Source organism: Rhinolophus hipposideros, assembly GCF_964194185.1.
Source record: "Rhinolophus hipposideros genome assembly, chromosome: 8".
In the NCBI taxonomy this organism is placed as follows: domain Eukaryota; kingdom Metazoa; phylum Chordata; class Mammalia; order Chiroptera; family Rhinolophidae; genus Rhinolophus; species Rhinolophus hipposideros.
Window position 1 is genome coordinate 79,055,806 of NC_138054.1, and position 143,621 is coordinate 79,199,426.

Consider the following 143,621-nt stretch of genomic DNA (forward strand, 5'->3'; position numbering starts at 1 on the left):
GTGGGGGGGGGCATAATTACCCTCATGTTACAAAGGCCTAAACTGTTCGATGAGTTGTGCAAAATGACAGCGGTGGGAATAGGGCTTCCTTTGGCAGCTATTACTTTATTTTTTTACGAGGCATCTGGGCCAAGCTTGGGAGGGAGCCTGCGTCTCTTCCCTTAGTTCACAGAGAGGGAAACAGGCACAGGACAAGGAAGGAATCTGTCTTAAGCCTGCGCAGTTGGAAGAAAATCAGTTCTGATCACCCACCCACCGGCCCCTCCGAGTCAAAAGTGAAACAAATTGAAGGTCAAAATCAAGTAGGCCCTCAGCACCTGGGGCATGGCGGAGGCAGGATCAAGTGTGTAGAATACATCTAATCTCTGTTAGATTTAAACTAAGGAAGTGGGCATGGGTTATGGTCCCAGTCACTCTTAACTGTTGACCCTGCACCATCGGAGAGATGTCCAATGGGTCACCCCCTGCTGCTTCCTGTTCATTGCTTCTGTTGTTTCTGCTGCTTCCAATTTGGCTGCCCCTGCATCCCACTTTGACCTAACCAAGTTCTTCCCTTTCATTCACTTAACAGACGCTTACTGAAAGCCACTTCTTTCATTAAGGTCACCCTAAGAACCGCAGTAATTTTTCTTCTCTAAATTCCTCTGACACAGCAACTTTGGCAAAAGTTGAGTGTTCGGGTCAAAAGAGTTTGGAAACTGCAGCATTCTGTACCCGTTTGGGGATCTATACAGTGCACATTAACTCAGAAATGGCTTTGAAAGGTCTGAAAATAAACAGACTGCTTTAGCCTGAACTCGGAGTTTCCCTGAGGTATTAGGCCCTGGGCTTGCAAGGGTGAGTCCCACCCAAATCTACGTCTTTAGGGGCTCACAGCTGGTGGAAACAGATAAGCAAACAGCTAATGGTGGTACAATTTTATACATGTGCTCATAGAAGCATTTGCAAAGTGCTGACAACGCAGAGGAAGAAGTGAGCAATTCTACCCAGAAAATTAAGGAAAGGCTTTGCAGTGAAGAGGCTATTTGAGAAGGAGTTTTCTAGATGGAGAATATGGGAAAGGGCATTCCATAGAAATAACAGCATAGAGACATTAAAAGACCGGGTCTTGTATTCATTTTAGTTCCAAAAGACACATTAGAGCTGATTGTCCGGCTAGGTCTTATTTTCAGGGAAACATGGTAGGTATACCTTTGTGTTGGTTTTGGAGATAAGAAAGATTATTCAAGATAATCTTTCCCACTCCCCTCTCCCCGCCTGCAGTACACCACTCAAACTGGGTTAAGCAATAATGGAATTCATTGACTCAGAGAACAGAAAAGTCATGGGCTTCAGTCCTGGCTGGATCCAGGGGCTCAAACTGTGACATCAGGATTTAGTCTTTGTTCTCCATTTCCTTTTTGTTGACTTTTCATTCTCAGGCTGCCTTTCCCAATGAGATGGCAGAATGGCTGCTTACAACTTCCAATCACATCCTTAACAGCAGAAAGAAAGTTTCTTTTCCTTGATGCTGTCAGCAAAAGTCCTGGGACTGCTTCTTGTTGGTCTAATTTGGCTTATTTGTGCATCACTAAACCACGCTCTTGAGAAAGGACCTGGAATATCTGACAGCCAAGGCTTGGCTCATGTGTTCATCTCTGGAACTGGGGTGAGGTCAGCAGCTCTCAAATCTCATGGACCAAGAAATGGGGAGAGGTGACTTTTTTTAAATTTTATTGGGGGATATTGGGGGACAGTGTGTTTTTCCAGGGCCCATCAGCTCCAAGTCGCTGTCCTTCAATCTAGTTGTGGAATGTGCAGCTTACTGTCCCATATGGAAATCAAACCGGCAACCCTGTTGCTCAGAACTCACGCTCTACCCAACAGAGCCACCCGGCTGCCCCGAGAGGTGACTTCTGGTGTGAGGTATTTTCTGTTGGTCCCCTTAGAGCTACTCTCCACCCTTCTTCCTGATTTGTGCCCCAGAGGCTGACCTGCATTCACTGCTTCAGTGGGTCCCTTGTCTTCTGGCTTACAGTTGAATTTATCCAATAGTAGACATTGGGAGGAGATCAGAAGGTTGGAGGAGAATGAAGTAAGGGTGTTATTCTACAGACCCCTTCCCTTCTAGGTCACTGCAGGTTGATTACATACATCTACTGAGGCTTCTGTTAAGTGACTCTCTTCATACAGGTGTCTCCTAGTTCTGGTAGAGTCTCCCTTCTCTTGGCCTAGATATGATAATGGGCTCTCTCTGTTGGCTACCTCAGGTCATCATACCACCATTCCTCTTGTTTCTCTCAATCCTACCTACACATTTGTAAATAATCTTTTCCAAACTCCCCTCAGATTAACCTTCTGCTGGAACCCTGATGGTTACATTCACCAAAGGTAATTCAAGGTAAATTACCAAAGGTAATTCAAGTTTCTATTACCAAAAGACAGAAATGATAAAGAGCAGGCAACAGCAATAAGAGCAATACTGGTTTGCTAGAGCTCTTGCAATACAGACCAGAGATGATAATGGGTTGGACAGAGTCAGAGAGGAGGAATTGGTGAAAAATAGTATGCTTCTGGCTATATTATAAAGGCAAAGTTAACAGAGTTTACTGAGGAGTTGTATGTAAGTTATGAGCTGAGGATGGAAATAGTTGGAAAACACAGATATGGAGCCTAGGAGTGAGCTCAGACTAGGCGCAGTGATGTGGGAGGGAGGCATGGTGAATAGTTGAAATCATGGGCTCAGATGAGATGACCCAGGGAGAACATGAGGAACAGAACACAAGGAGGGCAAAGAGCAGAATCTAAAACAGCATCAATCTTTACATGGTAGATAGAGAAAGTGTTGCCATCTTGCATCCATCAACTAGGTTATGAGCAACTCAAGAACGAGAATGGAACCTTCTGCATCTTTCCTCTTTACCACTGTGTCCAGCAAGGTGCTTGGGCACACAATGTGTAATAAATACTTGTTATGAATGAACTTCCCATTTCTAACCCTCCCTCCCTTTCTTCCTCATCACTGTGAGGTTTCAGTTACAGGCAGAGAGAAAAGGAGAAAGAGAAATTGATCCCTTGTGGCTCGATCCTCGGAAAGCCGTGCCAGGGTTGATTAAGTGTTTTGCTGTCCTGGAAAACTCAAGTAGAACCTGTCAGATGATGCTACAGATCTTCAGTAACTCAGCTCTTGCCTCTCAGTTGAATTTCCAGACAGGTGCTTTCATTTCATTTTTGTTATTCTTATTTGAATAGATTTAAAAGTCAGTACTTAAAAAAATCCTTTTATGTTTGTGCTATGGAACTAATAGAAGTGATAAAAAAGATCTCCATCTCACATTCATGCATTTGCTGGTAGGTGTAAAAGGAGATGGCCATTTTTGGAAACTGCCAGTTTATCAAGCTAAATGTACACCTACACTATGACCCAGAAATTCTACTCCTAGACATACGAGTATACTCAAGGGAAATTTAAGCAAATGTCCCCTTACTCCAAAAGGTTTATACAAGAGTGCACTTAACATCTTTATTCATAGTATCCACAAACTGGGAATACCACAAGTGTCCGTCAAAAGAAGAATGGATAAACAAACCGTGGTGTATATTCAAACAATGGAATACCACATAGCCATAGAAAGAACAAACTACTGATAACAGCTTAGATAAATCTCAAAAAAAATTACTGAGCAAAAGAAGTCAAACACCAAAGAGTTATATACGTATGATTCCTCCATTTATATGAAATTCAGGAAAAGGCAAAACTAATCTACGGTGATAAAATCAGAATAGTGGCTACTTCTGAGGGGTGGGATTGATTGGAAAGGGGCAAAGGGAACATCTGCAGGTTATGGAAAAGCTCTTTCCATATTGTATATTCAACACACATTGATTGGATATCTACCACTTGCCAGGCACAGTTCTGGGCATCGGGACGCCAGCAGTGAACAAAACAGACCAAGTCCCTACTTTTGTATAGGTCTACCCCAGTTCTTTCCAGTGGCTGCATAGCATCAGTGCATTTTAAAGGGAAAGAAAAGTGGCTTTCTTTAAATATAGCCAATGTCCAGTCTGAGCAACTTCCTTCTCATTTCATTTTTTCAGTTGCTGGTGGGAAGGCAGCAAACTACAATGAAAAGAGTGATGGCTTTAGGGGTCAGCTCCACCATTAGCCAGTTGTATAATCTTCAAACAAGCTCTTTAAATCCCCTGAACCTTACTTTTCTCATCTGTTAGATGGTGTTGATAATATTTGCTTTGCAGAGTTGTTTTTATAAAATGCCAGATTAGTTGGTTTATGATCGGTTTACAAGTCCTTATTAGGTTTGTATTGCCTTATTAGGTAAATTTTACCTTGTTAGGTAAATTTTATTCAAGGTAGCAATGTGCTGCCTCCCTTGAAGCTAGGTATGGTAGTTTTACCCAGTGAGATGCAAGCAAAATGAAGCTGACTGAGCTGGGAGGGGTACCTTTACCCTTCTACTGTTCCTCTTCTGGCCTGCAATGTGAATATGATGGCTGGTGCTCCAGCAGCTATTTTGGCCTGGGAGGTAACCTTGAAGATGGAAGCCACACGCTGGGATGGTGGATGAAACAGATGAGGAGCCTGGATCCCTGTGACACTGGAGCTGCCCTACCAGCTCTGGGTTACCTACGCGTATTCCAGACTGCCTTCACTTGGGGGACAAATATTCTTCTATATTGTTAGGTATCTGTTGCAGCCAAACCTAATCCCAACTGATACACCCTGTGAGTCATCCCACAGTTCTCTGTATTATTTTTCAAAGCATCTATCACAATTATGATTAAGAGGATAATTATGCAATTCCTGTTAGGTTGGTACAAAAGTAATTGCGGTTTTTGCAATTATTTTTAACCTTTTGAATCACAATTACTTTTCCATTAACCTAATAGTTTGAAGCCTAAATCCCAACTAAAATATCAATTCGATGGGGGCAGGGACTAGTCTATTCACTGATATACGCCCAATTCCTGTATCTAGTTCTGGTATATAGTAAGTGCTTAATAAATGTGCAAGCAAGAAAGGGAGGGAGGAAACAGTTGCCTCTGGTTGTGAAAGAGATCACTTCATGAGAGAGCATGTAGTGAGAGAGGAGAAGGCTGAAGATATAAGCCTGCTTGCCAGCTGACCTCTGTCTCTATCAAAGTCTCATTAATGTGCACCTGGGTGTACCAGGTATTTAAATTCACCATCTGCCACTCACTAGATCTCCTGTGGATTGGCCTGACAGATGGTACCTTTTTGTGAAGAGCCTTAAGTTAGCCTGCCTCCCTTGGGAACACCCTCATTTGTCTCCCACGCCTGGAAAAATCATTCATTCCCCGAAGAAGAGAGTTGAAACATGATCCAACAGCTTGCTGGGGGAGTGAAGCTTCCTGCCAACACTGCATTCAATATTGGTTGGGAGATGAGTGATGTAGATTTTTGATATCTTTAATTTTATCATTATAAAAATTAGGCTTGGCCTTTATCACACTTTGAAAACAAAAGAATACGTAAGAAAGTTAAAATCACTTACAACCCCATGGTCTAGAGATAGCCACTATTCAACATTTTGATATATTTCCTTCCAATCTTTTTTTTTTGTTGTAAGATTAGGTATATTATTGGAATCATTCTTTTATTTTTTAAAGAGTTTATTTGAGCACTTAATGATTTGACTCTGGCAGCACCAAACCGAAAGTGGTCAGGAGTGCTCCCTGGATTCATTCAGTTTGGACCTCCCATTTATTTTGCTTGGCATTATATTGCAAGTATTGCCTTGTGTTTTAAAGTACTATTTTTAAAAGTTTTTAATGGCTGCATAAGATTGCATTGTGTGTATCCCATTATTTATCTAATCATTCATTGTTGGAATCAAGATTTCTTTAGAATTTTCTCTTATATTAATTAACTATACAATGAATATCTTTATACATAAGCATATTGTTACATTTCTGATTATTTCCTTAGCATAGATTCCCAAAGATGCTGCTAGGGAAAGAGGCATGGACATTTTAAAAATTCTTATTGGAAAGTGACAAAATGCATTTCAGAAATGTTGTACAAACTTCCACTTCCTCAGTGCATGTCTTACCACATCCTTAATAATACTGAGTATTGTATTTAATTTTAAAAGCCTTTTCTGTTTAATAGGCAAAAACAATCTCACGGGCATGTGATTACTGCGGAGGATGAACATTTTTTCATGAGTATTTTATTTGAAAACTGTCCAAATTCTTTATCCATTCTTCTGTTATGCTATTAGCATTGTTTAATTGATTGCAAGAACACCTAATATATTATAGATAGTAACCCTGTGATTATCATATTTATTAAAATTTGTAAATGTTCCTATCTTTACTTTGGTTGTTTTTCACTTGCTTTTCCCCCTTGCTGACATCTAATCAATAGTGACCTTTGTTTTTTTGATGATTTCTATTTTTTACATTTACCACTTTAGTTTAATTGAAATTTAGTATAAAAACATGGGGTAAGACTCTAACGTAAGTTCTTTTTCCAGTGATTCTAACATTAATTATTAAATAATCCATTTTACCCACTGCTTTGTAGATACACAACTTTGTATATATACAACTTAAGAACACAATATATGTATATTTTTGGGTTATTTCTTCTGTTTCATTGATCTAGCCGTTAATAGAAAGTATTTTGATCATTGTAGTTTTATTATTTGGAAGGGAATGTCAGGGTACCCTACTTTTCAGAAAAGTTTTACCTGTATATATGGCCTCCTGCCTGCCTCCCCCTTCCTACAACCCTAAAACTTCAGCAATGTATGAGAACACCATTCTCAGAGCTGTAGGCATTTTACAGTTGTCCCTCAGCATCCACGGGGTACTGGTTCCAGGACCCTCATGAATACCAAAATCCCTGGATGTTCAAGTCCCTTATATAAAATGGCATATTGTATATAAAATACACACATCTGTCTATATACTTTAAATCATCTCTAGATTACTTATAATACCTGATACAATGTAAATGCTATGTAAATAGTTGTTACAGTGTATTACTTAGGGAATGATGACCAAAAAAAAGTCTGTACATGTTTAATACAGACACAACCATCGTAGGCCTAACTACATTGCATGTCAGCAACAACAGAACAGTTTTTTCCCCCAAATATTTTGATCTGCCTATGCAGAACCCGTAGATAGCGAGGGCCAACTGTACTTAAAAGTCTTCCAAAAAGTGCAGCCTCACGTCCTGGCTGTGTTACTGACTAGTTGTTTAACCGTAAGCAAATATCATGCTTTAAGCCTGGTTCCTCTTCAGCTAAAGGGAAATAACAATGGTACCTCACTCATAAGATAAGGTTTTGAGGCTCAAATAAACTGTTTTCTGAAAGCTCCTGGAAAACTAAAAAATCCAGACAATAAAGCATAAAGTACAGATGATAACTATTACATTTTTATAAAGAGGAACATGTGATTGGGTGTGGAAATCCATCTTTCAGTGGGTTCTGAAGCCTGAATGCTGCATGAGAGTCCATTGTGCTGTGTTGCTCTAAATTACAAAGGATCAGTTCCATTTGCTTGCAGACTCAGAGGCTGCTGAATAACTGGGGGCCGATTCAAGAGCAGCGGTGCCAACCCCCACTGTAAGGAGCTGCTCTTTAAATGTTGCAATCCTTGAATTTGTTAGGAGGAGGTATTATTTCCTGATTAATTTGAGCTGCAGGTGGATTGAAGAGAATAAGAGCTAGATGATCATAAGCAGGAAGGAAGGGGTGCAGAGAGAACCAAGGAGAAAATGGAACATTAAAAATGACGGCTGCATGAATAGCCCAGGATTTAGTGTTTTGATTTTCCTTGACTATCAGTCAGGGTTTGATCAGCAGACAGGAATCACACAGTGATTTGAAAAGGAAGAATTTAATATAAAGAACTGTTACCTAGATACACATAAAGCTATTCACTCGTAACTGAACAGGTAAAAAGAACCCTAAGGGCTCATGGGTGTAGTGACTGCAGGAAGCAGGGACATTCCTAGGATGAAAGGAACCAAGAGGTTGTTATGATTAAAACTTAGACAATAAGGGCATTCAGCCACAAAAAGAAATGAAGTATGGATACACGTAAAACTTGGATGAACTGTGACAACATCATGCTCAGTGAAAGAAACCAATCACAAAGTCCATATTTTATGATTCCATTCATAGGAAAGTCCAGAACAGGGAACTCTATAAAGTACAATAGATTAGTGGTTGCCAGGGGCTGGGAGGGTAGAGTAGGGGGTATTGGGAGGTGATACCTAAAGGGTAAGAGGTTTCTTTTTTTTTTTAAGTTGTGGTAAAATATACATGTTACCATTTTAACCATTTTAAGTGCATGGTTTAGTAGCATATTAAGTACATTTGCATTGATGTGCAACCATTACTACCATCCATCTCCAGAACTTTTTTTATCTTGCCAAATTGAAATTCTGTACCCAATAAACAAAAGCCCCTTACTCCCCCCCCACCCCCTGCAACAATCATTTTGCTTTCTGTCTCTATAAATTTGACTAAGTGCCTCATATAAGTGGAATTGTACAGTGTTTGTCCCCTTGTGTCTGGCTTATTTCTCTTAGCCTAGGGTTCATCCATGTTGCAGTGTAAGTCAGAATTTCCTTCCTTTTAAGGCTGAGTAATATTCCATTGTGTGGATAGACCACATTTGTTTATTCATTCATCTGTCGAGAGACACTAGATTTGTTTCCATTTTTTTTGGCTGTTGTGGGTAATGCTGTTGTGAACATGGCTACACTTATAAAGATGAACTGGAACTTGAAGGAAACATGATCAGGTCAGGAGGGAGGTCTATGGGAAGAGCTCGGGCTCATGGACGTTCACGTGAGAACCCTACGGGAAGAACTCTATGGTTCTAACTTCTTTTATAATGAAACTCTATGGTTCCAACCTTTCCCTTTCTTACATACCCCTCCCTCTTGGCATACTGGCCAGAATGTGCACGTGGCTTGCCATGTCTCATGCACTGGGTTTTAACCTTGTTTTTTTTCCTCGAATAAATCCTTTTTGGTGACAAAATACATACAGTGTTTCCCCAAAAGTAAGCCCCAGTTAAAGTCGTCAGCCAGACGGATGCATTTAGTACGTTATGATAATGTTCCAGAAGATGACATGACTGTTATTTGAATAAATATAGATTGTTGTACATGAAAAAATAAGACTTCCCCTGAAAATACACTCTAATGCGTCTTTTGGAGCAAAAATTAATATAAGACCCGGTCTTGTTTTCGGGCAAATAGGGTAGTTGATATTTTTAAGTTGACAATACAAATACCTGTTTGAGTTCCTGCTTCCAATTCTTTTGTGTATATACTGAGGAGTGGCATTTCTAGATAATATAGTAATTCTAGTTTTAGTTTTTTGAGAAATCATCATACTGTTTTCCATAGTGCCTGTCGTGTTTTACATTCCCACTAGCAGTGCACAAGGGTTCTATTTTCTCCACATCCTCGCCAACACTTACTTCCTTTTCAGGGGTTCTTTTTGAGGTGATGACAATGTTCTAAGATTGACTGTGATGGTGATGGTTGCATGTATCCATAAATACACTAAAAACCAATGAACTGTGCACTTTAAATAAGTGAATTGTATGGTATATGAATTATGTCAATAAAGCTGTTAAAAAAGAGATGAGGAGGGGCCCATAGAGTTGGGACCCAGATCTCTGAGGAGAGGGTGCTGATATCTCTGGGGGGGAGGGAATGCCACGAAGCTGACTGTGCAAGAGTTGAAAGAACTGTGAAAGCAGGTCGAGCTGCTGCTATACTAGAGTGAGGTGAAGAAGTGTATCTGCGGAGATATGCACAGGAACAGGAAACACACAGGAAAGAGCAAGTCCCTTCTTTCTCCTGCAGCCTCACAGTGTCCCTCACAGGCCCCTAACATGCAGCGGCTGGCAAAGCAGGAACATAAGGTTTGTAGCGTTCCAGCCCTAACACCCCAAAGCCATCTTCTAGAAGGGTGGGTTTAGAGCTGAGAGGGAAGAGCTTAATGACTTGCTATCTTAATCAGTTCAGGCTGCTATAACAAAATACCATCAACTGGACTGTGTATTGACAACAGAAATTTCTCAGTTCTGGAGGCTGGAAGTCCAAATCATGATGCCAGCACCATTAGGTTCTGGTGAGTGCCCTCTGCTTGGTTTATGGCTTTCATAAGTCTCCTCACATCGTTTAGAGAGAGCTCAGTAGCTCTCTGGCCTCTTTTTGTAAGGGCACTAATCCCATTCATGATTAGTGGCTCCACCCTTATGACCGAATTACCTCCCAAAGGCCCCACCTCCTAATAGGGGATTAGGATTTCAACATATGAATTTTGGGGGGACACAAACATTCAGTCCATAGCACTTGCACACCTTGGCGACTGGAAGACGTGGTCCTTCAGTATGACTAAGGCTGGCTTTGTCATCTCAGACCCTGTGTCTGCAAGGGTGTCTTCAAAAAGACACCCACAAACATAGAGATGATGTTAACCTTGTTAAAAATCCACACATGAGTAAATGAGTTACAAGTCTTTGGAATAGTAAACTTCCTCCCTCCATAAGGTGATCACAGTTGAGCCTCAAGACCCAAATGAAATGCAGGAAGATAAAATCTAAGCACGAAGGTTTGGCCTTGTAGCTCTGTGCCTTTCCTTACAAGCTTAAAGAAAGATGTCAGTAGCTAACAGACTTTACTACGTTCCAGGCATTGTTCTATGTTCAATCCTTACAACAACCTGCGAGGGAGACAGCATTATTACCCAATTTTACAGATGAGGAAACTGAGGCTTGGAGGGGTTTATGTCCTTTTACAAGGTCACAGAGAGTAAACTCCCAATTCTGCACTCTTAGTTCCAATGCTGTGCTGCGTCTATGTCCTGCTTGGACAGGCCAAGTTGTCTTCCTTCAATCAGGTAGCAGCAACAGCAAAAATCTAGATGACACTTAAAAGCCACCCAACTGGTCAAACCAGAGATCATTGTGAGTGGTTGTGCTACATGTGGGGCCACTTGAGTGGGTTTCAAATGCTACCAGCATTCACCTTGATGTTGCCAGTTGTCTGGAGACTAGAGGGGCATTATTCTCTCATGCAGTATAAGAGGTGCTTGGTAAAGACCTTAATAATGCTGAAGCTGGAAAAACCTACCATTTGAAATATATTCTGCCTTCTAGGGTGGAGGCCTGAGTCACCTCAGTTCTGGGAGGGCCTTCTGAGTTGGGCTTTTTTGAGGAAGCAGATGTAAGTCATGTTCCCAGTGAAAGACTTGCTCTTTCTGGGCCCAGTCGGGTCAATCAGGTCTGGATTTTCAGGTACTTTGAGATTCGTGGTAGAGGAGAAAGGAAATGGGTTGCAGGCCCTGTGATGGCCTACCTAAAGCCAGGTGAGACTATTGCTTGTGAAAGGCTCCTGGAGTTATGTTTGAGCTCACAAGAAGCCATTTCCAGGTGCGGTTGAGGGCCTGTTTCATACTTTGGAGGGGGAGGCATATGGTAAGGGTTATTTCCTCTCTAGGACCAGAGGGTGGGAGGTGAATATATCAGTTGGAGGTTACCAGTAGGGGACAGCTGACCTCACTGAGTGCTGGTCTCAAAGGGCCTGCTAGAGCAGAGGTCATGGCGATGAGAAAGTCAGAGTAAAAAACCCAAGAGATGTTGCACAACACACAGAACACTCGACACAAACCTTCCCTGAAAAATCTCTCAAAAAAGCAGATGGGGGTGGGAGAGTGGATGTCACATTGAAGGGGGTTAGTTTCCAACTCTCAGACACTTGTGATATAATAATCTGGGTATAAAAAGAAAAAGTATTGTTAGCTAAAGTCATGGTCTAGTGAGGCCTGCAAAGGTTGGATTAAAATTGAAATGCAAATTAGATAAAGACATTTATTGAAATGGGTCTTAGATCAACCTGCTGGCTTTAGGTGAGTTGGCCTGAAGTGAACTGACTCAGAGCCCTGACCTCTGTCTTAGTCTGTTATTTCAAAAGTATCCCAAGAAGCTTTGAGCCTTTTCTGAGTTTACAAGTCTTCAGATTTTAAAGTGGCAGTGGCAGATTGGAAATGCCCACAGAGTGCAGTCTGTTTTCTTTCTTTGAATCACTGTGATTTATTTCAGTCAGAATGGATGTGGATCATGGCTGCCATACTGGGCATGCACAGATACAGAACATTTCTATCATCACAGAAAAGTTCTACCAGACAGCACTGCGCTCGGTAACTCTAGAAAGTATTAACCACATATAAGACGCGAACTCAACAGGTATCACATGGGTTGTTTTAAAATTAAATACTACTTCATAATTTTATTTGCACCTAGCACACACATTTTTTTGAAAAACAAGACATGCCATAGTAGTCATGAAGTTAACAAAACGTAAGCATCCACATAGAATATATTCTAAGATGACTTCATTTACATAGCTTCTCAGAGAAACACACAATCAGCCAGTGTTGGACCAGATTTAGAATTCACAAGGCTGCAGGGTGGAAGGTCCCCAACACTACCCTGATGGACATGTTGCATTCACACAGCACTATGAAGCTGGCTGGTTTGCATCAGAAAAGCAATGGAGATGTCAGTCCTCCCTTCTCTACCCAGCGTTTAATTCCACACTGCAAACCCCCATTTGATCTGGAAGCTTAATGTGATGGCATCATCAGACCTGCAGCTTCATAGGAGGGGTCGGGGGTGGGGGGTCTGAACTCTTGTCAAGACCCGCAGGCACCAGTCTGTGAAAGACTGGTTCTAACATCTGATAAGTCAGCCAGAATCCCAGCCACTAGATGAGGGGCGTGGGGAGAGGAAGACCACAGAACAACTGAAAAGTTTAAACCCAAGTTTAACTTCCTGGCTGCTAGGAAGGAGATGGAAGTGTGATATTCAATGATGCTTGGAACATTCAAGAAGGCTTGGGGATGTGTGAGAGCCATGAGAAAAAAAAATAATCAGGGCTGTGAATGGAAAGTTGATGTGCTCCTCCTCTCAATAGCAACGAAACCGAATTTTCATTCCCCTTTTCTGTCCTGTTCCTGTAGGCTTGCACCCTGACCTTGAGAAGTGACGTTTATGATCCCTCAAATCCTTCCTCCACACTGCATAAGGCCTCCTTTCCAGTCAGTGCTGATCCCGCCATTCTCTTTCTCATGAACCATCAATGGCTCCTGTGCCCCCTAGAAAGTACTTTAAAACTCTTCTGCCAGGCATTCAAGGCCCTCCATGACTTGGCTTCCACTGCTTGTCTTTCCAGGCTCATCTCCCACCACCTTCCCTGGCTCTCCTTTTCTTGCTGTCTCCGCTTTCTATCTCTGTGCCTTTGCAAATGCAGGCCCCTCTGTCTGAGGAGTGATCACTCTACTTTTTATGCTTTGCCCAAATCTTAGTTAGATTTGCCACCCATCAATGAGTGGGGCCAAAATCACCTCCATTTTGCATACCCCGTTCTAGGCTCAGGGCCTGACCTTTAGCAGGACTCCCATTTTTCTGTGGTCTGCAGTTGCACTCAGTCTGCCCTGCCCGTTTCCCAGGTATTTGTGTCTCCCTCTGCTGGCCTGGCGCGCAGGAACCATTCTTATTCGTTTCTGCCCTCACCATCCAAATGCTTAACAAATAGTAAGTGCCTCATAAATATTGTTGAGTTGATACCTGTCCTAAAGGGGAGAAGGTTAGTCATTGTCTGTTGCCCTCTTAGGGCACGTAAGACACAATACAGAAGTGGTTCAGACACAATACAGAAGTGGTTACCACAGGCAACAGTCAGTTTTTGAAGTCAGGTTACTAAATCAGTATTAAGCATAATCGATAAAGGTTAATGATCTAGCAACACTGGTCTATTAACACTGTTATCTTGCCTATTAGTTAAAGGCTGTGGAGGGAAGCAGTAAGTGTAGCTCTGAGTAGTAATCAATGAATGGAGAAATGCCGCGGATTCCACGGGGATTATTTGATTTGCCAAGTGAACCCCAGGGAGGAAACAAGGAATGGTAATTTCAACTCTCCAGTAGAAGTGTATCAGGCCCCTGGGGTTTTAACAGACCATGTCTCTCAATTACTAGGCTTTCAACTGTGTGATGCTCGGATTCTCTGCATCAGAATCACCTGTGTTGCCAGTTAAGCATGCAAACTCTTGGGCCCCACCCCAGTCCCACTTAAACCAATCTGTGGTTGGGGTATAGGAATTTGCATTTTAAATAAACACTGGGGGCGGAGAGGGGGGGGAAGCCTTATGCTCATTAAAGTTTGCAAACCTTTATCTGCCATTCTTAAAAGTATACAGTGGGTCTAGGGGAAGAGTGTATGCGGCCAGAAAGAAGGCAGCAGCCCTGTCTCTGAGAACACTTGTGTCGCCCAGACACGTCCATGGGGATAAGGACCCAAAGAGTCTCAATCGACTCCAAGAAAATTACCCAATAGTTTAAGCTTGGCGTGTTGATCTATCAAGGAGAGGATGGAGGGGAGGTGGGAGAAGGGGGTCTCTGAAATGAACACTCCCACTCTTCCCGGAGGGTATTGGTGTGCATGTAAAACTGCCAGTTTTCTGTCCATCCTTTTATAAGTGATGCAGTCACCTCTCGTAAGATGGAAAAGGATTCTTCCTCCCTTATGGGCGGAAGTGTCATCACTCTGCTCCTGTCCTTTCCTTTCTTCTCTTAACTTCCCAGTTTCTTTGGGGGAGGGTGGGAGGAAGCCATCAAGTAGTTCACAAAACCAAAACCAAATTAGTTTTCAGAGTAGATCCCACGCCATAAACACTTCAAGCCCATTTTCACTGGCAGGGCAGAGACAATGGGGAGGCAGACGTGCATTTCCCACAGGCAAATGATAGACTGTTCCACCGAGGGCTGGCCCACTAGGGCATGTGAAGCGAACACAAATGGTATCGCAAATACAGAATCACGAGTGAGACGGGTAGAGATCAGGCCTGCAGGTGAGGCGGGGGAAGCCCAGACTTAGAGGTCTCCAGCCTCTCACTGGATTTGGAAAGTAAGAGCAGAATCTGGGCCTTGCTTTAGCTCTGAAGAATGTGGCAACCTTTGGTCATTGACTGAGGAAGCTCAGTTACCATCCTGAAGGGTGATAAAGCCTTTCCAGGGTGGGCTAAACCAGGCAGAGGCTGAATTCCCTATCGCCCACCTGGAATACTGCTTTCATCTCATCCCTTCACCCCCGCCCCCACCCGCAACATGCAAAATTTCCAAGACCAAGATAACATATCCTTTTCCAGAGACAAAGCCTTTTCAAGATCCCTGTCCATAGAGTTCTCAGTTTAAAAAAAGAAGACCTGAAAGGCAAGCTGTCGAATTAAAGAGTTGAACCACTGTCAGCACAGCTTGAGCAGTTATAAGTGGAGGGGAGGTGAGTCTCCTTCAAGGTGGGCTCATTCCTTCTTGGTGTGTTCCAGGACTCGGTAGGGAACCCCAGAGGCGCTCCTGGAGCCGTGTTCTTCTTGCATGACAGGCAGTGTGGCAGGAGCATAGATCTCAGAAATGTTGTCATTGTTTTCCAGGGCCCCGTAGGAAAAAGAAGCTTTGAGGTCAGGCTGGACTGCCATTCCCTTGTCATGCATATTCTGCATACCTGAAATGAAATGCATTTTCCCCAAATCATTATGTGGTGAGAGGGCCAAAGGAGGCTGCACCTTCCTCTATCCTGCCACAGACTAATTATAATGCTCGACAGCTAATTGTGTGCATTGTCAATTTCCTGAATGCTTTCGATTGAAAAAAAAGAACACCTACAAATATACACTAGAAATATTACAGTTGCTAAGCAACAAGGGATGTATCTTCGGTAAACATCCACCCAGACCAGCCACTGTCCACAGAAACCATCAGTTGGCCGAGAATGAGGTGGGAATGTCTGTTTGGGACATAGGGGCAGTGCTTTGAACGTGGTAGATGCCATCACTTTTTTGCTGAATTAAATCAGGAGCCAGAAAACTATTATACTCTTGAGAGAAGAGCGTAACTTTTGTGTCATGGACGAGTGATGGTGACATATGAATCATGATGCTCAGAGGGAGAGTTTTGATCTCAATATTAACATCCATGATCCACATATCAGGGCAAGGTGAGATTTTGCTTATTACTTCTGGGCACACTGATGTTGGATTTCTATTTACATTTAAGGGCATAGATTTTAGTCATTAATTCTTTTAACCTTATTCTACAACACCCTCATCAGGTGGGACCTGGTCTTCTCCAAGGCCAAGTCTTTCCTTATAGGGAATCAAGACCCTTCAAATTCTCTTGGCCCCAGACTGAGTCATAAGAAATTGAATGCAAAGTGCTTTCCATGAAATTATGATGACAATAACAGCTGACATCTGACTGCTTAATATGCCCCAGGCACTGGGCTAAGTGCTTTAAACAGTGGTAGTAACAAGAGCAGCAATAATGAGAATAGGTAACGTGTACTGAATGTTTAGTTGATAAGAGCACTGTTCTACACAGTTATCAAGTTTTATCTCATTTGATCCTTACAACTACTGATAAGGAAAACGAGGCAGTTGGAGGTCAAAAAACTACTAAGTGGCAGTGCCAGGGTTCCAATTCAGGTGGTTTAAACTCTGAAGCCCACATTCTTAACCAGAATGCTGTAGGGACTGCCCTATATGCCTGCACTTAATTGCCAAATATCCTATGACAGAGATACACCACTACCCTCATTTACTATATAAGAAACCAGAAATTCAGAGAGGAGAAGTAACTTGCCCAAGGTCACACAGCTAATGAAAGACAGCTGGGATCGAACAGCAAAGCCCGTGTTCTTATTCACTCTGCCAATGGGCTGGGAAGACCCAGTTAGTGGAAGGCCCTTTGCTCCCACATTGCACACGCCTTAGGTGATGATCATTTGAAGGGTACAGTTTAAGAGTATGTGGTTTGGGTTTGGGGGCATGGGTGGGGGTAAATGAGGGGATGCCTATTCCTTAGGGAAGAGAGTTGGCTTACCAGGAATAGTTTAGATTTTGACTTTTGTCAGTGCTCTCTAGTCAAAAATCATCAGGAATACACCTTTTAGTCCAGGGGTGTCCAAACTGCGGCCCGCGGGCCAACTGCGGCCCACAATCCATTGTTAATTGGCCCGCAGCAAATTCTAAAAATATATTTAGTTTACTTAAATAAACCAGGTGAGGCAATACGTACTTCACCTCAAGTGAGTGGCCCGGCTGTTTGTGTATTTTACCGCATATGGCCCTTGGTGAAAAACGTTGAAAAAAGTTTGGACACCCCTACTCTAGTCTAACAAATTTGGGTTTACTGACTCATTGTAATGAGGGAAATGGACACCATGGGTAACTGTGGGTGTTTCAGTAAGAAGGTATTAGGAAGGACTTATTTGGGTTTGTGTTAGATGATTTGGGGGACAGTTTAAGGAAGCAGGGCTTTGCTTTGGATTAGGACTGTCAGGAAGTGGGGATAATTCTATCATTGGGGATCTCAATAACTCTCATCTAGAAGGAGGGAAGACCAGATAGAGGCTAAAACTGTGATTGGTAAAGAGCATGTCACTCATATTGACTGAGTGACAAGGGAATGGTTGATCCTTTTTGTGATGTGGACAATGTTCATGAGTGGTGTGTGTTCAGCCGTGATTCCAGAGTCGCCCTGTGTGTATTCATTAGGGTCACAGAGTGGCCTTGTCTCATGTAAATTTGTGAAACAGTTTATGTGCAGCCAGGGAACGCCGAGGCCCAGCTCCTGGCTATCAGGGACTGCTTTTCTCTTTCTCATTTTTTAGAAATCTTTCGGGTGCTAGAACTACTTAAAGCCTCTCCAAATTGTGACATGTAGTGACTTTTTGGAATCTGAATGCCTCTTAAACAGTAGCTACTTTTCTTTTGTGAAGATACCAATCTAAGTAGACCAAAAGCAAGGTCCTGATGCTGACCAGGAAACCAAATAGCTAGAAAAGCCACTCTATTTAAGCAGTTTTATTCTTCATGTTCTACCTGGCATCAGGTCACACGAGGGTTTGAAATTTTCAAAGTTTTTACAGCAAAAGGGAAGTGAAACCAAATTTAACCCGGCATCTACCATGTCCCAGACACTGTGCAAGGGGTCTTTAACAGGTGATCCCCCTCCCCTGAAAGGAATCCCAATTTACAGGGGAGGGGCAGAGGCCAGAGGAGGTCAGGCCCAAGGTCACAGAGTGGGAAGGAAGTACAGCTGGGATTCGAGTCCAGGTCATTTGAACTCCAAGCCCGAGCTCTTCATAGCACAGAACACAAGTCTACTCAGAAGTGTCCTGACATGCCACAGCAATAGGGCAGGGTCTCCTTTTTTCAACATCTGACTTCCCACCATCACAAAGTACAAAGAGAAGGCAAAAGCCACATCCACAAACAGATCACAGAATGTTGATAGCTAGGATTACCTTAGGTTACCTTCTATTTTCTACCAGAAAAAACATCTGTATATATGAATATACAAACATTTATATAGATATATACACATACACAGTTGATCAACACACAAACACACAGGTACATACAGATACTTGCACACACACAGAGTTGACACCTCACCTATCTGGAATTCAGCTATCCAGCGCCCTCATCTATCCGGAACACAGCCGAGAACAAGGAAGTAAGCAAAAAAGGCATCTGAGCAGCCTGATTAGATGTTTAAAAAGTCCATGCACTAAAGCTCATGCACTTAACTCCTAGGAGAAACCTTAAGGCCTCAACTCAGAGCTCATTTATGTTAACTTCATACACAATTCAAACAAATGGGGTCAAATGAGAAGACTGCCACGGAGTTTGCTACACTGGTAACGGCAGGGGTGACAGACAACAGCTTAATAGCAAGAGATGAGGAAATAATACGAAAAGTAGACACATAAACCCTGGGGTCATTTGGGGTAGGGACACCTCAGTCAGCCCTGAGAACACCTGCATCACAGAGTTCTTTATCAAGCAGCACTCTATGCCATCAGTGTGATTATATTTTGTTCAGTAGCCTGTCTTACTGAAGGGTGGGAGTTTATGTTTCGGAAAGAATTCCACCTTCTATATCTAAACTAAAAACTGTGAGTTAAAGAGTGAAAGCCAGTGGTCACTGGCAACCCAAACATTTAGGTCAGCAATCCTAGACGGGGCTGGCCCAGCGTTTTAACTTTTCTATTCTGGACCCCTTTAGGCTGGACAAGTACTCTGCAGTTCTCCACAGGCCTCACTACTCCCTTCTGTGCAGCGCTGCGTTGATTCACACCTTCATATTACTGTCATGCCTTCAGGGCATTTGAACTTGCGCTTCTCAGCTGTGAACCCTCCCTTAGATCCCTGGGAAATTAGGCTTTCCAGAACAATCCATGCTCTTGCGGACTCTCAGGAGTGAGGTTATAGTATTTGAATTTCATTCATCCTATTTTCCTTCCCCTCTCTGATCATTCCCTTCCAACTAGATACCCTGTTTCCCCGAAAATAAGACCTAGCCGGACAATCAGCTCTAATGCGTCTTTTGGAACAAAAATTAATATAAGACACGGTATATTATATTATATTAATTATATATTATATTATATTATGTCATTATATTATGTTATGTTATATTATATTATATTATATTATATTATATTATATTATATACCCGGTCTTATTTTACTTATTTTATAGTATAGTATACTTATTACTATACTTATAGTATAGTATACTTATTTTTATAGTAAAATAAGACCGGATCTTATATTAATTTTTGCTCCAAAAGACGCTTTAGAGCTGATTGTCCTAGGTCTTATTTTCGGGGAAACACCGTAAATGGGTTTTTCCTTTTATGGGCATGAAGCCTGGGGCTGCAGATCATAATTATATCCAGTGTGAATCAGGATTGTCTTTAAAAGGTCTTAAAATAGACATGGGAACTGGTAAGACGTGCTGAAAACCAACTGAGGCTCCTCAGCTATTTCCCATTGCCACCTCTTTTGTACACCAAGATTTAAAAAAAAAAAGAGAGAGACAGTCACACAATAACGGCATCAGAACGGCACAGCACACCTTCCCTGTACCAAACAGGAAGTAGCAGTCATTCTATATGGATGATCTGGCCAGCTGGAGACAAGGAATTTTAACATTACCTGGCATGGCATCCATGGAAATATAGGGCTCAAATGGAATGGCTTTCTTCCTGTTGCGGGTGATTAAGAAGACGCCCAAGAATGCAATGAGGCACCTGAAGAACAGGGATAAGAGAGGAAGAGAATTTAGGCCAGAGTGAGGTTGGGAGGGATACTTTCAAACCCCAGTAATGGGACAAAAGTAAAAAGAAGGTCGCAGGCTGCAGAGCAGCCCTGAAAGGCTGCTGGGCCAGAGATCAGCAGGGAGCAGACCCAAGATGAATAAGACCCCATGCAGCCACATATACCCGACACTCCGCACAAGCCTTAATCAGAATAAATTTGACTCTTTCAGGCCAAGCTCTCAAGGTTCTTCACTCCACTTAACCCGTATCTCGGAAACTTGCCTTTAAAAACATTTTTTTTCCAATTAAAAAAGTTCTCTATGGCCTAAATTCAATCAATACAGGAGAAAGTAAAAATTGGAAAGTCTCTGTACTCCCCCAGTCCCATTTTCCCAGGTAGGTGTATATTCTTCTAGTCTTTTTTTTTTCTTTTCTCTAGAGCTTAGATATAAACAAGCATGCTTTCTAAAAATTGAGGTACAATTTTCATGCAGTAAAATGCACAAACCCTAAATATAGAGTTCCATGAATTTTACCTGTGTATACACGTGTGAACCGTGTAACTGTTGTGTTGAATCCATTGTCTGAATAGACTACAATTTGTTTTCCACTCTCCTGTTGTAGACATTTAGGTTGTATATACACTATGATTTAACTTACAAGAAGTTCAAGAACAGGCAGATCGAATCTGTGGTGAGAGAAGTCAGAATAGTGGGGAAGGGTTACCCTTCCTCTGGGAAGACATTTCTGTCCCCTCCAACCCCAGAAAGTATCCTGTGTCCCTTCCCAATTCGTGTAACCCTTCCCCACTATTCTGACTTCTCTCACCACACATTCGCTCTGCCTGTTCTTGAACTTCTTGTAAATTAAATCATAGTGTGTATGATTCTTTGATGTCTCATTTCTTTCATCCGATGCATGTTTTTAAGATTCATCCACTTTTATTGTGTGTATTAGTAGTTCATTATTTGTAATTGTTGTGTTGAATCCATTGTCTGAATAGACTACAATTTGTTTTCCACTCTCCTGTTGATAGACATTTGGGTTGTATCCAATTTGGGCATATTATAAATAAAGCTACTATAAATATTCACGTACAAGTTATTTTGTTGATATATGTACTCATTTCTTTTGGATATATATCTAGAGGTAGAATTGTTGGATCTTAGTGTAGACTATGCGTAAAAACAAACAAACAAACAAAAGAAAACACATTAACTTTTTCCATCTAATGTATCCTGGGCATGGTTCTATGTCTAGTACCTATAGACTGGCCTCAATTTTTCAAAATGGCAGCATGGTACTTTATTATATGGGTATACTATAATTTATTTAACCTGCGTTCTACTTCTGGGCATTTAGGTTGCTCCCAATTATTTGCTTATACATATTAATTTTAAAATTAATAAATAGCCTCATACATGAGTCTGTATCCCATTTCAATTATTTTTCCAAGATATATGATTAGAAATGAAATGCTACATCAAAAAGCATGCTCCTTTAAAATGTTCTCGATATGGCCAAATTGTCTTCCCACATTAAAGAGCACAGTGAAGCAGAGTGTGGTCTCCTCATCTTGCCAACATGGAATATTATCAATTTTTGTCAGTGTTTGCAAAATGATGGCCATCTCACGTAGGTTCAACGTGCCTTTCTTTGATCTGAGGTGAGGATGAGAGTCCTTTCATATGTTCAAATGTGAACTGTAGAAACAACAAGGAGTGAAAGCCCCACAAGAAAGGGGAAGGAGAGAAAGCCTTTTGGGGAATAAAGTGCTCACCTCTGGTGACTTTCCCAATCCCAGTTGCTCTTTCCCAAATCCCACTGGCTCTAAAGGATTGCCTGAGAGGCTGAAGCAATAATGGAGGGAGAGAGGTGACCTGCCTGGATTCTACACCCAGTGTTCTGGGGCCAGAGAGCAGGACGGAACTCACCCCAGTGCAAACATGCAGATGTGCAGTGCGTCCTCCCCAATGAAGTCCAGGTAAAATATTGCACCTGCAGCAGCAAATAAATAACGGAAGACATGTGAGCTGTTTTCAAATCACCTAGTTGCCAGTCTACCTGGGATTTACCTAAGCTCTCTTCCCTGCAGGAAACCAAAGGGATCGAAAAATATTATGACTGTGCCTGGTAAAATATTAGCAGAAATGGCATAAAAGCCATTTGGGGGAACAGAATGTCTTCTGTCTGACCCTCCTAGGCCACTCTTATCTCCACCTTTTTTTCTCAACTTTTTATTGTGAGATAATACTAGTTTCAAAAAACAGTACAGTGTTCCCATGTACCCAGCTTCCCCCAACAAAACAGTACTATAAACTAAACTACAGATCATATTTACCAGTTTTTACACACTCCTTTCCCCCACCTTTCTTAAGATGGATAAACAAGGCTTTGTGTTTAAGCTGTCAGAACTTTCTAACCTCACGCAGCCAGCAGATGTCACGCCCGCAGGTCCATTCCTATGGCACGAGAGTGACATGGGCTTGCCACCCTCACTCTGCAGCCAGCGTCTGGCTGGACTCATTTCACGACCATGGGCTTCTTGCTGTATTCCTGGGCTCCTGATTTCCTGCTCGACTTCTGACTCAATCATGGTATTAAAGCTTTGGCTGGACTCCAGCTCTTAACCATGCCTTAATCTCAGCATTAGGTTAGCTTTCTGGCTGCTCTGGGTCAATCAATGTCCTACTTGATCCCTAGTACTGCTCCCAGCAGACCTTAGCAGGCATGTGCCCTGCTCATTCCTACCTCTGTGAGTGGGATCTGGGCACCCCTTGTCTAACAGGCACTGCAAAGCATATGGCTTCACGACCAGGCCTTCCTCTCAGGCAGGCCCATTGGTTCTTATTGACTGTTTTACTCTGAAGACTGTAGTCACCATTGCCACTTAAAAACAAACACACTGATATGCTTGCAGCCTCTAAAGCCACCTCAGAAAGAAAATGAAAAAAATAATTTAGGGGTGAAGTAGAAGAAAAGGGGAGTATAATAGTCATCACGGACTGAGTTGCTAAGGTGCCACAGATGCTTCATGTACCAACCATCTCTGAAAATCATATAGAAGAATCCTGTGCTCGCTTGGCCAGTGGAAACAGTTGAGCTAGCAGATGATGGTACAACTTGTTAAAGAAACCTTGCACATGCACTACCAAGCAGGGGACATTTGGATTGTACATATGTAAGTTCTAAGAGGTGAGTGTTACTCCCATTTTGCGAATGTGAAGCTTAGGCACAGAGAGGTTAAGTGATTTTCCCAGAGCCACACAGCTCTGTCTATGCTGGGTTGCACACCCAGGTCTTTGTGGCTCTAAATCCTGCACTTTCTATGGACAGACAAGTCAGTGAAATTGGTTGTATTACCAAAGCAGAGCCTCCTCCCTCCACACTGGGGCACCTTCCTGCTGCTAAGGTAGAAGACAGAAATCTAGCAATTGGCCACACCTACCTGCTGTGATGGCGACAGTTGTGGATAGAATGTAGCCCACACTGGCAATGAGAGACGAGTCGTACATTTGTGAAGCCTGACTTAAAAAGCTGCAATACAAAAGCACTCTGTCAGTGGGCTGTGAGGATGTTGGAAAGACCTTGCGAAAGCTGATGACTACTAAGAGAGTTGGTCTGAAATGCGAAGACGACTCATGAAAGAACATTCCTTGGGTTTATAAAGATGGCTTTCCTGGTCCAAGCAGACCATGCCTTTCTGGTCGCATACCCTTGCCCATGTGCTTCTCGTCACTGGAAATGCCCGTCTTCTCACTTCTGTGTCTCCTGTGTCCTCACCCCACTAAAAAGAGCTATTCCCGGTCTCTTATAAACACTCCAAGGAACTCTTATATCACTTATCACATTCTGCCTATTGTTACAGCTATTTCTTTAAAATAAATTTTCTTCTTAATTCAAAAATAATGTGATCACTGCAATAAATATAGGAAAAAGAGAGGGAAACTTGGAGTCACTCGTAATCTCTCCATGTAGGATAAACACCGCCATCATTTCAGAATATATTCTTGGTCCTTCCGCTGCAGCGTATTTGAGTTGTTATGCAGTTGCTTACACCAGAGCATACTTCCCCCTCAACTGCAGTCGTGTGTTCACCAGGCTGCCCCCCACCAGGGCTGTGAGTGCCTTGAGGGGGTTACTATTATTCCTTGTCTCGTGTGTGGAAGGCCCCCTACGGGACTGGCACACAGTAGGCCTCAGTGAGTGGGTGCTGACTGGCTGAGAAGCGCCCCAGGAAGTGGGCGGGCCATCTGATTTGTCCTTGTAACCCCTGGAGTGCTTGGCACAGAGCCTTGCAAGGGTCCCGTGGTGACGACTGGAATTGGAGTAGGACGAAGAACAGTAGTAATTGATACGGTAATAGTAATAATGATCATAAAAGCTGCTGCTATTTACCCATGATTCCCTCAGGAAGGGACTGCTATTCCCACTGGTGGTCAAGGAATCTGCATCTTAGATGGGACGGTAGAGCAGAGTGGTGAGAGGTGCGGGCTGGGGACCCAGATGCCTGCATTCCCATCTCAGCTCCACTACCTACTTCCTGGCCTTTTAACCTCACTTTGCCACTTCATACGCAAAGTGAGGACAGTATCATCTGCCTGAAAAGGGTGTTGTGCGGATGAAATGAGTTCAAGTTCATGTGAAAGCAGTGAGAGAACAGCTGGCTTCCACTGGGCACCCAGTCAGCAGCGGTCTCTCCTACGATCCCTCGCGGCCTCGCTGGTGGACGGTGAGCCTTGACCTCCCTGGGGTGAATCAGCCTCATGCACAACACCGAAACCTGTGCAGTTCACCTTCCTGTCCCCATGCAGGACTGTCACATGCCCTTCTAGGCCCACAGTGGACACCAAGTCTCAGATATGAACAAGGCCCAGGCTTGCCCTCAGTTCTCCTATTTTTGATTAAGAGAAATGACTACCTCCCTCTTTCACTTGGGAAGATTTGGGGCGATTTCTTGAGGACAAGAAATGGCCACCTTTTGTCTTCCACCTAGCAGATGAACAGGTGTGTCAAGGGACAGCACAGCTTCTTCTGAAGCTCTTGAAATGGACGCCTGCCTCGGAGCAGGTGGGAAGTGAGGCTGCCTCTGATCACGCACGGCTCACATTTTGAAGCAGAGGGTCAAACACAACCATGGCAGGCTTGCCTTTCAAGCAGCACAGAGCCCCTGCAAGTGTCAACTCAGCAATCCAGTAGCCCCCCTCCCTCTCCTCAGTGGGTGCCTAACCCTGGCAGTAGGCTGCCTTCCCCATGGCTTCAAAAACAAATGCAATCAGGCCCAGAAAATGCAAGAGCCCTGCGTGTCGAGGCCCAGCAGGAAGAGAACTTGTAACTCACGTGGCCTGATAGACGGCTGTGGCCACCATGCACACGAACATCACGTAGAAGATGGGGTAGTCGAGCTGCAGGTTCCCTTGGATGGACAAGACAAGCATCCCAGCCACCGCCTTCACTGTCACCACTGTCATGGAGCCTGCAGGAGGGATATAGGATGAGTTGTGGCCTCAGGGACATGGAGGGAGTCAGACCCTGAAAGTCAGTTTATCACCCCAAAGAGCTTAGTCAAAAAAGTGGAGGACATAGAGTAGTCAAGCGAGTGATTCACAGGGTGAGAAGACGCCATTTGCACCAGATCTCTGCCTTCTCCCATCAGCTGCCTGCTGTCACTGCTGCTACACCCAAGAAGGGAGGAGTGTAAAACCCCAACAGGTATTTCGAAACGTCACTTCTAAACTCTACCCAGAAAAGGCGATGGATGAGCTCAGGTCTCTGAACCCCAGAGTGGCAGCGTTGTGCCTGGAACACCGTGGGAGGGCAGAACAATCTTTGCATGGATAAATGAACTTCTTTTGGATTATCGTTCTCATAGCAATCACAGGAAAAACACGTGGTGGGTAAAGAGCTCTCTCTTTTTTTGTTTTTCAGTGCTCAGTCAATTGTATTTTTAAAAACACTTCTTTAGACAGAGGTCTCCAAATGCTTTGGAATCCTACCCCTATGCATACGCACGTACTTTTCCATGTTGATGCATTTTTGTACTTTTCCGTGTTTATGCATTTTTAAATTACAGTCATATAACACTGTGCTTTTACAGTATGTACCTTAAAAAACATGTGCAGGAACTATCCTTTAAAAGGTGGAGATAAAAATAAATTTAAGTGCTAATATTTTTTTATCACACACCTTGTGGACCATCTTGCTCAGCTCACCATGGAGACTACTGCTTTCTTTACCCAGAGGTGCAGAAATGACTCCTAACTCTAGTCCCACCACAGCAGGAGTTAAAAAAAGAAGCCACCCCTAACAATGGTACAATGAAGCTCCTTATTCTGGCTGAGAGCTCTGCTTTTCTATTTTTCTCAGCTACTGCTCATTTTGCCTTCTCCTGCCAAGAGCCCATCATACGCAGTGGCTTCTGGGCCCCTCGGCTGCAGTTTTCAAACAGCAGCAGCCAGTTAAGACAAGTACTTTCTTTTATCAGGCTGTACTTGTTAGCGAGATGGACACAGAAGAGTGGCCAAGGTGCCTCAGAACCTTCTGACCTCTTACTCACCAGGAGAGAACGTTTGGGGACTGTGATCTTCGAGCCACTTTGAAAATAAAATCACCAAGGAATAGACCACTGACACATGCCACAACAGGGATGGGCCTCTAAAACATGCTCAGGGAAAGAAGCCAGTCACAAAAAGCCACCTAGTGTCTCTAATTCATATACTATGTCCAGAAAGGCAAATCCATAGAGACAGAAAGTAGATCAGTGGTGGCCAGGGGCTGGGGGAAGCAGGAATGGAGAGTGACTGCTAATGGGCACCGGGTTTCCTTTATGGGCAACAAAAATGTTCTGAAATTCAATTATGATGATGGCCGCTCAACGTTGTGAATATACTAAAAACCACTAAATTGCATACATTAAACAGGTGGATTTTATGGTCTATACATTTTATCTCAATAAGGCTGTATTTAGAAAAATCAAAATAATCAACCCTGTCCTATGGTGACACCTCTCTGTGTGGTTGATGGCCTGTCCCTGGAGAGGGGCTCGCTGTGGAAAGGACAGAAGAGAAACAACAGGTATCAGGCACTCGTGCTCGTCTCATTTCACCCCCCTCTCCCTGAGATTTGGGTGTTCTCTTATGGCCATTTTTGGAGTGGGGGTTAAACCAGCAGAGTCACTAGGAGGCAGAGGTAGGGTTTCACCCACCCACTTGTTCCCCAGGAAGAACCAGTATTTCTCACAGCTCTATTTAGCAATCAAATGCTGTGCTGGGTTAGAGCCTTGCCCCAATCTGACTTAGGAACGATTTCTCCCATCACATCCATCCTTCTAAAAGGAAAGGGAAAGAAAAAAAAAAGAGAGAAAGGGAGCAAAATCAATTTTTGCCTTTGAATCCAGAATGAGTCCTAACCTCTGACTGGTTTTACATGGACCCTTAAGGACTCAGTTGTTGAAACACGCTTCACTCTGACTTCTCTGAAATAACCTCTCAACCCTCACTTGCCCTTATGCTGCCTTCTTCATTGTAGTTGTCACCGACCACATGTATATTATTTACGTATTTTTCCACTTCTTTACTGAAGTTTCCCCCCTTTAGAACAGAGGCGTTCTGAGGGCAGGGGTTTGTGTCCTGTGTACCACTGTGGCCAGTGTCCAGCACCATTCCTGGCACTTAGGAGATTCGGTATTTGAGCAAGAACGCTGAATGCAGCCAGCAGCGTGACAGGCCTGACGGGGGCTGCCTCCTGCCAGCAGCGACCTTCTTCTTTTTTTTTTAGTTTTTATTGGGGAATATTGGGGAACAGTGTATTTCTCCAGGGCCCATCAGCTGCAAGTCGCTGGACTTCAATCTAGTTGTGGAGGGCACAGCTTAGCTCCAAGTCCAAGCACAGTTCTCAATCTTTAGTTCCAGGGGGCACAGCCCACCACCATTCCATGTGGGAAATGAACTGGCAACCTTGTCATTGAGAGTTCGCGCTCTAACCAACTGGGCCATCCAGACGCCCCCCCCAGCAGCAGCGACCTTCTGGTGCTACTCGTCATGGCAAAACTCAATCACCCAGACCCCCACTTACCGAGTAACGCCACCAAGAGAAGAATCACGACAATGTTGTTGGCGTTCTTCTCCTTGTAGAAGTACAGCAGTAAGCAGAATAGAATGATCTCCACAAGCTAGAAAGCAGCAAGGTGGGGTGGGGGGGGTCAGTGAGGGCTGCAGACATAGGCAAGAGGGGGAGACTCTGATGGGCTGGGCCAGAGGTTACGTGGCTGACGTCAGCAGTCACAGACCCTCAGAGTTGAAAGGAAATCAAAACACCCAGCATTCCCCAAACTACTGACAGATATCCTGTGGAAAAGGAGGGGATGCTGAGTGAATCTCTCTAATTCCTGGACAACACCGGGAAAGAGTTCATCTCATGGTAGAACTTTTGGGGTGAGGTGCTGGCGCCTCATATCCACCTTGTCTTGGATGGCCAAGATTCATCGGGCTGAGATGGTCTTTTCACTTCACTGCCCCATGAGTAACCCCATTAAAACTGGGGGTCAGTCAAAGAGGGAGACGCTTGTTCACCGAGGAGACGAGCTCTGGCAAAATATACAAGTACACATGCTCCTTGCCCCTGAAGCTAGACTCCAACGTGTGCGATATAGTAAAGAAGAACAGCTGTGCAGTCACGCAGGCCCAGGTTTGAACTTGGATCTGCTTCGAAACTAACTGTGTGACCTTGGGCAAGTCACTTCACTTCCCTAAACCTCAGTTACTTCCTCTGGGAAATTCTTATTTGACAGGGCCATCAGCTCAGCTTACACTTAATGAACTCAAAACTAAGTCAGGCACTGTTCTAAGCATTTTATCTATACCCAACTCGTTAAATCCGCACAATAATTCTATGAAGTAGGTACTATCATAATCCCAAGCTGGTAAATGGCAGAGCCAGGATTTGAACCTGGACAGTCTGGCTGCAAAATCTACATGCTGTCCTGCTAAGCTACACTGCCTGAAGACAGGTGATCCCTTGCCTGGCATTTAGAAGGTGCTCAACCAGTAGAATCTTATGATTAGACAGTGGCAAGTCTGAAGTTTTAGAAGCTTCCCCGCCTTGGATCAACAACTTGTCTTTCTACTCCTTCAAGGCCCAGATATTTGGCGATCCTTTCCCAAGGAGGGAAGCCAGCCCCAGCACCCCTCAAAACTAAAGCAGGAAAATTTGACAGTGGCTCAGCTCTATTTGCCCACCCCACCCTCCAACCAAAGCTTGTTATAAAAACCAAATGGAGAAACATTAATGGGCATTTTGAAAAGAAAAGTCCTCATAATCAGAGACCATAAAACACAGCTGTTTTCATTTTCCTGTTTTCTTCCTGTCGTTGTCACAGGGAATACATATTTTATCTCCTTGTTATCACAGTCGACGTACAATTTTTCACTGGGCCATTTTTAGTTACCATAAACAATTTCCATGTTTTATGAAGTTGTCATAATTATCTTTAATGGCTGCAGAATACACCAAGCAGATGGAGAGTTACTTAACATTCCCAACCACCGTGTGTGCATTCGGGGAGGCCCAATTTTTCTGCCATTCTTCATGATGCTTAAATGTATGCTGTAACAGCACGTGGTGTCCTGTCCCAAGATAGCTGTGTATAACTTGGTGCCTCTTGATAGACCATGAATTCTGCGAGCATGCCTCATTTATTTTTTTATACCCACAGTGTCTGGCACATAGCAGACATTCAAAAATATTCATTGAATTTGATTTAGCTTCACAGTCACGATAAAGGAAGACTAACTAAGTTGGTCACTGAGCCTCTGCCAGGTGCTGGGTGGTTTCCACACCACTTCGTATCGGGAGCAATAACCACGCCAGGTCCTGTGACGCTCGTCAGTTTACAGAGGAGGAGGCAGAGCTCTGGTTAAGTGACTTGGCCAAGGTCACACAGCAGATAACAAACTCGAGCCCAGGACTCCCTGAGAGAAAAGCTTTCCCTGAAGAGGTGGGTCTTTGGCTCTGTCCTGCAGACATTTCTCCACGTCCATCAGGTAAATGCTCAGACTGGCTGGCAGCAGGGGGATGACACAGCCCCAATCTTGGGGAAATCCTTCTTCTGCTTTGTGGACAATCTGAGGAAAAAGTACGTTCTGGGGCCTCTAGAGCAGTCCCAGGCTGCTTGTGTCAGAGGTAACATAGTGAACACCCTCAGTCAAAGTGGTGAAAGAAGATGGCACGTGAGGCCAGGTAGGCCCAGTTTCAAGTCCAGCTCTGCTCTCCTGGGACTCAGAACAAGTTAGCTGACCTCCCTGAGCTCCAGTTTTCTCATCCAGAAAATGGAAAGAAAAACACTTACTTTATAGGGTTGTGGAGAGAATCTGAGATGACACATAAAAAAGTGTTTCGCATAGAGACAGGCATGGTATGGGAATATACCAGTAGCTTTGTCAAATACCTTAGATGTTTTCCTTGATTAGTTTATTTGCAGACCTAAACTGGATGTCACTGGGGCAAAGGACTGAGCTCTGGCTGGGGGTTTAGGAGACAAAGTTTCTAGGGTCTCCCTTGTTTCTATCAGCTGTGTGATACTGGGCAAAAAGACATTACATTCTTAATAAATAACATTCTATAACTGTTTAGGATTTTAACTTTTTCTTCTTACCATAAAAGTTTTAAATGTTTATGTAGAAATTTTGGTGATACATAAAGACAAAATAAAAATTCAGTCATAATTCCATCTCCCAGAGACAACCACTAATTAAATTTGTTTTTTTCTAGCCAGTCCTTTATAGATACATTGTATGTACACACCTACAAATACCTCCAAAACATAGTTATCATACTAGATATGCAGTTTTAGACATTACTCAGGACGTAAGTGAAAAAAGGGTTTTACAGTGAATTACGTCCTCTCTATAATTATGGTCTTCAGAGCTGTGAAATATGTCACAATTCACATGAATCCCCTAGTGCTGGGTATTCAGGTTTCTGGTTTCTAGGACTCGATTCCCACTCCCACTATCTCAGGCAGACGAACCAGAAGCTTGTCTTACTTACCATGTACAAGAGAAAAGGCCAGCTCACGAGGTGCCTGGTAATGTTCTCGCCTGTCATCTTCTCATGACTGTTGGGGGCGAATGTCACCAGCAAGTAGGTGCCCACAACAGCCAAACCGCAGCCAACAAAGGACAAGACGTAGCGCCCTGAAAGGAAGGGGAGGCTGTCACAGGGCTCACTGCAGGTGCAGGCCCCGGGCCAGTGTGTGCTCCTGGGGCGACACAGCTGACCTGTTATTGTTTGTGTTTTTGGTTCTTTATTTTTTAAAAAACAGATGATCTTCCTTAATGTTATTTAAAAAAAAAATTTAGTGTTAAAAAACTTTAATGAGGCGTTGCATGCATACAAAAAAGTGTTTGATGAATTCTCACACAGTGAGTACACCCATATAACCAGCACCCAGATTAAGAAAGGAAACATTAGCAGGATCCCCAAATCCCGACATGTGTTCCCTTCCAACCACGTGACCCCACCCCCAGGTTTGGTAACACTTTTGATTTTGACTAACACTGACAGTTTCCCTGATTTTGCACTTTATTTACTTATTTTTCTTTCTTTTCTTCTCCTCTTTCTTCTTCTTCTCTCTCTTTTGGTGTGTGTATGTTTCTATTTTCCATTTGTTTTTTAGGGTTTTTTGTTGTCATTTTAATTTCTTTTTTGGCTTTTACTTGATATAAATGGATTTGTATAGCATGTTCTCGTGTCTGTGCTCACACAAGATGATGTTTGTGAGATTCATGTGTATTGTACACATAGTGGTGGTTCCTTTATTCTCACTGCTGTACAGTGGGCCGTTGTGTGAACATGACACAATTTATCCATTCAACTGCTTGACAGGCATTTCAGTCATCTCCAGTCTTTGGTTATAACAAGTAATGTTACTGTACCTATGTATTTCTATTGGGTATAAAACCAGGAGTGGAATTCCTGGGTCACAGGATATGTAGGTGTTCAGCTTAGTAGTTATTGTCAACTGGTTTTCCAAAGTGGCTGTACCAGTTTACACTCCCACCAGTAAAGCAGGAGAGTAAAACTATGTATTTTTTTCTTCATTTTAGCCATTCTGGTGTTGCACTATTGTTTTAACACACATTTTTATAGGGAACATTTTAAAGTGAGAATCATTTTATGGGCAAGATAAGAAACAAATAAAACAAAACCTCAAAAGCAAACATTTAGAACCTACCACGTGTCTTAAAAATTACATCATCCTTTCCCAGCTGGTTATTTAACCTACTTCCAAGGGAACTGTTGAAATGCTATCAATTTTCTACTCTACAGACCTGTCAGCCACTGTTAGTGGCCCAATATCCAGGCTCCTGGGTAAGTGACATGAGTCTCCTTACTTTCCCCAGGGTCCTGTCACAATCCAGTTGAACCCTGTGCAATTGGTGAAAAGCCTCTTGACAGCCTGCCCAGGCAAACTGAGAAGGGCTGTGAGCTCTGCACATACGGTGACCACAGGCCTATGGATTTTTCTGGCAAAGAACTAACTATATGGATTTCATTCCACTATCTCCAGAAAATATGATATCTCGTTCAATGTCTTTTATTTTAACTCTCAGCCTCATAAGGTGCTCAAAAACAGGTTGTTCAATTGTTCAGTGAATGAGTGAACCAGGATTCAAATCAACACAGTAAGTTCTGTGCTAAGATACACAAGTCTGTTGTCCTAAGTTTTCTTCAGGCAGGGATAGGTCTTCCTCATCTCCATGCCTGCAGTGTCCAGCACAGCTCTAGCACTGTGTGAATGTTAGCTGAATTTAATGGAATTTGAGGCAGGGCAGTCATGTACAGCTGAGCAGGTTGCTCACTGCACAAGAGCAACTACCTGCAGGTGAGTGGAAGACTAAAATCCAGCCCATGTTCTGCTCACTAGTTATGTGTCCACAGCACTACAGGTGCCCAGAGGGGCCAACTTTTTCCAATTCATATAGGGCACTGCCTGGACTAGCATGCCTCTTATTCCAGGACTACCTAGAATGACCCGGGAAGGGGCAAAGCAGAACAAACCCAGCCACTCTGCCCCCCTGGATGACCACGCCCCCTCACCCTCACTCCCCCCACCCCCAAACACACAAATCAAGACTACTGCAAATCACAATGAGTCTCCTGGCCTTGTCGTTATTTGTTTGCTAAGCAGTAGTGCTGCTGTTTTTTTCAGTGTAAGACTCTTTTCTTTTTCAGCCTCCTGCCCCTAACTTGCTTTTATTCTACACCAAAGATTCAGAACAGTAGTTCCCAAACCTGGCTGTGTTTTCCCAACTGCTTGGGAGCATCTTCTCCCTGACATTTTAAGAACTTTTCAGACACACAGACAAGTTGAAAGAGTTGTATAGTAAGCACCCATAGTCTTACCACCTAGATTCTAAATGAACGTCATACATACTTGTTTTATCACATAGCTATCTGTTCTCTTCACCCCTTCATCCATTCATCAAACCATCTTATTTTTGATACATTTCAAAGCAAGTTGCAGACAAACATACTTCAGCCTGGAGAGGTTTATAAGAATGCAAATGTCTAGGCCCCAGATTCAAAATTGCTAGGGATGGAGCCTGTGTCACCATCATGTCACTACTTTACTCCTTAGCCTGGCTTATAAGGCCCAACATCATCCAGTCCTCCCTGTCTCCTTGCTCCCATGTCCTCCGTCCATTTTTACTCATTACCCTGCTGCTTCATTGGCCTTACTGATACTGGACACACCAAGCTTATTCCTGCCTCCGGGCCTTTGCACCTGCTGCTCCCTCTACGTGTAACACTCTGCCCACAAACCTTGGCATGGTGTCTCTGTATCATTTAGGTTGGGGCTCAAAAATCACCTCTTTAGACAGTCTAAACCTGACCAGACAAGGTCAAGTATTTCCACACCCCCAAAGTCCCACCAAGGATAGTTCTAGTTTTTCTGAGGCACTCACTAAGATCTAGAATTATATTTGTTCACTTGTTTATTGTATGCCTCCCACCACAAAACACACACATTTGACTGGAATCTCCATGACAGCAGGTACCCCATCTGTCCTACTGTTATATCCCTGAAACTTGATATAGGATGTGGCACTCAGTAGGTATCTTGGGGGAACACATCTTCCCCACTCCTCGGCTTTCCATGTGGATGGACCTCCAATGGACTGACACTTCCACCTCTTGCCTCACGGGTCTGCATTTCTCCATGAGTGGAGCCAATTCCCCAAAAGAATTTACACACTGAGGCTTTGTTCTTTTTCCTTCGTTTTTTGCCTCACACAATGTGAGGCAGTCATTCTGGGTAAGTGTTCCATTCTGTAAACCCAAATGTTTTCTTGGGAGACTGGCCCAAGGTCTAGTTGCGAACTGGGACACAGAGGGGGAGAGTTCATTTGGCGGCACACCTAAGCTGCATGCTCTACTTTAGCTTTTATTCGTAATAAAGCATCACTTCTGATCTCCTTCTGTGTTTATTTCCCATTGCTTTAGAACTCGGTGAAGGAAAGATGGTGCCTTTTATTGGGCCTCCTAAAATCGCAACAATAGATGCTCAATAAATATTGATTGAATGGAATGAATGAAAGTCCATTTTAGAAAGTCTCAGATGATTCTGAAGTGTAGCCAGGTTTGGGAACCACTGATTAAAGAGCTGGCTCTCAGGAACCTGATGAGGGTGGAATATAGAACCATAGAGGAGAGCGGGGAACAGGTGACCTCTATACTGGGGTAAGCTGGTTTTATAATGCAAAAAAGCAGAAACGTAAAATTGAGAACAGGGGCTCAAAGCAGTGAACTTACTCAGAAAGTCTTTTGGTTTCCATTTTTCTTTGATGAATATGATTCCTATGATGGCGCTAGCTATAAAGAAAAAAAGACAAGGAAAAGAGAATTGAGGCTGCCATCAGTCAAATGGGAGTCCCTTTGCCCATGCCTTTGGGTTGGCTCTTCTGCACTCTGGAACCTGAAACTTCCTAACGTCTCACTCATGCTCCCAAGAGCTCAGTCCCTTCTGGTTCTGGATTATTCCATCTCGGAAAGGGAGGCTTCTCTCTGAATCTTCCTGAGGATTTCCTACCAGGCTGGGAGCACTGTGTGTTGAGTACTTATTGTGCAGCAGGCAATCTACACGTTATGTCTGGCATGTTCACTCTTTGAGGTGGGTGCTATTATTCCCATTTGAAAACTGGGCACACTGAGGCTAACAGTGGTGAAGAACCTGCTCAAGATCATGCAGTTGGTAGGTGAGGACTAGACTTGAAGCCAAGACTGTGGGAGGCCAGGGCTCCTTGCTCCTTCCACTGGCATGCCTACCCTTGACATTTCCCCCTGGGTCTTGTCTCGCCCTGACTCTTCCAAGTTTGCAGATGTCCTCGCATTTCCCGTGACTGCCCTAAAGGATGCGGCTGGCATTTACTGTGAGTACACCTGGATTACTATTACAGGTCTGCCTCTTCTGGCTGTGTCCTGGGCTAAGTCAGTTCACCAGGGTCTCGGTTTCTTGGCCTATGAAGTCATGTGATGGATGCAGCTTGCACCACCGGCGTGAGGATTGTTAAATATTCAGGAAACCACTGACAGCTTGACTTCAGCCACAGTGTGGAGCTGACATGGTGCGAACACCATATAAATCAAAAACATTACCTATCAGGTCCTCTTTTCCTCCTTTCTCACTTTTCTGTCCTTTACCTTCTTCTCTCCCTCCCTCCACCTCTTCTTCCTCTTTTTTCTCTTCCTCTCTCACTTTCTGAGAGGTGGTTTATCAGCACACCACTGGAAATACCTACTTCTCGGAGTTAATAGGGGCAAATAAATAATATATGTAAATGATTTGTCACACAGTAAACGGTCAATAACTGGACTATTATTCAAGTACCTAGAACAGTGACTGGTAAGTAATAAGCATTCACTAAACAGTGGTTATTACTATTTTTGATATTATTTCTCACTTGGTGACTTGAGAAGCTCTAAGAACCTCTTAATTTCCAGTGGCTGATACCTGAAGTCCTATCATTATAATTCAGCCTCTGGTTTTTAACAATTTGATGATTAGGTTCTTATTAAAATTCAGAGGCTAATATTTAAAGCACTTGGTGACTCAGTCACCTTCATTGTGAATAAAGCGCTGACAGCCCTTTGGAGAGATCAGCAGAAGACAAATCTAAACAACTATTGGGGCTGAGCAGTAACATAAATGTGGAGAGAAGGCCAGAGGAAAGACAATGGGGGAAAGGTTGGGACTACGGCAGACTACTAGCCTAAACTGAAGGCATTCAGATGATATTAAAAAACAATACAATGTGGGAAAGAACACAGCATGTCCGAGGACCTCATTCCTTTTGTGGGCTGCCAGTTTATCAAGAAAAAAAGAGTCTTATCATAGAATCAGGGAAAGCAAATAGGTTTCTGGTCCTTTGCCAACTCCTGGTAATTGGGAGTGACTGCCTGAAGCTCGGAGAATTCTGAGGCCCCATCAAGGCTCAGTAGGAAGGAATGCTATGACTGATTAGTGATGTCTTCCTTGGGCCCAGGAGGGGCATACAGTTTCATCCCGGGTGTACGGGAGGCCCTCTTAATTCCAGGTGGAATAAGATGCAAAAATGTAACTTTTTCCTTTAGGAGCAAGGAAGAGCTTCTAAGCAGTGTAGTACTTGCCAGCAAGATAGAGGGAAATATTCCAAAGCAAGTTCACTGTCCCTGCTCCTATGTACAAAAAGTATTGTTCAGTGATCTACTAACATCTTTTAAAAAGAAAATAATGTTTTTCTAATTCTGTTTTATTTGTGACCTCATGGCCATTAATGCTCCTTTACCTTTAGCTGGTTCAAATGTTCTGAAACACTGGTTCAGTGATTACAGTAATCATAGAAAAATGGCAGATGAGAAAGTTAACGATGTTTTAAAAATAGTACCAGTTGATGTTAAAAAGATATGAGAATAAGCTGAATTTCTTAGAGGCGTAAGATATCTGAACCCTATAAAAGCTTGTGTTACCTTGGTGGAGCTAGGATGAATGGGCTAAAGTTTATCTTCCTTCTGTAGTAGAAATAAAAAGTAATTCTGATAAACTTTCTGAATCTTAAACAGATTCTGGAGACAGACAGCCCCGTTCATATCCCAGCCCTGCTCCTCACGAGCTGTGTGATTTGGGGAAATAAGTTCACCACTCTGTGTCTCAGTTTCCTCATCTGTAAAATGGGAATAATAACTGTATCTCCCTCAAAAGGCTTCCGGGGAGGATTAGAAGAATTAATATCTGTAAAGTGCTTACAGCAGGGCAGTGGTGTGTATGAAGCCCTTTGTAATTGCTGCTATTATTATCAAAGCAGTGTCTTCGATCCTGGTAGCGACACGGTTGACACACAGCCAGGTGAGTCCCAGGGGGTGTTTGGGCAGACTCCAGTCTTACCGATCACGGAGACTGCGCCGAGTGGCACGATCAGCGAGAGCGGAGCGAAGGCGTAGGAGGCAAACACACCCAGCTCACCCAGCAGCATCAGGAACAGGCCCAGCCACCATGTCTTGGTCTTGAAATATGCCCGGGGGTCCTTGGAGCTTGCCAGGCGGATGTGGCAGTACTTCTGGAAATCCGAGGAAGAATGTGATTTGAACAGATGTTTGGGGAAAAGATGTTATGATGCATGTATCCTAAATTTACCTCCCACTTTTATTCGGGAAGACCTGTCAGGTCTTTTTGGAGTCCTTACTGGAGAAAAGCAGTAGCGATCTAAATACTAGACTGTTATTCTAAGACAGTAGTTCTCACTGTGGCTGGGAAGCCTTAAAAATTCCCTGGGAAGCTTTGGAAAAAAAATCCACGTGTCCATGGGCCTCAGAGGGTAGATGTGAGGCCTGGAAATGTGCATTTCTAATGCACATTCCAGGCAGTATGCAGTCTGGGTGTGAGCCACGGTCTAAGGACCCCCACTTTAGCCTCGCCTCAGGTTGATCTTCTTCCTCTAACTGCAATGCCCATGTTCGCGGTGCCTACTCGGCTACATTCCTTTCTGTAGACATGACAGCAGCTCTGCTGGGCAGCTCTGTGGGTATCAGCAAACCCTGCCTTGCCTCGGGTGGATAATTGGCTCAAGTATGGCCAACATTCTTTTTTCTGGAAATGGGAACTTGAGACATAAAAACTGAGGCAGTGACTAAGGAAAGGTAGGAAGTCATGTTGACTTAGAGGGCCAAGGCTGCCTTTTGGGGAGGATCATGATGGGGGCTACACAGAAGCAGATACAGAAACAGAGATGCTGGTCTGTAGAAAGAAGAGCATGAACCAGACAAGTAGTTAAGAGAAGATGCAGCCTCAGAAACACACCCACATGTGAGTACCAGGTACACAAGTGTATTCATGTGCCTGCTCCAGGGAGGGAGGGCAGTTCATCGCAGCTAAAGGCTGTACCACTGGGGGAGGAGGAGAGGAGTTAGCCGCTGTTCTGCGGGATTCTTTTGGCTGCAGGTGTCAAGTCTTAGACTGGGTTTCCCTGAGACAAGGACCTGGGAACAAGTAGTTGATTTGGGAGGTGGTTCCTAGAGGCACAATGTGTAAGGGACTAAAAAAGTGAGACAGGGAAGAGAGAAGAATAAATGGGGAGTGCATTCATGGGTGAGTTAGTACCTTGGGCAAGTGGGGCTCAGTCCCACTGGGGACCCTCCAGGAAACCCTGTGAACTCACCTTAGAACCATCCTACCAGAGGATGGAAGCCTGGGCCATTTATTTACTGACTCCTATTCCCCACTAGTCGAAGGTTGCCCCCAGGGGCATCAAAAACCACTTCCACATCCAATACACACACCCACCTTCCCAGTTACACCGTGTGCCCGTGGAACCAGTTCCCGTGGTGCCCTCAGGAGAAGCCCCTCAAGCTCTCAGCTTGCTCCAACCCATAGCTGCTTGTAAACTCAGAATGGGCCAAGGGGATTTGAGGCACAGCATCTGCCCCAGGGCACCCAGAGACTTGCAAATAATGGAGAGAGCTGTCATCAGAGGTGAGGGGTGATGGGGGAACCAAGTAGGGAAAAGAGAGATTCTGGCACTGCCCACAGTGTATTGTCCCAGGCCCAGCCCAAGCATGGAGGGCAAAGTCCCACAGAGAAGAGGCAGCTGGGCCTATACCAGACTCCCTGGCTTATCAGCTGTATCTTTGCCCCAGACAGGGCTGGTGACTGAAACTTACCTGGAGGTTAAGTGCAATGCTGACCACAAGATGCCCGAAAATCGCCAAAAGGGCTCCGATCAAGTTTTCCTGTAAGAAATGTTCACAGGAGCAGATATGAGCTGGGCCTATGATAAAGGGCACAAGGACACATTTGAAACCTAACTGTTTGCTTCCCCCCCCACAAAAACTAGAAAAACATCCATCATAAAGTCACACCCTAGACTCTACTGGAATTTTACTATCCAAAGTTAATCTGGCTGCCTTGCTGATTTACAAAACACCACCCTAAATTAGATACTTCTAGAAAGCACCATCCTTTATTTGTAGGTCACTGTGACCTGATAAGGCCTAAATCTACTCTGGTATTCCCCTTAATGTATTGACTTGCCATGGTCTCGAGCAGGAAAAGCAACATTGAGAAATCAGAATTTACAAGAGAAGCACAGGCACGGATATTATTTGCCATTTTATCAATGGAAATTTCATGTTCCCAGAGGGGTTGCAATGAGACTCTTAAAACAGGCTAAATTGCTGAAGGCATTTTAAATGATTTAATTTATAAAAATTTAATTTCCATCACCTTAAGAATAAGTTTCAGATTCCTTGGCATGGAATTTTTTTTTAATTTATAAAATGATTATGAAACATATTCATTGTAGAATAATTAGGAAATAATAGTTAAATGAAAAGAACAATAATAACAACAAAATAGAAAAACTACCTGTAATTCTAAAACCCAGAGATAATTACTGCAAACTTTAGGTTCTTGTTGTTCTTGTAAATGTTTTTCTATCCATAAATTTAGATATAAATGGCAATGTTAATTTGTTTTATAAAAATAAGATTAGAATCTGTTTTATAACCTTTTTTTTTAACTTAAGATATTATAAACAAATTCTCATCAGGCATATTTAGTTCATTTTTAATGAATGTCAACTCGTTTGGATGTGTCATCTTTTATATCGTTTCTCTATTATTGGATACTAGAAAGAAAGAAAAAAGAAAGAAAAATTTATAGCTATGTTTCCTTTAAGAGTTTTCTAGTTTTAGCTCTTACATTTAGGCCTTTCATTGATTTTAAGTTAATTTTTGTACATAATGTGAGGAAAGAATCCAACTTCATTTTTTTACATATGGTTACCTAGTTGTTCTAGCATCATTTGTTGAAAAGACTATTCGTCCCCATTGACGGGTTTTTGGAACCTTGTCAAAAATCAATGGACTTAGATGTATAGGTCAATCATAGATGTATAGATTTATGTCTGGACTCTGTACTGATTTGTATGTCTATCCTTATGTCAGTACCACATTGTTTTGATTACATTTGTGGCTTTGTAGTGATTTTTGAAATCAAGAAGTTGAAATCCTCCAACTTTGTTTTTTCCCCAAGATTGTTTTGGCTACTCAGGCTACTGCCTTGCATTTTTTATGAACTTTAGGATGAGCTTGTCCAGTTATTTTCTAATTTCCCTTGAGATATCTTCACTGACTCATTGGTTATTTAGGAGTCTGTTGTTTAATTTCCACATATTGGTGAATTTCCCACTTTATTGTTGTGAATTTCCTTTTGTTATTATCTTCTCATTTCATTTCATTGTGACCATAGATGATATTTTGTATGATTTTAATCTTTTTAATTTATTGACATTTTTTTTTGTAGCCTAACCATATGCTCTATCCCAGAGAATGTTGCATGTGCACTTGAGAAGAATGGTTATTTTACTATTGTTGGGTGGGATGTTCTGTAGATTTCTGTTAGGTCTAGTTGGCTTATAGCGTTGTTTAAGTCTTCCATTTCCTTCTGATCTCTGCAAGTTGTTCTATCCATTACTGAAAGTGGGGTTTTGAAATCTCCAACTATTACTGCTGAACCATTTTTTCTTTCTATTCTGATTCATGTATTTTGCTTCATGTATGTTGGGGCTGTTAGGTGCATATATTTTATAATTGTTACATCTTTTGACGGATTGACTCTTTTACCATTATATAATGTCCTTCTTTGTCTCTTATAACATTTTTTGTCTTAAAACCTATCTTATCTAATGTTAGTATAGCCACTCCAGCTCTCTTTTGGTTACTGTTTGCAAGGAATATCTTTTCCCATTGTTTCACTTTCAACCTGTTTTTGTCTTTGAATCTAAAGTGAGTCTCTTGTAAATAGCATATACCCGGATCATGTTTTTAAACAATCTATTCTGCCAATTTCTCCCTTTCAATTGGAGAGTTTGATCCATTTACATTTAATATAATTACTAATAGGAAGGACTTCTGCCATTTTGCTATTTGTTTTCTACGTCTTATGTCCCTTTTTTGTTCCTTAATTTGTCCATTACTGCCTTCTTTTGTGTTAAATAGATATATTTTCTAGTGTACCATTTTAATTCCCTTGTCATTTCTTTTACTCTATTTTTCAGTTATTTTCTTAGTGATTGTGCTATGGATCACAATTACCACCTTAATTTATAACAATCTAGTTTGGATTAATACCAATTTAATTTTAGTAGTATACAAAATTTTGCTTCTGTATAGCTCCATCTCCCTTCCTTTTCCTTATGCCACTATTGTCACGAATTTCTTTATTATCTTTTAAAACACAATCACCTGGTATGGGTGGGCAGAATTCTGCATTCCTTTCATTTAAAAATGATAATCAGTCGGGTTCTCCATATCTCTCTTGTCTTTGCTGAACAATAGAAAATACTGAATTGATGTTTCCTGAATAAATGGCTTACCATGTTTCCCTGAAAATAAGACCTAGCCGGACCATCAGCTCCAATGCGTCTTTTGGAGAAAAAATTAATATAAGACCTGGTCTTATATGACATTATATAAGACCGGATTTTATAGTAAAATAAGGCTGGGTCATATATTAATTTTTGCTCCAAAAGACACATTAGAGCTGATGGTCCGGCTGGGTCTTATTTTCGGGGACACACGGTAGTCTGAGCATAGAAAATGACAATAAAGGAAGAATGTGATATATGTCATTTGAGAGAAGTGCTGATAAAGTGGTGGAATTTCAAAGGAGGAATTCATTCTGGGCAAGGTCTGAACTACTTGGCTCAATGTCATATGGCAAAGGCAGTGGAAGAGCTGTAACTAAAATCAATGGGAGAGCTGTAACTAAAATCCAGGCTCTTAGACTTCCAGCCTGAGTTCTCTTTGGATGCCTGGCCTCTTCTTCCAACTTCCAAATGGCACCCAGCTTGAAGCTGAGCACACCCAACACACTCAACGAACACGTGTGAACTGAAGAGGACTTCAGACGGCAACCTGCAAGGGACAGGATTTCTTGGAAACTTTGGAAGGATACCATGGCTCCTAAGGAAGTGCTTCAGCACAAGTGGATGAGTCGGTGGTTATTCAGAGGTCAGGCTCTGGAGTCAGGTAGACTTTAGCTTCAATTCAGCTCCATAACCCTGACAGCGTGACTTCAGTATATTTCTGAGCATCTGCTTCCTCAACTATCAAATGTAGTTAATAAGAGTACTCCCTCTCTCAGTAGATGCAAGAATAAAATGAGATAATCCCATGGAAATAATGAAGCACAGTTCCTGGCCCCAGGGAAACAGATTTCTTTACCATAGGACTTCTCAGAGACTTCAGTAAATATTAGCTATCATAGTTAGAAACATCCATCAGCCAACGGTAGGTTCAATATTTATGAGAACCTTCTATGTAAACATCCATCAGCCAACGATAGGTTCAATATTTATGAGAACCTTCTATGTGCTAGCCATGTGCTTGTGGGAGGTGATCTCCTAGAGAGCTCAGCTTTTGTAAATTGACAGATCAGGCTTGTATAAATTAGAAATGATGACAAAAAACAACATTTATTGAGCACTTACTATGTGCCCATTACTATTCTATATATTAGGCTGGTGCAAAAGTAATTGCAGTTTAAAAAGTTAAAAATAATTGCAAAAACCGCAATTCCTTTTACACCAACTTAATACTTTATACATATTGACTTATTTAATCCTAACAACACCCCTACAAAGGTAGATACTATTCTCCATCTTTCCAGTAAGGAGACTGAGGAACAGAGGATAAGAGGTAGAAGGTAAGTGGCCGAGGCAGGATTGGGACACAGGTAGTCTGACATTAGAGGCCCTGCTCTTAACTATCATGTCAAACTATGTAACATAAAGTCTAGAACAGTGCCTGACACTGGATATTCAATAAACAGCACCTCCTATCAGGGGCTGGGGGATTGGTTCTTGACCCAGTGGCTCCCAGGCTAGGGCAGAAAACAGATACTTAAAATATTACAATATACTCGTACTGGAGGTGGAAGTATGGAAATAAAGCAATGGAAATAAAGGGGAGGGAAGAATTCTGGATATTTATTTATTCATTCAGTGCCTAGTATGTGCCATGCATTGACTGTAAATGTGCCATGCTCTGTCCTTGTCCTCAGGTAGTATATATTAAACAACCAATGCTTTAATCACACTACAGTTAGAGCTACCTAAGAGAAGCAAAGGGGCCTGATGGAGTGTGTGGGCAGACCTAGGATTGGCAGAAGGAGGTCACGGAAGATGTCTGTGAGGAATGGTTTCAGAAGAGAGACCTGAAGACCTAGCATGGTGGGGGGTGGAGTGAAGAAAGCCATTCTACAGACCATAGGACGCTCCCAAGGTGGGAACAAACATGGTGCCTTTGACGCATGGAAAGAAGGTGATGTGGAGGGGTAAGACTGGGGGGAACTGTGCTCAAAGGAACTGAGAGGTAAGAGGGGTTGGGTGTATGAGAGCCTGAGGGCCGATGGGCTTCTATGTAGCTGGGGCAGGGGTCCACGGATGATGGAGGGAAACCAGAGCATACAGGGAGTAGGCTTAAGAGGCGACCAGATTGGGAGGGGATGTCTCTATCACAAAAGGTTTGCACTTGGGCTTGGAGATAATAGGGAAGCTCTGCGTGGCATCATTAGGACTGTTTCTAAAAGAGAAAGCAGGGTGGCAAGGTCTAAAGGCCACATCCTTCACAATGGGGGCCTCAGAGACTTTCTTCTACAAAGGGTTTACTGCAATTGACAGTTTGAAGGGATTCGATCATCATATCCTCATTTCCTTCTATGCTCACTGCTCTGGTTTCCCGTATTTCCCCTTTCTTACCTTTCACAATAGCTCTCTCCCACTTTATCAAAGAAAGGCTTGTCCTATCTTCATGGAGACTTACTCTAGTACATTGATCCAAGTTGTAAAACCATCAAGAAACTAAGGGGAATTTTGAAATTCTGGTTTCCCAGGAGGTTTCTTTAGTGATAAATACCCATTCTGGGAATTACTTCTTTCCCTCTCTCACGCACATTCCTGTTAAGAAATGACAACAGATGGGACACTTTGGCCCTTGTTAGGATATTCTGAAATCAGGGGCTGATTTGACAGATGTTTGTACAATAAGGACTCGCTTAGTTAATTAGGTTATATCTACAGCTCTGTTTTGACAAAAATATGATCGAATGATAAAACATTTATAATTAAATTTATACATTGTGGTATACGTACAAATATTTATAGTAAATATTTGCATTACATTCTACAATTAAAATATACACACTATAATACAGTAAAATTAACAATATTTCAATTTCCCCAACCCTTTCTGGATATATCAGGTTTACTCAATGTGACTTAAGTGAAAAAACTGACCAACATAAATGATAATACTTTTTTGGTAAACCGCAGAAACTGTGAAAACAAAACAAATCCTGTTGTAAATTAAGTCTAGTACTTTGCTTTGAGCAAAAATAAAGGAAGCCCTACTCATATTGTTAGCTTAAAGTCAATAAAAAACGTTTACTACTATGTGATTTTTAGCACATACATGGAAGGAGTTGAAAGAATTCAGTGATACTACTATTAACACCACTCCTTCCACTCCCGGTACCTATTGAACAGGTTCTTAGCACTTCCAGCTATAAAAACCAAAAATTTGCGACAGAATTGATGCTAAATTCTCATTCTAGCAATCAGTAATATTTATCTTGAGTATTGAAAAAAAGTCCCATTCTTATTCAGATAGTCATTCCTAATACAATGTTATTTTTTACTTAATAATTGTTGTAAAACTTTATATTGCATTAATCAATTGTATCAATTAAAAAAAACTTCTGGATTGAATCAAGACTTATGAACCTTATATCAAAAGAACTTTTTAAAATGAAATTTGATTACATACTCTCCATTCTTTCCTGTAGAGAAGTATCATAGGTGTCCATAAAATTTTTAAGTGTTAAACAATAGACACAAATTTGGGGTACAATTCTGTAGGGAAAACAGAAGAGAAATACAAATTCAGGGAGAAAAACAGGAATGATGCAAAATTTCCAACTGGTAAAGAAAAGCTTTTTCAGAAGGCTGATGGTAGGTATCAAGTGGTTTATATATTCACGAGCCTCAGTTAAGCGTTTGTACGAGTTTTTAAAAATATTTATCAGTGCAGAGGACCTGAACAGACACTTCTCCCAACAAGACATACAGATAGCCAACAGATATATGAAAAGATGTTCAACTTCACTAGCTATTAGGGAAATACAAATCAAAACCACAACGAGCCATCACCTCACACCTGTTAGAATGGCTATCATCCACAAGACAAAAAATAAGTGTTGGAGAGGCTGTGGAGAAAAAGGAATCCTCATACACTGTTGGTGGGAATGTAAATTGGGACAGCTGCTACGGAAAACAGTATGGAGATTCCTCAAAAAATTAAGACTAGAATTACTATACGACCCAGCAACCCCTCTCCTGAGTATCTACCTAAAAAATCTGAAAATATTTATCTGTAAAGATATACGTACGCCGATGTTCACTGCAGCTTTATTTATGGTGGCCATGACATGGAAACAAGTGTCCTTCGATAGATGAATGGATAAAGTAGATGTGGTATATAAACACAATGGCAAACTACTCTGCCATAAGAAAAGATGAAATACTGCCATTTGCGACAACATGGATGGATCTTGAGATTATAATGCTAAGCGAAATAAATCAGACAGGAAAAGTCGAGAACCATATGACTTCACTCAGGAACAAGACAAACAAACAAAGAAACAAAACTCATAGACAGACAACAGTGTAATGGTTACCAGAGGAAAAGGGGGATGGAGGGATGTTAGAAGAGAATAAAGGGGGTCAAATATATAGTGATGGAAGGAGAACTGCATGGTATTATAAAAATGCACATTTAAAACCTATGTAATTTTACTAATCGTTGTCACCCCAATAAATTTAATTAAAAAATACATCTATCTATCTGTCTATCTCGGTATTTAGGTGTATCAGGAATGACATACTTTGTAAATATTTAATTGTAAATATTTAATTCCATTAATTGTAATGGAAAGTTTTAAGTTTTAGATGCTAACTAAAAGAATGTGTGAGAAAATAGTGTTTCTTTAGGTGAAGTTTGAGGACCTCAAAGGAAGTCCTTCATTAAATATGGCTCTTAAGGATACAAAGCAAAGACCTTGACCTCACGGGAGGCAAATACCTGACCACGCCTGGTCGCCAGGCAGGTACTCTGCTGAGTAACTCAGTTTACCTATGCCAATGATGAGCAGGAAATGTTAAAAAGAGTTACGGGGCAGCTAGCTATTCTACAGAAACTGCCTAAGAGACAAAAAGGACTGTGGTTCCAGCTCCAACACCTCCAAGCTGCTCTATTACCTTTATGGGGGACAGAGGAGAGCTGGAACCAGCTTCCAGGAGTTGTGCAGAAACGTGAGACCTCAGCAAGGGCTGTTCAGAGGACACAGGGGAGCTACACAGAGGCAGGTTTAAGGTCAGTGGCCTGGCGAGATTTGCTTGCTTAGGTCTCGGTTCCTTTCTCCTCAGCTGGTTGGGGATGACAGGGCCCTTCTCTCAGGGCTGGTGCATGACTTCCTGAGATAATTTGGAGAAAGTACTTAGTATTAGGGGAAACTAACATAGGGAAGGGGCATGAGGACTATTTTCGCGGAAGGAACTAGAAGGCAGATTCCTAGCCTGCTGCCTACGTGCTCCAAGACAGAAATCAGGCAGACCTTTAATCAAGCACTTTCCATGGAAGCAGAAAACACATACATATAAACCCTAGCCCAGGGGATCGAGGGAGTCTTTTTTCCACCAGCGATTAGAGATTCTATGGAGTGGCTTTTGTTTTCTTACTCTCTGCTAAATAAATTTACTTTTACTTTAAACTCTATATCAGCTCATGTTTGAATTATTTCCTATGTGAAGCTAAGAACCCTCTTTTCCTATAACAGAACCATACGAAATTGCCAACATTCAATGATGTTTGACTTACAAAAGCAGCAGTTTCATATGGTTCAACCTAAAAAACCGGCAGCCACTATAGTGTTTTACCCGGGGAGAGACCAAACTGTCCACTGATGAGATACTGACTAAATCCATCAGGCTGCCTGAGAACGTGGTGTTAACAACTCGCCAAGTGGAAGGGAAGAGATGAAAGAAAACAAGCTGCTGTGTCACCACACAGACAAGTCAGGGGTGAGGAGGAGTGAAACCTAGCAATGAAAACTGTAAACCTCACAACGATAAACCAATCTAAGCAGCAAAAACATACAAAAAAAACCCCGTTTATTATGTAAATAAAGGCTGGTGTTCATGGAGCATGTATAGCTCAGGCATGGCACTGGGCCCCTTTTATGCCTCGTCTCCTGTGGGTCACACGCCAACCCTGTGAAGTGGGTACTGCTATGATTCCTCTTTTTAGAACATCAGTTGGAAGGAGTTTATAGATGAACAAAGTAAAGGCTCACAGAAGTGAAATAATTTGCCCAAAGTGAGGATGAGAGGAGAGCTGGAGGTCTGACTTCCAGTCTCCTGGCAATAACGACTCCAGACCGCAGCGTTGAAATAAATTAGGAAAAAACAACAACCCCACCTTGTAAGTGCTACCTTCCCACTAATGACACAGGCAGCTGAGGTTTCTTTAAAAAGCCATGTCCACAAGCATGTTAATCTCACATAACCACCTGCCACCGACAGGGTTAGTAACAGCGCAATATAACTAATGCCCTTTCATCCAAGCATTAAAAGGGCTTCATCAACACTAATGATGCCCCAAACCCTTGTGAAGTGCTGACTGGTTCCATGTGACAAGCATTTAAAGTCAAGCAAAGAAGTTGCCTCAGGTCTAGGGGTTGGGCAGTTGCACACACTCTTGTTAGCAGCGTCTGGCGAAGGGCGATTTAGAGTTGAGGCGACAACCAGCTGGACTCCTGACATTAAGTTCCTCTTCCAAATCTCAGAGCATGAAAACTGTAAAATGGCGGTGTCCGGCTCTGTAAGAAGGGAAGGAAGTGAAGGGCAGGGCCTGGGCTGCTTTGGTACTTTCTCAATCTACCATGCTCCTCTTTTTGCCAAGGAACCACCCCAGGTGTTTTCAGGGAAGTTATTTAATGAGTTCAGTGTTCGTAAGTACACACAGGGAGTAGAGCTCAGAATCAGTGACTCTGTCCCTGAAGGAAAGATGCAGACTGAAAGAAAGTGTTCCCACTGACGGGCAGGTCCCGTGGTGGCCTCAACACCATCCCCACGCGACATCTCTGGTTCTTGATTTCCTTCACCTGCCACGCCAGATGGAGAGGATTCTTCTAAGGCATTGTCTAATTGATTTCAATTGAGGCAGAAGGGAGGGGCGGATGGGAGGAGGGCCACACTCATTTTGAAGGCAAATATATCAGTTCCCTGAGAAAGCCCAAGACGCTGCCAAAGTCACAGTGAGCAAGTGGCAGGACCAGACCTGAATACAGATCTCCCCAATACTTTGGTTCCTAATATACTATAGGTGAGAAAGTAGTGAGGAGTTGATTATAAACCCTCGCAGGATTGCCAAGTTATATGAAATAAGGCACACGTGGCAATGCTACCTGGCACATAAATACTAAAACAATTCTAGCTGTTATGTTACTATTATTATTTATAATTTCCACTTTTATTATTGTCATTACTATTAGCAACAACTCTAAGGACCCTTCTGGCTCTGAGATTCCCTGATCCAGGAATTGATCTTGTACCAGCGACGCTTCTGAAAGAAACGAATGTCCCCAGAAAGGCAGCCAAAGGTCACAGAGGCAGCAAACCTTACTTGGATATTGTAATCCAAGTGAAACTTTAGCGCAGATCTCCTGTTCCAAGGTCTGCTTTACATCTGCCAACAAGAGTCTTTATTTAAATCCCATGGTGACAAGACCAGTCATCACTTGTTATTGAAACTTACCTCTCATAATCCCTTGGATTTAAAACTGTTAACTGTTAAGCATAACTCTTTTGGCTTGCTCTGAGAGTTACTCACATTCACGTACAAGAGATACAGCAGTCCAACTAACCACGCTGTTATACCTATAACCTCATTTCAGGCCAGCTGCTGAAGCTTATCTTCTTCAGCAGGAGAAGCATTACCTTGCCCACAATTGCCATTTTAACACTTAATAACCAATGTTAGGGAGAGAAGGGGCCTCCCCGAGTATCTTGCATAATGTAGGCAGCGGGGAGTGGTGGATAAAACCAAGGGCCTGGGCAGTGTACAGACGCCACTGGAATCCTAGCTTTACTACATTTACTGTGTGACCTCAGGCAAGTTAATTAGTCTCTCTGTGCCAGTTTCCTCCTATGTAAGTGGGATTATAACAGTACCTATCTTAGGGGGCTTTTGTGAGGATTAGCACAGTCCCTGTCATATAGTGAATATTCAACAAATGTTAGCTGCAATTATCATTATGATGATTACTAAAGTAATTGTGAAATGGCTATGGAAGTGTGGGTAAAAGACCTATAGTTTCCTGCCAGGAGGACTGACAAAGCCGTCATGGAAAAGGTGACACCTGAGTGGGAGCTGGAAAGATGGGTAGGATTTCCACAGGCAGAAATGGGATGGTGCAGGAGCTTCAGTTTCCTCTTGTAAATTCAGGTCAGCCTCATAACCACCCTATAGGATAGATTTAAAACTCTCCTAGAGAGGAGTTACATGGCTTTCCCCCAGTTATAATGATAGAAAGTGACCGGGCTGGGATTTGAAGCCAGGTCTCTCTGATTTTAAAGGCCACGCTCTTAAAACCTTGCTGTGTCTCTATTTTTGCACCAAATTCTGTCCTGAAGGGTAGTTCCTGGTGGACATAGCTTCCTCCACCTCACTCATAGACTAAGCAACTTCAGGGAAGTGATATCCACTTATCTATATAGCTCCCATCTCACCCAGCACAAGCATGGAGATATATATATATATATTTCTCCTACATATACATTATATATATGTATGTATGTGTGTGTATATATATTGATAGATAGATAGATAGATAGATAGAGAGAGAGAGAGAGAGAGAGAGAGAGAGAGAGAGAGAGAGATATGTATTTATGCTCAGTTGAAATGCCTATTTGCTAAGTAGAAGAAATGGAAGCCTGACTCTTCTGGGCTGAGGCAAAGCCTCCAGGGTCAGAGACCTGCCGCTATGCTGCCTCCTGAGCAGCTCAGCCTGTTGGCCTCTCTTTCACAGACCACCCTCCCCCAATAACCGGAATCCGCTTCCTGTTGGGTATTAATAGTTCAGAGGACAGGGCTGCAACTCAGGACAAACTGCTTGCCCCTAATTTCATCCCACCAATTAAGTTTGAATTGGGGTCTCAACGTTTTCCTTGCTCCAAAGGTAAGAGAATTTGAGAGCAGACAGCCCAGCCCACGTGACCACTTTTCTCTGAGAGCTGCCCACAGTGGTGGAGCCCCCAAGAAACCATGTTTGCTAGGTGACCCCACCCCTCTGGCCACCACTGATTGGGTCAATATAGACACCTGATCCAAGCTGAGAGTTCTAGCACCTTCCAAGCCCTACTGCCCTTTCTGCCCTTGGGTTCCATAAGCTACCCTGTAGCCTTATAATAATTTCCCCTTTTGCCTTAGTTTTTCTGAAATGGATTTCTATTCCTTGCCAACCAAAACAGCCTTCACAGAATCAATGAGGAAGGAGTCAGCTTCCCCTTAAAATTGTTTCCCCTACCCCCAGGCAGAGTTAACTACACTTCCTCTGCTCTGTGTGCCTTAATGTTCCTCTTTGTAACCACAGAGGCATTTCTGAATCAAGCACCTCCTGTAGGCCTAGACGGGTACTTTTTAATTGATCACACAGCAATGCCGAGATGAGGGATGGAGGGAGGTATTACTACCACCATTGTACCCATAACAGAAGCTCTGATGGGTTAAGCCACAGGTCCAAGGTCACTTAGCTAGGAAGGAGCAGAATAGGGTCATCATGACTTATTTGTCTTTGCTCTGGCACAAAGATATTTCTATAATAAGTAACTGAATGAATTTGTGATTTAAATGGAGACTTATTAGAAATCTCCTGTGGGAGAGTGTTCTATGTTTTCTTAGATTCTGCATTTGTCTATTTGGCATCCATTCATTACAGGGCCAATTGTATTAATGATATTTTCTTACTTTCTGCATTCCTGATGCTCTGGCATTTGTGGCCTTGCTGACTAGGGACAGGCTGCCTCTCACAGGCCTCGTCCATTCTTAGCATAACAAAGGAGCACGTACTCTGGGATGTTCACTGCAGCATTATTTACAGTCACCCAGGTTAGAAATAACCTAAACATCCCACCAGGGGATCTGCCCAGCAAATTTTGATACAGAAACTCAACAGATGGTTGGGCAATCATCCAAAAAGCATGCTTTCGGTCACTACTCAGTGACATGGGGGAATATTCCACAAACAAGGTTAAGTGAAACAACGAAGATACAGAGTTTTCTGTACAATTGAATCCCAATTGGTCACACCAGAAAAAGACAGAAAGGAAATATACTGAACTACGGTTGTCTACAAGTAATAGAGTAGGTGGAAAAAAAAAAATCAAATCTTCTAAGTGGGACTGCATTCCTTTAAAAATATTTCTCTACCTCCCCGTTTTTATGTATTTGAATGAGTGTTGCTGTTCTTTTGACTACACATTCTCCTGTATGTGTGGAGGGTCGGCCTGTTTCTGCCAGTGATAGGCGTGCGGACCCTGGACCCATCTGTTAGCTGATGGTATACTGTGCTACGGTCTTGTGAGAAAAATACAAAATTCCAAAACCAAACACAAAAGCTCTTGCCTTGTAGGAGAAGGACACCTCGCTCACGGAGTCGGCGCTGCTTGTGGGCAGGAGCTGCTGCAGCTGCAGGGCCGCGCTGTGGGCTCCGTCCATGGTGGTTTAGTGGCACATCCCGGAGGGCCTGGCTCAGAAGCTGGAGCTGCTGCTACACGAGACCGAAGCTGGAAGCCATCTTCTTCCCCTGTGGTGTTCACCTCCTTCCATCAGCATCGCTGTCTCACGCCGAAAGAGTACTTCAAGGCTCTTTTGGCTGATTTATAGCCTTTTCCTCATCTTCACCCAGAGAAGTGCCAATTTCTATGTCTCTCCCAAGCAGACAGCCAGGAATGCGTTTCCTGATTTTTGCAGTGCTCTAAGGCAGTAGGAACATTAAAAATGCATGTACAATGAAATATTGAGCCCAGCTTTGTTACCTGAGAAGCGAATACCATTAGACAAAACACAAACTGCCATGAGCAGTGAGGCCATTAAAAAAAGAATTCTATCATGCCTTTGGCCTCCTCTTAATAAAAGCTCATCTACTTTAAAACCTTTTTCCTTGGCCCTTTCCTCTCCCCCTCTGCTTTCTTCCTCCCATCATATCTAATTTAAGTTCTACCTTTTCCATAGGCTCCTCTATATAGTAGTATACTGTCTGCTTTTCCAGGACTCAAAAAACAAAACAAAACAAACAACCAAAAACCAAAGCCTACTGACACGAAAAGGGAACTGAGTTCTGACTTAGAAAAGAATGAGGAGATAAGTAATCTCCACGGAAGATGGAAGAATTGGGCTGCTACTGAGAGTCAGCAAGGTCACATTGGACTGGGAAGTGGGAGACCTGTGTGACCAGATCACTTCTCTGGGAGACTCAGTTGCCTCATCTGTAAACTGGGGGTAATAATATGACCTCAAGTAAAACCAGCAATGATGGTAATTCCTGTTAACTTCATTAGACTGATATTTTCAGTTTGTCTCAAATTTTTCTACCAAATAAAGAAGAGAAAGTATGCCCCTCGTGTTCTGGGAGGCATGGCCTAACCACCCTACTTCAAATGCTAAGGGTTTCTTTGAGGTCTTTTTATATTTATTAGGTTGGTGCAAAAGTAATTGCGGTTTAAAAGGTTAAGAATTGCAAAAACCGCAATTACTTTTGCACCAACTTAATTTGAAACAATACAAATTTGGATTTTACTGCAAAGTCTGTTTGTTTTAATATAAAAATACTTTAAATTGATTTTGACCTGTCATGTGTTACTGGTTTTACCTTGGGCAAGTCATTTAACTGTTTTGCCAGTTTCCTCTGCTGTAAAATACAGATAAAAACATTCCTACTCCACAGGGTTAGAAATTTCATGGTGAAAATTTGCTGAAATCACGAATGTAAAGTGCATGCACAGTGAAAGGCCAATGAATGCTAGCTGCTATTCGTATTAATTTTATTCGGATCAGTTGAATTATTTAATTTACCCATGAATATTCCTTTCTTCATCTCATGCATTCATGCAACAAATACTTATTGAGTGCTTACTATGTGCAAAACAGACACAGCCTCTGCCATGCCTCAAGGCTTCCAAGAGCTGCCTCCTATCTTTCCTGCAGCTTCCAGTTTTCTCTGTTATCTAGCTCTAGGCCCAGGAATACTGGTGCCTGGTGTAAATAGCACAGTCATATGTCATAGGGCTAACGCTGTGTCCAGCATCGAGGAGACACCAGAGGCAGGGCTTAGTACAGGGGCAGCCACGAAGACCATTTGGCTCAGGTCTCACTTTATCAAAGGGCCTCAAAATTAAATAATTCCTGCTGCCTCCAGGTGAAGTTATACTTCAGTGTCTGTGTACGAGGTACACTCATCAGACAACTTTATAACTCACATCCCATAACCAGACTACCCTGACGATAAAGCCCTATGAATGTCTGTAAACTTGTTAAAAGCATAATTATTCATCACTTCACTTGTATGTGTGTGTGAAAAGCATTACTGGGTTAAATTTACGTATCCGTGTAATAGAATAATCTTAGGGAGGAAGAGCGGCGCAGGGCTCTCTACCTCTGTGAGAGCCTTGCAGGCTTTCAACCTGGAACTGAAGGGGCACTGGAACACAAACTCTGGGAAGATGTTTGCTGAATCCCATTTGGTTGCTCCCTCCCCAGATCGAACCCAGAACCTGGCACGGTCACCTCCATACATACCTACTCTGTGGCAAAAGGCAGGCTTGTCAAGCACCTGATGCAGTCAAGAATGGAATGGCTCACTCAGGCCTAATCAACAGCAACTCCAAAGATACAGCAGATATACCCAGCCCCACCCACAGGATGTCAGAGAAAGAAAAACAGGCCATGGGGACATTTCAAGGGGGTGATGGGAATCCAAGCCTGTTAACTTCCTTTAGACCAGCTGGTTTGCCCAGATGGATTTGTTTTTGCTTTTGTTTGTGGTGGTGGTTGTTGCAGTCATTTAATTCGCTTTTAAAAAGCAGCTTCCCTCTCTGCCTCAGGAACCCCCAGGCCTCTGAGGCATTGTCTACAAAAATTAAAGGCTCTCTCTCAGCTGGGTAGCAGTTCGGACTAAAAGCCCTGGAAGAACATTTTGCAAGTTGTCCTCCCTTATATGGCATACATTCTTTGCCTAGTGACTCTGTTTTCCTGACTTCAAAGCACCTTGCCAGGACTAACATATGCCCAAGAGGCAAGTAACCAACCCTATGTTGCCAGCCACCCCTTAATTTTGAGGCCCTCACTGCCACCAGTGAAAGACTTCATTAGATGCTTGCTTTCCCTCCACCCTGTCCCTCTGATTGCAATAATTAATTTCACCAACCCACAGAGCCGGTTTCACAGATGAGAGAATCATAGCTCATGGCTGCTAAGAGTAGGGTCTGTATTAGAATTTGACTCCATCTGAAAAAAATAGATAAGCCACGCCTTTTCCTACCATCTGACGATTCAGTTCTGGCCGGTGCGTGCCAGTTAGATGCCAAGTGCCTGTCCTTTCCTGGGGTTTGGCTCACTAAAGGGTTACACTCTTCAGTCCGCTCCCCTGGACCTGAAAACTACAACTTCCAGCAGGCAGCGTAGATCAAGAATGCTTCCTCTCATTCCACCTGCTAACTCCATCTGCAAGGAAGCCCGAGCCGGCGTGTAGAGAAATAATTTGGGCAAAGTTGATCCATTTCACTTCCTGATTTGTTAAAGCCTAGCATCGCTTTTATTAAGGCAAAACCGTGCCCCCCCGCCCATCCTCTCACCCTCGACGCCAAAATGGAAAAAACATCCCGAGGCAGCGAGACCCAAACTGACAAGGCTGGTCACAGCAAAAGGGGTATTAGATGATGACAAACGCATTCGCTTTCCCCGAAACGAAGGCTGAATTCAAGTTCCCCCTCCCTCAGTCTTAATCACTACTTACCGGCGTCGTTTCCTCCAAGGCCCACCTATCAGAGGTTTCTGAGAAAGGACTTCGACTCTACGCTCACCCCGGAGGCACAGCCTCCTTAATTCCCCAACTCAGTGCTGCCCGAGTCCTGCAGTGTTTTGCTTTCAAAGACCGCGATTTGATTGGCCCGGACACCTGCCAGTCAGAAACTGCCGGGCTCTTCACGCAGGCGAATGGCTGCAAGGAGGGGGTGGGCGGGACACCTTCGGGTATGGGCTACGCCGCAAAGCTTGATTGAAGCGTAGGGGGAAGAGACGGGAAGGCGGCAACTCGCAGGAGCTTTGCGCTCACCTGGATCGGGTCCCCTCTAGCGGCCACAGGAAGGACGATGGCACACACCCCACTCCCAGTCTCCGGCTGTCCTGGAGAGCTCAGGGGACCGCTCACCTCCACCTGCCCGACCGTTGGGCAGCCTGTCGGGTGTCCTCACTCCTTATTCTTAGAGCTACCTCCCGGACTTTGCTGCTGCTGTTCCCTCACCCCACTTTTTTTTTTACTACGTATTCAAGTCCTACACATCCTTCAAGACGCGGCTCCCCCCGAAATGTTGGGTCTCTCTCTCTATATATACATCGCCTTGCTTGTCCTCCCGTAACGAAGCCCCTTGTGGTTCAGACCCCGAAGCAGAGCGCTCAGAGGGAACGAGCAGACCGAGCGTGGCGTCTTGCAGGAACTGCGCAAAGGACAGCGTGACTGGTGCGAGAATTCCCCGGGGCGTGGGTGGTAGTAGGAGCTGCCTGCCATTGGAGGCGCGGGCCAGGGACAGCTTGTATTAAGATGTTTGGATTTCATCCTAAATTTCAAGGGGATCCGTAGGAAGGTTCTCAGCAGGGAAGTGACAAGCTGACTGCGATCGCTCGGAAGCGTGTCAAGATTGGCTCATGGAACAGTATTACAGGGTTGCCCTTATGTAGAATAGTTGTCCCTCTCAGTCTTTTTCCTTTTGCTCGTATAAAAACAGGGCTTGGATGATTGGTCTCTTAGGTTTATTTCTTGAAGTAGTATCCTGGGTGAGCAAACTTCGCAGGCGTGTGGTCTATCACAAGAGTTTGGAGGGGTCGCCTAGATAAGCGCCTAATAAGTTTTCCCCACCGGTTCTGACGTAGTTAACCTGAACCCTAAAATTCTGGCAGCTTTCCGGCGATTTTTAAAACACCCCTAACGATTGGCCAACCATTTTTCACGCTAGAGAAACAGAGGACACCATTGGCTAGAGTTACTGAGGAGGCGGACTGAAGGTGAACTCAAGAATGTTAGGCTTGTGGTTGCCAAAGCGACGGGGTGGGGGTTGGGCGGGCCAGACAGCCAAAGGGGACCCGAGGAGGTAGGAGGCAGTCCCTGTCGGGGCACGGGTTCCGGGGGCGTGGGGAAGACGAGCCGGCGCACCCCACGGGATACCCACTGAGGCCCCAGCCTCTGGGTGCTTGAGGAATTTCGGTGCCTACTAGATGGTGCCCTGAGGGCGGGTGGAAACCACGGCTGGAGGTGCCCCTCCCTGGAGTTAGGCCCTCAGAGTCCCCACCAGAAAAGTGGTGATAATAACCACAGTAAGCCTTCCCACGGAGCTTCTGTGAAGGGCGTGGGCATCTGACCCCCCTGCCTTAGCCTCTGCGAGTGCACAAACGTTTGGGGGGCTGCCGTGTCAGGCAATAGGGTGCACGACAATGAGCTGAGTCCTAAGTCCAAGTCCACTCCAGCTCTCTGGGTGTCCCCTCTGCAAACGTGTTTCCTGCTCTGAGCCTCAGTTTAGCCATCTGTAAGACGAAAGGGTGAGATTAGAATCGAGGGGTCACTAGCTGTGCTAAAATTTCTTCCCGGTCTCTGACACATTTTCTCAGTTTATGAAAAATATCAAATGGATTGTTTACCTGAAAGTACTTGCAAAAAATGTAAAATACTTCCAAGATGCACAATAGAATTATAACTGCATCAATACAAATTTAATTGAGTCAAAACTACTCATGCAAATCCCATTAGTGTATACATGGTTTGGTATATATTGATATACCCTGTACAGTAACGTACATGTATAAATATATAAAATATGTAGTAATACTATAACATAAATGATGTTTTTTTAACCATAGAGTTGATAGAATGAAAACATGCCTATAGTTGTAATCATGTGAGTTAAATCTTTACAGAATGTAGCTCCTGAAGGACAGAGTTGTATTATCAGTACATCCGTGTACATTATCATTAAAATGTGTCTACCCCTAGTATTCAATCATTCTACAAATACTGAGCAACTACTCTGTGCCAGAAAACAGACTGGGGATTCAGTGATGAACATTCTGTTGAGGAAGATCATAAAGAAAAAAAAATACACATAAAATACGGTGTTGAGTAATGAGAAATGCTTTGAGAAAAATAAGGGTCAGGGGCTAGAGAAAGATGGGTGGTGCTTCTTGAGAGTGGTCAAGGAAGTCATGTCTAAGAAGCCTTGAGAAAAGACCCAGATGAATTTGGCGACAGGGCCAAGGGATGCTGGTCAGTATAGTGAGGGGAGGAATCAGGTACTGCAGAAGCTGAAGAGGTTCCTTGCGGAGATTAGTCTTTAGGTGGTGGGATATGACAGCTGCCTTCAGATACTTGAAGAATAGTAATATAGAACAGTGGCTTTCAAACTTGACCCATGATAAGATATGCACTTTATGTTTAATCACCCAGCAAAAACCGCACACAGTAAACAAGAACTTAAAAAAAGACTACAGGCTATGACGTGCGTTTTGAAAATCACCAGTGTAGAAGTGGAGTGAGACTCATTCTGAGCTGATTCTAAGGCTTGGAATTAGGATGAGTGGAGGGAGAGAGGGATGAGGGGGGGAGGGAAAGAGAGACAGAGAGGATGAGAATAAATCAGCTTTGATACCAGTAGGGACTTTATAGCAATTAGAAGTACACAGAAGTGAGCTAGCTGCCTCAGGAATTTTAAAACTGAATTCTAGGGAACCCATCCTGTGAAATTTTAAGATAGCTTCAAATATTAAGAAAATGAAAAGGCAAGCCTCTAGACTGGGAGTGAATATTTTCAAAACGTATATATGAGGGCCGGCCCGGTGGCTCTGGCGGTTAGAGCTCCATGCTCCTAACTTCGAAGGCTGCCAGTTCGATTCCCACATGGGCCAGTGGGCTCTCAACCACAAGGTTGCCGGTTCGACTCCCGCAAGGGATGGTGGGCTGCGCCCCCTGCAACTAGCAATGGCAACTGGACCTGGCGCTGAGTTGCGCCCTCCACAACTAAGATTGAAAGGACAACAACTTGACTTGGAAAAAAGTCCTGGAAGTACACACTGTTCCCCAGTAAAGTCCTGTTCCCCTTCCCCAATGAAATCTTTTTAAAAAAAATTAAAAAAAAACACCAAAAACCGTACATATGATAAAGGGCTTGTAACCAGAATATATTAAGAACTTTTACAAGTCAATGATAAGCTAATTGTTTTAAAAAAAAATGGGCAGAAGGTTTGAACAGAGACTTCACCAAAGAAGGTAAGCAAATGGCAAATAAGCACATGAAAATATACAAATTAAAGTGACAATGAGATACTACTATACAACCACTAGAATGCCTAAAATTAAAAAGACTTGCCAGACAAGCGTTGGTGAGGATGTGCATCAACTAGAACAAACTACTGATATCACGTTTCCCCGAAAATAAGAGGTAGTTGGACCATCAGCTCTAATGCGTCTTTTGGAGCAAAAATTAACATAAGACCCGGTATTACATTATATTATATTATATTACATTGTATTGTATTATATAGACCCGGTCTTATAGCAAAATAAGATTGGGTCTTATATTAATTTTTCCTCCAAAAGACTCATTAGAGCTACTTATCTGTCTAGGTCTTATTTTCGGGGAAACATGGTGCATGCAACAATGTGGAAGAATCTCAAAAGCATTGTGCTAAGTGAAATAAAACAGATACAAAACAGTATACTGTATGATTGCATATATATGACATTCTAGAAAAGGCAACTATTGTTACAGAAAGCAAAACAATGGTTGCCAGATGCCAGGATTGGGAGTGCATTTGACAGCAAAGAAACAGAAAACTTATTCAGGTGATGAATATATGTATATCTTAATTGTGCTGGTATTGAACACAATTGCATACATTTGCCAAAATTTAGAATTGTCCATGTAAAACTACTGAATTATATGGTATGTATAATATCTCAATAAAGATAAATTTATAAAATTCAAGGCTTCAGTAGCTCTGTAAGCAAAATCAACAGTAATCACTTAGAGAGTTCCTACTAGAAGCAGTAAGTGCAATGTGCTTGCGACTTAAGGTCATAGACCCTGGTAAATCTCAGCCTCTACCCACAGGATTTCCTAGTCTATCCTGCAGAGAGAACATAAACCAATCAACATAATTAACAAGAATGTGAATTGATCCCTATAAATGGTGTATTTTGCTGTTTCAGGTTCTTGGAAGAACACGCAGTAGAGTTTTTCATGAAACAAGTGGAACATATCACAGAACTTTGCTAAGATGGACAACTCTGCACAAAAAGACCAAGAGCCTGGCAAAAAAAATCCCAGAAATGCTGACAAAGTACATAAAGGTCTAGTGAATTTAATAACATGCTTTTGGGAGGATTTAAAATTTTTTATTTATATCTAAATGTATCCATTTATGTTTATAATTCTCTATTTTTTACTTACCCACATATTTACTATTTCCAGAGCTCTTCGTTCCTTCATGTAGATACAGATTTCCAACTGGTATAATTTATCTTCTGCTGAAGCACTTCCTTTAATGTTTCTTATAGTTCAAATTCACTGGTGATTCATTCTTTCTGCTTTTTAAAAATATACGTATGTTTAAAAGCTTTCATTTTGCTTTTGTCCTTGAAAGATATTTTACTGGGAAGAGGATTCTAGTTTTTTTTCCTTCTCTTACCTTAAAGATGATGTTTTCAACAGTAATCTGATGTCATTCTTATATTTGTTTATTTTTCTCTGCTTGATTTTAAGATTTTCTCTTTATCACTTTTAAAAGCAATTTGATGATTTTATGTACCGTGATGTAGTTTTATTCATGTTTCATTGAGGTTCTTTGGCTTTCTTGGATCTGTAGGTCTATAGTTTTTATCAAATTTAGAAATTTTTTATTTTTTCTTGACATAATTTTTTTATTTCCCCACATCTCTTCTTTGGAGAGTCCAGTTGCATGTATGTTAACCTCCCTGAAGTTGTCATATAGCTCACTGGTACTCCGTATTTTTCAGTTCTTTTTCTCTCTGTGTTTTATTTTAGATAGTTCCTATTTCTATGTCTTCAAGTTTACTAGTCTTTTTTCTGCAGTCTAATCTACTGTTAATCTCATCTAGTATATTTTTTAATCTCAGACATTTTAATTTTTATCTATAGAAATTTGATTTCTATCTTTTTGATATCTCCCATGTCTCTACTTAATATGTTCAATCTTTTCCTAGCTTCTTGAACATATCAAATATATTTAGTTTTGTCACAATGATAATGTTCTTGTAATTCTCTCATCTGTATCATTTCTGAGTTGATTTTGAGTATTTTCTCCTCATTATGGATCATATCTTCTTTCTTCTTTGCATGCCCATTAGTTTTTTTTTTTTTTATTGAATGCCAGATATTTTGAATTTTACCTATTGGGTCTAGATATTTTTGTAGTCCTATCAATTCTTGTGTTTTTTTTCTAAGACGTACTTAAATTACTTGGAAACTGTTTGATCTTTTCAAGTCTTGCTTTTTAGTTTTGTTCTCCGGAAGCAGAGCTATATTTAGTCTAGGGATAATTTTGCCCTATTTCTGAGGCATCCTGGGGACAGAGTCCCAGAGAGCAGTTTCCAGACTCTTGGCCTCATGTGGAAAGGTGCTGGCTCGATTATTAGATGGCCATCAGCTATAATCAGATGGCCATCCACTGTGACTGGGTGGCCATCACCTATTACTAGTTAGCCATTAGCCACTAATATAACTGCCGTGGCTACGCTAGCAAGCGCAGATTGTGACTAGCAAGTGGGGTTAGCAAGCGTGGATAGTGGATTGCGGATTGTGTTGATCCTACTTCCTGTGTCTCGCCCTGTCGCCAGTGAGAGGGGTGCAGAAAGATCCCTCATTGGGGTACTGGCGGATGTTTGCTTTTGTGTTTCGACCAGCCACCATCCAGAATAAAGCGGTATGAACCCTGTACCTGTGGCTCTGTTGTTCCTCTTTGGCCTCACCATATCCTGCGTTCTTGTGGGGGAAACGGGAGCAGAGACCCTGCATTACACACATACTCCACTTTAGTTGCCATGAATTATGAGGTTTTTCCACTCTGACTTGTGGGGACAGGAACTATTCCTGGCCTGGTGTAAGCTTCAGGTATTGTTCATCCTAATTCTTCCAGTTGATTCTTTCCCTAGCCTTGGGTAGCCTTCTCATATGCATGTGCTAATCAATACTCAGAACACTGCTGGAGGGGAACCCGGTGGAATGTCCAGAGCTTTTTCTCTGTGGAGCTCTCTCTTTTCTGGTTCTCTGCTCTGTGAAGTCTAGCCATCTGGTTTTTTTGTGCTCCCAGAGCCATTTCCTCAACTCAGGAAGACCACTAGGCTACACCTGGATTCCTCTTTCCTGTTTTGTGGCCTGGAAATTTCTCTAGTAGGCAGTATACTGTAGGCAATCGTATTGCAAACCTCATTTGTTTTCCCATCTCCAGGGATCCTTTGTTGCTTACTGTTTAGCGTCTTGAAAACCATTGTCTCATATATTTTATCCATTGTTAGCATTTTATTTTTCAATTAGGAGGGCAAATCCAGTCCCATTTTCGTTGGAACTATAAGGTCAGTTACTCAGAGTATTTTTTTTAAATCCTTTTTTTGTTTGTTTTTGGTTCTTATTGAGGATTGCGTTGATACATGCCATTCCACTGCAGGCAGACGACAAAGTGATCTCCTTTTCAGTGAAGGAGAAACCTTTCCTTCCTCTGAGGGGAATGTCTTCCCTTTTACCTTTTATTTTTTTATTTTTTATTTTTATAACCCCCCTTTCTTTACTGACTCCTCTACAAACTCAGTTGTTCTACTGACTTAGGCTTTTAGAATCAAAAGCTAGGAAGACTTGCGTCTTCTGCTTTCTGATTTGCTCTCTAGTTCCCTTAAAGTAAAAATATACAACCATCTACCTGCTTAAATCGGGGGGGAGGGAGAAGGGAGGAAAAGAATAAATATACCATATATCGATATCGCCAAATGTTTTCTAACCAAACATATATTCTGCTTCTTTTCCTTGCTTCAGGCAAATTAGCCCAGGCAAATTAGGCTAGATTGCCCCTTCCCCATTATTGCATTCATTTGTTGAGTCTTTGCTATGGGCCAGTTTCAGGAAGAGGAAACAGCTTAAGCTTGAGCTCATTAGACAAACTGTTCCAACCCCAGGTGTTCCACTTAATGGCTGTGTGATTTGGATGAGTAACTTAACCTCTCTAAGCCTCAGTTTCCTAATCTGTAAAGCTGGTTGGTAATAGTACCTCCTAAGGGGCCCCTGTGGGCATTGGGCTTTCCTCTCCGAAAAGCAATTTCATTTTTTCACAAATTCGGCTACTAAGAAATGGGCCTTAAAGACAGTTTTCATGCACCCTCACCCCCACCCTAACACATCTTTCTTTCTCTTGGCTGTGCTTTTCCCACTTCTGCACGCATTTCCTTCTGAGGGTTAGGACTCAGATGCTGAGATAACGTGGCTCACTGTCATGGATATGTTGTAGTCAGGATGGACCCCCGCCCCAAATTTGCCTGAGATATCAAGACTGATGATACCACACACACACATCAAGAAGATGAGAAAAGGTTGATTTACTCACATAATGGAGCTTTCTGGGGAAAGCAGGGCAGACGTCCTGAACTGGTCCAACACTGGCTTGAGAGAGCAGAAGTTTGGATGGATTGAACTTCTAGCTGGTTCCAAAGGAGGGAGCATCTGGGCCTTGTCATCAGCTCACCCAGACGTGGGACAGAAAAGGAAGAGGGAGGGGTGAGGCTTCAAAGTTGTCAGCAGTCAAACACCGCACACTGGAGTCAAATTCTGTTACCCTCACAGGGTAGAGTTCATAATCAGCCCGCTGTGCAGATGGATGCTGCCATGTTCTCCCACACGTGGTATGTGGGAGAGGGAAAGTGGGGAAGTTTATAGATCACAACACTGATGTATACATTTTTAACGTGATTTTCTATAAATGATCGCTTTCTGCTTTTTAAGCCCGTGTCTGCTCAACGCAGAAAGCTAAACTTATACTCGTCTTGCACAGGGCGCTGAAAAGTAAGAGACGCCCCCGCTCCGGTATTTCTCTGTTTCTATGAATCTTTATAGCACTTTTGCTGATGTGTGTGTGACTCTGGGCCAGGGATGACTGAGGACACCCACTCTGTCCCCAGCCTGGCTTCTCTTCAAGGCGTCTCCAGATGAGACTGTTTTGTGTCCCCTTCCTGCTTGACAGGAACGCCTTCCCTGTCAGATCCTTCCTCTTCCCTGGGACAACTCACTTCCACTATGTGACTAAGTCTCACTAGTTTAAGAGCCGGAGGGGCGGAATCCAATAAATTACCAAGAGGGAAAGAAAGAAAAGTAGGGAATTTTTAAAAATCTGGTTTCTGCTTTATCTCCTGTTAAAGGAAATGTTTCTCTCCTATTCCATGAAAAATAGAACGTTGATATACAGCTCTGTGTTTTCTGCACTTGTTCATTCTTTGTATTGTGCTAATTTTATTGGTGTTGTTTAGGTTTTACTGCTGCGTATCCAACACAATCCTCCATTCCTTTTAAATACCAGTCTTCAATAATTCCAGAATCAGAAAAAAAAGGATTTAATAGTCAAGCCAGGAGATTTTATCATAAAAAGGTAATGACATTGTCTTCTAAGATTCTTTACTTCTTGTCTGAATTTTAGCCTCGTGGGACAGGCTTGTGAGTTGGGCTAGTGCTTCTGTCCCTTTGGCCAGTAGAGGGCAGTGTTATCCAAGGAGCCACAGCAGCTGCAGGGATTAAATCCAGGGCAAAACATGTCGGATTTATGGTGCTACACTGAACTAAGGGGGGAAAAAAAATTAAGAAGCAATGTATTGTTTGTTTCAAAAATCCCACGAGTATAAGTAAAAGGTGAAAAATCTTTTCCTCTTCCTCCCCCAGCCTCATTTCTTATAACATGAAAGGAAATAACAAGACTTTCTTCAAATAACATCAGAGGAAAAATAAGAGTCTAATCAATTTAAAATTACCTTAAAATAATACATTTAAACCCCTGTGTTTTTAGACTTCTTTTAATGATGTGTTATTGCTGTTCCTGTGTTTCCTCCATCCTCACTCTCTCCCCCAAATATTTCTGTGTCTCTTTTCCCCTTCGATCTGGAAAGTTCTGCTTGGCTTCTGACAGGTTCTTAAGCTAAGTTTTGGGGTTTCACCTGCTAAAGGCTCAGGGCTCTGATCTCCTCCTCTCTCACCAGCAGGGAGCTGAAACAACTCGCTGACATTTTTCGAGTTTCCTTTAAAATCTTCATTCCTTTATTCATTTAACCAAGACCTTTAGAATCACATTCTTTTGGAGGAATCATCATCTCAGTCACCTTTTGCTGCATTCTAAAAATGCTTTTCATCTTACCACCTTGCCACGATGGTGGGGAGGGAATGAGGAGATCTAGGTTCTGAATACAGGTGAGTCAGGAAGGAGTTGAGGGGCCTTGGCAAGCCCCTCTGTCCCCCGTCTGGTTCCTTTTTTATAAACAAGAAGCCTGAACTAGAGAACGTTTAAGTTCCTTCCACTTCCATTTTAGGATTCTAAGAAGGCAAATAATAAAGACTATAGTGTGTGTGCATACACACACACACACACACACAGAGACACACACACACTCTCTCACATACATACACACACACACACACACACACACACATATTTTTAATTACTTGTAGGTTTTCCCCAAAGATGATAAATAAGATATTTGCTTAGGAGTTTTCTCTCTTCTCTCTCTAGTTTCTCTATGTTTTAACTGTCCATCTGTCTCTCTGTCTCTTCTTTGTCTGGTTTGCCATTTGTCAATTTGACGGTAATATATTGGCCATCTCTAGGCTATTTGCAGTCCAGCTTCCAATCAAAAGAATAGCAGTACCAATCCTTACTATGGGTAAAATTATTTTTAGACCATATCTCTAGTGGTCAGAATGAGACTAAAAGGAAGGGTTTGTTATCTTACCAGAAGGGGAAACTGGAGGCTTAGAGAAGTCGAACGATCCACCCAAGGTCACACAACCCAGGGTTTGGCACATCAGAAGCCTTACATAAATATTTGCTGAATCAACTTGAAAGAATTAGACCTCAAAACCAGGTCTAGCTCACTCCAAAGCCTCATGCTCTTTCCACACACTGCACCACACCTCCCTTTGTGGCCTGCAAAGCCATACATTTGATCTATGAAAGTCAGAGAGCGTGTTTCTGAAAAGGACTTAGCAAAACAGACCAAGCTCAAGATAGGGGAAGATGTCGAGTAATTTGTGTAAGGCTCCACTCTGCACTGCCTAGTTCTGAGGACGCAAATCCAGAAATAGCCTGCCTTTTGAAGTTAGAAGAATCTTAAACTATTACCTTTCAGAAAATGTTCTGCCGAAGGAACAAGATGGCAGCCAGCCAAAGCTATAGCCAGCGTCAGATATAGAGAGAAATAGCTCAGAAATTTGATTTGTACTTTGCAAATGTGGTTGCGTTGGTTTGACAATGTGAAAATTTTCACCTGAATATTTGAAAGCATCTTGTAAATAAGTATGGAATTTTGTGGAAAGGGCATGGAATCCACAAATCAGGTCCCCTGTATTCTGCCCTGTTACTAGCTGGGTGCCTTTAGTCACTGGACTTTTCTGGGCTTCTCATCTGAAACATCAGTTTTGGATTACATAATTTGGTCAGGTTCTTCAAACTATAAAAACAGGACAAAGTTTTTTTCTTCTTCTATGCTCATTGTTCTCATTGTTCCTGAGGGAAATGGGCATTGAGAAGTTAAGGATCTTGCTTAGCATCACCCAATAATTTAGTGAGGCAATACAAATTAAAAACAGATTTAAAAACTCCGGTGTCTCACCACCCTTCTTAAAACATTACTCGTACCCACCCTGTGCCTGATCTCATGACTTAGTTGTGGCCTCCAATTAAGTCTGTGACCCACTTAGCACGTCTTTCATATGGAGAATGGGTGCCCTTGGAAAGGTACGCTTACCTTCTCAGTCCTACTCTGCAGGGAAACGTCAGGCCTTGTTGCCCAGCTCACATTCTTCATAAGACTCTGACTGCCGGGTACAAGGAACCCTTCACAGAGCTCGGTGTCTGGACGGGCACTTCTGGCTGCTAGAAATGAAGTCTGTTTCCCTGAACATTTTATAGTTATTTACAGAGGTGCTGGTGACTTGCGTACATGAAGAGACGTGCCTGATCTGGACAGAGCATAGCCCAGTAGCCTGATGGATACTTTCTTCCCCCCACCTCCCTGTTTCTGTCCCCACGTCACCGTAGATTATAGCCACTGTTTCCCAACCTGGGTAACACTAAGGACACCCACTTAATGTCTTCGCCATCTCCATTTCCTCTTCTTAAAAATAAGGATGTTATAATAGGTTAGGCCCTTTCCAGAAATTACTGTTCCGTGATCCTAAACCTGATTTGATCCCTCCAGGCTCAAATGAATGAATAATGGTGGCGTATGGGCACCATATCCTCTGGATGGGCACAATTTAGAAATATACATTAATTTCATACATAGCCTGACAGCAGATCTGTCCTTTCAAATGGTAAGAGGGCCAGTGTTTAATTTCTGGAGAAATTGTACAAAGTTAATACTGTTTACTTACTAACTTGATAAGGCACTAAACCAGGGGTATTTTACATGTCAGGGATCTTCGAATGAAAGGAAGCTCAGTTTGCAGAAACCACCACTTTCAAGGGGACACTTATCCCAAGAATGCATGCAGCTGTGCGTCTGAACCACAGGAGGGTCTGCCAGACCTTCTTGCTCTGGAAGCCTCACTTCCCCATATCATTCACCAGCACCCCTTCCAAAGGGGTCTGCAGGACATGTTCCTGGAAATAGCAAACACTCAGCTGGTCACTGATAGCTGGCCAGGCACCCCTCGAAGATGTTTGCATTTATTCATTCATTTAATCCTCATAAAAACCCTGTGAGCTCAGTCCCTTCATTCTTTCCACTTTTCCGATAATGACCCTGAGATACAAAGAGGGTTAAGTAACTTGCACAGCCTGGGTCAGGGAGACCGAGGACAAACCCAGGCAGCAGCTCGTGGTTCCCAGACCCCCTTATCCAGCATCTCGCCTGGGTGGAAGTAGCCACAGCCTTCTCTGAACTCCCAAAGCTGGTCGTATGCCCCTGCCCTCCTTCTGCATGGTGTGATGGTAATGTGTCTGCACTTACCTCCACCTGCCCGGGAACTCCTTGCATGTCAGTTATCACTGTCCTGCCCAGAGCCCCTCCAAAGTGGGTTGAATGAATGAGCCCAACTCAAGTCTGTGCATTTCTCATTGAGTTACAGGAACACATCCCATCCATGTTGCAGTGAGTTACTGCATCTCCTTCATCCCACTCCTAGGACTTGGGAGCTGCTAAACGGCCGTGACTGTAACCTCGTGCCTTAGTACAGGCCCTGACCCACAGTGGGTTTCAAAATATGTTTGTGAAATTGAGTTTTTGGCCTCATTCCACTTGGGATTCAAGGGGCTGCTAATAAGCTGATGCCAGATTTAAGAAAGTGGAGGGCTCAGAAAAAGAGGAGCATGGCACTCTCAGAGGCAAGGCAGACTTTAAAAATGTGGTTTGACTTGTCTTGTCTCCAGCCCATCCAGGCCAGCGATGGGCAGAGACCTGGTCCCCACTTTCATGTGCCAAGGAGGCCAATATTCCAGCTGCCTTTCGTTTCCCCACACCTACTCTTCACCTGGGTGACTAAGAAACACTCTCCTCAAGAGAACTTACTCTAGTTCTCCTGGGTGCTCCCTTCAGGCTCCCAGGGACATTTCATTTGTGACACCCTCCCCAATTCTGAACAAAAAAGTAGTGTTTTCTTGCTTGAAGGACGCTCGCTGCCTCTCCCTATTCTCCTGTGATCAGAGGCATGGAAACTTTGATGCCACACATAAGTGTATGGAGTGAAGGAGAAAGCAGAAAGAAGGAAGGGCGTTCTTATACGGGGCAAATCTCAGAGTCGTAGACAGTTTGAACCAGAAGGGCTTCAGTGGATGGACACGTTGTCCACCACCCTAAGACTAGAGACTTTTGTAAAAGGAAATTGTTCCCTCAGGAACCCCAAATTTCTGTGTGGTTTTGCCAATGGATTAACCACAGGACAGGGCTCTCTTTCCACCAGGCATGTCTTCCTCTTGTTATATACTTCTAGCCTTTAGCAAACTCCTAGTTTTCATTCATCTGCATGCCTGAGAAACAGCAGTTAGCCACCCCCAAAATAGACCAAAACAAGCTGGAACACCTTTGAAGAGTCAAAAAGCAGCTCTCATGTGGTCTTTAGCCAGTGATCCAACAGAGACCACATTTTCCAAGCCAAGAAATGATTTGACAAACCTGAAAGTATTAGTTGGACGGAATCTATGAAATCAGGACTAGAAAATCCAGGCTGTGTGCAGATGTAACTGGCGCCAGGCTGTGGGACATTCAGCCCTCCCGCAACCTGTGGAGATACCTAGGGTGAGGAGGTAAATGCCCTGCTCCCTGTCTTTCCCCTCCTCCTCATTACCTCTCTACACTTGTCCCAAGGTCAAGTGAATGTAGATCTGTGTTCCACCATTAGCACATGAAGAGGCTGTCCGTTTGGGACATGAGTCCTTCTCAAAGTGCATTTCAACCCAAAGTCACCGAGATGTGTGTTGGGTTGGGGATGGGAGTAGGCAGCCCTCACTTGCTCAGTCCCACTCTGAAGCTCTTTTACCCTCAAGGGAAGGTCCTGGCTCCATGGAGACTGTTGTGGGCAATGCAGAGTAGTGATGTCAATGACAGTCACTGGAAGCATCGGCACTGCTGTCACCCCTCCACGTACGAGTATTGATTCATTTCACCCTTACACTGTGAGGCAGGCACAAGGGACAGCAGCTGTAGCATCACCACTGAGCTTTCAGTAGAGCACTCAACAGGCCGTCAGCAGAGCTCACAGAAATGGGTCTCTTCCCCTTTCCCTCCCCACACCGACTTTTGTTTTGTTTGTATAGTTGGTTTTTACCTTCTGGGGTGGTCTCAGCTAAGAAACCAAGGGGTGATGACTTGGATTCTTGTTCTCTGGGTTGTGCTCTGAGAGGCTTCAACGCATCAAAGTCACACAACATTAGTCCCGTGAACTGTTATCCCAGAGGTGAAAGGTCTGGACAGTTTCCTTTAAGAAGCTTAGAAACCTACTGGGTATCATGTGAAGGTACTGAGCACACGGTGTGCTGGTAAACCAGCTCTACCCTCCACAAAGAAAAGCTCTGATTTACAGCATTCGCCAATTTCTGTGGTGTGAATACTCCCACATCTGAATTTTTAACAGTCACTCTCACAAGCTGCCACGGGCCAGCTCCAGCACACTGCTGCTGCCTAGAGGACTCCGTCTCAGACATTCATTCAGAAGAAACAATAGCATTCTCTCCCTCCAGGCTAAGAACGACAGGCCTCATCTTATTTGGCCTGGACTCAAACAAGTTTGCAATGTGGCAGAATTATAACGTGATTCAGGATTGCCAGATTTAGCAAATAAAAACACAGGATTCCTAGTTAATTTAGAATTTCAGATAAAAACAAACAAACAAAAAACCAATGATTTTAGTGTAACTATGTCCCAAATAGCGCATGGAACATGCTTATACTAAAGTAACTTTTTGTTATTTACCTGAAATTACAATTCCACTGGGCAGGGTGGGATGGGTCAGCTGTGCAGGTCTTGTATTTTATCTGGCCACCCTGTCTCCTCAGACACATAGAGGTTCCCAGAAATTGTGAGCTGATGGCGGTGTTGAGAGTGTAGCAATAGACAGGGAGCTGGAGAAGAGTGTCCTCACCATTCACTCTTTAAACCTAGAAGAGTCATGATTACGTTTCCTGCTTCAGCTTTCTCCCAGTTTAGGGACTCTGAAAGTTCAAAGGCACCTGAAGACATTTAACATTTAGTGCAACATCTTTGATTTACAAATGAGGAAACTGGTCTAGAGAGGTGACTGGCTCAAGGCCACCTAGCTCGTAGCAGCACTGGATCCAGAATTCCTGATTCGTAACCGAGTGGACTTCTTTCCCCCTGGTATCATACACATGCTCATTCGAGAGTTAGTTTGGCTTCGTGCTAAAGAGTAGACTCTGTACTCAGACTGCCTGGTTTTAGATTCTGGCTCTGACAGTTCCTAGCTCTGTGGCCTTGGATCCTATCTCTTTTGGCTCTGTCCTCTCATCTTTAAAATGGGGATAAATGAGTTAGTGTATGTGAAGTACTCAGAACAATGGCCAGCGCACAGTGACCACTCAATTATTAAACGCTGGCCCTGCAAAAAATGCCCTAGAAAAACCTCCTCCTTGTTCCTCTCCCTGCAGCCCCTCAAATCTGCACGCACATGCCAGGGTTGTTCTGAACTCTCCACCTGGGGTGCTCGTGCACCACCTGTTTGGGTTGCCTCTCTTGGCTTTCCTCACTCTCCCAGGCAGTCAGTTCCCCTCAGTCCACCAGGGATCACCCCACCTACCGAGCAGGAGTCAGCTCCCCTGCCCCCGCCTGCAAGGCTCAAAGGATTCAGCACTGCATTTAAAATTTGGCACAGAAGAACCTGTTAACAGCACCGATGACCTTACCCTTTATAATAAACCACAATCACTCACTGCTTGGGTCAGATTGAGAAGTCCTTGAAGGCTCTGAGGATACCTTAAGCTTTCTTTCTGCCCCAAGGGAGGAAGTAGGGATGGTGGAAACAGGCTGAATCTGGGTGGCAGAGGTCAGAGAGAAAGCTCTGGAGTCAGGCCACCTGGGTTGAAACCAGGACTCCATCATTTAGTAGTTGTGGACCTGATGTCTCTGGCCGTCACTTTCCTTAAAATGGACCTGATAATGCCCTCATTGCAAAGAGCTTGTATAAACCATACACTTAGCTCTGAATGCAGGTACCACCACTTACAACAGTGAGACCTTACGCAAATTCATCTCCACATGCCTCAGTGTCTCCATCTATTAAATGGGGGCAGTCATTCCTTCCACATTGGAGGATTAAATGAGAGAAACTTTGAAAAGCTCCTAGCACCAAGTAGGCACCTGGTAAACTTTCGAGATAGTGGGGCATACTTATCATTTCATGCTACTGGCTTGGCCAACTTATGTCTACATTTACTTCCCCTTGGTAACTGGCATGGAAAACGAGATGAAAGTCCAATTATCTGCAACAGCAGAAATGAACTTAGAAATCAAACTTTTGTTTATTCCTCTGTAACATACCTGCAGCGTTTAGCACTTGAGCCCCAGGAGCCGGCCTCTTTTTGTCTAAGAGTTAAAAATGGTCTTGTTTGGGATGAAGGTTGTTTTTGTTTCATTTTGCTTTATAAACAGAAACACTCCCTGATTTCTCTTCTGAAAGGCTGAGTAGGAAGCTGAGTCAGGTGGGGTGCGGTTAACGTGAAATTGGTCACCCTTCCCTCACTGTGGGCGTGGTTTACCCAATCCGTGTACACGGATTTACACATCAGCCACACTTACGATCCCATTTTAAGCTCGTTTCTCTAATGGCATGAAACACAAAACAACAGCCACAAAAACAGCATTCTCCTGGAATGCAGTGTGGCATAGTGGAAAGAGCAGGGGCTTGGGGGGTCCCAGACCCGAGTTGGAATTCCAGCCCCAGCACTCAGTAACTGAGAAAAGGACCGGGTAGGTTAGGAGATGCTGGAGCCAGGCTGTCATCTGTGAGGTGGTGGTGGTGCCTTCCTGGCCTAGAGGATTATCAGGAGGCTTAGCGTTAATGGCTGTAAAGCTTGTGGAAAAGCACAATGGAATTGAGTATATCCCGCTGACGCCACACACTCTTCCCTTTTAGGATGATATCCCCGGACCTGGCTTCTACAACGTCATTCACCAATCACCAGTGTCCAACAGTGTCTCGCTGTCTAAGAAAGGGACATGCACTTTCCCCTCCGTGGTAAGAACCCCTTCTCTTGAGTATGGGCATTAACTGATCAGTAATTTCCTTCATTGATTGCATAATCATATATTGGACATATGGTCCCTTTTCTCCAAAGGCTTGTGGTTCTAATTAGGAGAGTAACCACCTCCTCAAATTTCAGGCAGGTACATTGGAGCCTAGGTGTTTAATATTTTCCCCCACTGCTACATATTGCCAGCGTGGGAAGGGAAGATAGACAAATATTCAGAACCCGATCGTCCAAAACCAATTTTGTCATCATGGAGTGGACTAAGCTAATGACTAATGTCTTCCTAAGATTTGTAGGCATAGCAGGAAAAAGTTATTACACCTTTCACCCTGATAGGATGTTTTACCCTGCTTAGTCTAACTGGGTTATTCAAATTATTGAGAATTCTGAGGGCAGAATTCAAAAAAAAATTCAAAAAAAAGAAAGCAGTCAGTGGGCCTGAAATTTAGTGACCTGTCTCCCTTACTCCTTTCTCTTCTTTGTAAACTGTGGGTCTTTATCTTTGTGGAGGGTTCTGACAGTCAAGTAGCTACATGAAGTACCAATGTCCATGGGCAGGCTTGGGCAAGGATAGTTTTTATTTGAATATTTATCAATTGGCCAGAAAAAAATAGACCTAGCAAGGGAAAAGGGTCAAACTCTAGGGTAAACCCAGCTGAGGTAGGAACGTAAAAAAGAAAGCAAACCTAAACTCTAGCATTAACAAAACACACACACACCGTCCGTCCCTTTAAAAGTTATGATAATCTCTTGCAAAAATGCATTATGATGCCTGACCTTGGAACTGATTTTTATTTTTTTAAACCACACAAAGAAACCATTTAAGACACACTGAATGCGGCCACCTATTGGAATTCCAGTTTGGCAGAGTTGAATACTCAAGGAGCAAACTGATTCTGGAGCTCTCTCCCCATTGGCAAAGAACTTGAGGTTGCCTATTGCCCCCCGTGAGTTCACAGAACAACCACGCCTCTGCCTCTTTTTCTGCCCCAAGCCCTGCGAGGAAAGAGATTCAAAAGCAATCAGCGAAAGAAGGGCCTGTCTCACAACGTCCTGGCACAGGAGACGAGACTTAAGACCTAATCCTGACTCAGCCGTGGATTCCCAATATGACCTCAAGCACGTCACCCTTCTGTGTTCTAGTTGCCTCATACACTGCAGACTCCCTGGAGGTACCCGGCACATTCACGTTGCAATGAGTGAAAAACTCTTTGAAACTGCAGAGCATTATAAACATGTTAAATGTTATGATTGTTGCCACCTGAGTCACGAACAATACTTCCTGCAACACCGAGGTTTTTTCTCTCTGAGAACTTCTTTGCCCAATAGTGGCACTGCCCATTCCTACTTGGTGCCAAAGAAGGGGTTTAAATCAGAGCACACGATTCCCTCCTGGGCTCGACATGCAGTAACTTTCCAGATGATGAGGCTGGGCCATCTGGAGAAGGGGCCCAAGGGAAGATCTGAGTATTACAGCATCTAATCAGGCCTTTCAGGTCTTGAAAAAAATTCAGGCCAAACCCCAAAGGAGGCCGACATTGCATTACTCAGGCTTCCTCTCTTCTCTGTGATGGACATGAGAATTTATACTTATGTTTGTAAACATTTAAGTTCCTATGTCCTTGGGCAGGGGCCTTAAGTGGTTGACGAGATGTGTCAGGAGAGTCCCACATTGTACCTAGTTCTTTTCTGAACTAGTTACAGATTTCATACCTCCACCCCTCTGTTAGTGACTTTCACATTTAGCACCTCCTCCCTTTCTGGATCTCAGAGAACGATCTGCCTTACTGACCCTGGTATGACCAGGAGAAGGGTGATGGTGGGTGAGGCTGAGCGAAAAACTCTCTGGGTCTATAAATTTGAGCTACTTCCTGATGATTATTGGAACAGCTACACCCAACCTTTTGAGAGGACCTGTCATCTCTCTAAGTCCAAATTATATAAAGAGCTTCATTAATGTATTCTAAATCTTTGTTCCAGAATTATTCACAGGACTGACTAGTTGAAGGAGGCAGGTGGGAGGAGACTTTGGTGGCCTTTCTATATTTTCAGGGTGGCAGAGATGGTTCCAGAAAAGTTAGTATGTGCTGGAGAGAGGTTCATAAATGAGAGAGGTTGGCATATGGCCCGATTGGAGACCACAGGCCTGGCAATCAAAAGAAAGTCAAGAGTGGGAAGGGTTGGTGAGGGAGTGTTACTTCTGTTATACTCTGAGACAAATTCTATTACAATGTTTTATGAAACTTTGCCTCCAGTTGGAATTTTTTAGAACAATGTTTTCCCAAAATGTATATAAAAAGGTTTTTTAGGCCAAAAGGGATTTTATGGTCAAGTAAGTTTAAGAAAGCCTAGTTGAAAAAAAAAAGAAAAAGAAAGGCTGGTTAAACAAAGTTAGGTAGGTTGGTTTCTTTTTCCCTCCCTGCCTGCCTTCCTCCCTCCCACCCTCCCTCTTTTCTTTCTTTCCTTCCTTTCCTTTTTAGGGTTTGTATTTTTAAATGTTTTTATAATTTGTTTTGGTTTCTGTGCCTTTTTTTTGTTTACAATGATCCTTTTCTGTTTTCTTTTAAAAATTATTTATTTCCTTTTTTTCTAGTTACAGTTGACATTCAATACTATTTTATATTAGTTTCAGGTGTACAGCCCAGTGGTTAGACATTTGTATAATTTATGCAGTGATTCCCCTGTTCCCCTTAGACAGGTTTCTTTATTGCAGACCTTCTCAGAGCATTTAATATGCCAATGGACATTATGAATCTTCCAAATGGGAACATGGTACGAGAGTTCTCCAATTTATTTGACTTTGAAATTCTCTTCCTGTTGCCACCACCACCAACACAATCTTATCTTATAGAACTGGTATGCCAAGGAACACACATTGGGAAATAATGCTTTAGAAAAACATACTTGCCCATTCTATTGGGTAACTCAAGATAGACATGCTACAGATGGCACCACCGAGGAAGGTTTGACCTCACCACCCTTCCTCCATGGAAATTAAAAAGAAAGAGCAAAGGTGTGCCTGTACCACTGGGCAAAGGAGATGGAGGGTGGTGATTGATTCTTCTTGAATTAAAACCTTTCACAGTCATTCATCAGCTGCTCATCTTGTCAATGAAAACATGTATTTCTATTGCTCCTCTTGACCCATTCCTCCTCAGAAATGGATATCTGATCCATTCCAGGTAGTGGAGGCAGACTGCCTGGCTGAGAATGTTGATTCCACCCCTTGACTAGCTTAGGAATATCAGTTTCCTCATCTATAAGGTGGGGATACTCATAATATCCACTGCCCAGGTTGTCATGAGGATTAAATGCTACAACCCAGGAACAGTACTTAATTAACTATTGCCCAAAATGCAGAGGCAAAAGGAGGACAGGCTGGGTGACCTTACTTCTGGGAACATCAATGAATCCTTACAATGTGGAGAAGACAGAGTTGGCACCAAACCCAGTTTAGGCTCTGAACTGCTGAGACTCTAGGCAAGACCCCTCCTGCTTCTGGTGGCATAGCCACTCACCACCCACCTCCATGGTGGTCCATAAACCAGCTGTTGAGAACTGTCACCACAAACATAGAGTGAGGAGTTGGAGGGAGGTCCTAATGCCTTGCTACAGCCTCCCCTACTTTCTGTGCTTGTTTAGTTCTTGACCCCTATCAAGCTGGGGAAACCCAGGGCAATGTTCTCAAGCTTTTAACCGTAAAATCATGAGAAATATTTGGTTTTATCAGACTCTAATACTTGCCATACTATCCTAGGGTAAAGTGATGTTATCACCGAGTTTCTATGACTTTTGTCCCTTTTCATTTGGCAAACATTGATTCTGTTTGTTTGTTTTTTTCTGAAAATAGTGTATCATGGCTTTCTGGAAGAAGGAGGATTGGTTGTTGAAACAGCAAAAATATTGTCAGGTTTTATGAAATCAGTAATTAGGTGGGGGATAGGAGGCCTGGGTGAACAGCAAGCCCTGTGGAGCCTGGCCCTTGAGCATGTTAGAAGCAGACTTGTTATTTAGTCAATTCAGATTATTTAACCTTAGAAACAAGATGTAAGATTTCCTTCTGAGTAGCAGAAGAAAGTCTAAAGCTTCCCGTCATATAAATTACCCAACAGCTGTTGATGAGTCAAATGTAAGTAGCTTGAAACAGGATTGGGTGGAAATGCATTTATGGCAAAATTATTTCTGCCAAGTTTCAAACACAAGATGAGTAATTTGTGTTGGTTTGCAGAGGTTAAACCAGGTCTGAATTTGTGTTTTCTGAGAGCAAATCCTCAAAGCCTGAGGTCAATTTGTCATTGTTACCCTTTTATAAAATGTTTTCAGACCTGTGCTGGGCACCATCTTTTTGACGTCTGTATTTCAGAGCCACAGATTATGTGACAATGCTGATTCCTTTGGCTTTCTCCTCACAGCGTGCTCGATTGGACACCATCATTTCTAAATATCCTGCAGCAAATGCATATACTATCCCATCACGTTTTATTTCAAAGAAAGACTTCAGTAATTCCTGTTCCAGCATGTTCCAGTTGCCAAGCTTTGCGAAAGTTCTCAAATTTGAAACTCCTGCACCAAACCATTATAACGTAAGAACACTGCATATGCTTGCTAAGTATATATTGAATAAATGGTTTACTAAAATGAAAGAAAGGAATGGGGGAGCTTTGGGAAATAGCATTTTAACGCAATTGGTAAACCACTTAGCATTTGTTGCGTACTTGGGGTTGTGCAAGTACGGGAATTTTCAGAATCCAGAGAAAAATGTGAGCGACACAGAAGCCAGTATGGAGCACTGGGAAGACCACTGCTCTGGAAAATGCTTACACCAGTCACTCCTGTTGTATAACCTTTCTGGGACAGTTTTCTCATCTGTAACAATGAGTATATTATTTACCACTTTATCTACAGACACCATTCATTTACTTTTTAGGTTCTTATAGGGAAAATAAATGTCTTTCCATACCAGAAAATTCTTTTTTTTTTTTTTAATTTATTTTTGTTGGGGAACAGTGTGTTTCTCCAGGGCCCATCAGCTCCAAGTCATTGTCCTTTAATCTAGTTGTGGAGGGTGCAGCTCAGCTCCAAGTCCAGTTGCCATTTTCAATGTTTAGTTGCAGGGGGCGCAGCCCACCATCCCATGCGGGAATTGAACCGGCAACCTTGTTGTTGAGAGCTCGCGCTCTAACCAACTGAATCAGCTGACCGCCCCTCTGGCGGCTCAGTGGCAGCTTGTTGTCTTCAGTGTAGTTGTGGAGGGCGCAGCTCACTGGTCCATGTGGGAATTGAACTGGCAACCCTGTTGTTCAGAGCTTGTGCTCTAACCAGCTGAGCCATCCGACCGCCCCAGAAAATTCATTTTTTAACAGTAGTCCTCTGCCAATTATGATCACTTTGGAGTTACTGAGGCAGAACAGTGCCATTAATAGTTAAGAGACGGAGTCAGGTTCAAATCTCGACTCTGCCACTTTCTAACTGTGTGGCTTTGGGCACGTCCCTTACCCTTCCAGGACTTCGTTTATTCATCTGTAAAATGTGGTTACATATTTACTTCATCGTGCTAATGCAAATGAAGTAATTTGTAAGGTCATCTATGCTGAGCGCCTAACACGCTGGTGTACAAGGACTCCACAATCCAGGGAGATTGGTGGAGCTGTCTTTGGGAAGTTACGTTACCTCTTGAGCCTCAGTTGTAGAAAGGAATTAATTATACTTGTCCTACGGGGTTATTATAAGAAGCAAATGAGACGACGCATGTGAAAACACTCTGAAATGCATAAGATATGAGTTGTACATCAGGTATTAATAGTGTTATGCCATATTTCAAAATACTTTGGTCTCAGATACTTTATTTTTAATTTCCTTTTTCTTTTATAATATTTATAAATAATATTTATTTTATTTTACATATTTTATTTTTCTGACTACAAAGTTCCTGCCCACCTTCTATGATTGATCCAATCATTTATAACGTGCTCAAAGCAGTATAAGTGCCTGCTAGGCCAGCCTTGTCCAATACAAATACCGTACAAGGGGAACCCTGTATGTCATTACAATTTCCTAGTAGCAGCCACATTTAAAAGTAAAAAGGAGCAGGTGAAGTTAATTTTAACACTATCTTTAATTCAGTTTCTTCAAAATATTATTTCAACATCTAATCAATATAAAAAATTTTTAATTAGATGTTTTTCCATCTTAGTATGATTCTTTCCATCATCCTCAGTCTGTGTTTTTTACTTGCAGCACATCTTAATATAGACCAGCCACATTTCCAGTGCTCAATAGCCACATGTGGCCAGTGGCTACTGTATCAGACAGCACAGCTCTAGTGTTCCCCTGGGGTAATCAGAGGCCAAAAATAATCATAATGATGATGAAGCACACTTTTCATGGCTTATGTGCTATTCTAAGATTTATATAGTCATCTTATTTAATATTCACAAGAATCCGTGAAGTGGGTTATCTTATTCCCAGCTTACAGAAGAGGAAACTGATGTTCGGAGTGGTGAAGGGATTTGCCCCAAGTTACCCAGCTTGGAGGGTCTATTTACACACCAGTGAGCACAGGCAGATGGCTGAGGTGTAAAGCTGGAGAGTGCTGAGAGTCACCACGTTCCAGCTCTGCTGGGCTTCCCTCCAGGGGTTCTGTGGCTACTCTGTGCCACACCAGTGATACAGCTTAGATTCCAGTGGGGAACTCAAGACAGGAACTAGTAAACTGACAAACAAAATAATTACAAACAGTGTAATTTTCTCTTCTGAGAGAGAAAAACAGTTGGATCCTGAGAGAGAGAATATGTGGGGGGTGTGCAGTAATATGTACTTTACACTGGGTGTTCGGAACAGGCACTGAGTCTAAGACCCAAGGATTAAAGGAAGAGCCAGAGTTGGGTGAACAGCTATGCACAGGTGCTGGGATAGCAAACAGCTTAGCTCATGGGGAACTACAAGAAAGTAGCATTAGCTAGGAGAAGAAATGAGGATGGGCCAGAGAAATAGTCAGGGGCCAATTTGTCAGGGAAGATCCCGGAAAGGAGTTTGAATTTGTTCTCTGAGAAGCACCTGAGAGGAATGGGAGATGTGGGGTGATGTCATCTGATGTACTTTATAAGGACGTTCCCTCCAGCAGCGGTGTGGAGAATGGACTGCAGTGTGGGCTAAGGGTGGATTTTGGAAAACCAATTAGGAAACTGTTACGCTAACACGAGAGAGGTCGAGGCCTGGTTCAAGACCGTGATCCTGAAGGCTCTTGGCCATTGCTCCTTTCCCATTCCTCTCAGAGGTGGTTAGTGTTTCATGTGTCTGCCTCCCCAACCCACTGTGTGCTCCTTCACCCAGCTTCCTATGTCCGGGCCGCAGCACAGGTCCTGGTATTAGTACGCATGCAATAAATGTTCATGACATCCAAGGAATAACTCCCCAGTAGTTAGTGTACAGTTGTTAATCTGGAAAAGACCATTTCCCAAGGACCATTTGTCCTTCTGCAAATAGATCAATTTCAGGAACATAGTTTTTGTTCATTATTGTTTTAATGTGGCTCTGAAAATAATACATACTCATCATAAAATAGATTCACGCATTATAGAAATCCGTGAAGTAGAACGTGGAAGCCCCTTCTAATTCAACTCCCCAAAGCAAACCACCCTGGAAAACCAGGTACAGTGTCTTTGCTATTCTCTTCCTCCCTCAGTCCCTCCCTCTAGTATCAACATTATGCAGTCCAAGGTACACGTGCATTTTCTCCTTAACTCTATCTTGGCATTGTTTTTTCTGTGCAATGCAAGAAACCAGTCTCATTCTTTTTTCACCTGCCCGTGGAGCTACTTTCCTAGACTAATGGCGAAATCATCCAGTGACACACACAGTGTATACAAAAATGCCCCCCTTTTCCGTCGCTTTTCTGTCTGGGTGAGGAATAAAGCTGCAGTAATGTTTTGTCTACAGGAGGCTTTTTTCCAGGCCTGGAGAACAATGGCTGAGTCAACTGGCAAGGAGGAAGACTGTGATAATCCTGTTAGCCACACAGCGCTCTGAGGTCTTTCTCTTTGCTCCCCACGATGGCCCACTTCGCAATCCTTTTCCTTGGTACCGTGTTATTACTTCCTCTCCGGCAACCTGGCTCCTCTCCTGGTGTCCAGTAATTAGCCTGTTTCATCTGATCTTTTTGTTTGCCCTCTCTGCATGCAGTCTAGCCATTAGGACCCTGGGAAAAGGGAAATTCCTCTGCCTTTGTCAACACAAAATCAAAATGCCATCTGCATTTCTTAAGACACATTTTTCTGACAAAGGAGTATCACCGAAAAATCAAACCATCCTGGCCTCAGCAAATAGTTTCACTCATTCGGTAAATATTCCCAGCCATCACAGGTCCAATTTTTATTGCATCTTTTATCTAATGAATACAGGAGACTGACTGCAAATTGGCATTTAAAATATGTATGATTCACGTGTAACATAAGAATGATCTCCGGTTCTTTTTTCTCCTCTGGTATTTTTGGAGAACACACTAGATACTCTCAAATGTATATTGCGTGGATCTACCAGAATTCTTAATTTCTGGTCAGTCCAGAAAAATCCAGACAACAGAGTGCTTACAAATCCTATCAGACTCTTAAATTATACGATTTCCTTGTATGCCCCAAATCCTGAATTTCTAAAAGGACTTTTTTGAACCGTGAAGAATCAGGTGGGGATATGGAGGACTAAGTATTCTGAAAACAATAAAAACCGTAGGAAAGGTAATGAAAATAACTTGTATGTGTAGCTCTTTGTAGATGATTTCTACGGATGATTTCTGTTAATGACTTCTGTTGACCTCCTGCCTCCCCCACAATAACACTGCCTCAAGTAGAGTACAGCAGAGATTATCTGAGCTTGTTTCGCAGATGAGAAAACTCAGGTTTAGAGAAGTTAAACAACTTGTGCAGGATCACGCACCCTAGAAGCCAGATCTGCTGGTGGTCTCTTGGGGGCACTGTACTCTGTGCCGTGTTAGGTCACCAGACACTGGTGATCCTCAATTCATAGACCGCTCCAGCTGGGGTGATGGTGAAGACAGTCAGTGTGACCTTTCCCGCTGGAATCAGTTGATTTTCTGAGGACAGGTTTAGATTTGATTTTTTACCCAAGTGGGGCCCTTGTCCAGGCATGACAAAGAAAAGGGAAGGCACTAGGTACACCATGCTGATTTTCTCCCCCCAGGCCTCCATCTCTTGCTGCAAGCAGAAAAACAATGTCTGTGCCCAAGCCGGGTTTCTGTCCAAAACCAAAAGAGGATTTTTCACTATGCCTGAAATTGGACCTGACCCAGGTAAGCAGCTGCTTTGTACTGGCTTTGACCTAAGGGTTCATGTATGGTCTGATCTGAGGACACTCATTCCTTCATGGGGAGTCTCTGAAAGGAGTTAGGCTTTGGGGAAGTGGGGGTGAAGACTGGTGTTGAACAAAGAGAAGCGTGAGGAGAAGCCCAGCTCTCCCACTTCAGGAGAAAAATGGCTGGCTCTGGAAATGTCCCCCAACCAGCTTGGTTGGCCTCCCCATTAATGAGCCGGTGGCATACTTGCTCTAGAGAGCAGGGTGGGGAAGTGGCTTCTCCTGTCAGGAGTGTGCACATTCACCTGCCCCAGCCACTGGGGGCACACGATACACTGACTGTCTGATCCTCCAACACTCGGCTGCAATGCTTTTTTCTCCTGTGCGTAGAGGCGACTTCATCAGCTAGTCCTCAAACGATGGAAAATAGCTGTGTTTACTGAGCGCACACTCCCGGCTAAGGATTTTCCAAGCAGTGCTCACACACCTGTCCTCACAGCTCCACACTCCTAGTGCTGTGTGACAGGCTCAGAGAGCTGAAGTGACTTGTACGGCTAATCCATGGCAGACCTAAACCATGTGTCTGACTGAGGACACTGTTGCCCTCTTTCCACTGTGACTTCCGACGCTGTGTTTTGCCCACTGGGCTGCACCTCTCCTGTGCTCTCAGACCTCCTCCCCCACCTTCCAGCCTTAGTGAAAAGTTTCCAGAGAGGTCTGGTAATGCAGCCGTCTATACTGCAGGAGCATTGTGAAATTAGACCTTCCCAAATGGGTCCTGAAGACCCCCAGGGAGCTGTGGGCCCCAGAACCCAGAAGAAGAAGAGGGCGAGTTTGTCTCTGCAATCACACCCCTTGGATGGGGGTGTGGATAAAATTGCAGCACTTGTCAGATTTCAGCAAATCCAGATTAAAGTTGAGGAGATCATTCTGAAGCTGGAAAACAAAACCAGCCCTAATTAGGAGGCTAAGCCGTGAGGAAAGCTCCCTTGCCTTGCCTCATCAGGGGCAAAGCCCCACCTTGTTTGTTTATACAGGAGAACAAAGCCGGCATCCCTGGGGTTTGGCCAGAGGCCAGGCCAGTGAGCCCCGGGATGTGGGCACCCTAGGAGCCAGCCACATGCTCCCACTCCCTCCGGGAAGGTCCTGAGGGACTGCTAGCCCCTTGTAACATGAGCAGGAGGTGGAGAGGTTGGCACCAGTATTCCTTAAGCTCCTACTGTGTACCAGAGGCTTGATATTCATTATCTGTCTCATGGAATGCTCTCAAAACGTTCTGGAGAATTTGCCCAACACATGATTTGCCCAGCAATTCACACAGAAAGTGTGAATTGTTATGATTTGATCTCCATTTTACAGGCAAAAATGATAAAACAGGAAGCAGGTGACTAGCCCAGGGTCCCATCAGATTTGAATCTAGGCCTATTGGGTTTGATGTCTGGTGCCTCAGACACCTCCCCACCCTCCACCTGGCATGGACCAGAGCGTGGGATATGTACCCCTCTGCCAGAAATAAGCTGCTTTAACCTCTCGGAAGTAATACTGTGCTTTCTGCTTCCCCCTCTGGGAGAAAACCATAAGTGGAGCCCAGCCTGGCGTCCCGCTGTGTCCCTCCACCTCAGGACTTGAGGGCTGTGTCTTGCCTGCCTTCAATTCTGAAAACGTTCAGCTTTACACAGTTGCTGGTTGGATTTTCTAAAGTTTAGATGTGCCAAGCACATTACCAATGTCCTCCTGTCTGTTTTTCCATTTTCAAAAAAAAGGTTATTAGAATAGGGGGAAATGCCTATATTAAGGTGTCACTTGAAGAACATGGGTTACCAAATTGAATCCGCACAATGAGCTCAGCACCACGAAACAGTTCAACTACACTCAGGGAAAGACAGGAAGTAAAGACACCAGAAAGTTACCCTTGGTTCTCTCTGGGCCATGGGAACAGGAATGCCTTTTTCCTTTGCTCCTGCTTTTCAGCATTTTATAATCAAGCATTGCTTTAACCATTTCTTGGTAGGGGTTAAAATCTATCATGAGAGAGACAAACAGAAAGATAATATGAGAGATACGTATCAATATTATAAATGACACTAATCGAACATCTTTTATTTTTAAAATTTAACCATATATTGGGAACCATACGTTTCATATTGTTAAAAATCCTCCTGGATCATCATTTTTGAAATAGATGTATAGTATTCCCTTGTATGGTGGTATTAGGTTGGTGCAAAAGTAATTGTGGTTTAAAAGGTTAAAATACAATTACTTTTGCACCAACCTAACATCATAAGTTAAGGAACAAATGCCCTCGTTGAAAATTTAGGTTGTTTTAAACTGATTAGTAATATAAATACAGTGGCAGCAAACATAGCTTACAACTTGTGTACAATCAAAAGTATTTCCTTATATAAATTACTTAATGTCAATTAAATCTCAGTAAAACTGGAAAAAAGAGAAAAAATTGCTTAAAAGTGAAATTGCTGAGTCAAAAGACATGTAAAATATTTAAGGTGTTTTGTTGTTTGTAACCAAATTACCCTTCAGCATGGGCATCATTTGTCCTCTTGCTTCTCTGAGACACCTGTTTCTCCTCACCCTTTGCCATCACTGGGTGAGACCATTTAAAAAAATCTTGCTAACGTGTACCTTATTGGTGCTCTCTGTACTTTTGCAATGGAAAAGTAAATTTTATTTAAAACAAAATCAATTTTTAAATGTTTAGAAATTTTGAAATATTTTCCCCACCCACAATGCCACCCCTAAATAGAACTAATTCCACGTTTCTGGGTTCCAACCTATTTTTATTCAGTTGTATCCATTTGTACACAGATGTCATCATGGCACATGCAGACTTGCAGGCTTTGTTTTACTTTTTTTGCTTACCTTGCTTTTCAAAAACATGGCCGTGTGGACTTACGGCCTTTGTGTTTGTGATCGTCTGGGCTGACGTAACACCACCCCTGTTCTTGGGCATTTAGGCCATTCTTTCTCACATTGTAGCTACCTCTGTGCTATGTATCTTTATGCTTAGAGGTTTTCCATTATGTTAAATAATTTTCTTAATTTCTGAGTAATGGGAAGCTTGGGTCAAAGAGTGCAGACATCTGCCAGGCTTTTGCCTTGTACTCCTGCTTGCACTCCAAAACTCCTTCACCCACAGACAGGGCTGCCAACAGTTTAAGTGTGAGACTACTTCCTCTTCACCCCAGCTCAGATCTGTCTCTTCTTCCTTAAAGCTTTGTGCCCAGCGAATTAATTTTATTCTGTCACAGTTTCTTGAGACAGGGCACGATGGGAAAGCATGGGCTTTGGGGACTGGTGCCTCTGGGTCCACTTAGTAGTTGCTCAATAAATATTTGTTGTTTGCATAACAGTTACTAAACGACTACTGTGTGCCAGGAACCTGAAATGTTATTCAACTATTATAACCACCCTGTTGTTGAAAGAATTATTGTTTTTACTTTATAGAGGAGGAAGGTGGGCTTAGTCTCTTGTTAGATGAATGTCGCTGGGCCAATTATTTGATATCTGTGAGTCTCAGTTTCCTTGCGTTTAGAATGGAGGTGATAATACCCATATTGCTGGGCTGCCGGGAGGATTCAATGAGCTAAGTGTGTGATGCATACGGCACATGTTCTCTAAATGGTGGGTATTATTTTTAGTCATTTCAGGCAGCCCTTTCACTTGACCATCGGGGAGGGATATAACTTTATAGTCATTTAATGTCTTCTTAGGCATAAAGTATGGCTTTTTATTTATTTGATAAGAGTTTTTTATTCTTTTTTAAAATTTCTTTCTGTTTAGGGCATTATAATATCAACGACTCCCTCGTGAAGCACTCGCCAAAGATATTAATGTCTTGTTTTAAATCAAAAACTGGCCGTGGATTAAAACTGACGTCAACAGGGCCAGGACCCGGTTATTACAATCCAAATGATCACACCAAAATTCCGAAAAAGACTTTTATCCCGTGAGTCCTGATTATTCTGATCTTTCTTTTGAAAGGTGGTTCTGGGGAGGACCATCACACGGCTGGAAAAGGAAGGGTGTTACTGTTTGGCAGGACTCAGTGCCAGGTCATTCTCTAGGGGTCCTTGTTGACACATAGTAGGTGCTCAATAAATATACATTGAATGCATATTTACTGAGCAACTACTATGTGCCAGAAACTTAAACATTTTATTCAATTATCATAATAACACTGTTGGAAGAATTATTTTTACTTTATAGAGGAGGAAGCCAGGCTTCAGCGAGGCTGAGAGATTTACCTAAGTCCACACAGCTAACTTAAGATGCCACTGGGAATCAGACTCAGGATTGTGTGGATCTTTCCACATCCCCTGTGATGCTGTGCTGTACCCTCCTGGTATTGACATTATTCTGTCTTATAACATAAAATCTCCATTGGAGTGGCAGGACATACAGAAGCAAGTGGAGCTCTCATAGTTTTGTACTGGTAGGTTAAAAGCCTAGACTTTGGAGTTGGTCAGACCCACTGGATTTGAACTTCAGCTCTGCCGTTTTCATGCTATGTGACCTTGGGTACTGTATTAACCCCTCTGAGCCTGCCTCCATGCTCTCATCTATAAAGTGGGGATAATTGATGCCTCATAGCGTTGCTTTCAGATTTAAAAATATATATTTGGCATATGTATAGTAGGGGCAAATGGTGACTTGATATTAATACAAATTTAAAAAGTGAACACGGGTTTGTGTGACCATTTTTAATATCCTATACGTTTAATGTTATTTTCACCTAGGAGGCTGAAAAACTCACAGGGTTTATTTATTCCTCAAATGGTTCTAGAACTTTCTGAAATTCAGGTCAGTCCTCCTGTTACCATCTAAGACCTCACCCCTGTACAGTTCTCTCCAGGCAGGACTGCTATTGGGAGGGCTGACCAGCAGGGCTGGGACTGAGTGTATAGCCACGTGGGCACCTTCAGAGAGGTCAGGCAGGTAGCGGGGCCCCAACCACAGTGGGTCAAAAGTCCAGGCAACTCAGGGAGGCTGGCAACATTGGGCACACTCTGACCATCAGCCCAGGGCGAGGAGACAGGGGTTCAGGAGAGGAGCAAGTGGTAGACCTAACAAGTCCAACTTAGGATCTGGAGAAAGAGTTCAGATCTCAGGTGGGTAAGTCCCTTCTGCCCTTTGGCTCTCGGGTCCTGCATATCGACCCTTCCCAGGCTCCAGGGCTCAGGACTGAGGCAGGAAAGTCACCAGAAACGGGCCCTTTCCAAACATCAGGGACTTCTGCCTCCGGGTCGGCTTAGGGCACCTGTGCACACCACCTTTCCTCTACCAGCCAACAGAGTGGGCAAAGGACAGCCTTTGGAGTTAGCCGACCTGAGCGTGACCCCTGACTCTGCCCCTAACAGACACTTCTCCTCTCTGAGCCTCAGTTTCCACCTTATTAAGTGGAGATAAGAATCTTACCTCATAGGGGTTCTGGGAGCTTTAGATGAGAAAGTGCTTGGAAATAGCTATTACTATGACAACTGCTATTATCCTATGTCCTACTAGTATATTAGGATATAGGATACAGCTGTTGTTTGGGATGGCAGCTCAAGCCCCCAGCCCAAATCTGGAAGCTTCACCAAGGCCATGGTGGAAGGAGAGTGGAGAGTACTTAGTGTTTAACTACTTTCCTCAGAGAAGTGTCATTCATTTGGCTTCGCTTACGTTTGGATGAGTGGTTTGAAATATTCTCATTTTATGGCATTTGCATCTGTCAGTCAACAGGCTCTGGAGGTTTCTGGTTCTGTGCTGGAGGCTGTGGGGCTGCTCAGGTGAACAGAACGCCATACACACCTTCAGCCAGGCTCACCTGAGAGCAACTCCAGAGCAGGCAGAGGAGGTGCAACAAAATCCTGGACTATGTGGCCACACACAACACCAAGGGCAATCTTTCCACCTGGGAAGCGCCGTAGTGCTGGCATGTCTGGAGGTATCTGGGGCTCCCTGGCTCTCTGTGATGCTTCGTGAATGATGGCTCCTTGGTTACTAAGCCTTGGAAGCACTGCTTACAAACCTTCTGCGCCTGGGAGCATTGCAGTGTACATGGGCTTATTAAAGGCGCTGAGAAGGCCTGCAGTAAAGGAAACTGTCTTAAGCCCAGTGGCCCTTAAACTTGGATGGACCTGGGTGAGCAGATGGCGTTCTAGCCCCTGAGGCAGGATAGTTATGTTAACTGGCTCTGTGGTCTGGGGCTGCTCTCAGCACCTCTATTAACCTTTATTCCTCTGTGTGTGAAAAGGGGGGAGGTCTTTTCATTTCTGACATTCTATGATCCCAGGTTCGCTTTACCATTTCGCTCAGCAGAGCACCTAGGGGGTGGTGAGCATGGAGCCAGCCTGAACTCCCAAAGGAGGTCCAAAATATGTATTTTTCAATTGACGTGAAAAGGATGATGTTTAGGCATCTGTAATTACATTTAAAAAACAAGAAGATAAAAACCAAAGTGTGCTTTGAGATATTCTATAAAAGCATCCATCTGTTTATGTTGAATAATGAAGAAACGATGTAACATGAAGAAAAGCTACAGCTGAATATTGTAGTGTTGCGGGAATATCTGAACTCCAGGCTTTTAAATTCGAGTTCTGTCAGCTCTCCTGTGTCCCTGGAGGGAAGAGGGAACCCACGTACTTGGATTGTCAGGCCCCTGAGAAGGTCTGCACTGTTTCCTCCCCATCTATACATAGCTTCCGTTGAGACTTTGTCCAAATCAAGCCTAATCATTTGTAGGTCTCCAGGGTTGCGTTGGGTAGAGGAGGAGAATCTGAGAATTGTCACTGTTTGTTTTTTGGAAACACACACAGGTCAAGTTTCACACGCATGTGACAGCATCCGAGACCTGCCCTTGTTTGTTGGAAGTGCTTGGCTCCCCATTCTTGGGTAGAGTTCCAGTTTGCAAAAATGATATTTTGGCTCTGCTTTCTTCAAGATGCAGGAAGAACCAGGGAGATACTCCTTCTCCCTGGAGTTGTCGGTCCCACATTACTGAACAACAGAAGCGAAGCCCAGATAGGTGAGAGGTCGGGTAATATGACAGGAGAGCGCAGGAGGCAGGCAGGGTGCCTGGGCTTTTCATGCTTCCTGGGGAGACAGTGTGGCAAAGTCCCCCCAAACCTCCTGCCTTCCCCACTCACCAGCCCTGGGAACCTGGGGGTAGGGGTCATTTAACTCCCTGGGAATTCAAATTCATCTTGTGCAAAGTGGAATAAGAGCCCTTCATAAGGTCCATGCAACGATACAATAAGATAACCACATAGCTCACCAGGTCCAGTACATGGTAAGCTTTCGATACCTGTAACTTGTGTTTTTCTTGAAGTGGGTCCTCTACACTCGCCTGATGTTTCTTGAGTGGCCCCAGGAGGGCAGATGCTGTGCTAGGGGCTGGTGGGTTATCAGTGCGGCCGTTTCTGAGCTCCTTAGCTGAAGAACATGTCTTTTTTCTACTGCCACCTTGCTGACTCAAAGGCTAAGAGGATTTATCAGCTTGCAGGGGTCTTTAGAAGAGAGGTGTCAGCCAAGGTTTCACTTCTGCAGGTCTTGACTCTCCGTCACAGCAATGACTCAGTCAATCAGGGTGAGTCAGGAATAAGGGCTTTGGGAGATCAAAACAGTTCCTCTGGGTGCTGCCTTCCAACTCACGCTCACCAGTGAGGAGGAGAAACACCCACTGACATCTTTCTAACCCTTGATCTACTTCCTGGAGTGTTAAGCCAGTGGTTTTGCACCGACATGCTGTCCTGTCATAACCAGAGCCAAAGAATCAAACCCCGTTGGCCCCGCTCCAATTTGGGTAATTACATTGGACCCACCTAAAGTTCCCCTGGGATTTTCAATTAGATATGGGGTGCTTCTTCCCAAGCGCTGTAATCTGTCACCCGCTACTCTGTTAAACAGATACTACATTCCACCCCAGGGGCATTGGCTGGCCTTTAATGATGAGAAAAAAATTGCCCCTTTATCCTTCCAGACCCTGGGAATCCCCGAGGCAGAGTGAATCTGTGCCTGGGAGTGTCCCGAGGGTCTCGGATGCCTTCCCCCAGTGACCTGCTGAGTTCACTGAGACATTCATTATTCTTGGGCGATTTGCAAACAGCTCACACTGGAAGCTGCAAACACACTTAATCCAGTTGTGGCCAATTCAGAGCCTTTGATGGGTGTTTTCTTTCCACGGGGCAGGACCAGGTTGGCTTATATCACTGAGCAATGAGGCTCATAAAGGCCCTGGTCATGAAGCATTGAGGGCTGGGTTTGAGCCAGCCTGACCTTTGTGATTTGCCTGGACATGGAGGGAGCAGCCGTGGGCAATGATGAGACTATCAGGGGGCTTCAGGTGTCTGGGCTTCAACCCCACTTGCTTCAACACCTCTGCTTTTCTCTGCCCTTCAGCAACTGTCTCGGGAATCGAATGGGGCCTCAAAGATGAGTCAGACCCAATCCCTTCCCTTTAAGAGCTAGGCAAGGAAATAGCATAGAAAAATCTAGCATGTTCTGTGCAGAGAAGAGAAAAGTGGCTACCATGCATGGAGGGGCCAGCTCCATGCAGCTAAGAGCTTTCACAGATTATATCTAGTGTCATACTTGCAACTCTCCCACAGGCTGGTACTGCATACAGAGTGTATAGGTGAAGGGCAGACTCACCGGGGTCATAGAGCAGGGCGTGGAATCCACATCCATCTGACTCTGAAACTCAGCTCCCCCAAGAAGGAAGGTGGGGGTAGGGGAGGGGAGAGGGTCACGGCTGGTTCCTCTGCAGGAGGAGAGAACTGGAAAATGAATCAGAGTTTGCAGGGAAAGTAGGTGCTGCTGGCAGAAGGGACAGTATGGGCAGAGACATGGAGTCACTGAACAGTATTGTGATGGGTGTTTCTGGAAGGTAACATGGAAGCAGAGGGCAGAGGAGATTAGGCTGGATTGAGAGGCTGTAAATTGGAGCTTTTCCTTTAGCTTCTCATCAGGCTTGTGGGAGGGATGGTCAGAAACAAACAGAACAACCCAGCAATCATGAGTTGAAGGCGGTCTGGGTGGCTTATCCTTTGTCTCCTTGTGTCCCAGCTCCTGTCACATGGGGCTACAGCTTTTGTCCCTGCTGTTTCCTCTACTGGAAATGCTCCCTTCCCCACCTTTTCTACCTGAAGAATTCCTGCTTACTGTTCAAGGCACATGTTTTCTAGGGTAGATTTCTGGATTCTCTCCTGAATCTGTCTCTCTGTCTCTCTGTGTCTCTCTGCACTCTCAGTGCAGAGTTTCTATCTCTAGTCTAACATTCCGTGTTTTTAAAAAAATAATATGAGTCAAGTACTAGTTAATCTTCATAACAATCCTGGGTGACAGATGTTTTACCCATCATTTTACAGAAGAAGAAACTGAGGCTTGGGGAGGTGAAGAGACTTTTTTAAGAACACACAGGTAGTGAATGGGGAAGTGGAGATTCAAACCTAAGTCTGTCTGAGTGCAAAGCGTGTATTGCCATAAATTGTCACCGGCCATGATTGTCACTGACAGTAGATTGTCAAGCCCTCAAGAGCATTCAGAGCCTGTGTCTTACCACAGAGCAGTCTGGACACCCCAGAATGCCTGGCACAGATCCACACGTGTGGCTGGTACTCTCCAAAGATCCAGAGGGCTGCGTTGACAGTTCCAAGCTGCTCCTGGGCATGTTGATGGAGTGGGGGGTGGGGATTCTCTCACCCATTCCCGACAAGAACGCTGATGACACCCTGAGCCAGCCTGCCCAGCCTCCTGCAGGCTGTCCCTGGTTGGAAAGGAGACTCTTCGTGGTCTTCTCAAAAATCAGGCGTAGGTGTGACCCAGACCAATGGGAGGACCTCATACAACAGTTGGCTCATTCCAGCTCTAATGTCCGGAAATCAAGCCTGTCTCTCAATGATGCCAGTCACACTCTCATCAAATGTCTGGGGGTTCTTTGAAGAGCTAACCAAGCCAGAACAAGGAGCAGCCAGCTTTTATTTATAAGGGAGAAGTGGTTGATCACACACTGTAACCAGTTCTTCCAAGCCAGCTGGAGGGGAAGAAAGGAGACAGTGAAAGGAGACAGTGGTTTTTTCTCTTTTTCCTGTGGGCATCTTTGTTCTAAATATAAGCATCCAAGCCAGCTGTTCCTCCAAGGTAAGATGTGAGCCTCAGGCAGATTAATGGTGGCTTTCAATGGCCTCCCCTGGCAGTGGAAGTATCCACCCTGCCTCAGGGTGACTCTGTGTGAGGGAGGCCCCTTGATCCCCCTTCCTTGAGGCTGGGTTGCTCGTCTGAGACCGAGCAGCAGGCCGTGGTGCTGCAGGGATCACAAGAATAAGAACGATACTTTTATTGAGCACTTACTATGTGCTGGCACATGTTAGATGCCTTGTATGCCTTTTCTCCATCAGGTCCTTTGTAAAGAGTGGGTGTTATTGCTCCTTGCTGCAGGTACAGAGCGGTCAGGGGACTTGTCTGAGGTCTCACAGCCAGTGAGTGGCATGACTAGAATTCAGACTCAGGTCTGCGTGACTAAAACTCAAAAATTCCCCTCTGCCATGATGCCTTCCCCAAATTGCCAGGCACCTGAGACTTGAGTTCTAGTACTGCAGTGCCACTGCCATGCACTTCGGGTGACTTGCTTTCTCTGGCCACCAACTTCTTTAGCAAAATAAAGAGGTTGGATAAGACGTCTCTAGGCCCCCTCTAGCGCTCTGAGTTTAATAACACCTCTGCTTCAGGAGATGCTGGCCAAAGGGCAGCAGAGTTCAGCGGCCAGGAATCCCAGTCCCCTCCTCAGCTCGGATGGGTTGGCTTGAGGCTGGGGTGACTCTCCTATAGCTGTTCAGTGCTCTGAGAACTTTCTCTTCCCTTTTGGTGAGAGACCTTCAGAGAAGCTGCAGGTACGAGGCAGAAGTAGGCAGCCCTTCTATTGCATGGCCAGGAGAGTAGCGAGATTCCCACACAGTCCCAGAATTCCCTGGGCAACCCAGTGGACATCTTTGAATCAAGGCTTGATAGAAGGTCACAACTGGAAAGGACCTTAGAGTTCATCATGCCCAGCCCCCCTCATTTTACAGATGGTCTAGACTGAGGCCCAGAGTGAATCAGTGACTAGCTATCTAGGGCTCAAGTACAGGTTCCATTTCTCTTTCATTTATTCTCTCAATACCAGACATAAAACACCCCCTTTCCTGAAGGAGGGGGAGACAGACCTGAAATAAACAATTACAGGTTAAGTGGTGTTATACAGAGATCTCTTAATTGCCAACCCAGCATTTTACACTCCTACATCCTGCTTTGCCTGGAAGATATTTGGTAGGATTCTGGAATGTCAATGCTGGAATGGCCTCTAGAGATCTCCTAGTCTTGAGACGGCAAATCCCTGCAATTCATGATGCCTCTTTCCTTTCCCTGGAATTCGTGATGCCTCGTTCCTTTCCCTGACCATAGCAGACATCACAAGTGGATCACCAATGCTCTTCCCATGGAGCCGGCGAGCGTTCTCAGTTCTTTACACAGAGCTCCAGCCAGGTGCTACCAATCGAACAGAGTTGGCGATGAGACAAATGCTGTCATCTCTGATTAGTTCAATAGCAATGTGTATTGAGCTCTCCCTTGGGGCTGGGCTCTCTCCTGAGTGTGATGTTTTGGGTGTATGATCTCATTTAACCCTGACAACAAGCCTATAAGGTAGGTACTGTTATGATCACCACTCTGCAGAAGAGGAAACTGAGACCCAGCGCCCCCAGCTCCCTAGCAGTGGAGCCAGAAGAAGAAACAGGTCTCCTGGGCCATGTCCAGCCCTCCTGCAGACGACTTGGCTCTGGGTAGGTGTTGGCTATGTCTAACAAGTACCATTTCCCCAGCAGAGTGCTTTAGTGACATCTTCACATTTTATCTTTTCTGAAGGAGAAATCCCATCCTGAATTTCTCTGCCCTTCCTTTGCCGCTGCCCCCGAAGCCACCTCTCCCGGGCCCAGGCCAGTATGAAATCGTGGACTACATGGGGCCCCCCAAGCGTTTCATCTCCAGTGCATCGTTTGTGTCCAACACTGGCCGGTGGACAATGGTGCCAGCCCAGCCGGACCTCCCTGGCCCAGGTCAGAGGGCTGTTTTAAATGACTGTAAAAACCAAATCTGGGATTGTTTTTCATTCCGGGGCCATCAAATGCCACTGATTTAGAGGCTGTTTGCCAGGCACTTTACAGGGGTTAGAGTAGACGTAGAACTTTCCAGCTTACACTTTCAGAGTATGAAAGGTTTGTTTGTTTGTTTGTTTGTTTTTGTTTTTAAGGTGAAAGGGCTCTTAGAGATGATCCACGCCAGGGATTCATAAGCAAGGGCCATCCCACAGGCTCAGAGATGGGTCTGTGACTTGACGTTGTCTGCGGATTTGGAGCAGCAGACATTGTTTTCTGGTGGAAGGGGCTTTCGTCAGATTGTCACGAAAAGTTCATGTTCTTAAAAATAGCTGGTCTAGTCTGACTGAGTCACTTGGTGGGGGGGGGGCGACCTGGGGAGTAAGGTGTCCACGGACACTCGGTGCGTGAGGGCAGGGCAGAGCGCCAGGCTATTTCCCTTCCGTGCCTGGTTTGTCATGAAGAAGCCGGGAGCTGGTCACTGGGGCAGCTCTTTTAAGCTGTCTGTCTAGTTCCACTTCCTTTGCACAGGTGAGCTTCAGCAGTGGTACCCTGTTACCTCTGGGATCTACCTGAGGGCTACTAGCATGAGAGACTCACTCTGATGCTTGGTCTCTGTACCCCCTGACCTATTTGTAGCTCTCTAGAGCCCCTTAGCTATTTACCACCCCCTGACATTGGCCACACCTGGTGGAACTGGGGATTAACAGGCATGCTTGTGGACAGGTGGCCTGGGAGGAGGAAGGCGGAACTGAGGGGGCTGCCGGGTCTGTTAAATTCAGTCTCTCAATGAGCTCACATGCTGCTCACTTTTTCGGAAGGCAAAGATGACTTAGGCCTGGCGCTTGTCCCCAGAGGCGTCAGTGGGTGGGGGAGACACTTTCCCCTGCAAACACACAGGTGAGTAGCATGTATGGTACACAGGACAGGGAGAAAGTCATTCTCAGAGCTTCAGCCTAGCAAATGTAATCCAGCCAACAAGACGGCGGAGGTTTGACCTTGAGTTCATCTGGTCAGTGCGGGCAGAGTGGGTGCAGCAAATGTACTAACGCTCCCTCTGAGTGGTGAGCTCTGGTGGTCACGGAAGGCCTGGGGACCAGCGGGGACCTTTGTTGGACCCTGTCTGGCCCGGTCCTCCAGGAGCTTTCTTTGTGTCTTCTCTGTGCTGTGCGGTGCAAGGCAACTTGTGCTCAGGTGAAGCAAGTAAATGCTCCTAGGATCACCTAGGCCAAGGTGGGCTTCCTTCTCTGAGGGCCTCCGGGGCACGAGCACATGCAAACATCTGCCTTCTTGGCTCCCAGTGGGTACAGAGCTACCTGGCCTGCCATGTGCTCCCATCAGCAGCTTCCCAGGGAACCAATAGAGGCCATGTACAACCTTTATCAACCAAATGAAAAATCAATATGAAAGTTTCTGTTCACCCCGGGGTTGTGGTTCCCAAGCCCTATGTGGTCCCCAGCTGCTGGTCTCCTAAAGAACCTGCAGTGTCACGGCTTTCATTTTTCTAGAAATTTCTCAACTAAATCAAAACAAAACCCCACCAGGCTGACACCTTGCTTCTTTAATAGCGTTGCTTTACTCAATATTTTTTTTTCAAATTTCATAGAAAACTCTTTTGTAACTTTTGTTAAAGCAGTGAAAAAGAGTTAAAGAAGGTGGGAAGCCAGAGTTCGAGTCCTACCTTAGACAGTTAAGAGCCGGATAAACTTGGGCCAGTTCCTCGCTCTCTCTGTCTCCCCACTTGTAAGATGCAGGGTCTGGGACAGGGGTCCCACTGGCTTTGCCAGCTCTGTTGTAGGACAAAAGAGACTCAGTAACTGTCCTTTTCTCCCTTAATACTGCCTCTCTGTCTTCTCACAGCCACGTACAGGCCGGAATTCCCTGGAAAGCAGTCTTTTCTTTACAATGAGGACAAGAAGTGGATCCCCGTGTTGTGATCTCACAGGGGCGTGGGGAGAGCCCTGGCCACTGGCTGCCCGACCCAGGGTCCCCAGGGCGTTCATTCAGAGAACGCGTACTTTGTGTGTAACAGCTCTGCTACCCCAACAGCTCTGCTGTTACAACTGGGCTGCTGCGTTTGTCCTGGTCTTGAGCTGCCTCCTGGGTACTGGACCCCCTTCCCCACTGATGCCAGTGGTTTCCTGAGCGGAAATGAGGCGTGCACAGAGCCTCCCTCAGTAGCTTCGCCACGCACCTGTTCAGCCTGGCTTCTGCACACCTCCTCTCAGACACCAGCGGCTCCTGAAGTCCCAGCTCCAGGGAAAAGGCCACTGAGGGCAGTGTCCTGCCTGGGAGCCTGATGCCAAGCCAGGGCTCAGGGCCCAGAGTGCACCTGCAGGGTGGACATCACAGGGCTGTGGCCCAGCCACGTCCCGTTCCTCTGGCCTCGGCTTCAAGACTCTTCCTGAAGTTCCAGGAAGGCCCAGAGCCGGGAAGGCCCAGAGGCACTTGTGACACAGGGGCGTTGCCTGGGTCCCTGGACCCCAGGTAAGCCTTCGCATCTCACCCTCAGGAAAAGCATGGCAGCCAGTCACTGTGGGCACCTGTGCTCATTACCCACCTTCAGGAGAGGCTGCCACAGCCATTTATTGATCCTGTATTCAGCAGCAGATGTGGGCAACAGCCTGCTAGGGCCAGAGCCCTGGACACAGGTTCTGGGAGGCACAGAAGCCACACAACCCCCCCAAGCCTTCAGGTTCTTACTTTCCCTCAACTTCTTCCCTTCCCCAGGCCGGTCTGCGTCCCCTCCCGGACCTCCTACTCAAGTTTGACACAATTTTTAATGGATCTTGTCTGGTATGCCCAACTATTTCCCCTCAGCAGGAGAAAAAGATTCCCAAAGAACCAGGAGGAAACAGAAGTAACCACACATCCCCTCCCTCCGCAAATACTGACTTTGTCTTTCACTTTTGTAAGTGGAGCTCTCCAATTCCGTCTCCCCTCTCTTCCCCTCATCCATAAGGCCTCTCACATCCCGTTTGCTCCCTCCTCTGACTTTTCTCTGGGAATTCATGTCAGATCTGGCCGCTGATTGGGTCTCCATTTAGGAAGCGGCGGATGAGACAAAGGGATGGAATAACATACCCAATTAAACTGAATTCTTGCTTCTCACAAGAGCTGGCCTTTTGGTGATCCTCACATTCCCGTGAGTGCTCCATTGCTTTGGGACAGATGGGAGGCGGCTGGAGCATTGGGGGAAGAGCAGGGGATCTAAAGGCAGGACCCCTGTGCTCCCGTCCTCTCAGGTATTTACCTTCTCCTCCAAGTAAGAGTTTTATCAGAATCTGGGGGCTCCAGGTCAAGCATTTCCAGGGGCGGGCAGACAATGCACAGAGTGAAACGGGGTGGGGGCTCCAGGAGCTGAGGCTGCTGCCCGTCTAAAGGGGCACCCAACATGGCTCCAGGTAACTGTTGCCAGATCTGCAGATTTGTCACAGAATCTGGGAAATCTTTAAAATGTGAAATCTCTTGATTTGAGATGTTTACAACCATATTTCAATTTAAAATTTTTTATTTGGGCTAAAGAAACTCTACTGCAGGCCATGAGTTGTCCACTTGGGTGCTAGACATTCTGGAAAACACTTTCAAAACGGACACTTGCAGCTGTACCTTTCTTTGACCCCAGACTCTTCACAATAAGGCCAGACCCCCAGGGGTTGGTTTATAGGTCTTTCTTGCCCTGGGGGACCTTAGCCGGCCAATGGGCTAGAAGCAGCCGGCCCTGGGGTCACTGTGGGCGGAGGCTGGGGTGGGGCCAGAAGGCAGCTGGGTTGAGCGCTGGCAGGTGAAGACTGTCTCTCCAGAAGGATCCCCCTTGAAGTGGGGTCAGGAAAGGAGGAGAGTCTGAGAAGAGAACTGTAGGGCTGCTCTGGGCCATTCAGAATCCATGTTCTACAGAAGACGTTGACTGGAGCGGAGGCCCTGAGCTCAGAGGGTCTTGACTGTATCCAGCCTCCGTTAGGATGTGACAGGCTGCTCACAGTGCCCTCCAGCCCAGTGCTTCTCAAGCCCCAGCTGTCCTGTACCTTAGGATCCCCGTGGGAGCTATTCCAGGCCCAGGCCCGACCCTCAACGTTCTGATTTAATTGATCTGAGGTAGGGCCTGGGCATTGGTATTTTGATTCACATCCTCAGCGTGATTGTAATGTGTCTCCTTAGGGTTAGGATACACTGAGAGTTTAATGAAGTGTTTTCCAAATGTTAATGTGCATGCAGACCCCTTGGAGAGCTTGTTAAGAGGCAGATTCTGTGGGTCTGGGGTGTGGCCTGAGGGTCTGCATTTCTTTTTCTTTCTTTCTTTTTTTTTTAAATTGAGATATAATTGACATAGAACATTGCATCACTTTTAGGTATAAGCATTTCTTACACACTCCCAGGTGGTGGTGTGCTGCTGGTCCATGGACCACACTTAAAAGTAGCAAGGGTCTAAAAATACACTTAATTGTTCAACTCTTCATCTGGCCTTCTTTCCTTCCTTCCTTCCTCCCTCCCTCCCTCCCTCCCTCCCTCCCTCCCTCCCTCCCTCCTTCCCTCCTTCCTTCCTTCCTTCCTCCCTCCCTCCCTCCCTCCCTCCTTTTTTCCCTGGCTTACCAGCATACTACCACCTCTAGACCTAGGTTACTTTGGCTATAAAATAAGGGGCATGGTCTACACGGGTCATTTGTAACGATCATCTTTAGATCCTCAGGGTTCATTGGTGGGTCTCAAAGGCCACCACAGTGCGGATGAGGGGATAGTAGGCAGCCCTGGAGTCTCCTCCCAGACTTCAGTCATAGCAGCTCTGCTTTTCTCTACTTACACATTAGGGTTTCTCATAAACTTTTGACTGAACCAAAATTAAAAAAAAAAGTTTTGTTTGGAAAACCATGGATGTCCCTAAGTGCCTCCCAGCCCTGACAATCCATCTATGGTCCTAATTCCCAGTGCCCTGTCTGGAGTCAGGGTCAGGACTGGGGTTAGGCAAGTGAGGTACTAGCCTCAGGCACAAAAATTAAGAGAAGCCAAGATAAATCATAGTTCAAATGCAATGTTGTTGCTGTTGTTTTAATAATTAAAGGGAAAAAGTCTACAATGAAGAAAATATCAACATTTTGAAGCCAGGATCCATATTGCTGATGTTTTCTCTGGCCTCAGGCTCCTCGAGGAACCCCGTGGAGGACCCACATTTGCTCTGCCCACTCCAGGCCTCACTGCTGCTGTGACATCACTCTAGATGCCAGACCAGGGTGATGTGTGATGGTGAAATGGCAGAGGGTGTGGGAGAGAGGGAGGGAGGGAAAGAGGATGGAAGAGAAAGAGGAAGGCGTGATTTGTGATTTGTTCTCTGGGGGTGGGGGGAAGGCTTTCATTTGTAGCATTGGTCAATTCCAGTGGTGTAAATACTTCCACCAACATGATGTCATTGACCACCGAGTTGAGAAGAGCTGGGCACAATTGTTTCTATGAACCGGAAGGGCAGGCTCCAGGGGAAATGACTTAGCCAAGAGTGTGGTGACAGAGTTGGCACAAGCACTCAGGTCCCATGGCTCCCAGCCCTGGGCTCTGCCCACTGGCCCCAGCTATGAGGTGTTCAGCAAGGACATCCTGGACCCTTCCCAGGACTTCTTCATGTCCAGTCCGTGATGCTGAGGTCCTAATACTCAGCCTGTGGGACCATGCTGGACAGAGATCTGGGCATCAGGATTCTGTGGCTCTCCAGGTGGTCCACGCTAGTGCCCAGCACTCGGCACCATTCTGAAGTCCAGGGCAAACCACTCACAGGACAGAGAAGGAGCAGGGTGTGTCTCCTCCCACCCTCTCTTCCCGGAACACTTTCACAAAAGGGAACAAGGGTAGCATTTGAAGTTTATACATAGGCAGAATTTTACTACTAAATACTATAGGAGTATCCAAAATGCATAATTGAATAACAGCTAAAAAAATAGTCCAAGAAATGTGAAACACACATTTTTTGAAATGATAAAAATGTATCCATGAAAAATATAAAATGTTGCATATATATACAATATATACTTATATAATATATATATATAACATAAATGAAAATTGTAAGTAAGAAATGTGTACAACAGTGAGCAGGCACTGGTGTTCCAGTCGTTTACGCAGCATCCAGCATCCACTCTGTTCTGGCTGACCAACTCCGTTATTTACATCTGGCATGGGGGGAGTCCGTGAGAGAGACAGTGTATCTCCCATAGTGTCTTTTAAAAGTCATTTGCACTGAAAATCAAGAGTGTTCAAGTTCACTGAGCAAAGGGGGAGAAATTCTTGGTCTGAAGTTGAGGGGATAACCAAGAATGGAGCCGGGGAGTAGTCAGCTTCGGGACAGCAGGTCCGCCCCCACCAGCTGGATAGGCAGCCTGAAGGCTGACTGCAGAGAATAGGCTTTGGAGGAAGAAGCAGTCTGTTGGGTATGTTAACCAAGAGGACACTGTCTCTGGCTGGGCCGGCACTGGCAGGAGTCCAGAGAGTGGATTCAAGCATGAAATAGGGGTTCCGATCAGGACATCTCCCAGGTCCCTTCCTGGCCCTGACATCTGTGGGTTTGTGACTCGAGGGCCTCTTCTCTCAGGGAAGGCATTCAAGTAACAGCACTGAGGCATGAGGAGAGGTTGTGTGTGGCGTGGGGCCACTTTGCAGCTGGCTCCTTGCCCGGAGCTTACCACAGGGGGAGCTTACAGCTCCTTAAGGGTGATCTGAATCTTGCCGTCAAGCTCCCCCATGTCCAGAAGGAAGGCGACGTGGTTGCTGTAATGCTGAATGATGTTGTTGTCCATGTTGACCAAGATTCTGGAAGACAAGAGGAGGTGTGGCTAGACTGGGGGCGGCCCCGCATTTTCAGGGCCTCTGAGGGACAAGGATGACAGCGATGGTTACTACCTACCAGGTGCCTCCACCATTTCAGGGGCCTCACGGACTTTCTCTCTGACCTTCCCTGACCTGCAAGGGGGTTGTTCACTGTCCCACTTTACAGGGTACGGCACAACTCAAACCCAGGCCTGCCAGTTATCAAGCCCACCTACTGTGCCAGGTTGCTTCTAGAACACATGAGTGTGGACACTTTTGAGCAACTAACATGGAGATTTGGGAGAGACGCAGTGCTCCTTAGTCACCAGGCCAGACTGAGGACTCAGGCACAGAGTGTGAGTTCAAAAGCAGGAGGTGTGGTGGGTGGACCAGTGTGGTTTGGGTTCAATAGGAGACTGCGATGTGTCACTCAGGTGTGCCTGCCTCAGCCAGAGGCAGGTGCCACCCAGCCCACTCAGGGCTGAAGCTGAAATTGCAGGGATGGTACAATAGACCCGAGGAGCTTGGCCTTCTCTCTCCCCACACTCTTCAGGAAAGGACGTGGGCCAATCTGGGAAGGATGGAGCCACCATGGCTGTGGCCCTCTGCAGGGGGGCAAAGCCAGAGTGTATGCCAAAGGGCACCCCTCTAGGAGCTGCTTCCCTGATGAAGGACCCATGAAGATGTGACCCAACCTGATCATGCCAGCTTTCCCTTTGTAATGGAGTTGAGTATTTTCATCCATCCATTCATCCATCTGCCCCATCAGTCAAAAACCCTAGGGGCCACACAGAGATCCCAGATCCTGTCCCCCAGGAGTTTACAGTCTAGTAGGGCCTGGGAGAACAAATCATTATAACCCTATTATTCTAGTTCATAGGTAGGGAAGCTGAATCTCAAAGAAGTAAAGTCATTTAACTGGGGTCACACAGGTAATAGATGGCTGCGCTAGGATTTGAATCCAGACTTGTCTTTCCACTGTATCATTGTTTTTTAGAAGGGAAAAAAATGAAAAAAAAAAAACAAAAAACCTGTAAATACAAGTTAGGAAGTGGCATATACAAGGAAAGCAAAATTCAGGGCTGGGGGAGAGTTCAGATGAGGGCAAGATTGCTTCAAGTGGGGCAGGAGTGTGTGTGTGGTGGAGTGAGAACGCCAGACCACACTTCCGGCAGGTAGTGTCTGCTTTCCTGAGGACTCCACAGGGGAGGTACTAGCCTTGTCCCCTCTCCCCATCCCTAGGTCAGGAGAGGCAATGGAAACAGCGGTGAGCCAAAGACTACTGTCCACATTTAGCTGTCTCTGCTGCAGCACCAAGCAGCTGCTGCTTTCTGGAAGGAGGTCTGGGCTCAGGCTCGGAGGCTGGAGTGCTGACTGCCAGTGTCTAATTATAGGCTCCCACTTCCTCTTCCTCGGGTCCTGTTTGCAGTTCCTTCATTGCACGGAAGGATCTTTATCCTGGGGCTGCAGGAGACCCAGGCTGGGGCAGAGTGGGGGGCACCTTGTCAGCGTGGGGTTTTGTTTGTTCCATACAGTGGCATTTATTGGGTGCGTCTAGGTGCCAGGCACCGTGTTTAAGTGCCTACGTGCATGAACTTGAAGACTGCCTCCCTCCCCCTCCCAGGCAGGGCCTCCCAGTGGGCCCAGGTGCACGCCTGTGCACAAGGGATCCCAGACAGGCCCATGGACCCTTTCCCCTCAGAGGTCAAGGACAACTGGGCCCTCGAGGCAGGGGCTTGTCAGGAACCGCTGTCCCAGAATGTGGGCCTCTTGTCACTTGCCAGCTTCTAGCTGTCTTCTGTCCTGGTTCGCATGAACCCCCTGGCCAGCTGCCAGCAAAAACAATGTATTTGTTAATCTTTCAAGCATTCAGTGGTGCTTGTAAAGCTGATTGTATCTACCTTTGTGCAGAGGACTTCGGGAGGGTTCTAATGAAAATAAACTAGGCCACTGACTAGAATTTCTTTTTCCTCTGTGGGAGGTGGCAAATGAGCCTGGCCTCTCCCAAGAGGTTTTCTGGGGACTCTTCTCATTTAGGCATCTCAATCCTAGGTCTGAGGTTTCCATGGTTGGGGGTGTGGGTGGGGTGTGGGGTGCCTCTGAGTGATGCCCTGGGCTATGGGGCTGGCCTGGCCACAGCCTGTATTTGCACATGGCTTAGCGGTTAGAGGAACAGCAGGAGGCAAGATAAAATAGTGGGTATGTGCACAGGCTTTAGACAGTCCGGGATTCCTTCTGCCAGTTACTAACTGTGAGCCTGGGACTACTTAGAACCTCAGTTTCCTCCTCTGTAGAAATTGAGATAACCATACCAAACTCAAAGGGTCAATGAGACGATGCCTGGGAGTTAGCTAGCCCAGCACCTGGCATGTAGGAAGTGCCCCACACGGGAGTTATTATAATTATGGTTTAAATAGCTAGCTGGGCTTAAGGGAAAGACTTGTAACTCAGCCAGTGGGGCTGGGGCGTCCTTGCATGCATTGCCTCCCCACACCCCAAAACATACACAAAGGCATTTCCTAGCCCCTCAGCCCAGCCTGTGGTGGGATCTGCAAGGGAGGCTGACAGCAGGTGGGGCTGCAGCCAGGGGGTGTGGGCACTGGCACTGAAGGGGAAGAAGAGCTAGGCTTGTCCGGGCAAAGCAGAGCCTGCCCTCTGCTGTGAGTTAGATTTTGCTCCTGAGAGTGTGTGAGCCCCAGTTTGAAACCGAAACTTGGAAGCAAAAAAAAAAAAAAAAAACCAGAAAAAACCCTAGATACTCATACAACCAAAACCAAATGGATCTTTTCCCAGGGGTTGCAGGGCTGCACACCTTCCCCCCACCCCGCCCTTCTATGGGAGGCTGAGTGGGAACCAGAGGAGGGAGGGCAGGAGGGAGGTAAGGCTGGGCCTGTGAGGAAGGAAGCTGCCCCTGGGCCTGACTGGAAGGAGCCTCAGCTTGAGTCCAAAACCTGCTTCACTTTGCAAAGTATATAAAGGAAAGGCCACAGAAAGGAGCCAGGGGGCAAAGCCTGAGCACCTTCCAGGGGCGGGGCGGCCAGTAAGTGTAGCTGCAGTTACACTGTCCCGGGCAGGAGGATCGGGGCAGAGCTGTGGGCAGGGGGCTGGGAGTGTTCCCAGAGCCCTGGTCCTGGGTCACCTGGGCAGGGAATGGCAGGGGCCCCACGCTAGGCTGTAAAGTGACCTAATTAGTAAGGGCTATGGAGGCCCAGCTCACTGGCTCTGACCAGGGGACCGAAACCTAGGAGGGCAGTCACCATGTGGCCCTCCACCTCCCCACCACCGAGGAATCTCCCGGGCAGATAATAAAACGTGCTGCGGTCCTTAGCACGTCCCCAGGAGCCCACGGTCGGTGGCAGGCACTGCCAGGCCTTCAGAGGGTAAAGCTTTACTCTTCCCCCTGCCTCATGCAGACCTGAAGGTAGAGGAGGCTGGAGCATGCCCAGTGGGACTCCCTCAAAACCACGCCCCAGCACAGCTCCTGTCCCATGGCATGGCCAGCCACGGCCTTCTGGGCCCCCTGACTCAGCAGGTAGCAATGCTATTGGGCCCTTCTGCCTCCGAACCTTTGCTCCGCTGCGCCTGGCCCTGAATGCTGTTTATCACTTCAGAGCCTCAGTTTCCCTATCTATGAAGTGTAGGTAATGGTATCTACCTGTGTGGCTGTGAGGGTTAAATGAGATATGTTTAACATAGTATATGGCACACAGTAGGCGGTCAAGTGAATGGTAGTCATTACCACCATCATCATCATAATCAAACGACTTGATTACCCAGTGGACTTGGGACTTGAAACTGTGTCTTCTGACATGGCCTTGCACTTCCCCCTATCTCCCAGTCTTTCCCTTCCCGACAGTGATGAATGTCTGGTCTCTGCACATGACCTTGGCCTGACTGGGGGCTCTCCACGTACCTACCATACCCCCTCATCCTCTCCACGAAACCAAAGTACAAACACGTACAAACACAGCTCAGCACTGAGCAGAAGGCCTCTGCCAGCCAGAGCGTACCTGCTGGGAGCTCACTGAGCTAACAGTTTAGAGGGGAAGGGGCAGAGTGGGAATGGGGAGACGGAGCTCTACGGGGCACTTACCCCCGCTTGCATTTCTTGTATACTTTGTAAATGTTCTCTTCAGGAAACCCATACTTCTCAGAGATCTGGAAGAGAATAACAGGCGATTCATTGTCTGCTGCCAAACCGTATGTATATACCAGTCTTTTCTACCATGACGTGTAACTTCCCAATTAGAAAAGTAAAATCTATCCACAGTGTGGAAAGATACAGAGAAGAAAATGACAGTCACCCATAATCCTGTTTCCCAGAGATAAACACCAGTAACATCTGGGTGGATTCCTTCCTGTCATTTGGCCAAGTATATAGATATTTTTAATATGTCACATAGTTTTACTTACCATTGTATGTCATAAGCCTTCCCACATCACCACAAACTCTTGACAAACAGCATAGCTATAAATTATCCCAGAGGCATCACTACTTCCCTCTACTCCTGCCCATCCTCAGGCATTTGGATGGTTCCAGGGCGAAGGGCTTCCCTTTCACCAGTGGGCCGACTTTGAGCTAACTACTCGTGGAGACGGTGACAATGAAGTGAACTGGAACAATTAAATGAGCTGGTCCACAGGAAACAGGACAGTTCCTGCTATGTACTTAATAAATGGTCAAGAAATGGCCATTGTTATTATTTTATAAGTGGAGCTGTAGGGACTCTCTTGCCTTTTTGTGGCGGAGGTGGGCTGGGAGGGGGATGTGTGTGACCCAAACATTTCCCCCTTCCAGCAGGAATTAACTGAATTTGATAGGTGTGGATGCTGAACTTGAAGAAGATAAGGCACATGCCCGAGGCCTCACCTAGAAGCCAGTTTCCTGCCCCCATCACATCCCAGAATGCTGGAGCTAATTCTACAGATGAGGAAAGTACAGCGAACTGTGAGTCACCTGCCTGCACTCAGACAGCCAGAGTCAGCCATTTCTCCCCAGGACCCCTGAAGTTTCCTCTGGGGCAGACAGAACTGGTCTGGTCCCTGTTCCAACACCTAGAGTTGCAGAACTCTGAACAAGTCACCTTACTCTGCTGAGCCTCAGTTTCCTCATTTGTAAAATGGGCATAATAAGGGGATGTACAACAGGTGGTTCTGCACATGAATTGAGATGATTTATGTAAAGGGCCCGGCCCAGTGCCTGGCCCCTGGTGAGAGCTCAGGCAAATGTCGTGGTTTACTTTATTATTGACTGCCTTGAAGCAGCAGCAAACCTCAGGCCAAGGGCTTTAGGCTGAGGTTGTCCTTTCTGGGCCTATTAGGACAAGGATCAAGTTCAGCTCCTCTGTTATTCTCTGCTTTGACAGAGATCCCTCTAGGCAAGAAAAGTTCTTATTTATCTTAATGGTGACGTGACTGGAAGCTACCAGGAAAATCTCAAGTCAATTGAACCAAGAACATAGGAACTTTCTAATCATAAGTTGCATGAGGCCAGCATAGGCTGCCCCATTAGGTAATGAGCTCTCCATCCCTGGAAGTATACAAGTCAGGAGTGGGTACCCACTGGGAAGAGCTACTGGGGAAAGAGCTCAAGCACCACATGGGGAGCTGACCCTTTAAGGTACTCTCTAACCCAAAGATTCTGAGTCTATATTCAGATGACATTAATGACCTTCTGGGAGCCCAACTTCCTGGGGCTGGTGCCAAGCAGGGCTGATGATATGTAAAGAGAACAGGAGAGCATAGCAGAGTGGAGCGAACTTGGGCTGGAATCCCAGCTCTGTCACTCCTAGTAACTTTGGCAAGTCACCCGACCTCTGGGAGGCTGTTTCCTCCTGGGAAATGAGGAGATAATAATAGTACCCACTTTTCAGGGCTGTTAAGAAAATATGGTGAGCTGGCAAATGCAGCATGCCTGACAAAATGCCTGGCACTTAGTGGGTCTTTAAAAAGTAGATAATGTTAGGATGTGATTTATTTCTCCCTTCCCCAGCCCAAGATCTTGGAACCACATGGCTTTTCTGGGTGGTTCGGCCGTTTAGCACAGCGCAGGCAGCCCTGGTGAGGCTGTGTTTGCGTAGCTTTTAGCTGAGCCACAAAGCTGCTGTGGGCTTTGTTCCGGGCTGTTTCACCAGCTCTCTGGTGTTTGAGGGGTTGGGGAGGTCTCCTTGCCCAGACACTACCTTCAGCCTCCCGGGCCAGCACCCTCCCAGCCAACTATAAGCTACAGGAATGAGGCCGCCTGAGAAAGAAAAAAGAGTATCTCTAGGGCCTGGCCTTTTTGGGTTTCATTCCCATTAAAATAGAAACAGGTTTGCAAAGCCAACAAAAAGCTCTGGCCTGTCAGACAGCAGCCATCAGATTAAGGAGGATTTATGATGTATGCGACTCTCAGGGTGGAGCCAGGATTCTGGCTGGGAGATAACATCACAGAGACACACCCCCACCAGCCAGCCTGCAGCCCCCCGCCCCCCATGGGGTTGGACAGGTGGGCCACCACGACATCAAGGTTCCAGTATATTCCTTCCCAGCGCCTTCCTGTGGGAAATCAGAACTGTGTGGTGAAGAGTGAAGAATGGTGTGCCCAGGAGCGCAAGAGAGGGGGTCTGGCTAGGGCAAGGGGAGGTCCACAAGGCCTCTTACCGCATTCCGTAGCCCCTTCAGGTCCGGGGTCTTCAGCATGAGGGCGTCAAACACCTCCTCGGTCTCCCTCCGCACGTACAACAGAACTGAGAAACGAAAGGGTGAATTTTAGTGGGAAGAGGAGGCTAAGCGAGCCAGGGAATACGGCAGGGGATGGGGGAATCTTAAAAAGTGTTCTTCACGTAAGGATGATCTCTGCAGAAAGGGCAAACCCTTGCCGGGGGTCTCTGTACCCAGCTGGGAAGCGCTCTACGGCTCTGCAGATCCCACGCACTTGCTCAGGCTGAGCGGACCCTGGCGGGTGTGAAGCCCCGCTCTCCCACCTGTCAGCTGTGTGACTTTGAAGTTGTTTTAACATCACTGAGCCTCATTTTATCCAAACGGAAAATGGAGACAGCCCCACCCCCTTTCACAGAGTTGCCGTGGGAATTAGTGACGTGACATTTGGAAACACCACGTGCAGTGCAGTGCCAGGCTCAGATCAAGGTTGCTGCAAACTTTGGATCTTAGCTGCTGGTCAGTGTTTCCCTCATAGTCAGCTAGAGTGTCCAAGCCAGAAAGCCAGCTATGGAAACCCCACCCGACTCCTACCCCCATCAGAGAAAGTGGGGAGCCTTGCCCAACATAACCAGCCTATTGCCTTTATCAGCTGCTCCACAATGCCCAACCAGCTCCATGATTCTCCAAGTACTCTGGGTACCCTCTTTACTCCCATCCCCACCCTCAAGTCTTGGTCCAACCCCAGCTCTGAGGCACAGAGCAGGCACTGGGGTGGGTGCTGCCTGGGCCAGGAGTGGTGTTTGAGGCTTTGGGGAAGGCCTTATGGGGGGCTAGAGGCTGGGGGTGGGCCCGGACAACAAAACTGATGGGAGGCTACCTCTCTGAAGATCGTCTTCCTTGGCCTGTTTGGAGGGCAGAGGCTCGAACTCATCAGCGAAGGGCAAGCAGGTGCGTTTCAGAGGCAGCCTGTGGGGATGACAGAGAGGGACTCATCAGGAACCCAGGGGAATCTCAGAGTCCGAAGGATCCTGCTGGTCCTCCAGGGGCCCCAGAGGTGAAGAAAACCCCATGAGAATAGGCACAAAGCAGTGGGAAAGTGGTTAGAGTAGCATGTTCTGGAGTTGGACTGCCTGGGTTCAAATCTCAGCCCTGTCACTCACTAGCTGGGTGACTCGAAGTGAGTCTCTTCGCCTCTCAGGGTCCCCATCTATAAAATGGGGTGACAAAGTAATAACAACACTTCATAAAGTTGTGAGGCTGAAGGAGATAACACATACTGCTTTTAGAATAGTGCGTGTCACACAGTAGGGCCTCGATAAATGTGGTCTATTGCTGTTTCAATATTATTCTTCTTTGAAAGAATCAGGTAGGATGTGAGTCAGTGACTAGGAGGGAGGGTTGTCAGATTTGGAGTAAGACAGACTAAGGTTCCAGCCTGCCTCTGCTACTCAATAGCTGTGACCTTGGGTAAGTCACGTCACTTCTCTAAGCCTCAGTTTCCTCATCCATAAGTAGACCAATAACCCCTGTTCACCTGACCAGCTGGGGCTGCTGTGAGGGGATAAATGACATAATTTGGTGTGAAAGCACCTTATGAGAAGTATCTCGTTTATAAGGAAGAGACTGATATCAACAACAAGTGATCTTTATAAAGTGCTTTCCCACTTACAAAGATTCCATTTAAATTCCGCCCTCTCTTAGCTGTCTCACCCCCACGAGGCCATTTTCCTCATCTGACAGTTTTCTAGGCTGACCCTGAGTAACGTGAAGGGACTGTGGCTGAGAAAGGCAGGACCATGGAGGCCCTTGCTAGACTGAAGGGCTAAGGGGCCCTGGTCCCTTCCCATGCTTCTTGGCGCTTGGGGAGTGTGTGTTGGGGGTAAGGGGAGGAGGGGCTGTGATCCCCCTAAGTCCTCACTCTCCAAATCTGCACCACCATCTCCGAGGCTTTTTCTTTCCCTTTTTACAAGCAGATGTCTCGCCAGAGATTCGCCAACTTTTCACATAAAACAAACCCATAAAAACCCAGGCAGTTTCAGTGCGAAAGGAGCATGAATCTAGGTTGGGGGTGGGGGTCAGCGTCTCAGGCTGCACCCTCTGGGCCCAGCCGTCAGCTTGGGGGGCAGCAGAGGGAAGGGCAGGTAGTGAAGGAGGGTAGAGAAGGCAGGGTGGTGAGGCCCTGGGCTGCTTCTCCCCGTACCTGTTGGAACTGCCATGTCCCGCTGAGGACACTACCTGCAATGAAGAGAAAAGACATTTTCTATCACGTGCTGGAAGATGAGAGAGCCCTCCGCTGTTGGAGGCTTTCTGAGAGGGACAAATTTTGGTGAGCAGGTAGGGGTTCCGGGGGGTGGGGTGGGCTGCAGTTTCAATGCCTTTCAGCCTGTTCTGCTCAGATAAGAACCATTAAAGTGAACTGAGGTCTTGAGTGAAAGGAAGCATCCTGCCCAACTTGGATGAATTAAGGACTCAGTGACACACAGGTGATGCTAGAGAAATGTTGGCGGGAACAGCGAGTCCCACCTGAACTCCAGCATGCCCAAAAGGGCTGGCACGACGCACTGCCCTGCAGCTGGTGACTAGGTGTCCGAGCTGAGGCAGAGGAGGTGAGGGGAACAGGCATTCTTCTCGACCCGCCTGTGTGCCTGGCACTTGCTGTCTGGTGCAGTCTTCACCAGGCCCACAAGATAAGACACTGAGGCTCAGAGAGGGCCTGGGGTAACACACCCAGCAGGAGCCCAACAGGAAGCAGACTCCAGACTCGGGTTCTCCCCTCTTGCCACTTCCCGGGGTGTCCCCCTCCACAGCTCACATGTGGAAAGACTGGTGTCTCTCCCGCCACCCCATCCCCACCCCGAATCAGCTGTCAACTTGGCCAGGGACCTTAATCCTAAGAGGTCATCTCCCGACTTGAAGCCTCTGGTTGAGGAAAAAGTGTGAGTTAATGCAGGCTCCTGGGCTTCTGGGGCAGTGATGGAAGACAGCTGCCATGGAAAGGGCTTTAAATGTGTGTCACAGGTGACATCAGTATCGGCTGCTCTTCTAGCTCCATCTTGTATACCAAAGGCTGTTTCTGCAAACATTTCCACCTACACAGTGGTGAGCTATGACCTCGATGGAAGGAAATGGTCAAATTGTTTAACATGGAAGCAGACTAGTAGACGGGCTCTAGGATCTTGATTCTGCCATTGACTTGTTATGTGACCTTGCCTGGAAAATGCAGATAACCAGTCTCTGCCTCAAAGGATGGCTGTGAGGGGAAAGCATGCAGTGCAGTAAAGGGCCTAGCGCGCCCGGCCTGCCCAAGCTCCTCAGTCAATGGCTCCCGGCTTGAGAGGTGGAGTAGCTGGTGGTAAAGGGCTCCGTTTCTGAAGACAGGCTGCCTGGGTCTGGCTCTGCCACTTCCTGTGGACTTTGGGGAGGTATCTGTGCCTCAATTTCCACCCCACAAATCCAGGGAGAACAATAGCCTCAAGTTCATAGGAATGTAGGGAGGGTCAGAAGAGACGATGAGTGGAAAGTGCTGCACCCAGAGCCGGCTGCACAGCGAGTGCCCACAAATCTTTGAGGAGGCCCAATCTAATCTGGGGCTCAGGTACTAGAAACCGCCTCTGTGTATGCGCCACGCACGAACACTTGGATCTCTGTAAAGTCCATTTCCTCATGAACATTCTTCTCTTGAGTAGAAAATTCACTGAAGTTAGGTGACCATTTTTATACATTTCTAAATTCCCTGGGATTCAATAAAGGTATTTTCGTTTTGATGTAAAAAGAAAAAAAAAAAATACGACCTATAAACATCTAAATGGGCCTGGATTGGCTAAGGGGCAGGTAGCTCCCCATAGGTCTGTGCTAAGGCAGGCCCCTCCCCGCAGCTAAGACCCTCTCTCAATCCAAGTTCCTCACCCCTCCAGGACGCTGCAGGCCAGAGAAGTGAACATTGGGAATGAAGAGCACTGGCGGGGTCTCCAGGTCAGCCTCGGGCCGCAGATAGGTGGTCTCATTGCCTCTGAAGCCAGACAGCAGGCAGCCCTTGATGCCTGATGGGAAAAGGGAGGCATTGTGACCTGAGATCCCTTCATTCATGCCCCCCAGCCCTGCCCTCTAGTCTTCTTTCACCTCCACCCCAACTCAGCCCAGTCCAGTGCCCGACCCATCCCCACTGACCATTGTTGCTGGAGTCCGGGCACTTGACCTTCCTCCGGAACTGCTTCCGCTCATCATCTCGCATCTTTCTCTCGGCTCCCTTCAAGGTAGAATGGGAAGGGGGTCACCAAGGGTCTTGGGAGGGGCTGGCTGCTTTGCATCCTAAACATGAGCCAGACTTCTGGTGCTGCTTTCTTCCCAGAGTGAGACCAGGAAATGGGAAGGTAACAGAACTTGGACAGCCCAGCCAGAGGTCAGGAGAGAGAGAGAGAGAGGGTGAGGGAGAGGGAAAGCGAGAGGAGAAGTGGAGTCAGAGGGACACAAGGAGAAGAAAGAGAAACGTAAAAAAGAGAGACATGGAGAGGTATTTGTAGAGATCTTCAGAAAGAGAAAGAGACAAGATAGGAATGCAGACACAGGAAGGTAGGAAGGTGTCCGTAGAGGGATCAAGATAGACGCATGACAGGCACACAGAGACAGAGAGACATTCAGAGAATAAGTACAGAGAGACAGACACACCCAGAGTGGCTGGTAAGAATGCAGGGTGGGGACTGGACCTCCTCCCTCCCCAGACGCAGCACAGGGTCTGTCTCTCTGTCTGTCCGTTTGTCACCTTGTCACAGAAGATCTTTATCTGGCAGACGGCGCGGTGTACTAGGCGCTCCGTGACGGAGCCGCAGTCATAGGTGTCAATCTGCAGGTTCAGTGGGACCCCTTTCACCCCCTTCTGTGAGGAGAAGTCTGTGCTGAGGCAGTTGACACCAATGAAGACCTGAGGACAGACGGGGGAGCTGGATAAATAGACTGCCCAGGTCTCCTGCCCTGCATCCCACAGCAACCTGCTTGTGGAGCCTACTGCGTGCCTGGCGAGCGCCCTGAATCCTCACACCGCCCTGGGAGGTAGATGTCCCTCTCTTTGATGGAAAGGGAAACTGATGCTCAGAGAGGTGGCCACACAGGGAATGTGCGGGGAAGCCAGGCTATGAGCCCAGGTCTTCACCAGTGGACGATGCGGCTCCCACTAGATTGCCAAGGGCTGCCCAAAGGATCAAGGCCCTGGAGGGAGATTAAAGGTCCCTTAGGGACTTAAAATCCAGAGCTTCGTTTTTCTGCAACTCAGAGCCAGGAAGCAGAGAGGGGCCATCCTCCCCCGCTCCCCACCCCTCTGCTAGCTTCAGAAGACCACTTTCCTGCTGGGCTTGGGCTTGGGCCATAGAGGGTGAGACACTGCCCCTCTGCACCCCAAACACCAGCTCCAGCCATTGCTGGACCAGCTGAAGAAATGGAGGCTCTGAGCAGGGATGTGACTTGCTGACATTTCCAGAGGGAGTCAGGCAGGGTGGCATAGTGGAATTAGCCTGGAAATGGGGCCACCTAGACCTGGGGTGGGAAGCTAGGCTCTGCTTCTCACTAGCCATGTGGCTTTGGACAAATGCTTTAACCTTACGGAGGCCTCAGTTTCCTTATTTGCAAAATGGGGACAATTAAACATACTGCGTGTGGCTGTGAAGGTACATGGATCACCTAGTGGGCACGTAGTGACTGCTGGTTTGAGTCTCAATCCAAAGCCTGTACTTGACTGAGGGCAGCCTGGGGTCAGTCTTAGCTGGGCATTCCCTGGCAAGCTCCCCTGGTGACTGTCTACCTGCTGACTCCTCCGTGGGGTACCAGGACCAGATCCCACTCCCGACCAGCCCCTGTTCTTTGGGACATTTCCCTTGGAAATGACCCTGACCTGAACAGTGGGGGTGGGGTGTGATGCCTTAGCAGACCCTCTACCTTCCCAGCTGGCCGTGGGGGCCCCAGTACATGCCAGACATACCTCCCCCTTAGCCAGCTCAGCCCTATTGCAGTCCAGACCCAGCTCACACCTGAGAAAGACCCAAGCCTGGGGGCTTAAGAGGCTGTGAGAAAATCCCAACCGAAACCCACCTCTCCCTTCCCACGAAACTCTTTCCCCACCTCCGCGAACTGGAGGCCCCAGCTCCCCCTCCAGCCCCTGGCATCTGTTTGAATAATAATAATCCCTCCCTTTGTGTTTTCAGAGCCCCTCACTTCCATTTTCTCCAGCCCAGCTGGACCACCCCATGAGGCAGGCAGGGAGACAGGAATTAGCTCCCCAGCCTGTCCTGCCAGACCTGCCCTTGCCATCGCGGGACCCAACCCTGGTCTGAAGGGGCAAACCTGGCCCAGGGAGGGGAAGGGACAGGCCCAAGGTCACCTAGCCCCTAGCTCTCAGACTAGTGCCCTTTCCATGATGCCAGCTGTCCAAACAGAAAACCAAGACAGAGAGGCCCAGAAGCACACGGCGAGTTCGAGGCTGGCCGTAAGCACTAAATGGCTTAATTGCTAGTATGAACAAAAATCAGAGGCTCCATTTCTCAGACCTCCCTAATGGGTCTGGCACTGTGCCCATCTCTTAGACATGCATGATCTCGTGGAATCTTCACAACCCTCAGAGGCAGATTACTGTTCCCTTCCTATGGGCTCAAGAAATGAAGTAACTGGGATTTCAGCCCTCATCTACCAGACCCCAAAGCATTTCTCCTGCAGCACTCTGCATGGGCCTGCAAGTCAGGAAACCTGGTGTCATCAGTGCCTTGCAGTGTGACCTTGCATATGGCTCAGTTTCCCTATCTGGTAAATGGGTGGATTGGATTAATAACAACAGCCACTACTTATATGCCAGGCTGTGTGCTACCTTTTACTTATCTCACTTGATCCTCACATTAACGTTACAGTTGGTGCTATGATTACACCCCAACTTTACAGCCAGGACACTGGTCCTAGGTCATACAGCTGGGATGTGGGCCCAGCATTTCCAGCTTCAGTGCCTGTGCTTCTCCACCACCCTCTATCCCGCCTCTTCCATTGGTGCCCTCATCAGAGCAGCTGCCACACCCCTAGGTGCAGGCGAGCCCTTTCCCCAGGATGGGGACTTCAGGTGGCCCAGCCCCATCCTGGGCCCCAGCGCTGACCTTGGCCTCCTCGTTGACATTCCACACGAAGGACAGGGCGTTATAGGCCACCTCCTCAATGTGTTGCACGGTGTTGAAATTTTCTTTGCAGTCAGCTGAAACCACAGGAGACCAGAGGAGAGTCAGGAGGGAAGAGATTTGGGGACATCGCAGGGAGGAGGCATTTAGGAACTCATCCCCTTTATTGGCAGGGACTTGCATCCTTTTCCCCAAGAACCATGCTTCAATGCAGGGAGGAAACTGGTTATTGTGTCCTGGGTTACAGGCGGGAAAACAGGTCCAGCCTAGGAAGCAGATTTTCCCAAAACCCAGAGGGAATCTCTAACCTTGACAACTTGACGAGGGCCTTCATTGTTTTGGGGTGGAGATTACCCTTTACACTGGGATTGTGATTTAGGAGATCTCCCAGAGAAAGCAGTAGCAGCAGTAACAGTGGTTGGTTAATAGCAGTAGTACAAGTGGTGGTACCAGTACGACTAATACTAAACTATTGAACTAATACCTAACTACTAATACTGAACAAATGGTCGTACTACCACCATTTGGGCACACACACAATATGGCAAGCCCCTATTTAGTCCTCACAAACAATGATGCTATGAATATTCAGCTTACACATGAAGAAAATGAAACTCAGAGAAGTTTGGTCCCTCACCCAGGGTCACACAGCTAATAAAAGGCAGAACAAGGAGTGGAGCTCAGCTTTGTCTGGCTCCTGAACCCAGGCGCCTAACCACTCTGCTTTCTGGCCTCTCAGATAAATCACTGAATTGTCCCTATTTGTATCATGTTCTCCAAGATACATTGCTCCCAGGCAGAAACTGCACCGTAGACAGGTAGGGCAGCTGGCCTCGTTCCATTTGACAAAGGAAGAAACTGAGGCTCAGAAAGGGGAGGTGACACAGGCCACACATCAGAGAGTGATGGAGCCAGAACCTGGACACCTGAGCATGGCTGGTCTGTGCCTCCTACCCATCTCGGGACCTGGGACAGGGACAAGGCGGCACACACAGAGGGCCTTCCCCCTGCCCCCTACCTACTGACAGAACCCGCAGTGCCAGCTCCCAAAGCAGAATTGGCCAGCACTATGGCTCAAGCCCTCCAAATCACCAGGAGCCTGCACTGTTCTCTTCTGCACCTGTGTCTCAGGCCGTTATGCCCCCTGATGGGGTCAAGCAGGCCAGTATCCCAGGGGCCTATTTATCTGACACAGCTGGGACCCCCAAGGCCCTGTTTATCCCAAAGCAACACAGAAAAGAGGCTACTGCTTCCAGACAACAGATGCAAATCCTTGCAAATACCTAGTATTTGACCTGGAGACGGGAGGGGGTGGGGCCAGGCAGGCAGCTGAGGTCAGAACTAAATCCTGCAGAGGACAGAGGGGGCTGGGGAAGAGGGGCACATCAAGACAGGTCTGAGGGGTGTGTGTGTGTGTGTGTGTGAGAGAGAGAGAGAGATAGAGAGATAGAGACAGAGGGAGAGAGAGAGAGACGGGGGGGGGGGCTTGGGCGGGCTCTCACCCACATCGATGACCCGCTGCTTGGCAGTGGGTTGCCGGGAATGCCAGTGTTTCCAGAACCGCAGCTGCTCTACCGGGACCTTCTCATTGTCGAAGACAACCATCACCACACTCTGTAAGCACAGCGATCTCTGTGACCCCCAGTCTTGGGAAAAGCCCACACTGTCCAGGTCCCTTCCCTAAGCGTGGGCCCAGTGGCCCTGTCCTTTTGCCTCAGCTTTCCCCACTCCGTGGCAATGGACAGTTATCCAACAGCACCCCCTCCCTGGGCCCCTGGCAGGCAGGGCTAGCCTGACCATCCCACCCCCGTCCCAAGCTGCTGCAGGGCCAACGCACCTTGACTTTGTTGGAGGATAAGGCAAGGCCTTTGCCGCCTGCTGGGGTCCGCAGGGTGACGGGGTAGAACTGGCCCTTGTTGAGGTAGGCCATGGGCGACTCGCCCGACTTGATGTGGATGGCTTTGGGGGAGCCCAACGTGTACTCAAAGTCACTGCAGGGAAGAGGGAGAGGACAGTGAGGTTGTGCTTCCAGGCAAAAGTATCCCAAAGGGCAGTGGGGCAGGAAGCCTGAAGCTCTGCTGTGGATTTGCTCTATGACCTTGGTAAATCACTGTACTTACTTCCCTGGGCTTCAGTTTCCACATTTGGGGTTCTATTTAATGGCTTTGTTGAGCAACAATCCTGCTGAGTAATAAATAATGGAAACTAGAGAGACCTCTAAGGGATGACAAAACCACATGGGAAACCAGGGGCAACAGAACCTTAGTTTTTTAACGGTTCTGCGACCTGAGCTCCCTATCACAGCCCCGGAAACGGATGTGGAAATCATTCTTTTTGTGTCTTTCCTTTTATATGTCTTCATTCCCCTCTTTTCATTCATTTATTAGGCCTGCTCTAGGAACAGTGTGAGTCTCTGTCTACAGCCCCCCGCCCACTGCCCGGGTGGTCAAGGGTTCACAGGGGCTGAGTTACCTCTTGGGGCAGGGATAGTCCTCTGAACATGGAGGTTCTGGTGACGTTTTCAGGATATCTGAGAAGAGCAGCGACTGCAGAGAAACACAATCCAAAGAGAATAAATGACCATGTGTAGGCTGCTGGGGCCTCAGCCTAGGGTTGGTATACACAGCTGTGCTGATTGTGCAGTGCACAACCTGGACAATAGTACATGGCAGTCCTACCTCAGCTCTAAGATTCTCTCCTTAGGATTCCAAAGCTCTGACCTCCTCACTGTCTTTTCTCCTTCTGCACATGCATGCACATATCTGGGGATATTATGAGGGGAACAGGGGTGGGCCCTCACCTCCTGTGGGTCATCTTTGAAGGTGCTGTCTGGCTGCCAGCGCTGTGTGGGTGGCACTCCATGAATGCTCTCAAACAAGGAGTTGAGGGAGCCGTTATCATACACATCACTGGTGGGCAGCAGGTAGCTGTCCACAGACCCAGCTTCCAGCTTGCTGGGGCCTGTGGGGAGGGGAGCTGCCTTGCCCGGGGAGGGCACGGCACCCTCCAAGCTCATCAGATTATTCTTCTTGAGCACATCTGGGTACTCTGGGGTTCCAGACACGTTCTCTGTCAGGAATTTCATGAGGTGCGTGGGACTTTCAAGGGGGGTGAGGTCCATTTCATATTCCATGCCATGGTAGTACCTGGGGAAAGAGAGGAGGGCTAAGTGAGTGCACCTCTTCTCTCTGAGGGGGTGGGGGGCCCTTAGCTGGATTAGAAAGAGACCCTCATACTGGCACACTGACCTTCTTTAATGTGATGTAATCGTTAGGCCCTCTCATGAAGCAAGACGCTGGAGCAGGCCCATTTGTCACAGGAATGATCAGGGTGTCAAAAATGGAACCAAGTATAGGCTCAGGGTTGCTTTATCCATTACAGTACTTGGTAATTTTAAAAACTGAAAGTTTATTTATTTCTTAGCCAGAGTCAAATATCCCTACTTTAAAACAACTGCATCGCGTCATCCCTCAGGTGTGTGTGCGGGAGTGTAAGTACAGATAATAGATGTTGAGAAAAAAGTCTGGAAGGATACACCCCAAACTTCTAGGGGGGCAGAGGAGTAGGATTACAGGAAACTTTTACTTTTTACATTTCTATAGGCTTCGAATATTTCATAACAAGAAGGTATTACTTTGATAAATCAGAAGGCTACCAACATTTTAAAAAGTTCATTTTGAGAAAAGTCCCCATGCACCAAAGCCCCTGTTCCTGTCAGTGGAGGGTCCCTGAGCCAGCGCAGGAGCAACAATGCCTGTCTTAGCAGTTTGGATTTTCCAGAAGGTGGAGAGGAACCCAGAAGTTTTCCCAGCAGAGGCCCTACATGGTGGCGGGAAAGGAGACCTTGGAAAAAGAGGGGCGGGGTCATTCCAGGGCCCATCTGGCCATGAGCATTGCCTGGGCTGCTTTCTACAAAGAAAGGAACATCAGTGCCCTGAGGTACTACTGCCAGGCAGAGGCCCAAGAGAGCTAGAGGAAAGAAGTACTGGAACCCAGGTCTCCCTCCCCAGGAGGCTGCAGGGAGGAGGGTTTTGGGAAAAGCTGCCTTCAGGGCTTTTCTACTGCTATGGCTTTGAAGTTTGTTTTCAGTAAATCCCAGCCCATCTGGCCTGCAGGCGTGGGTGGTGATGGTGGTGGTGGTGGTGGTGGTGGTTGGTGTGTATGTGTGCAGGGTCTTATGATTTTGTCATCCCTAGTCTCTTTTGCCTTCACAAGCCCCTTCCTCCCTAAAAAATATTAAAAAATACATTTTACAGTTGCATTGGTATAAAGACAAATATAATCCAGGTTGGATTATATTAACTTTTTTCCTTCTGCTTTTAAAAGACATTAAAAACTACTTTCGTGAGTCCCTCCAAATACTGTGGGCCATAGGCAGTGTGCCTTCAGTGCCCAACGGCTAAGAGGCCCGAGTTAGAGGTGGCAGTAGGTAAGGCAGAGATGGTGGCAGCGGTGAACCTCACCTCTTTCCTTGGTCGTTCCGGCACCCGGTGCTGGAAGACAGTATCCGCTTCTCCTTGGGGCCCTGAGAGGAAAGGAAGGAAGGATTTATACATGGCTATTGGGTAGATCTGGCTGTGAGGGGCCTCCTGTGGACTTGGCCAGGGGAGCAGCCTTGGTCAGTGGGAGAAAATCACCGGTACTTCAAGTTGGCAGGAGCTCCAGCCATCATTTAGCTTGAGTCCCAACTTAGAGAGTAGGAGAAGTACCCCAAGATCAGCACTTAGGAATTAGGGAATTTGGAGTCAGGCAAGCCTCGCTTAAGTCCTAGCTGTACTGCTTAAAAGTGCTTTGTGACTTTGGATAAACCACTGCACCTTTCTGAGACTCAGTTTCTTCACATGTCAAACGGGGGATTCTAACACCTACATGGACTCTGAATCCAGATTTTTTGGGTTCAGTTCCTAGATCTGCCACATACCAGCTGTGTGACCTTGGGCAAGTCCCTTAACCTCTCTGTACCTCACTGTCCTCATCTGTAAAACAGGGATAATAATAGTAATGGCAACCTAGGGATTGCTGTCAGTGCTTACACCAGCACTTAGCACCTGGAAAGTACCACATAAATGTTACGTTTCATGATTAGAATTATAACGTTGTTGTACCTTAGAGCATCCAGGTAATTTCTTTTCACGGTTAATAAAGCCAGGACCTGGTATCCAACCCAGTCTAGTGACTCCAACACCTGGGCTCTTAATCACAGCTGCTGGGAAAGCAGGGAAGGCATCTGGCGCAGTGCTGGGCATTCAGTACGAAATGGTAAGTGGTCGCCTTTACGACTACATTGCCCAAAGCCACATTTCCAGTTTGTGGCAGGACCAGGTTTCAAACTCCCAACTTGGTGCTCTTTCTATACCACTAGACCATGTCCTTACAATCCACAGGGCTGCTGTGCTTCCAGAGTGCTCTGGGGTGGTGGTGGGGTATGTATCTCACTAGGATACTGTATTTCAGTAAACCACTACAGGTTTCACCTTCAGGGCCTGTCCCCACCATTCTGGCCCAGGGAACGGTCTCTTGCCCAGGGGAGATGGTGCTGGATTTTAGTTTATGGTCCATCCTCAAGCTGTAAATCCCAGGCTGGTGTTTAAACCCAGACCTAGAATTCTGGCTCCCACCATGTCCCCACCCTGAGGCAGCCAATTCAAACTTCTTTTCCATCAGCCTACCAAATGCTATCAGGATGCTATAGGTCTGCTGGAGAGAAGGTAAGGTCGGACAACCATACTACTCCAGGGTGAGAACCAAAGCCAGAGAGACAATTTGGGGCCTTCTCATATCCCGGACCATTTCCCCCCCTTGGCCTCTAAATTTACACAGTTTACCTTCCCTCTTGTGGTAGGGTAGATAAAATACTGCTTGGGCCAGTGAATTTGAGGACTTAGTTATAAGGTTGCTTTAAATCTTTAAGTTCAGAACCAGTTATCTCAACAATTAGCTATTCATGACCCCCATCCTCAAATCTGGGAAAGTCTCTTGGAGCAATCACCCAGCCCAGGAAGAGAAAGAAAGTTTGCTGTGCTGTGACAATTCAGACAAATGTGTAGGGGCTGCCTAGAGTACTGGGTTTGAAAAGATGCTGTGGTCCCATGTACCCTCAGTGACAATGCAGGCTGTACTCTTCTAGCAATGTCTGAAACAAGCCGGGAGGCGGGGGGAGGGATGATGTCATTCGTGTTACGTATTTGTGATTGCTGACTGGTTCAAGTCCAGTTATCAGATGTGGAGGGCCTCATTCCTAACTGACAGTCTCCCAGAGTCAAGGCCAAGGCCCTGGAAACAATTAGAGAATAATAAAAGATTGTCTGTCAGGAGGTTTTACAATGAGTACAATGGCAGCAAGAGTATGAAAGATAGTAAGACAGGAGAGGGAGAGGTGATATAACAAGATGGCTTCCAAGAGAAGGAGGGCCTTGGGAAGGGCCCTGAAGAAAGGGAATGGGTTCAAGAGCAGAAGGCATGCTCTAGGTGGTGGGGTTCAAATAGGTGGGTGGGGCTGACAGGGCAACGGGGATGATCTAAGGGACAGGGTCAGAAAAAAGAGGGCAGGTTGGGGGGTGTTGCTGTGATGGAGTGAGTGTGGCCGAGGCATTGGTCCATTCAATTAATTTATGTGGCAGGCGGTATGGGGTGCTGGGGATTCAGTAATGATCACAACATGGTTCCTACCCTCCAGGAGCTCAGTCTCATGGGGGAGATGAAGAAATAAAGGCACAAGTAGCAAGTTTCAAACGACAGAGTCAAGGATGATGTTAGTTACTGAGGGTGCCAAGACAAGGCACAGGATGGGAAACCCAAGAACACCTACCCCTATTGCAGTGAATGAACAAGGTAACACTGAAGCTGAGACCCAAAGCTGAGAGTAAGATTTAGTCGGAGGAAAGGGGAGGGGGCCAGGCAGAGGGAACAGCATGTGCAAAGGTCCAGAGGTGAGAATGAACATGGTGATGGGCTGGGAGTGGTCATGGTGAGCTGCGGAGCCATGAGGTCTAAAAGCAAAGATATATTCAGTCGAGAGGGGCGTGCTCAGAGGTGGTGAACGTACCATGTAGTAATCATAGAGGAAGCTCAGGGCCGCAACGCTGTCATCATCCCCATTGACTCGCATCATGGCCTTCGTGGCGGCTGTCAAGGGGTTTTCTAGGTAGGTCTTCCAGGCCTCATCCTCGTTAGTGTAGGGGAACTTCTGGAAGTTGACTGGGTCATTCTTTAGCAGCCGCACAGACCTAAAACTAGAAGGCAAGTGAGGACAGTCAATTTTAGGCTACCTCAGAAAAAGGTCCATGAATGGTCAACCTCAGGCCACTGTCCAGGAATTCAGAGCGTAACCAGCTTTACACACTGAACCTGCTTCTCCTACCACCTCAGCAGCTTGGGGGCAATAGAATGTTCCTGAACTCTGGAGCTAGATGTTTTGGGTCAATATCAAATGGCGCCCCGTAGAAGCAGTAGACCCGGGGCCTCAGGCCCTTCATCTACAACACAAGGACCATAATCCCAGTCTCGCAAGGCCCCTGAGAGGATCCAGTAAAATGCTTCCATAGTAGATACGTATTCAAGAAGAATTAGTATAACAAGGATGGGAAATAACAATGACAAGCGCAAAGAATAAAATTTCCAGACAACACAGCATGAGTTCTTCTGAAGAAGTTCTCCTCAATATGGTGAAAGGCACAGAAGTCTAGAGACAATTTCGAGTCAGGGAGAGAGGGACAGTCTGCCAAGGGACAGAGAGTCAGGGCGAGGAAGCCTGTGGGTGGAACATGGTCTTGGGAAATGGCACTTCAGACCTACATGTATTGTAGAGTGCCCAAGCAGCTGCTCAGATGCCAGGAACTGGAGTGGAACGCTGCAGGGCACACAGAGGCAAGCAGAACCTGGGTACTGTGCTGAAAACTTGGACAAATACAAGACATGTGGCTCCAGAATCAAGCCACCTGGGCTCAAGGAAAGAGATCAAGAAAAGCTTTGTGGAGGAGGCAGACATTTTAGTCAGTGACACTCAGCACTGGGCGTTGTGTCACTCGGAAATGTGGGGGGAGGGGAACAGGGCTAGGGGCATAATGCAGAATAATAACGATGATGGTAAAAATAATACCTAATTGTTTTTGAGCATTGACCATGTTTTAGGCACTGAGCTAAGCACTTTTCATGGATTCTCTCATTTAATTCTCACAACAACCCTGAAAGGCAGGTACTATTATTATTCTTATTTTATAGGTGAGGAAACTGAAGCTCAGAGAAGCTAAGGGAGTTGCCCAAACTCCTGCCCAGAGGGGATTCAAGCGCCAGCAGGATGATGCTGTAATACAGAATACTGTTCTCAAGCTTTAGCGGCATCAGAATGACCTGAAAGGCTTGTTAAAACACAGATTTCTGGGCCCACACTTGGAGCTTCTGATTCAGTAGGTCTAGGTTGGCTGAGAATTTGCTTCTCTAACAAGTTCCTGGGTAATGCTACCAGCCTGGGGACCGCACTTTGAGAATCACTGTTATAGAACATGCTCGGATTTGTGAGCAAAGCATAGAGGTGGGAAAGTTCTGGTTGAGTTCGTTTTAGAGCAGAGTATATGAAAGACAGTGGTAAGTGAGAAGATGGAATGGTCAGGCTGGGAAAAAAGCCCCAGAGATGAAGTGGGCACTGATTGGTCTCTTGGTACCCCGATGTTCCCCTTTCTAGGGGAGCCTGTTAGACTCACTCACTCATGAAAACACTGCCAGCTGCCATTTACTGAATGTATGTGAACACTCTCCATTCACTAACTCTGCTATCTTACAAGAACACTAAGATAAGGATCATTTGCTTCATTTTATAGACGAAGAAACCTGAGACTTGGAGAGGATAAGAAAATGCCCAAGATCACACCCAGCTCATCCATGACACAACCCAGATTTAATCCCGGGCTTGTCTAGTACCGAAGCCATATACTTTCCACTAGGCCACAATGCTTTACCATATTCCCACAGCAGAGAAATGCTGTAGTGGTACAATTTCAGGTGCTGAGGCAGACTGGTAGGTGGGCACATCATGTCCCAGGAAGTGCCTTCCTGCTGGCCCGCAGCAGGCCTATATTCTCAGACACCAAATGGGAGCAGCATGGGCTACACCCAGGCAGGCCATGGCCAGCAACTCTCCCAGGGGCTTCATCCAGGGCACAGTGTCTCCTCTCCCACTGGGCCCCAGGGCTTGGGGCGTTGGGCTCTGAGAGGCAGGGAGGGAGAGGGAGCTGTCACACAGAAAAGAGAAATGACAGAAACCTTCCTACTCCGGGGGCGCGGAGAAGGAGGCACACCCCAAGTTTCTGCTGCCATAAATCAAGGGCCTCAAGACAGAGAGGTGAGAAGAGGCCCCTCCTAGCTGCCTCCTGGGCCTAGGGTTAGAGGAGCTTACAGAGCAAGCCCAGGGTGGCTGTCCACACCCCTCCCAGCCCCAGGCTAAAGGGAACTCCCAAACCAGGGGGGCATGGGAGAAATAGGGAAAGGCCTGATAGACCCCACCACTTGGTCAATTGGGACCCCCAGTGCTTAGCATTGTTCTGCATTTGTAAAAAAGCACCCGCCATGTAGGATTATGAGAACTGAGTGCATCACAACATGAAAAATGCTTACAACTGTCCCTGGCACATAACAAGGGCTTAATACATGCGAGCCATTATGGTGTTCCGGGCCCAGCTTGGAGCTAGACATTTGAGGGGTTGCAAAGTGGGACGCCACATGGTCACCCTGCAAGTCTGTGGCAGGTCTGGGCCTAGAGCCCCAATTTGTTGACACTGGTGGAATGACCATTATCTGAGTTATCAGTTATCTTATCCTGATTAAAAATTGAATTTTAGAAGACAACGATAAAGTCATATCAGAAGCAAAAGAACAGACAATGTTTGTTGTTCATTTGGGAGGCTTTTCTGGCCTATAAGGGTTTCCATTCCACCCCGTTGGGGTCCTAAAGTCTCATGCCTCAATACACAGCAGCTGCCATGCCCTAAGCATTTACCATCAGCAGCCAGTGTGCCAACTGTTTTTCTGCATTATCTCATCTACTCTGCACAGTAGCCCTGAGAGATAATATTAGGGAAATGGAGACACAAATAGGTGATATTACCTGCTCAAGGTCACTCAGCTAGGGAGTAGTGGACGCTAACCTGAACCTGGCCCTGTTGGACTTCAAGGTGCAGCTCTTAACCCCTGCCAGTCTCTTTTCTAGAGGTGTTTCCTATTCTGGAAATTCCCCTCCTCTGGAATACATTGAACCAATCCTCTACTTCCGGACAGAAAGGGATTTCCTATCCACACAGGGCAGGAGAGACGAAGTGAGAAACCGAGGTGACTGGAAGTTTCTGGCCATGAGCTGGGGACCATAGTGCCCTGGTCCCAATGCCGGCTCATGCTGTCAATCAACGTTATGTTCCAAGACTAAGCATTGGCTTCCAGGAAGTCTTGACTGTGGAAAAGGTTCACATTGACTTATGTGCCAAATCCTGAAATCCAGAAACTTTTGGCTCCCTGTTCTCTTAAACATTGGAACTGAGGGTCGAGGGCCCAGTGGGTAAGAGACATGAAAAGGGTTCCAAGAAGGTGTGAGCCCTACTCATAGGTGACAGAGCCAGAGCAAAGAGGGAAAACCAGGTGACGCCCATCCTATATGGTCACCTTCCCCGAAGCCTCCACAAACTTTCTATTGGTGTCCCTGCCCAAGGCAGAAATGCTCAGCTATTAGAAAGTAAGAGGGGACTGGGGTTGAGGGGATGGGGAGAGGACTTAGTCCTGGGAAACCTTCTTGACGTCAGATGTGACGTCAAGACTATGTGTCCACCAGGGCACAGAACAGAAGAACCTGTAGCATCACGGGAGGAAGTAGCGCCAGAGTCATAGCCTGACAGACCCGAATAATTGTGTGTCCTTGGGTAAGGTACTTAGCTCCTCCGAGCCTATTTTTTCATCTGTTAAATTGAGTGTCTTTTGTGTGCCAGTCAGGGACTCTTCTAAGCACTGGGGAATCAGCCAAGAACAAGACAGATAAGTCTCTGCTCCCACGAAACTTACAGTCTAATTGGGGAAGACAGACCATAACAAGTAGGTAAATAAGTTAATTTTAGTCGGTGATAAGTGCTGTGAAGAAAATTAGAACACCGTCATGTGATGGAGTCACCAGGGCTGGCTACATTAGAGTGGGGTTAATCTCAGGGGTTGTTAGGAGAATTAAGTGCAATAATATAAGAAATGTGCTTAGCCTAGAGCCTGCCAGAGAATAATTGCTCGGTAAGTAATAGCCATCATCACTACCACCATCATCATGACCATCATCATCTCAGAACCCCCAAATAAGAGTAAAGGGGAGACTCTGCCTGAGGTTCTTAAATTAACATCCTCCCCAAGTCTCCTGTCTGTGAACCAGGTTCTGTGTGAAAAACAAAAGAGACATGTAATAACCCCTTGCCTTGACTTTCACATTCATTATCCCCCGGAGCCTCCCCACATACATGATGTGTTATTATCTCTACTTTACAGACCAGGAAATAAACAACAGAGACGTTAGGTGACCTATTCCATGGCACTGGACAATGACTTACAAAGCCAGGCCTCCTGGGATCTGGCCTGGGAACTAACTCTCTGACTAGCCACTTTTCCACCAAGCCACTAGTTTCCAAGAAAGGATGCAGAAGAGAGGGGAAAGAAAAATCAATAAATCTGGGAATCATCCATTTATCTCACCATCCATCCCGCATTTTAACAAATATTTATCAAGTTACTACTGTGTGCCAGGCCTTGACCTAGGCAAACAAGACAATAAAATCATCCCTGCTGTCACAGAGGTTTCACTTTAGTGGCAGCAAGGCAGACATGACCACAAAACCAAACAGACAGCTAATTATCAGATAGGAGGAAAAAAAGCTATGAAGGAAAAGACACAAGAAGACTTCTGACCCTCTGAACTCTGGGGAGTGACTGGATGTGGGTTGAGAAAAAGGCTGGAGGGGAAGACGGAACATGGAGGTGGGTGGGGAGAACCTGGATCTTCTAGATGAGAAGAAAGGCAAGATCAAAGGCATAAGCTGGGACAGCTCTCTGAGCCTGTTCTCCTACTGTGTGCCAGGTGTAAGCCAGGTGCTTTGCATATGTTGCTTTGTTTCAAGGTAGGCCAGCCCACCGAGAAGGAAACTCAAGTCCGAGATTTGATAATCCCTCACATTTGCATAGTGTGTTATATTTTTCAATAGGCTTCTCATGCATTTGTCATCACCTCTGATCCTGTAACGCCTCTGTAAGGTAGGGAGGGAAGGTATGACTATTCCATTTGATAGCAGGAAAAACTGAGCTTGCCTAAGGCCACCCAGCTGGTATCTCACGGCATCAAGCCTAAAACAGAGGTCTCTAGCTGGCAGCATCAAGAACCTTCACAAGGCTGTTTCCTCAGAGCCTCCCTAGTCTGGCTTCTTTGGGAGAGAGGTGGATACAAGATGAAGAGAGAGGAGCTTGGGCATCTACGTGATAGACGCCCTGAGGCCTCCGGTCCATAGCCAGTGGGAATGTGCAAACTGCCCAGGCCTGGGCTCTCATGTGGGTAGGGCCTTTCCCCAGCCCTTCATTCTGGGTCCACTGCACGGGAGGGGTGTGGTACTAGCGCTCCATGCCCAGTCAGACTCTTAGCCTGCTGACTCCAACGTGTATCATTCTAGACACCAGGATGGGAGGAAGCCTACAGCGGTGAAACGGGGTTTCATCCCAACAAGTGCCTTTGGATTCTAAATGCCCACTGCTTTCTGGCTGAACCACTTAAAACTCCCAATGAGATTAAGTAAGTGTGTCTCAGCCATCAGTTGAAGCCTTTTGGTTTCATTTCCTTTTGTTAGAATCCTGACAATTTAGGGTGCAAAGAGACCTTAGAAATCTCCTCTCAGAGAGGGGTGACTTGCCTGCGGACACGCACGCAGCATATAATAGGATTAGGATTCAAGTCTCCTGCTTACTATCCAGTTCCATCATGGCCCTATCCCAAAGGCATCTGAATGATTCAGAGCCAAAAAAAAGTAAGGACACTGACTCAATTTTGCAGAAGAGGGAAGAGAACTCACCACCAAGGGGGTGGCCGCAAGTCCCGCCAAAGGAGGTGCCTGACACAGGCAGATGCAGCGAGCGGGGCCCCACCGCCCTCCATCCTGAGCAGGAAGAGTTCTAGGGGCCGCCTGAGCTGGGTGTTAACACCCAGATACACCCAGTGACTTGCCAAACCCTGTCGTGAGCCACCCAGCCTCATCAGCATTGATCAATCACACTCACTAATCACCCACAAGGAGGCCCTGCCACAGCTGCTCACGGAGGAATCATTTTTTAGTCAGTCCCATGCAAGGTGTTCCCTGGGCATGACAGGAGTGCTCCAGGGTTCTCGTGCTTGCCAGTGGCCCATCTGGTTTCTGGATTCACAGGTTGTGATATGTGTCTTGTCACATGCTGGGGGCTCATGTGGGGATTTCAATGGGGAAATGGCGGAGCATAGGGGATGGCTCCGTAGTGACTCCAATATGAATGTGATGGTATGAACTCATGGTTATGGGTTGGGCCCCAGAGCTACGAAGACCTGGGTTCCAGCTCTGCTACTTACTGGCTGTGTGACTTTGTGCAACGTGACCTCTCTATGCCTCAGGTTTTTTTTACCTGAAAAATGGGGGAGGATGAGAGTAGTGACCTCACAGAATTATTATGATAGCGACTGTCCATTGAGGGCTGACCAAGTGCCAGGTGCTGGCTCAACAATTCCTAGGCATTGTTTTATTTAATCTTTACAACAACTCTGTGAGGCATTACGGTTGGAAAATGCAATGAGATAATGCAGGTAAAGTAATCAGCATAGTGCCAGCACATAATAACGTGAATTATTATTATTATTATTACTAATACTCACTTTGTGCGGTAGCCCCCAGCGAATTGCATGACAACTCACAGGCTCACTTTCTCCCACCCATAAATGGGACATCTCTTCCTAGGGTAGGAGACCTGATGCTTGGAGATTCCCAGATAAAAGAGGGACAAGCACTGCCAACTTGGTCTTCTGGATCCAGGTGGGCAAGTTGAGGGCGGTGAGGCCCCAGCCAACGCTTCTAGTTGCATGTAAATGAATTATGGGCCATTTTCTAATTATACCAGAAACTCACTTTCCCTTTGAAAAATTCTTCTTTCTATGGGAAGTTTTCTTTCATGCTCTGTTCTCCTCTTGGTCCCCTGTCTACATTTCCTCATTTTTTTTTTCTCTACTGTTCAATTAAATTGTGAAAGAAGTTGAACTCAGGATTCAACTTCTAAACCCAGGGTGCCACGTGCTTTCATTCATTCACTCACTGATTCATTCCACAAGCATTCACTGAGGATTACTCTGTAACGGACCCTATGCTGGGTACGGGGACACAAAGGTAAACACCACACTGGCCCTGCCCTCAAAAGTTCCCAATTCTTGCTGACCTCCTAGGAAGGCTCAGTGAAGCAACACCAAGTATTGGTGAGATCATGTCCCTTCTGAACCCTCACTAGATCTGTTGCTCTGATCTTTCTAGGAGGCAAAAGGAATAGAGAGAGCGGAGGAGAGCCAGCCAAGATGATTTGTTCCATTTTACAAATGGGAAGGCTGAATTCCAGAAGGAAGGGAAGGGAAAAGAAAGGAACGAAGTGATTTATTAGTGTCAGGCCCTGAGCCTTTTCATTCTCACACATGCCCATGGGAAGTGGGTGTTGTTATCACCACTTTACACATGCAGAAACTGACACTTGGAGACGTTAAGGAACTCATCCAAAAGTCACCAAGTCTGTAAGTGGCAGGGCTGGACTCACACAGTGGAGCAAAGCTCTCGGGCCGCTGACTCAGCAACAGCACTGCAGGTCACAGGTGGATGTGGGAACCTCTTGCCTCCCAATCCTCTGCCAGGGCTTCTAGGCCAGTGGTTTTTAAACTTGAACATGCATCAGAATCACCTGGAGGGCCTGTTAAAACACATATTGCTGAGCCCTACCCCCAGAGTTTCTGATTCAGTTGGTGTAGGGTGGGGCTGAGAATTTGCATTTCTGACAAGTTCCCAGGTGATGATGATACTGGTCCAGGGACCACACTTGGAGAACCCTATTTTTAGGGGACCCAGTAATTCTCTTTTTAAAAAATTACTCCTTCTCCTCCCTCTCCCCGTTTCAGAAATAACATAGGTTTGTAAAACACAATGTATAAAATGTGGGACATACAGAAAGATTGGGAGTAGAGGCTAGAATTCACCTGCATTCCTCCACCCAGAGATAACCACTGTTAGGAGTGTGGTGTATCTCCTCCTCTTTCTTCAGTCCGAAGCAGGGGGCCATGTTGGTGTGGAGCAGCCCTTTGGCCCTTCAGTTGAGATCCCAGCTCTTCTGTGAGATCCTGGGCAAGCCTGAGGCAAGCCCAAGTCCCCTTCTCTGCAAAATCGCCTTTATCCTCGCCATCCCTCGTTGGAGTGTTGGGAGGGTTAAGGGAGATAATGTACTTATCAAGCTCTCCATAAATGCTTGACTGTTGTTTTCACCAAGGGAGAGCTTCCAGTATGCTAATTGTGCTTTACTCCTGCACCCTTCCCCCGATTCCTCTGTCTGAACCCTGAAGACCCTCTTGGCTCCAGGCATGCAACCGGCTCCAGGCGAGGCAGCCTGTGGGGTGGCAGAAGCCTCAGAAGTGTCCCGTGCCCCAGGTCGCCACCGCCGTTAGGGTTCTCAGCCTCTCAGCCTAGTCCGCCTGTTTTACAACCCGGGCTTAATGAGGGCTTTTAACTTTTCATTCACCACCAGCGTAACTCCGACTTTTAATAACACACCTTGTGCACGACAAAAATTTGCTCCTGGCAATCATGGTTTCGACCACAAAAACCACAGTGGGGAGGAGTTCCTGGTTAACTCTTTCAGTGCTCCAGGCAGTCTGGAGCCAGCGCTCCTGGAAATCAGATGGAATCGTGGCCAGAGGCCCAAGGTCCCTGACTGGGAAGTTTCATGTCCCCCTCCCACCTTCCAAGGCTTTGGGGAAGGAGAAGATTCCAGACAGCGGGTGGGCACCCAGACTGCGGACCTAGTGAGGTTGTAGAGGGTAATCCTGGTGGGCCTCGCTCACTTCCCTCTCTCTTCCTTCCATTTGATAGGCCTACTATGTGCTGATCCTTTAATCTCATAACCCTCATTTCCTGGAGGGGTGGGATGAGATAGCACAGGTGTGCTGTGTAGAACTCCAAGGGGTCCAAGACTGCTCCAAAACACTCTGGCTAAGACCCCTGCTAAGGCACCTGGCCCTTAGCTCCCTCAAGGAGCCAGAACAGCGGGCAGTGCGCAGGTACCCGCTGTTTTCCTGCCAGAGAAGGGCGTCAGGCAGGATCCCTTGTGACCTGCTCTAGCCCCTGGGCAGCTGAAGGCCACGGGCAGGAGGCAGCCGGGTGGCTTTCAGGGAGGCCTGGAGGCTGGTGGACACTTCCCAGTGGGCCTAGCCTGACCACATGAAAGGCCTCTGTGCTCTACCCGCCAGCCGCATGGAGGTGGAGTCTAACTATACCGCCTTGGCCCCCATGATCCTCAAGACCCGGCCTTGTACGTGCTTTTCCATCCAGAGGCAAAGTAATCAGGCTTGTGTGTGTGGAGCTCCTACTGGGGGCCGAGTGGCTCACAAACGGGAATTTACAGCCAGGTAGGTGTTTATAACCCCTATTGGACAGAGGAGGAAACTGAGGGTCAGGGAGGAGAAACAAATTCACCAGGATCCTGCAGTTGGTTAAGTAGCAGAATTCAGTCATATGCAAGTCCTGCTCTGGCGGGGCTCAAGATAGATGCTGGAGCAGTCCTCTTCACTCGGCACTTTTTATGGGAATGAGGCAGCAAGAATGTGGCTGGCCACAGCAGCACCAGCAGCAGCAGCTCAAAACTTGCAAGCCAAGCACTTGATGCCCTAACTTCTCCCCCCACCCCCAAACACACACACACACACACACACACACACACACACACACACACACACACACATCAGTTGGGCCAGCTGAGCCCCCAGGCACTGAAGCTCCGTCATTGTAATCTCAAACTGTGGCTTCAGAGTCCGCCTGCAATTACTCTGCAGGCGCAGGTCCCCTCACCCCATTCCAAACAGAGAAGCCTCAACTGTCAGCGGATCTGACTTCAAAACCAAATCATTAAGGAGGAGAAAAGCAAGAAACCTTTCTGTTCAAGTAACCCAGCTTCAGGATACTTACCCCCTAAGGGGTACCAAAGAATAGATTCCGTCTGCAGCGTCTGCAGTTTTAAGCAGCAGATCTAAGTGGGACGGAGACACATCACAACATTTTTTTGTTTGTTTTCAAAGTGTGGAAAAACAGAGAGCAAGAGGTTCAGAAATGTTTATGGATTGGTTATTTGTATACGAAGTGCCAAGAGTATTATTAGCTTGCTCCTTACCAGGTTTTAAACCAATCACTTGTCTAAAGTTGTTGGATTCTCCCAACAACTCCATGAGGTGGGTACCGCTATGGCCACAATTTACAGGAAAGGAAACTGAGACTAAGGTGAAGTGATTTGCCCAAGGTCACACAGCTAAGTATTGGCATAGTTAGGACTTGAACCCAGGTATTGGTTCCAGTGCCCCGCTCTTATTCCAGTTGTCAACACATTGTCAACCCCAGGGAATTCATTCAAGAGAAATCGGATGCCCAGTAATTAGACTATGAACATAGCTGGCTAACCCAGGAGAACCCAAGAGCTAGCTGAGATCATGGAACACTGTCTGCAGTCAGGACCCACCAACTACTCTGCCTTCAGCTCTTCAAGTTTTAAAAGCAATCTATTGAGGAGCAGCTAAAAAAAGAAGATTGTTCAAACCTTGTCTCTGCCCACTCACCTCTGAGGGTGCTAGGAAGAGGAGAGTCAGTGTTTTAGAAGCCTGTCTTCTGCCAGCTCCCTGAACCCAGGCTAAAGCAGCCTGGAAGCCCAGCCTCATCCTACATTCTCTGAGGTCTGGACTTCAAACGGTACATGGTGAAGGTCAGCCTCAGCCAATGGGGATTCTAAATCCCAGATGTGGGCAGGAAGCATCCTGCCAGGAAACAGAGATGAACGACCTCACTGAAAACCATATTTCAGCTTCCTCTACCTTAGAACTGCTTCTAAATAAAATCAACCACATTTTATTGACTGCATCTTCAGATCTTGGCTCTTTGCTTAAGCATTTTATAGCCTTTATCCCACTTAACTCTCTTAAGACTCCTACAAAGCAAACTTGTACCCATTTTCCAGATGAGAAAAATGAAGCTCAGATAAGTCGAATGACTTGTCCAAGATCACACAGCCCATGAGGAGCAGTCTGGATTTGAACCTACCTCAACAGACTATAGAGTGCATATATTTAAATCACCATACTGTAACCTTCCCACTTGGGACCATTCCAATCCAACAAACAAGTCCCTTTAGAGAAACCCAACTCTGCCTAAGACAGCTCTCAGAACCACCTCAGAGAAGTTCCTTTTGGCAAGAAACTAGAAAGCCTAGTTGGGTCTGGGGCTGTCTCTGATTTCCAAGGTCCCTCCAGAGTATCAGAAAGTGGTGTTGAAAGTCTTCACAGTTTCAGTCCTGTGTTTCCCTACCTGGCTCGAAACTGCTCAGCAGAGAGGGAAAGAAAAAAAAAAACACACAAAAATACACAAACGATTTTCCCAGGGAAACACTCAGCTCTCGCTGGAAACCGTGCTTGCCTCTACACGCCAAAGTGAGATCGTCAGCCCATTCATTTACCCTTACAAATTGCTGTGTGAATCGTGGCGCCGGCCTCCCTGCTCTTCCCCCTTCTGGAAACCCCATCCAGCCTCCACGCTCAGAGAGCGCCAGGCATCCAAGGATGTTTACTCACTCAAGTTCATTCGACATCTTCCTGCTCCCAGGCTCCCAGGCTCCCAGGCTCCAGGCTCCCAGGCTCCCAGGCTCCAACGACAGGCACCAGGCACTAGGCTCCGAGGCTCTGCTGACCGCTCGCTCTTGTCTCTAATTCTCGCCTGACACAGACATTCCCTGCCCAGGGAAGTGTTTGATTTATGTTGAGGTTTGAGTGTCGGGATTTTGCTGACAGGTAGGTTCCTGGCAGCGCTGGTGCTGATTGGCTATGGGTACAGGTGCCGGCGACAGCAGGTATACCTCAACAGGTGCAGCTGTTAACTCTTGGCCTGCCGAGTTGGGGGCGGAGCCATGGGGGGCCGGCTGGGTGGAGATGGCCAATTCCTACCTGGGTGAGGGGGTGGGGGGTGGAGATGAGGGTGGAGAGAGGGAGAAAGAAATGTTGGAAAGAAGATAGAGGAAAAGTACAGGGACAAACAGATACTTGGCGAAAGGAAATCTCAGTTCCTGTTTCTACTTAGTATTCTGGATACCCAGGAACATTCTCCCCCCCACCCAAATTCTTTTGCTCCCTTCTCTGCTCAGCATCATACTTTACCGCCACTGGGGAGGGAGGATGTCTTCTCCCAGTGGGTCTCTGTCTAAGTTCCCTTTCTTTTTCTCAGAGTGGTGAGAAAATGGAGGCCAGAGATGTAAAGTGACTTGCCCAAGGGTACTGGCTCGTGAGTGTCAGAGCCTAGATCTGAATCTTTAGTCACTTCAGTCCAAGTCTGGCTGTCCCTTTGAACTGCAGTTGGTGGCCTCAATTCAACAGACATTCATTAAGCAGCTGTTACGTCCCATGCCCTCCTCTGGGTTCTGGGGAGACAGAGGCCAAAAAGACGTGATCACTGCTCTGAAGGAGTTTACAATCTGGGGTGTGTGTGTGTGTTGGCGGCAGGGGGCGGGGGAGTAGGGTGGAAGGCAGCCTTTCTTTGGTGTGGTACAGATCTGAATGAGATGTAAGCAAACCACATACCTCTGGCCAGCACAGGAGGGATGGAAAAGTTGAAGTCAGCCACCTCCAAAGCCTTAGCTAGCTGGTCATTTCACAAACTAACCAGTGGTCCGTCCCGCATTGGAAACAGGAGAAATCAGATGCCTGTTAGACTAAGTAATTGTAGAATAATTGCCGTGAGCTGTCTTCTGTAAAGAACAAGGTTGGTAAACCCAGAAAATCCACAAACACAAACAGGAGAATGCCAGAGCTTTTTTAAGAGCTTCCACCAGGATTAATTTGAAATTAAATCTAAGCCAGAGATCTTGGCATCTTTTTTTTTCTCCTCTTTCTCTGTTTCTGTTCTCCCCCTCCCCCCTTTCCCTTTTGGCAAATTATCTCTGCTCTGTCTTCCCGGCATCCTCACCTTGGCCCACTCCTTTCTCTCTCAGGGAAAGGTGGGGTTTCAGCTATTCCTGCCAATTTTATGGAAGTGTTTAGGGTAAAGTCAGAATCCAAAGGAGCCCTCTTGGGGGTGGGGTCAGGCCTACAGAGGGGAGGGTACTGGGTTTGAGAACCGTCAGAGGTTGGCTTCTCACTGGTGGCTGTGTTAGGGGCAGCAGAGGGGGCCCTGACCAATAATAGTAAATAGTAATGATATTGCTAATAAAGCAACCTCTTCAGAGCAGGTCTCTCCACCCACCCTTGTTAAAGCGGACATTCACTTGCTGTATCACACCACTTTATTTTGGTTCTCTGCAAATCCCTTAGGGCTATTTGATAGTTTTCTGATTATTTATGGTCTGTCTCTTCTGTCTCCTATCTCTGCTCCATAAGAGCAAGGCCCTGGTCTATCTTGTTCATTGTTGAATCTCCAGTACCTACTCCAGTGTCTGGCACACAGTAGGTGCTCAAGTATCATACCACAAGTATCAGGCATTATGTTAAGCCTTTCCATGCATTGTCTTATTTAATCCTTTGTCATGTTTGCATGAGAATTACATTTGATTCTCACGTAAGAACTATAACAACCCTTTGAGATAGCCACTTTTATTATCCTTGTTTTAGAGATGAAGGAACTGAAGTACGAAGAGATGAAATAAGTCACTTAAGCTGCAGAACCTGGAGATGTTAGACCTAGAGGGGTGTGATCCGAGACCAGAGCCTGGCCGCCCAACCACTTCATAGATGTTATTGGTGGCACGAGTACCCTTTGGTGCCAACCGCAACTGCAAAGCTTACTGCAGCCCAAAGGATGGCACACTTGTCTGTGTACCTGTCGGCCCGCCTCCTGGAAGGCTGTGGAGTTTCTGTCAGCTGTGTTGCAACTCATAGGTAAAGGGCTGTGGGGGTGACTCATGCTTGCTGGGCTCAGGTGGAGGCTGGGATTCAGACGGCGTGTCTGTGCTCGCTGGGTTTTTAAAAATGGGTCCTTTCTCTCTCCCTCTGGATCTTGCTTCTTTAATCACCCGCTTCCATCTGCAGAGATCAGTAGAGGTCCAAATCATGGGGCAGAAGGTTTCTAGGTCTCAACACACGGGAAGGCTTCGGAAGCTGCCCTGGCTGGTAGGGAGGGACTGGTGGTTCAGGCTGAGTTGACATCTCTTCCCCTTCTTGGATGGGCCCAGTTCTTGGTTTCTTGACTGAGGAGATTGAAAACAGAGACCAGCCAATCACATGTGATGCAATAATTATATTCACAATAATAACAGTAAATAATGATGGCTGCTATTTATTTCGTGTGTGTATGTTGTAAACATGGTGCTAAGAGTTACCTGTGTTATCTGATATTATTGTTCTGAAACTGACAGACCTGGAGTGAAATCCCAGCTCAACCACTTACTAGCTATGTGATGCTGGGCAGATGACTTAATCTTTTTGAGCCTCAGTTTCTTCACCTGTAAAAATGGGTATAAAAATAGTATCCCCCTCATAGGACTATTGTGAGGATGAAATGAGGTAACGTATGTGAATTGCATTGTGCAGTGCCTGATACATAGCACTGCATAATGTTTAGGAAAGCTTTTTTTTCCGTTGAATTACTATTGAAGCCTAATGAGAAAGCTGTTACCTCATTTTACAGATAAAGAAACAGACTCAGAGGGGTTAAATGATTTGTGAAAAGTCAAAAGCTGTTAAGTGAATTAGTGAATCACTGTCAGGATGGAGTTGCATATTAAATCATCTAGGTTTTCTTTTCTAGATTACGCTGGAAAAGAAACGTTCCTCCTCCAGACATTATGATCTGCTCCCCTGAAGGATGGCACAGTGCTTCATCCCTCCCTCTCCTCTCTAGGATTATGACTACACAGGAGCCACTGTCCCAAAAGAATGTGACACTCTTGCTGTGTTGGAGAGGAGTGAAGGTTAGGACCACTGAGCTAAGCGCTAAGAGCCAGGGCTGTGTTATACGACTGTGAAGATTGTACATGGCACAATCACAGTGCCATTTATAATATGGGACCTGTACACTGGACGTGATGGCCCTGCCAACAGCCCTTCCTTTTCTAACACTTTGAGACTTCATGGTTATCCAAAACTTAATGAAAAGACAAATACCCCAATATCAACAGTGCTTCTTTGTGGGTGCAGAAATGACAGGGTTTAACTTTTTTCCTGTCCCCTCTTCCCCACCCAGTTTTCTGCATGAATCTTGCATTGCTTTTGTAACTAGAAATTCTATACAAAACCGCAGTTTAAATGTCCATTGACTAGACGGTCCTCGTGTCTCAATTTTTCGGGAGCAAAGGTGCAGATAAAGATAGTAAAGGATCAGAGGTTCCCTGTGAAGTACACGGGTAGAGAATGGCGGCTGCCTGACTTGCAGGCTCTCAGCAGAGTTCAGGAATCAGATTTGACCCAGGCTTAATAAAAATGATCATTTATTGAGCACTTCCTCTATGATCCTTGCTTTCAGTGCTTTTTTCTCATTCCTCCCTGTAAAACAGGGTCACATGCTCCACCTGGACAGACTTGACTCCTGGAGTACTGGCCAGGTTACCAGAGGATGTGAGCTCTGGAGCTGACCGCCTAAGACCTCGGACCAACAACCTCACTTCCTCGTTATCTAAGTTTCCTCCTCAGTGGAATGATTGTTATGAGGGTTAAAGGAGGTAACACAATGTTCTTAGTATGTGCCAGGCACAGTTCTAGGGGGTTTCCATGTATAACATGGAATTCTCTTGAGTCTTATGAAGTAGTCGTCATGATTATCACCGTTTTACAAAAGAGGAATAGGGCTCAGAAAGGAGAGGTTGTTCATCCAAGGTCACCTGGCTATCTACTTAGTGACAGAGATAGAATCAAACCAAGGTCTGCCTTACCCCAAAGCCATGGAAACAGCCCTTTAAATCTCCTGCATTCCTTTTTGGAACAAAGCCTGGGATGGATGGGTGGGTGGAAGGAAAGCGGGAAAGAGGAAAGGAAAGAAGAAAAATCGTAGGATTTATGAGGTAGGAAGGATTTGTAAGCTTTTGGACTGCAGAAACTATACAAGGAAAAATAAATCTTACACGGCACTTGTCCCAGGTCTCAACATAATAAGTGTTCAAGAAATATACGTTGAATAAGTGAAAAATGGTTGAATGCATATGATTTACACAAGATAATTGACATTCTAGGCAAATCATCTATTGCCTTATACCGCCACTCCCCAGAGAAGACCTCTGAAGTTTGAATCCCTACTCTCACTCGTATATATACCTTTGGCCCAGTGACTCCATTCTGTAAGTTTCACTTTGTGTACGCATCATCCCTCCACTGGTTGACCTGAGGATTAAATTAAATAAGGTCTCAGTGAAAAGCCAATGGCGAGTAGTAGGGACCCAATGAAAGATAGCTGGTGTTATAGGTGAGTACCCAGCTTAGGGGTCCTCAGCCATCCCGTTTCCAGTTTCAATACACAGCTTTGTTCATATCACGCCGTGCTCAATCTCCCTTCAAACCAGCCCCTTCTATGTGTGACGCTCTTTTCAGTTTACAAAGTGTTTCCCCTATGCTTTATCTCCTCAAAGCCATGGGGATGGAGTGGGGGAGAATGTATTATTGGCCCCATTAGATAGATCAACTGAGGTTCAGAGAAAGCACCCCTACTTAAGCAAAGGAGTTTGGATTGGAGCCTCAGATTTTGGATAAAGCACCACTTTAGATACCACTACGGACCCTAATGGGTCCCCGAAGTACTATCTTGGGTGCACACCTAAAGTTCTAAATGTTTCATCGTCATAATCTTCTCTACCCTCTCACTGGACTTAAGTGGAAGGAGCGGCCACACACCCTGCACAGAGAATATAGCCCTAATGTGAAGGCGTGGAAGGGCCTGGAAGGTGTGCTCACGGAGGGTCAGGGCAAGGAGTGGGCAGCTTCTAGGCCCTTTTATGTGCTGTACTTTAGATTTTTATCACAGTTCTGCCAATACCACTACCTACATTCCTTCCAGAGTTTCCTTAGACGTGAGGAAACGTTAAGGGGGTCTGAAGTCACCCTGAACGCTCCCTTTAAAAAGACTAAGAGCAAGTCTCTGAATACCCTGGAAACAAACAAGCAGTTGTTTGTTTGTTTGTCTTTCATTTAACAATTTGGTAACGATGAAAGAAAATGCTAAACCCCAGTGCTGGCAGGGGTGAGGGGAAACCTCTCTCCTAGCTGGAAGGAGTGTGAATCAATCCACATTTTGGCTTCAGATTTTAACCCATCCTTTGATCTAGCAATTTTACTCACAGGAATTTAGTCTAAGCAGATAATCTCTGTGTGCAAAGAGTTATCTGCAAGGATATGCATTAGAGCCCCGTTTATAATCCTGAAAAATTAGAATTAATATAAATACCCTTCAACAGAGGCTCGGGGAAATAAATTAAGATACCTGAATGCCATTGCATACTGAACCACAGTTTAAAAGGATACAACATAAGGGATAGTATTTATGAGTCCTTACTGTGTGTGAGGCACTGGGCTGTGTTTAATCTCTTTGACAATGACCCTGTAAGGAAAGGATTATTACCTTATTTTACAAATGAGAAAAGTGAGGCCCAGAAGTGAAACTACTTACCCAAGGTATTTCCAGGGAGTCTCTGAGCTGGGTCTTGAACCTGGTTCTGATTCCCTCCTTTTACGTATTTCACTTACTCTACCTTTAGTGACTTGGTCCGTTCTTATTTTTAAATCCCATTTATGTGACTAGAGAAAGAACTGGAAAGATACACAAGAGAAAGAGTATCATGGATAATGGGAGCAGGGGTGACTGATATTTTATTTTTTGCTTATCTGTCAACATTATTTCTTCTGTTAATAGGAAAAAAGAAACTACTTACAGTAATTAAAAAGTTAACAAATCAGAGAAGGCTGATCCCTGAGCTGGGAAGGGAGAAGCCTCCCGAGTGCTGTCTGGAGACTCTCTGTTGCCAGGAACCAGCCAGAACAGGAGGCCTCTGGAGAGAGGACCGCCAGGGAGAATGCAGCGTCAGGCCCAAAAGGAGAAGGCCCAATGGAAGAAACAGAATCCAGCTGGCCTAGCACGAGAGGCCCACTCTTTCCAGGGCCTGAGCCTGGGACCCCAGCAGCCCAGCAGCTGTTGCAAACCCTCACCAGCCTGCATCTTAAAAGAGCCATTAAACAAGATACTGCCCACTTTCAAATACAAGAGGGCTCTGCTGAGAAAAATCTATTAATCCCCACCGCCACCATAGCAAACAACGCTAAAAATGTGTTTCCCCCTCTTTCATCTATCTTTACGGGTCAAACTGGGGGCTAGGAGAGTTTGGATGAGGGGTTCCTTGAGGAACTGCAGAGGGAAAATGTCCAAGGCTTGGACAGAAAGGGTCCTGGTGCCCCAGTGATGAACAGGAGTGAGTGTCTGAGGTCCGTGCTGTCTTCCTAGATTAGAGTGGGGTGGGGTGGGATGGGGTGGGGCCTGCTCCAGGCTCAAAGAAGTTTAAGTAGGCACAATTAACCCCTAAAGTCCTTTCCTATTCCTTCAGAGTTTTCCTTCAAAGGTGGCCCCGGTGTTTGTTTAGATCTGATCTCAATGGAAGGAGAAGGGGGGAGGGGGGAAGGATTTGCTTGGGCGCCACACCTTCTCCGGAAGGCAGAGGCCACGTGGTCAGAGGTTAAGTGCTCATCCTTGGACCTTGGACATTCAGGTGAGGGTTTTTCTAAATCCACGGCTGGCCTGCCTGGAAGATTTTTAAGGCCCTGTGTTTGGGGGCAGATGGTTAAGCAGTGGAGAATAAGAAGGAGAAGGCCTTAGAACCTCACTTGGGAGAACCATGTCTCACACTAAGATCAGGCCCATCTGGCTCTTCCCTCAGGAAGGCAGCCACTCAAAAGTCACCTGCCCCTGCCCAGGCACATGCCATATTGTGGTCTGCTTTTCCTCATTATTTGGTTCTATGAACCCCACCTTTCGTTTCCCCAGTTGCTCTGGAATCTCCTCCACGTCAAGACCCAGCTATCAATATTCATGCACTATTCATTTATTCATTCAATGAATATAGAGATTTATTTAATCTTTAAAAATTATACTGGGAGCTCTCATTCTTTGAGCATTTAACTGTGTACCTGACTCTGTGCTAAGCACTTTGCCTGTCCTGTTTCACTCGAGCCTTACAACTGCCCAAAGATTTAGGTACAATCACCACCTCTATTTTACAGATGTGGAAACTGAGACTTGATAAGTCAAGCTGGGATGTGAACGCAGCCTGTTTGGCTCACAAGCGCAAGCCCTGAACCACCACTTTATGTTCCCTCAACAGGCAAGTCATTCAGTTGAGGACCTGCTCTGGCCAAGACACAGTCGCACAGGCTGGGGAAAAAAACGAGTCAGGTATAGTTCTCCCCACAAGGAAGCCTGGTGGGGGGACCTTCATCCACCCCTCTACTCTGGAAAACCTTTCCTCCCTTTTCTGTCTACAATTGGATTTCTGCAAAATCAGTTGCATCATTGAATGTCATAGATTCGACTCCATGAGAGTTCTCTAATCTCACCCACCAAGTGATGCAGGAAGCTGTACTGCAGAGCACCTTCCCTAACACACACACACACACACACACACACACACACACCCCTAGCTGAGAGCTTGGATTCTGGACCGAACTACTTGAGTTCAAATCTTGGCTCTACCATTTACTACTTGTGTGACCTTGGGCAAGTCCTTTGCTCTCTCTGAACCTCGGTTTATTGTTCTTTAAAGTAGGCATAACATCTTTAAAGTAGGCATACATTGTAGGGTTTTGAATGATTGAATGAGATTGAATGAGTTAACACATGCAGAGCGTTTAGCTCTGCTCTCGTGCACTAGGCTCTGATAATGTCAGCTATCGTCGTTATCATTAGGGATGGGCATCTCTTGCCTCCCTGGTGAAATAGGGAGTTCCTTGTCTCTTCCTTTGCTCCTGCCACCTGGGGCATTCAGCCCAGGGCAAGATGTGCCTGGTGATGGAGGTTAGTCACCAGGTTCCTCAGCCTCAGAGGGGAGGTAAGCATGAGTGTTCTTCTCTGCCCAGGCTCTTTCAAAATCTGACTCATGCCTTCACAACTGTCCCTAAAGAGATGCTTCCTTGAGCCTCAGCCCCCTCCCCTTTCACAATAAGCTCACTCATTCCCACGCTCCTAGGCCGTGTGTAGAAACCCTCTCCGTATTACCCATGGATGGGACCTGGGGAAACCTTCAAGAAGGTAAGTCTTGATAGGCAGATGACAGTGACCTGACTCTCCAGCAGGTGGCTTTGGCTGTTTGGCCATATTTCAAAACCACTAGTGGCCTCTGAATTGACTGATGACCCAATATTGGGTCACAGTATTTCATGTGGCTGCCCTTGGACTAAGTGACAACTCAGACATAGCCCCAGGTGGATGGGACAAGTTTGGGAGCCTTTTGTTTTACTCTCTTCCCCTCTCCAGTTTCCTGAAGCCTATGAGCTGATTTGGGGGTGTTGAAAGTTAAGGACCTCAACTTAAAAGACTTAATGTGCCTTAGATAGTTTACTATTAAGGGTTATAAACCCTAGGTTTCTAAACAGACCTAGATTCGAAAGCTGGTTCAGCTTTTGTTAGTTGGGACCCTAAGCTTTATCATCTGTTTCTTGGAGTCTGTTTCTTCCTCTGTACAATGGGGATAATAGTATTTACTTCGGTGATAAGGATTGAATGAGTGCAAAGCACTTCCTATAGTGCCTGGAACGTGGTTTGCACCAGTACTATTGTTATGCGGTGGGAGAGAGCACTGGACCAAGAGGGCAGGTTTTGTTACAGCTCTGTTATGTTGGCTGTGGGGACCTTAGGCAAATTCATTCCTCTCTCTGAGCTAGTGTTTCTTCAAACTGTGACATGAAAGGTTTGAGTTTAAAGGTCACTCAGGTTCTTTCCAGCTGTCTAAGATCTAGGACTTTACACGTATCAAAAAAGAAAGAAAACAGAAGGAAAAAAAGAATTAGTACCAGATGCCTTTATCTGCCAAGATCACATTTCAAAAACCCCAGGGCCTTGACGCCACCTTTGAAAGCCACCCCATCCAGCAGTCTCTAGGCAGAACCTTTCCAATCCCACAAACTGTTTGGAAGACCCCAAGTCGCTGTCTGGAGCCCCAGTGAGGCCTCAGGGAAGGCATGAGGCTAGAAAGCAAACCCTCATCACAATGAACCTGCCAGCTGCCAACATCATAGCCGGAGATTTCACCCTTTGGTGCCTTGGGCAAGAGTCACCCTTCATTTCACCAGAATGGATTAGTTTATGGCAAGGGAGGGATGTTTCCCCTG

At 45.7% G+C, this 143,621-nt stretch overlaps 3 protein-coding genes across 12 annotated transcripts; 1 reads left to right on the forward strand and 2 right to left on the reverse strand.

The window, feature by feature from the left end:
* Positions 1–12,068: 12,068 nt before the first annotated feature.
* On the reverse strand, positions 12,069–56,293 carry NIPAL3 (NIPA like domain containing 3). Of its 3 annotated transcripts, none has more exons than XM_081054912.1 (13): positions 55,828–55,967; positions 52,440–52,791; positions 39,360–39,428; positions 37,588–37,759; positions 34,980–35,039; positions 31,212–31,357; positions 28,239–28,335; positions 25,506–25,641; positions 23,614–23,702; positions 22,100–22,163; positions 20,062–20,156; positions 18,515–18,546; positions 12,069–15,561 (listed from the first exon to the last, which is right to left on the reverse strand). In XM_081054912.1, the coding sequence occupies exons 2-12, from the start codon at positions 52,530–52,532 to the stop codon at positions 18,530–18,532; spliced, it is 1,038 nt and encodes a 345-aa protein (XP_080911038.1). In that variant the 5' UTR covers positions 52,533–52,791; positions 55,828–55,967; the 3' UTR covers positions 12,069–15,561; positions 18,515–18,529. The 3 variants fall into 3 exon arrangements, with proteins under 3 accessions (XP_080911038.1, XP_080911037.1, XP_080911036.1); XM_081054911.1 differs by lacking the exon at positions 18,515–18,546 and adding an exon at positions 45,525–45,610 and having other exon boundaries at positions 55,828–55,962; XM_081054910.1 differs by lacking the exon at positions 18,515–18,546 and having other exon boundaries at positions 55,828–56,293.
* On the forward strand, positions 56,073–97,608 carry STPG1 (sperm tail PG-rich repeat containing 1; the record flags this gene model as incomplete). 7 transcript variants are annotated; one of them, XM_081054915.1, is made up of 9 exons in its annotated part: positions 56,073–56,550; positions 60,286–60,426; positions 64,603–64,721; positions 72,924–73,025; positions 77,451–77,621; positions 82,234–82,342; positions 86,143–86,308; positions 94,240–94,430; positions 96,330–97,581. In XM_081054915.1, exons 2-9 carry the CDS (start codon positions 60,354–60,356, stop codon positions 96,404–96,406), a joined length of 1,008 nt encoding a protein of 335 aa, XP_080911041.1. In that variant the 5' UTR covers positions 56,073–56,550; positions 60,286–60,353. The 7 variants fall into 7 exon arrangements, with proteins under 7 accessions (XP_080911041.1, XP_080911043.1, XP_080911039.1 ...); XM_081054914.1 differs by lacking the exon at positions 56,073–56,550 and adding an exon at positions 57,130–57,178; XM_081054919.1 differs by lacking the exon at positions 56,073–56,550 and adding an exon at positions 57,153–57,178 and having other exon boundaries at positions 60,286–60,416.
* A 3,535-nt stretch (positions 97,609–101,143) lies between these two features.
* GRHL3 (grainyhead like transcription factor 3) lies at positions 101,144–132,320 on the reverse strand (the record flags this gene model as incomplete). 2 transcript variants are annotated; one of them, XM_081056474.1, is made up of 16 exons in its annotated part: positions 101,144–101,258; positions 105,349–105,413; positions 107,898–107,983; positions 108,775–108,863; positions 110,098–110,132; positions 111,804–111,937; positions 112,065–112,143; positions 112,657–112,815; positions 115,022–115,116; positions 116,542–116,653; positions 116,877–117,030; positions 117,512–117,585; positions 117,840–118,185; positions 119,503–119,564; positions 122,085–122,271; positions 132,268–132,320. In XM_081056474.1, 15 exons carry the CDS (start codon positions 122,148–122,150, stop codon positions 101,144–101,146), a joined length of 1,671 nt encoding a protein of 556 aa, XP_080912600.1. The 2 variants fall into 2 exon arrangements, with proteins under 2 accessions (XP_080912600.1, XP_080912599.1); XM_081056473.1 differs by lacking the exon at positions 132,268–132,320 and adding an exon at positions 130,858–130,892.
* Positions 132,321–143,621: the final 11,301 nt, after the last annotated feature.

Bases quoted from the DNA above. Each gene is read 5' to 3' on its own strand.
- NIPAL3 (XM_081054910.1), bottom strand. From the start codon at position 52,532: ATGGACGGAGCCCACAGCGCGGCCCTGCAGCTGCAGCAGCTCCTGCCC. The intron at 37,760-39,359 runs GTAAGTTTCAGT...TCGGATTTCCAG, and splicing joins GCATTGCACTTAACCTCCAG to AAGTACTGCCACATCCGCCT. The intron at 28,336-31,211 runs GTAAGTAAGACA...GCTGCTTTCTAG, and splicing joins GGCCTTTTCTCTTGTACATG to CTTGTGGAGATCATTCTATT.